The 124,983-nt window shown below is 43.9% G+C and overlaps 1 protein-coding gene across 1 annotated transcript; it reads left to right on the forward strand.

Moving 5' to 3' along the window:
- Positions 1–39,378: 39,378 nt before the first annotated feature.
- On the forward strand, positions 39,379–89,313 carry HTR4 (5-hydroxytryptamine receptor 4). Its single transcript, XM_015542691.2, has 6 exons — positions 39,379–39,521; positions 40,771–40,971; positions 60,163–60,316; positions 61,450–61,491; positions 64,214–64,782; positions 89,223–89,313. Exons 1-6 carry the CDS (start codon positions 39,379–39,381, stop codon positions 89,311–89,313), a joined length of 1,200 nt encoding a protein of 399 aa, XP_015398177.2.
- Positions 89,314–124,983: the final 35,670 nt, after the last annotated feature.

Below are 124,983 nucleotides of genomic sequence, written 5' to 3' on the forward strand. Positions count from 1 at the left end.
GAAGGTTTTTAAGCAGAAGAGTGGCATGATTAGACTTGGATTTTAGGAAGACAAGACAGGCTGCAGTGAGGATAATGAATTAGAGGAGGTCAAGTCTTAGCACAGAGGGAGTAACTAGGAGGCTTATTTCATGTATGAGATTAAAAAACTAAGTTGGTTTCATTGGAGATGGACAGAAGTAGATGTTTTCCAGAAAAAAGTAGAGATAGAAGCCATAAGATTTATGTATATGTATAAGAGAATAAGAAAATATGAGGCACTGGGGCCCCTGGGTGGTTCAGTCAGTCAAGCGTCTGACTTTGGCTCAGGTCATGATCTCACGGGTTCGTGGGCTCAAGCTCTACGTCAGGTAGGTTCTGTGCTGAGAGCTCAGAGCCTGGAGCCTGCTTCGGATTCTATGTCTCCATCGCTGTCTGCCCCTTCCCCACTCATTCATTTTCTCCCTCTCTCTCTCTGTCTCTCTCTCTCAAATAAATAAACATTAAAAAAAAGAAAATATGAGGCATTAATGATGATGCTGTTGTTAGTGTCTTAGCCAGTTGACTGGAACAAAATCTGAAGGAAAAGTAGATTTGGGAATAAATAATAGAAGTCCTATTTTGTAATGTGGATGTAGGGTTCGAATTTCTTACTATTCTCATGGTCTGGGAACTGGCAAGCCAAGGAAATGTCATAAAATTGAGCCTAGAAGGCCTCCTACCTGAAGAAAATTCAGAATTCCTCTGGAGAGACACATAGTGACTTTAGGAGGTCTAGAATTATCCCAGATAAAGTCTCACCAAAGATGAGCTTACGGTTCAAAACTGCAAAACATATGAGAGGAAAAGTTGCTTTCTTTTCTTAATTTTTTAAAATGTTTGTTTATTTTTTGAGAGAGAGAGACAGTGAGCCAAGGAAGGGAAGAGAGAGAGGGGAGGAGATGATCCAAAGTGGGTTCTGAACTGACAAGTGGGACTTGAACTCATGAACCATAAGACGGTGACCTGAGCTGAAGTAAGACTCTTAACAGACTGAGCTACCCAGGAGCCCTGAGAAAAAGTTGCTTTCAATGAGAGTCAGTACACCCCCAAATCAGCAAGATTTTAACTTTGAGAACTTCAGATACCAGACCAGTTAGATAGAAACTACAAAATAATTTTTAAAATCAATAAAGGAATCAAAACTATAAGAAAATTATGAGACACCATGATAAAGAATAAGCCAAAATAGATAACAGGCTTAGCTCAAGAAACAAGAAAAAACTCAAATATTAACGATCATACCTCCCACCTGAAGGAACTAGAAAAAGAACAAAGCCCAGAGTTAGTAGAAGGAAGGAAATAATAAAGATCAGAATAAAAATAAATGGAGACTAAAAATGTAGAAAAGCTCAATGAAACTAAGAGCTGGTTCTTTGAGAAATAAACAAAATTGATAAACCTTTAACCAGACTCATCAAGAAAAAAGAGAGGACTTAAATAAAATCAGACATGAAAGAGAAGTTGCAACTGACATCACAGAAATAGAAATAATTATGAAAGACTATTATGAAAAAATTCAATGCAAACAGATTGGACAACTTCGAAGAAATGAAGAAATTCCTAGAAACATACAATCTTCTAAGACTGAATCAGGAGGAAATGGAAAAAACCTGAACAGATCAATTACCAGTAGTAATGAAATTGAATCAGTGATCAAAAAAACTCCAAAAAAAAAAAAAAAAAAAACAGAAGTGCAGGGCCAGATGGCTTCACAGGTGAATTCTACCAAAATTTAAAGAAGAGTTAATACCTAGAATCCAGAAACCATTTCAAAAAATGGAAGATGAAGGAATGCTTCCAAATTTATTCTGTGATGTCAGCATTACTCTGACACCAAAACGAGACAAACACACTACAAAAAACAGACCAATATCCCTGATGAACATAGATGCAAAAATCCTCAACAAAATACTAGCCAACTGAATTCAGCAATACATTAAAAGGATCACTCACCACAGTCAATTGGGATTTATTCCAGGAATGCAGGCATGATTCAATATCTGGAAATCAATCAATATGATGCACTACATCAACAAAAGGAAGGATAAAAAATATATAATCACCTCAATAGATGCACAGAAAGCATTTGACAGAATTGAACCACCATTCATGATAAAAACTCCCAAAGAATGGGTGTAAAAGGAACATACCTCAACATAATAAAGGCCATATATGACAGTCTCACAACTAGAGTCATACTTAATGGCTTTCAGCTTTTCCTCTAAGATCAGAAGCAAGACAAGAATGTGCACTGTCACCACTTGTATTCAACTGTATTCCTGGAAGTCTTAGCTACAACAGTCAGACAAAAAAATAAAATAAAATAAAAAGCATCCATATTGATAAGGAAGAAGTCAAACCATCCCTACTTGCAGATGATATGATACTTTATATAGAAAATCCTGAAGACTCCACTAAAAAACTATCAGAATAAATGAGTTCAGTGAAGTTACAGAATAATAAATTAATATACAAAAATCTGTTTTCTTTTTACACACTAGTAATGAAATAACAGAAGGAGAAATTAAGAAAATGGTTCCATTTACAATTGCACCAAAAAGACTAAAATATCTAGGAATAAATTTAACCAAGGAGGTAAAAGACCTGTACTCTGAAAACTATAAGACATTGATGAAAGAAATTAAAGACCACAGAAATAAGTGGAAAGGCATACCATGATCATGGATGGGAAGAATTAATATTGTTAACTGTCCATATTATCCAAAGCAATCTTCGGATTCAATGCAATCTCTATCAAAATACGAATAGTATTTTTAATGGAACTAGAACAAATTATCTTAAAATTTGTGTGAAACCACAAAAGACCCCAAATAGCCAAAACTGTCTTAAGAAAGAACAAAGCTGGAGGTATGACAATCCCAGATTTCAAGATGTACTACAGAGCTATAGCAATTGAAACAGTATAGTATGGGCATGAAAATAGACACATAGATCAATGGAACAACAAAGGAGGAAAATAGACACATAGATCAATGGAACAACAAAGGAGGAAACAATATACAGTAGGAAAAGACAGTCTCCTCAATAAATGGTTTTGGGACAACCGGACAGGTACGTTCAAAAAGAAACTGAACCACTATACACAAAGATAAACTCAGAATGGGTTAATGACCTCAATGTACAACTTGAAATTGTAAAACTCCTAAAAGAAAACATATGCAGCAATCTCTTGGACATTGGCTTTAGCGGTATTTTTCTGGATCTGCCTCTGTAGGCAGGGGAAACAAAAGCAAAAATAAGCAATTGGGACTACATCAGACCAAGAAGCTTTTTCACAGAGAAGGAAACCTCTACAAAATGAAAAGACAATTTACAGAATTGGAAAAGATACTTGCAAAAAATCTAATAAGGGTTAATATCCAAAATATATAAAGAATTCAGGCAAATCAATACCCAAAACACAAATAATCCAATTAAAAATGGACAGAGGACTTGGATAGACATTTTTCCCAAAGAAGACATAAGGATAGCAAACAGACATACGAAAAGATATTCGACATCACTAATCATCATGGAAATGCAAATCAAACCCACAGTGAGATATGACCTCATACTAGTCATAACTAGTGTCAAAAGATAAGAAATAACAGTTATGTTGGTGAGGATGTGGAGAAAGGGGAACCCTTGTGTACTGTTGCTAGGAATGTAAATTGCTGAAGCCATTATGGAAAACAGTATGGAAAATTAAAAATTAAAATATTATATGATTCAGTAATTCCACTGCTGGGTATTTACCCAAAGAAAATGAAAACACTAACCTGAAAAGATATATGCACTCTTACATTTATTGTAATAAACAAAGTGTTTATAAATAAATAAATGCTATTTACAGTATCCAAGATATGGAAGCAACCTAAGTGTCCATCGATCGATGAATGAATAAAGAAGATGTGATGTATAACCAGAATAGAATATTAGTTGGCCACAAAAAAGAGTGAGATCTTGCCACTTATGACAACGTGGATAAAACTAGAGAGTATTATGCCAAGTGAAATAAGTCAGACAGAGAAAGATGAATACCATGGATTCACTTATTTGTGGAATATAAAAACCAAAACAAATAAACAAACCAATCAGAACTAGACTTCACAAATACACAGAACAAACTGGTGGTTGCCAGAGAGGAGGGGGATAGGGAGATGGGCCAAATAGGGGAAGGGGATTAAGAGGTACAAACTTGCAGTTATAAAATAAATAAATCCCAGGGATGAAGAGTACAGCATAGAGAATATAGTCAATACTAGCACAATAACTTTGTATAGTAACAGATGGTAACTACACTTACCATGGTGGGCATTTCATAATTGTTAAATCATTATGTTATATGTCTGAAACTAATATAATATGGTATGTCAACTATACTTAAATTTAAAAAATATATCAAGTTCATTTCCAAAGTAGTTGTAGCAATTTACATTTACACTAGGATTACTATTTTTAAAAGGAATAAGTACATATTTTAAAGTTTTTACTTAAATTCCAGTTAGTTAGCATACAGTGTGACATTAATTCCAGGTGTACGTATCGTGATCCAACACTTCCCTATATCACCCAGGGCTCATCACATCAAGTGCACTTTTTAAGTCCCATCACTTGTTTAACTCATCCCCCCCACCCATCTCCCCTCTGGTAACCGTCAGTGTGTTCTCTATAGTTAAGACTCTGTTTCTTGGTTTGCCTCTCTCTCTGTGTTTTTTTTCCCCTTTGCTCATTTGTTTCGTTTCTTAAATTCCACATATGAGTGAAATCAGATAGTATTTGTCTTTCTCTGACTGACTTTTTTTGCTTAGCATAATATTCTCTAGTTCCATTCATGCCATTGCAAATGGCAACATTTCATTCTTTTTTATGGCTGAGTAGTATTCCATTGTGTGTATATGTGTGCATGCGTGTGTGTGTGCGTGCGTGCGTGTGTGTGCGTGTGCGTGTATGTGTGTGTGAACACACCACATCTTCTGAATCCATTCATTATTCGATGGACCCTTGGGCTGTTCCATATTTTGGCTATTGTGGATAATGCTGATGTAAACATCAGGGTGCATGTATCCCTTTGAGTTAGTATTTTTTATTCTTTGGGTAAATACCTGGTAGTGCAATTGCTGAATCGTAGAGTATTTTTACTTTTGGCTTTCTGAGAAACCTCCATACTGTTTTCAGAGTGGCTGCACCAGTTTATATTCCCATCAACAGTGCAAGAAGGTTCTCCTTTCTCCACATCCTTGCCAACATCTGTTGTTTCTTGTGTTGTTGACTTTAGCCATTTTGACAGGTGTGGGGTGACAACTCATTGTAGTTTTGGTTTGCATTTCGCTGGTGAGTGATGTTGAACGTCTTTTCATGTGTCTGTTAGCCATCTATTATGTCTTCTTTGGAAAAATTCTATTCATGTCTTTTGCCCATTTATAATAGGATTATTCATTTTTGGTGTGTTGAGTTTTAAAATTCTTTATATATTCTTGATACTAACCCTTTATCAGATATGTCATGCGCAAATATTTTCCCCCATTCTGTAGGTTGCCTTTTAGTGTTCTTGATTTTTTCCTTTGCTGTGCAAGCCAAAATAACAAATAGAACTTTTAAAAAGACAAATACAGGGGCGCCTGGGTGGCTCAGTCGGTTAAGCGTCCGACTTCGGCTCAGGTCATGATCTCGCGGTCCGTGAGTTCGAGCCCCGCGTCGGGCTCTGTGCTGACAGCTCAGAGCCTGGAGCCTGTTTCAGATTCTGTGTGTCCCTCTCTCTCTGACCCTCCCCCGTTCATGCTCTGTCTCTCTCTGTCTCAAAAATAAATAAACGTTAAAAAGACAAATACAGTAATTCAAATGAAAAATCCTCAAGGGAAGATTAAATGTGAGATAAATCGTAGCTGCAGAGAGGTTAATAAACTGAAAGACAAGTGAAGAAATTAGCACAGTTGTAGCACAACTGTAGAGAATATCTGAAAAATTAAAAAGCATGGAGGACAGAAGGAACAATCGATGTACTTTTAGAATGAGACACAAAAGCAAATAGGCTGAATGAAGGTAAGGCAATATTCAAAGAAATTATAGCTGAATTTTTTTTGACGAAGGAGGGATGAATATTAATGTACAGCAATCATAATGAGTCCTGAGTAGAAAAAAAATAAAAGTAAATCTACTTATGAACACATGTCAGTGAGGTTGCACAATATCAAAGACATACAGAAGAGTGAAAGTTACCAGAAGGAAGAATAAGTATATGTAGAGTAGTAGCAGCATTCCAGCAACAATAGAGGCCAGAAGACACAGGGCTGTTATCTTCAAAGATCTGAGAGAAAATAAAGAGTAATTTGGGCATCTATATCCAGTTAAAAATATCCCAGTATCAATTTTGAAAGAAACACATTTTCAAACAACACTGAGAGCTATTATAAATAGCAGACCCTTACTTAAGTATTAAGGGTAGAATTTAGGAAGAAGGAAATTGAACCACAAAGTAGAAATACAATACAAAAAAACGATATTAAGCAAATCATTTGATGAACGTGTGGATAATGCTAACCAAATGTTTGTTCTGTCGTTCTATAAAAATAAAATAAAAATAATACTAAGGATTTGGGATATAAAAACAAGGTAGATCTAAAGTCCTGAGAAATGGCATTTTAGATCGGAAGGGTATTACAAGGACCTAGTATGCTATTAGAATGGCAAAAACATATTTAATGAAACACAAAAATTGTAAGTCAACAATAAAAGATTATGTTTGACTACGTAACAATTAAAACATCTATATGGCAAATATACCAAAAACAAAATGAAAAAAAAAAACCCAAGTCAAACAAGAGAAGTTATTTGTAAACCATATAGCCAACCAAGTATTAGTATTCAGAATATAAGTAGAGTCCCTACAAAACAATGAGATAAAACAAACTAAGCAGAAAATGATAAGACAATTCTTCAAAGAAAACTGAATGACCAACGAATAAACCGAAAGCTACGTGATCTCGCGAGAAAGCAGGGAAATGCTATCACACAGTGAGATACCATCGGATACCCATAGTATCATCAAAAATTAATGAATAAACGACACCAAGTGTTGGAAGAGTGTAGAGAAACAGGAACTCTCGTTTATGGGAAGATTAAATGGTATAATTAGTTTGAAGAGGCGTTTAGCAAAATTTGCTTCCATGTGTTTGGTACAACTCTGGTGTAACTATATTGGAAAGCGGCAGAATGAAGGAGCACACACCCAATAGCCTAGCAATTCCCTTTCTAGATTTCTGTCCTAGAGAAAATTCGGAGCTTGAGCACAAGGAAGTTTATGGCAGCTTGCTTATGATAGCAAAACAGTGGAAACCAATTCTCGCTCCTTCATAGGAGAATGGGTGAGTTGTGGCTTATTCATGTTGGAGTACCAATTAAGGTGAAGGAACTCAGTCTGTGTGATACTACAGATAGATCCCCAAAGCATGACACTGAATGAAAGGAGATATAATCGACATGATACCATTACACATATAAACATAACAAATAAATAAAATGCACAAAAATGTAAAAAATAGTATATTTTGTTTTTTGTCTAAACACGTATATAATAAAAGGACTAACATGTGCAAATGGTGTATACAAATTTTGGGTACAGGTAACTTCTGGGGAGGGAGGGTAAGGAAATGAAGGCTTTAGCTCTACCTGGTTTTTCCCCATCATCAAAGTTCAACATTGTCCTTGAGCTTAACCTTCAGGCAACTTTGCTAGAATCCTGCCCTCACACTTGCTCCTGGACCCGAGCGATCCCACCGCCCCCCCCTCCGTCCCCCCCTCCGCCCCCCGCCCCGCGTCAACATTGCTTAGTCCTGGACCTCTGGTCATTCCATCCTTGTTTGCTCAAGTCAGTGTATTATTTTCTCTACTTTTTAGAATGTTGGAAATGTTTCATAATTAGAAATTGTATTTTATTTTATTTTATTTTATTTTATTTTATTTTATTTTATTTTAGAAGAGCTTAATCACCAATGCCAGGTGGTGCAGTGTTTACATCAGACAGATGCTGAGGAAGGTGTGTTGGTCTTACAATCCCAGAGCTGGTTGGTGGCAGTAGAAAAGCCAGCTCCGAGTCTTAAGAGTTTGGATTTTTTATTTTCTTCCACCTGATCACACTGCTTCCCTTATGTGGTTAAGATTATTCCACAGGTCCTTAAATCTAGTGAGAAAGGTAGCAGAGAGAGGCCGATAGTGAAGGGAGCCATGTAGGCAAATCCAGGGCGGTTATCCCAATGCAGATGTGCGTGTGGTCAGCAGAGGAAGTGTAGGGGTGAGGCGCTGCTTTCCAAGCACAGCTTTGATGTCCGCTGAGAGATATTGAGGCCGAATTACTAACTGTCCCTCCTTGATAGGACTTCCCTGGAGCCCAGGTGGGAGGCTGTGCAAGAAAAGAGATGATTCTGCAGCCCGAGTTTCCCTCTGTTCCAGACTGTCTTGTTTCTTTAAAGGCTTCGCTAAAGGAACATCATTCTCTCCCACAGTTTGGATCCCCGCATAACCTGCTGGGGAAGAGTAAACAGTAATTAGTTATATAAAGTGACAGAAAAGATACAGATACAAATTAGTGAAGGAAGATGAAGGCACAAATGTATCATTATGCAGGAGGAGCAACCATCCCACCTTTCAGAGCTCTGCTGGGAGGAAAAGTCTGGAAAAGGTGGGTTCAGCCCACCCCATCAGAATCTTGATGATGTTCTGCAAACCCACACCCGCCACCCAGCTCGCTCCCATCCCCAGTGCCTCAAAGCATCCCTGCCCTGTACCAAGCCCATCTGCTGTGATATAACCAAGTTAGAGCTCCTGTCCCACATCCACCACTGCCTTGCTCCGTGACCTGAAACCAGTCACCTGTCTTTTCTAAACTTCAGTTTCCTCATTCTCAAGGGAAAGAAGTAGCACCAGACCATTTCCAGCTTTCTTCTACCTCTGCTATCTTACACAACTATAAATGCCTTTAAGAAGATCTTGCTCTCCATGCCACAAAATCAACTTTGGGTTATTCGCTCACGGTCAAGTATAATCTACTGCTGACAGCTGGGGAAATTACACTTTAGCCATAATGCAAAGATGGCAAACTCCGATGTTTCCAGGGATCAGGGAGGTAGCATAAATTTCTGAAGCAGGCAGGTGTGACATAATAGAGAACAGTGTGGGTGTCGGGGAACTGGAGAGTGTCTGCTTACCCAAAGGCATTCACGTGCAAATGTTTCATAAACACTGTGCTGAACAAACAAAAGTTTTCTGGGGCTGGATTTGGGCCAGGAGTCACTAGTGTGGAGCCCCTGAAAAAAGAGAGGGAAAATTAGTGGCGGAATTTCAGGCATCAGTCCCAGGAGGTTTAAGAGGATTGGGGCAGCAGGGAGTGAAGAGGTGAGAGAGGGAAGGGCATACTACAATCAGTGATCATTTGCTACCCCATCCTGCATTCATCTGACTTTCTAGACAGGTGCCCTCGGATAGATTTTGCCTCCAACTTCACCCCCTGTACGTTGACTGAATCCAGTCAATTTGGATCTTGAAGTCCTGACTTCACTTTCCTCCCGTTTCACAAGAAGGGAGTAGAGCACCTTTGTTCCAAAAATCTCATCTGCATTTTATATTCTATGAAGCTAAATAGTAAATGGCTTCGGGATTCATGCTTTCATTCTATTCAACATAAAGGTCCAAGCATAGCTCACAGATGAAGATTGCCTAGAGACCTCCAATTCTGGAGTTTAACGCATTATTTAATGTTTGGCAAATATTTATTGGGTGCTGGTTCTGGTTCCAGACACCGTTCTGGCCTCTGGAATGCAGCAGAGAGCAAAGCAGACAAGATCTCTACTTTTACCCAGACCAAGCATGTGAGAAGAAAAAAAAAAAGTAAGATCATTTCAAAATGGCAGCTTAAGAGCAGTATCTTTAAGGGATGGTCAAAAAAGTGGCATTCACATTGAGACCTAAAGAAGGAAAGAATGCCACCCCAATAAAACTAGGGAGAAAGAGCAACCAGACAGAGGGGCCGGCTAGTGTGAAAGTCCTAAAACAGGAAACAGTTTGACAAGCTTGAGGAATTACAATCAAGACCACAGTTAATGGAACATAGAATGAGAGGGAGTGTAGGCATCGAAGGCAACACAGGGATCAGATTCTGTTTTCCGTCATCGTGGTAGGCAGCAAGCCATGCCTTGTGATGATGTATAAAAGTTTAACTCTGGGAGGATCTGGATATAGACAAAAGATCAACGCAGTAGGATTCAGCAGACTTGAGTTCTTCTCTGACATCTGCCAGTAACTGCTCTGCGATTAGGTCAGTCTGCCAGTCGCTTCGCCTCTCTGTGCTCCAGTTTTGTCCTCTGCAAAATGACATGGTCATAGCAGATACACTTGGGAAGGAATACCCTCACTGGAATATAAGCACTATGAGAACGGTCATCTCTTTCACTGACATATCTACAGTGACTAGGACTGTAGTTTGACACTCAATAAATATTTGCTGGATAAACGAGCCATTTTTCTGGCTTTAAGACTCTATGGTTTTGAGGCAATCTTTGATGAAAATTGATTGGTCTTGTTTTGATAATTGTACCTTCCACAGCAATCTAAGATATAAAGTTGTGAGTATAATGCATGTTATTGGCTGACCGATTCGATTGGCTCTGCATATACCTTCTGGCTGTACATTGGATAATAATAAAATAATTTCAGAATAGATTCCTGGATTTAACCAGGCTTCCATATACTGAAGGCTTGCAATGTGCCTGGTACCATTATAAGCATGTTATATGCATTATTTTATTTAATCTTAAAATAATCCTGTGAGTTGGGAAGATTGGCATAGAAGGTCAGTAATATCAGGGATCTATGTTCCTTCCAGCTTTCCATTTGTTGTCCTTTATGTCTGGCTGTTATTGCTGCAGACATCATATTCAAGTTCAAGGGCAAGAAAGGAGAAGGGATGAAGCCAATAATGCCCATCGTTTTGTTCAGGAAAGCAAAAACCTTCCTCAGCCCCCTGGCTGACTTCTCTGCTTGTTGGTCAAAATTGTATCTTGATGGGGTGCCTGGGTGGCTCGGTCGGTTGAGCGTCCGACTTCGGCTCAGGTCATGATCTCGTGGTTTGTGAGTTTGAGCCCCACGTTGGGCTCTGTGCTGACAGCTCAGAGCCTGGAACCTGCTTTGGATTCTGTGTCTCCCCTCTCTCTCTGCCCCTCCTCTGCTCACACTCTGTCTCTCTCTGTCTCTCAATAATAAACGTTAAAAATTTTTTTTTTAAATTGTATCTTGTCACCCCTAGCAACAGTTGGAAAAGGCAGCAGCCTCATGGAGCAGGGCAGATTGGTACCCCGAAAAAACTGAGATTCTGCCCACCCAGGAAGGAGAGGTTGACAATAGGGAAGGTGGCTGTCAGCGTCTACAGTCTCTGTGTAGAGCAGCCTGGCCATCAAATTAAGACAGAGAATCTTTGCTTGCTTGCTAGTAATTTTAAGCTCTGATGAGTTATTTTCACTTTGTAATTATTTATTTGGGTTTTTATATAGATGCGTGCGTGCACGTGCACACACACACACACACACACACACACACACACACACACACAATGAAGAACCTAATCAGCAAGCAATGCTTTGAGGACTATAAACCAAATGCCAGGTGGAGCCATGTTATTGGAAAGCATGTGCCCCATCTAGTCCTGATTCTGCCACCATCTTATGACTTTAAGAAAATCTTTTCCTCAGTTTTTTCGTTGGTAAAGTGGAGAATTTGAACCAGATGCAATCTAAAGTCTCTTTGAGCACCATTGTCTGCTGACCTTATTTATGTTGATTATGGATTGACATTTGAAAAGAATGAAGGGTGTTCAATAGGCACAAAATGTTTTATATGCTCTTAGAAGATTTGAGAGAGCTTTCAAATACTACTTGTCCCCACTGAAATTTGGGTACGGTGCAGTGAAAAGCTTTAAAGTAAATAACAAGTAAAATTAGATAAAGGGCATTGTATAACCAGAAAACAAAGATCAAATGCAAATGTGAAAAGGGATGCATTTTACTCGAGGAGCACAAGTTCCACCATCAACCTGGTGTTAAGAGATGGAAGCTTGTAGATTCTGGTGTGGGCAGTCCCAGGACTGGAACTTCAACAACAGCTCTCCCTGGGGTATTAAAAGAGGTAGCCAAAAAAAAAAAAAAAAAATGGCCAAGCATCTTCCCAGGGAACAGTGGCTCCTCAGAAATGCTTTGCAAGGTGCTCAGCATCTCCCTGGCCTTTGCGTGGCGCACGTGAAGAGTGGAGGCGTGGCAGGTGCTATAGTAGGCTTCGGGGTTCTCCTTTCTCTTATAAAAGCGACAGTGGTAGTGCTGTATTCATGAATTTTCAGCCTGTGCCAGATCCTGTGACAGCTGCTTTATAGATATCATCTCTAAGCCTCAGTCTCTTCATCTATAAAATGTGGTAATGGTAGTCTTTGCCTCATTTTTCTCATAGAATGAATAATTATTGGGGGCCTAATCAACAGCAGTCACCCAGAGAGTTTCTCTACCAGTCTCATTTCAAAAGGGCTCCTTCTAAAATGAAGTAGTGAAAACATGGAGCCTAATCCTCAGGATAGTCAGTACTTGGAAGCTTTTTATCACTGTTCCTTTGTATCCAACTGATTTTTCTTACCCAGTGAGCACCAGGGTCCCTGATATGCCCGAAGCTCGTGGAGCCAGACTGGGTTGCTGTGAGTGGCAGAATTCTAAGATGCCCTCCGAGATGCCCTGCTCTCTGGAGTACACACTTCTCCTGTGTACTCAATGGAACACTTAATCCAGGTGCTTCTGTGAAGGCTTTTGCAGACATATTATGGTCCCCAGTCAGTTGACCTGGAAATAGGGAGATTACCCAGGGAGGCCTGACCCAAACACATGAGCCCTTTAAATCGGGGTCTAGAGGTAAGAGGCAGGCGGGTTGGAGATTTGAAGCGTTAGAAGACTTTTGATGCGAGAGGGAAAAATCCCTGCTGGTTTTGAAGACAGGCATGGCATGGAGTGTGGGCAGTCTCTAGGAGCTGATGGCAAGGAGGAATGGGGGCCTCGTCCTTCTGCAGAGATCTGAATTCTGTTAACAAGCACGGGTGCTTGAAGGAGAACCCAGAGCTCCCAAAGAGACAAGCAGTAAGCACTGCTTACATCCTGCTTTCAGCCTGTGAGATCCTCCTGAGCTGAGAACTCAGTTACACCATGCCTAGATTTCTGATCTGCCAGACTGTGGGCTGAGGAATAGGTGTTTTTAGCCATTCAGTATGAAGTGGTTTGTTACTTTGCTTTGGAAAACTGACACGCTTGTCTTGGGGTGCATGAGTAGCCTGTGGCAAAGCTAGGATTTGAACTCCGGCCTGGCTAACTTCAAAGCTTTTGTCCTAGGTCTCCCTTATGCCGGGGAATTATGCAATTTCCAAAGTTTTTATTAGGCAAGAAATAGATACCTTAAATTGCTAAGTGCAAGTATAAAATGCACCCAAATGATGTGGTGAATTAGGAGTAAATGCTCAGAACTATGAGAAAATAAATCACTTGAAATATTCTGTAACATAAAATGTTACTAAAATGAACGTGAGAAAGGAAGGTTGGCCATGCTCATGCCTCTAGGTTTAAAGAAAGAATGGTGACATACAAATACTTAAGTGTATTTCTCTAGTTGCCAAGTTAACTTGGCCTAGAATCTGGATAAATAGAACTTGGTGTGCAGGAACCAGAAGACTGGACATCACCATGGGTTCTACAGCGTTTTTGAAGGGTCATTGACTTCTTCTTTTTTTAATGTTTGTTTATTTCTGAGAGAGACAGACAGAGTGCAAGTGGGGGGAGGGCAGAGAGAGACAGGGAGACAGAATCTGAAGCAGCTCCAGGCTCTGAGCTGTCAGCACAGAGCCCAACACTGGGCTTAAGCTCATGGACCATGAGATCATGACCTGAGCCAAAGTCAGACGCTTAACCCACTGAGCCACCAGGCACCCCAAAGGGCAAGTGATTTCTAAAGGTTAGCACAATTAGCAGAACTGGGCAAAAGAACAGCATGATTCTTCTATGGAAGGGCCATGAATTGGGCTTGGTGTACAGATGCCTTCATAAAGACCCTTCCTCATAAGGCATAGACTATAGCTATAAATAATAATAACAAAAGGCATAGACTGTAGCTATAAAGAATAATAATTATTATTATTACCAAGGGCTAACTATGTGCCAGAAACCTCTTTAACGGCTTTACAACAATTTCTTTATCAAATAATCCTAAGACGTTGGTCCTTAGGATTATCTCTTTTTCAAAGAGGAGAAACCCAAAACATGGAAAACAGGAATAATTTGCCCGGGGTAAATAGTAAGCATTAACTGGAACTGAGGCATGTCTCAAAAGGCTATTTGCTTAGTTATTATACCTTTCTCCCTGGGGACAAAAACGCTACATTTCTAGGAAAATCTGTTTTTGTTAATTAGGGAGGTACAGTTATGTGGCCAAGACGGGATGTTATATAAAAGTATACACGTTATCGCTTACATGAAAAGTTCAAACTTGTTCAAACTATGCTCTATATGTTAAGTAGAAAAGAAGTCATAACAGTAGATACTTCTGGAGTGTGCTGGGCATTAGGTGTTGGGTAGTAGTCAAAGTGAGTTTTAGGTTTATTTGAAATGTTTGATTTTTTTTTCTAGAGTACTTACAATGTATTATGAAGTAGGTCAAACCAACAAAATAGCACGTAGTATAATGGAACAAATTTCCATGTACCATCATCCAGCTTAGGAAAAAAGCATGACAAATACAGTTGACTCCTCCAGGTTCACCCCCACAGAAGTAATTGCCTCCCGGGATTTAGAGTCTGTTATCCCCATGCATTTCTTTATACTTTTTAGTACATAAACGTGCATTCCTAAATAATACCAATCATTAATGTGTTAGTAAAACATTAATATGTTTCATGTTTTTAAGTTTACCTAAATTGTATACTGTGTATATTATTTTACAACTTGCTTTTTGAAAACTCAGCGTTATATGTGCACAACGGATCAATAGTGATGTGTTTAGCTTAATTGTTTTCACTCCTGCAGAGGAGGCTACTTTATGACTATAGTTTATTTTTTGATTCTCCTGTTGTTGAACACTTAGGTAATTTCCAGTGTTTTGCGATTACAGAATACTATGTTGCCTTGGGTATCTGTACCTATCTAGGTTGCCTTGACGTTCTTTAGGTTCTGTACCTAGGTGTGGTTTGCAGGGCGTAAACACCTTGGCTTTACTAGGTAAGTTCATAAGAAGGCCCGATTGTTCCAGATCTCTGTCAACACATGGTCAGGTCAGATATTAATTAGTGCTAATCCAACTTTGTTAACTGAAGAATGTGTTCATGTTTCACCCATGTGATTAGAAAGAGAAAGAAGGAGGAGGAAAGAGAGAGCCAGAGACAGAGGGAGCGAGAGGGAGGGAGAGAGAAGAAAGAAATTGGACATCAAGTACAGGAGAAAAAAGGAATCCAGTTGCTAAACTAGTGCGTAACTTTGGTGTTTGGATAGGGCCAAAGTGGAGTCACGGGCAGACTGAGTTGAGGTTTAGACCTCTGTGTAATTGACCAAGGGTTACTTACCTTTCCTTTTTTTAAGGCCAGTACTAACCCCAGAACTGGAGGTGGAGAAGAGCCTGCCGTGGCTCCAAATTGGTAAGAAGAGACAAATAGAGGCAGGAAAAGAGAGGAGATGCACCTAGAATCTCTTCTCTTGAGCCACAGTTCCATCAGCCAGTCAGCCATTATATCTACAGATGATTTGGCTCATTTTCTAGGGTGCTTGGTGATTAACTCTCACATGGACAAACTCATTAGTTATCCTATAATGCCTGCTTTCTCTTGGGATGTCGTGATCAGCTCCACTCTGGGGACATTTTAACAGTAGAAACCAGAGACCATTATTTTATCTCACTTGGTGATTTATGAAAAATAAAATGAATTCTGTGGTGGGTAGAAATGTGACTTAATGTAGAATGTCAAAGATAAATAATTTCCGTGAGAACACAAGAAGTTCCATCAATTGCAGGACTCATGGTCTCTCAAGCCCAACATTTCATCGTCAGCTCTAGCAATGGGGAAGCGTTGGTGGGATGCTGAGGTGGTTCCTTCCCCATTATGTCAACTTTGATAGATTAGAAAGTCAGCTTGGGGCACACACCCATTCAGGTACTTTCCTGGGCACCACATATATAGATCTACTTAGATAAGAGTGAGCAAATGAAATTAATCTTTTTGAATCTGTGTTTCCTTATCTGAAAGTATTGATTATAATAATAATAATCCCGATCTCTCTGAATTATGTGGATTAAACAAGAATAGCCAGGGAAGCATTTGCCAACTGAAGGCTGAATTCAGTTGTTGATTTAAAAAAAAAATTTTTTTTAACATTTATTTTTTTTTGAGAGACAGAGAGGGAAAGAGACAGATCATGAGTGGGGGAGGAGCCAAGAGAGAGATACAGAGACAGAGAGAGAGAGAGAGAGAGAAAGAGGCAGGGAGACACAGAAACCAAAGCAGGCTCCAGGCTCTGAGCTGTCAGCACAGAGCCCAATGGGACTCAAATTTACAAACAGTGAGATCATGACCTCAGCCGAAGTAGGAGGCTCAACAGGCTGAGCCACCCAGGCGCCCCTCAGATGTTGATTTTTGAAATCTATCGTGAGAGTGTGTGTGTGTGTGTGTGTGTGTGTGTGTGTGTGTGTGTGACAGTGTTTAGTGCATATTTGCCTTTTCTCAGATGTTTTATCTATCACTGATAGATAATCAGTGATGCTGATCTGATTAGCATCTGGCTAATGCTAATGAGCTTGGGTGAATAGCAAATCATTTTCCCTCCAACCCTTTGCTGTTCTGTCTGTAGTGGAAGAGGGGGCTGCTAGTCAGGTTCTGGTTTTATAAAGAAATATTGGAAGCTCTACATATCTTGCTCCCGGGTTTCTCCCAGAGGAAATCCTTTGCTTTGCTTTCTGTTTGATTGATCTGATCATTGTCTGTCCTCAGGGAGAGAGATAATGCAATTGACTGTGTGTGTGTGTGTGTGTGTGTGTGTGTGTGTGTGTGTGTGTAAGAGAAGCAGTGATGGAACAGTAACAGTCAGCCCATGTTTTGGTCTGTTTTCTTTGAATAAAATTCACCCTGATGCTTGGCCATTTAACTGGTTTGAGAACTAGTTCTTTCTCTCTAAAATCTGGCTGCACTTAGTGAAGGGTTCCACAGCGCCAAGTTCTGTGTATTTCGGCTCAGTAAGGGATCCATGTAGAAACTTAGAATTGTGGCTTTCTCACTGTTCCTCTTGTCTCTTAGATAAAGGAATAGCTTTCGTGGTGTCCTTGACCCATAGCCCTCTAACCTTTTCTATTTTTCTTTCTTTTTTTAATGAAAAAATAGGAACTTTATTGGATGTTCTTACACATAATGCTATGTTAGTGTTGTTTTTTTTTTTTTCTTACTGATGCACAACATTAGGTTAGATTCAGATGTACAACCCAGCGATTCGACAAGTCTTCTAACCTTTCCTTGTACCCCTCTGGGCTTGGGGAGCTCACTCCATCGTGAGGTCTGCAGGGCAGTTCTGGAGCTTCCGGCAGGAATGAAAAGTACCATTTAAATGACACAGTGTCTCAGCTGGATCCATGAGGAATGCCATTGATTACGGTGCTGCTTGTGGTTTTCGTTATGCTGCTGTCCTCCTTCTGGGCACATTGTAGGTTTAAGTATCCTACCTACCTTATGGCTGGATGGGGCCATGTGACTAATCCTGGCTAATGAGTTGTTGAGTGGACGTGACATCAGTCACTTGAAAGGCAGGAGCATTTCATTCCCAGTTTGTATCATACCTGTGCACCCTCCCCCTCCCCAAGTTCTCTTTCCCTTTGGCCTGGCAACTGGCAACATCTAAAATGGTGGTTACTCAAGACTACACTGTATGTTAAATAGCTTGAAAATAAATTGAAAAATAAAAAAGAAACATACTAACTAATCACCATGCTTGGACTATGTCTATCCTGGTTCAAACAAACTACAAATAAAAGAAGAAGATAATGATGATGTGTAGGCGAATCATGAAAATGCAGACATTGATTGGGTATTTAATGATGGAAAAGAATGTTGATTTGGGGGGCTGTGATGAAGGCATTATAATTACATAGGAGAATGATATTAAAGTATCTGAAGATGAAATAAAAGAAATAAATAAGAATAAAACGGTAGCCACTCCATCAGTCTGGGTTCGTGAGTGAACATAATGAGAAGCGCCTCCCTGACTACCCATGATGGATATGCTAAGTGAGTGAGAATAAACCTTTCGTCTCATAAACTACTGAAGATTAGAGGTTGTTTGTTACCAGAGTGTATTCTAGCCCATTCTGACTGACACAATGGTGACTGAGAACCCATTCTCAGAAACCTTCTCAATACAGCCTTTCAACTCTACAAGTGTACTGAATTTGTGAAATGAGAAGGAAAGTATTTTGTTATTTTCTTTTTGTTAGAGTTGAATTCTGCTTTCCAATATTTCCCTTCAGTCGACCCAGTCACACTCTTAAGAGCTACATGGAGGTGTTTCAAAGATTGGAGTTAGCTATCCCAGCACCTCTGGGCCCCTTAGCCTGTAGGTTGAAATCTCCATTTCCTCAACTGCTCTACTGGTGATGCAGGGATTAATTCAGAGGGCTTTTTTTTTATTCTGGTTAACTCTATCTAGATATTTTTGAGTGTTTGTAGATAATCATTATCCAGGACAATTCTCAGGGTATCCTTAGACTTTTAGAAACCTTAGCATCCATATCTTTCAGATCCCATAAACTGGCTAAGGTGTGCCTCGTTAGGGTGCAGGATAGTGGAAAAGGTTTAATTTGGATCAATGGACTGAATATCCTGAGAGAATCAAAGAATTGCTGGGGTCAGAGTGCTCACGAGATGAGTTTTAAAAATAGGAAATGGTTGAAGGCACCTGAGTGGCTCGGCCAGTTGAGCATCCAACTCTTGATTTTGGTTCAGGTCATGATCCCAGGGTTGTGGGATTGAGCCCTGCATCAGGCTCTGTACTGAGCGGGGAGCCTGCTTGGGGATTCTCTCTCTCTCTCTCTCTCTCTCTCTCTCTCTCTCTCTCTCTCTCTCCCCCTCCCTATGCCCCTCTCCTGCTTGCACGCGCTCTAAAATAATAAACAAACAAATAAATAAATAAAATTTAAAAAAAGATAGGAAATGGTTGGAAAGTGAGATATTTTAAAGCACGATTGTTGGGGGTGATAGTTATTGGTAATGAAAAGTTCAAGGAGTCAACCTTGGTGTGAATAACTGAGGAAGTATAGAACACCAGCTCACTGGAGGAGAGCAGGTTTAGGGACCCGTAAGGCCCAAAGGAGTTTTCAGAACATTTTTTCGGAGATAAATATTTATTGTCATCTTTATTCCAGATTACCTGTTTTAACTTTTAGTCTATCCTTATAAGTTATACCACTGGTTATTAAATTTTCTTTCACATCTTAGAACATTCCTCATAGGTACGTTGTACATCACGGGTTCTGGAATGAGGGACACCTTAGTTGAAATCCTGGATTTACTGCTTGCTAGTTATGTGACTTTGGGAACGTCAGTTCAAATCTTTGAGCCTCAGTGTTTTCATCTGAAAATTGGATACAGCAGTAGCACCTGTCTCCATAGGCTCGTTGTGACAACAGAAGGAATGAATGCTTCAAAAACAGTATTCTTTCTGGCACGTGGCAGCACTCAGATAATGACAGCTATTTTTTAGCCCATTATTATTATAGCAGAGAGGCCAAGGAGGCCTGATGGATTGGAAAGCTGCCACAGTCAACCCTAAGGGGATACCCTAATTACATTATATTACATTACATTACATTACCTTACGTATTGCAGCCTAGCATTTATTTTCAAGCTAACCACAACATTAATTTTCTTTCTCAGCAGTTTCTAGGGCATAGAAGCATTTCTACTCCATAAATTATTACGAGAAGGAATAACACGCAAACACAGACACACACACACACACACACACACACACACACCCAGAATTCCACAAACCCGATTTGCAAACCTTGTCAAATTAGATATTCATAAGATAATGAAATACAGCTTTTCATGGAAGATCTGAATTATAGCTGTTAAAATCCTTCTGGGCTGTGAATGAGAAAAGCTTAAAACTAGAGCAGATCTTTCTAGTTCTCTTGATAGAGTAGTAGTATGCTGCCTCTGCCTCTGCTCCGCTATTTCCAACCTTTGACCTTCACTGATCTTTACCTGTGTATGTCCAGGATTGGTAAATCAGGAGCACTTCAGTGCATTCATCTGAGACAAGACAGCTGAAGTTCAAGAAGAGAAAGCAGCCAAGCTCTTGAAAGTTAACTCTACTTTTTTTAGACCAGTAATTCGCAATCCTATCAGATCAACCACTACCCTGCCCTTTTTAAATAACCATTTTGTCATACCCTTGACTATGCTGAAATGAAATCCACGACTGTATATAATCTATACACAATTTTGCAAATTAACCACATAATGCCTTAACTGGAATACAGAAGAGCAATAAAACAAAAGTGATTTATGATAAGAGAATATGTATTTCATTATGTAAATGCTCGGGCTCGTTTATAGTAGAAAATATAATCAAGCAGTCAGATACCTGCACTTGTGTGTTAAATCACCAAGACTGTAGCAACTACCAACAGAGCCCAGGACAGGCGTGTTGTGTTGGCCATGAGTGGCATTGCTGTTGGTGACATACAGAGAATACTTGTTCTGAACAAAATGGAAGCATAATCTTCCCTTCATTTAGTGTATATAAATTAACATGCAAGAAAGTATTTGTGTTTATGTGTCAAAATAGTTAAGTTCTAGATTAGGTGGTCCTAAACAAAATTTTCACTTATACAAATGGCTGGTAGGACATTCTAAAGTCATGGAGAATGGAGAATGATTTCTATTTTATTTTTTTTATTTTTTTTAATGTTTATTTATTTTTGACAGAGAGAGAGAGAGAGAGACACAGAGCACGAGCGGGGGAGGGGGCAGAGAGAGAGGGAGACACAGAATGCAAAGCAGGCTCCAGGCTCTGAGCTGTCAACCCAGAGCCCGACGCGGGGCTCGAACTCACAGACTGCGAGATCATGACCTGAGCCCAAGTCGGGCGCTCAACCAGCTGAGCCACCCAGGCACCCCACAGTGATTTCTTTTTTAATGAGAGATTGTCCCTCATAATGTCACCCATCCCCCGCCTAAAAGCCTTAGTGCTCCTCAAACAAACCACAGTCTCATGCCCCACAAAATCTCTCCCACGGCTTCTCTGGGGTGGTACCTCTTTTACTGAGAACTATGTTCTAGATAAGTTGACTGAAGCGCCTGCAAGGAAAGGCTCTTAAACTCCCACAGCCAAAGGTCATCCTCAAAAGCAAACAACAGAGAAACAAACAAGCCCCCTGAACTATAGTTGTCCTTCTACACATCAGACATGTGAAAATTCAACTCCCATCAGGTCACCACCTGTGCCACTGTTTTTAAAACAGCTGTGACACCCCCCCCCCCCACTGAAGTCATCATGCAGACCTAAATACTTGGCCCAGCCTCCAGCCCCCTCTCAACGTGACCCTTTTGGCCTCATCTACTGGTGCCTCTCTGGGTCCCTACATTCCAGTCATGTTGGTCTTCCTTCACCTGCTGGAGTCAATGGTGTCACTCTCACTCCTGCACACCCGGCCCAGGGTCCTGACATTCCCTGCCTTGTTTTCAGTCACCTTCCGTTCCTTTTTTAAATCACAGCTCAGTTATCACTCCCCGAGGAAAGCGTCTTCTGATCTCCCACCGGGGTTAACACTGCTGCGTTATAAATATAAATAATGTGTACCTCTTCTTACAGCTTCCATGACAACTGTAATTTTACCTACATGCAGTTACTGAATTCGTGTCGACTCCAGTAGTTTCTGAGCTTCCCTGGGGGAAGGAGCCATGCTTCCTTCCTCTCCCTTCTCAGCGACTGAAATAGGACAGATCCTCAAATATTCTGTTGGAGCGCATACGCAAGTGACTGAGTAGACAGAGGGATGGTTGAACGAACAGGTGAACACACACACGCCTAGAGCTAAGCTGGCATTCCTTGGCAAGGCACCGTTGAGTCAGTGAGTTTATTTGTTTTCTAGTGAGAACGAAGCTCCCACCCAACTGCTGGGAGAAGTTAATGCTCTCATGTATGACCTGCCTGGCAGGAGCAGTGCTTTAACCTTCCAGCGTGAAGCAACAGAGTTGTGAGTTTGTAGGAGTGTAAGAGAAGATGGGGTTCACGGGAGGAGGAGTATCCTTTGTCTTCAGTTGAACCAGTAATAATACATAAACATGTTATTGTAGTTTAAAATTCCAATAATGCCCCAAGTGGAAAAGTCTCCCGGTACCCTCCCCCTCCCTGCCCAAAGTATTTTTGGTTAACAGTTGGTTGTACACTCTAATGGCCATAATCTCTGAATTTGTATATATGCACACATCTCTCTCCTTCTGTTTTCGTTTTCCTTCAGACTCTTGTGGTATCATATCATATGTATTGGTCTACGAATTTTCACTTAACCACGCATCTGGTAGATACTATTTTGTTGGTATTTCATTTATGATTTCATTGTTTATATGTGAAATGATTTATGAGTGTGTATATATTTTTTATTTTAAAAATAAAATATAACAAATGTAGCAAAAGGTACTGAAAAAAAATAAAAACACCTGTGTGCCTGTGACCCAACTTAAGGTATAAATTACAATCCAAATGTCCTCCTGATAAAATAGCTACCCCTTCCTGCCCCCACCCCACAGTCATTGCCCTGGTTCCTGAGCGTCAACTCAATACATGTCTTTACTTTTCATTACGTGTATGTGCATTCCTTCTTATTCTTTTTAGCATCTGCATACACTTAAGGGTATCAAAGTGCTGTGATTGAATTAATCATTCCCAGAATGGTGGACATTTATACTGTTTTCACGTGTTCGTTCTTTATTTTAAATTATTTTTAAGTTTTTTTTTTTTATACTTATTTTGAGAGAGAGAGCAGGCAGGGGAGAGGCAGAGACAGAGGGGAGAGAGAGAATCCCAAGCAGGCTCCACACTGTCAACGCAGAGCCCAATGCAGGGCTCGAACTCTAGAACCATGAGATCACGACCTGAGCTGAAATCAAAAGTTGGATGCTGAACCACCTGAGCCACCCGGACGCCCTCCAAGTGTTCCTTATTCACACACAGTGCAGCAACTCACGTCTTTTCTACACCTAAGCTGGTGTTCAGGCATTTCCCTAGAATAGATACGTGAGAAATGTGTATTCAGAATTTTCAAAGATTTTGCCAGAGTAGCACCCACAAAGCTTTGCCAGTGTATCTTCCCACAGCGAGTCCTGTGAGTGCCCTTTGGACACATCCGTAGCAGCTCAAATGATTGAAAGCTTAGTGTTTTCCCAATCTGATGGGTGAAAATTATGTCTCGTCATTTTACATGACATTTTCCTAACAACATATATTTGCTGAGTAGAGTTGTCCTCCCTTAACTGGGGGGGGGGGGGTTGCATTCCAAGACCCCAGGTGGATGTCTGAAATCGTGGATAATGCCATACCCTATATAGACTATGTTTTTCCTGTATGTACCTACCTATGATAAAGTTTAATTTATACATTAGGTACAGCCAGAAGTTAATAACAATAACTAAAAATAAAATCGAACAATTACAACAATATACTGTAATAAAATGCATGTGAATGTGGCCTTCCTTTCTCAAAATATCCTATTGTACTGCACTCGCTCTCCTTATGATGATGTTGAGATGGTAAAACGCCTACACAATGGGATGAAGTCGGGTAAATGACGTCAGCATTGTGATGCAGCATTAGCTACTGTTGTCCTATGACCATGTGTCAGAAAGACGGTCATCTGCTCCTAGACTGCCACTGCCTGCAGGTAGCTATAACCACAGAAAGTGAAGCCGCGGGTAAGAGGGGATGACAGTACCTACTGTGTGCCAAGAAAACAGATAAAATCTCTGCTTTCATGGCGCTTACAATCTCTTGATGAGGAGGCAGTCAACAGACGTCAAAAAAAAAAAGGGAACATACAATATGTTAGATAAATGCTATGAAGAAAAATAAAGCAGTGGAAGGAATCTGAGAATGCCAGGGTATGTTACGTCAGTTAGGATGGTCAGGAAAGCCCTCTTTGATGAGGCTGCTTTGAGTAGAGACCTAACTGAAGGCAAGGAGGAAACCCAGTGGCTATCTGGGGTGAGCTTCTGGGAAGAAAACACAGCAGGTGCAAAGTTCAGAGTGCACTTGACATATTTAAGAAATAGCGAGGGGCGCCTGGGTGGCTCAGTAGGTTAAGCGCCCGATTTCAGCTCAGGTCATGGTCTCACTGTTCATGGGTTTGAGCCCCGCATCGGGCTCTGTGCTGATAGCTCAGAGCCCGGAGCCTGCTTCGGATTCTGTGTCTCCCTCTCTCTCTGCCCCTGCCTGGTTCGCACTCTGTCTCTCAAAAATAAATAAATGTTAATAAAATAAAATACACTAAAAAAAAAAAGAAATAGCGAGAAGGCTCTTATGAGGAGGTCATGGTAGCAACTTCAGCTGTCTTTCATGGGCTGGGAAGCTATTGACGAATTTTGGACTGGGCAGGGAACACACACCGCCTGCTTAAGTATCAGAGCTATAACTCTGGCTTTTGTGTAGAAAATAGGCCATAGCGGCTGGGGAATCAAAGACGAGAGTGTATTGCAAGAGACTATGTTAAAGATGATGGTGGCTTGAACTGGCTATTAGTGGTACCACTGATGAGAAGTGGTCAGATGCGGGAGGAAATTGGACACACCCAAACATCATGGAAGAGGGGAGGAAAATTCATAAAAAGCATTAAAGTTATTCCTTGTTTATGGCAGCCTCAGGTAGATGGGCAAACGCGGAGAAGGAATCTCTTCCTTTAAGGAAAGCTGCACAGCTTATAAACTACATTTGCAGTTAATAACTCTTTTTAAATTAAGCACACATTGGTAAGTTTCAGAATTGGCTGGGGAAATAATACTTGTGGAGTCAATTTACTTATCAAGGCAATTTTATGGGCAAAGCTAGGTTGCACATTTGGTGTGGAAAACTGAGAAGTCGCAGAAAAGTATAAAGAAGTAATTCAAGTTTTTCTAGAGTGTCATTATCTAGAGATAACTATGTTATATATGTACATAACTTAAACGTACGGGTTATATATAATACGGTATATATTATTACATGTATAAATATTAGGTACTGTATGTGGATCATTTACCTGTACATGTATGTGGCTACATGTGTTTGTATTTCACATCTACTTACCAGGCTTGCATTTGAATGTTACTCCACAGAATTCAGGTGTACAAAATGCCACATTTCTTCGAATCTCTACATTAGTTAACTTTTTTTTTTTTTGACGTTTATTTATTTTTGAGACAGAGAGAGACAGAGCATGAAGGGGGGAGGGGCAGAGAGAGAAGGAGACACAGAATCGGAAGCAGGCTCCAGGCTCTGAGCCATCAGCCCAGAACCCGACGCGAGGTTCGAACTCACGGATTGCGAGATCGTGACCTGAGCTGAAGTCGGACGCTTAACCGACTGCGCCACCCAGGCGCCCCTACATTAGTTAACTTTTTAATGAACCCTTCAGGGCGGACCTCAAGGGGAAATTCAATCTCAGACATTTCATGTACGTCTTCTCTCCGGGCCAAGCTGGGCCTTTCGCATTTCAGTGGGCCTTTCGCATTTCACCACCGCCAGGATAACTGTCTACCTGTACCGGTCCCTGGAAGGCAGAAGGCCTCGTTGCTTCTATGTGAACCTTGACACTGGGGTCTTTGATCCTAGTGGTTTGTCTCTGCGGGTGCTGAGCGGGACTGCTGTGTTCCTTCTTGCTGTTTGGAGTTTGCAAACCTCCCTCTTTCTTAGTTGGCTGTTTCTGCCTTTCGGTCAGGTGATTATGCTCTGGTGCCAGAAGCTTCTGCCTTCAGCCCTGCACCTTGAAAAACCCATAACCAGTGTTGCCAATAAAACACAAATTTTCGTTATCTTACTGGGAGAGAGGAGGAACATAATCGCTCATTCCTACTAGTCTTTTTTTGTGATTTTAAGAAATCAGTCACAAGTTAATCTCTCAGTAGTTATTTTTCTGGACCCATATGTAAACACATTTTTATAGAAAATTGAACTCGTGCTTTGCTGCTTCATACCTGCTTTTAGCACTGAACAGTGTTTATGAGAGCTTTCCCCTGTCATTAAATATTCTTTTCAAACTCAGATTATCATGGCCATGTAAATACTAAGTAAATAAGAAATTGTTTATGTAACCGATACCTAAATTTAGATGTTTAGGTTGGTTCCAATTTTCCCAATTATAAGCAATATGATCGTGAGTCATAATATACCTATGTCTTTAGGAGCAGCTCTAATAATGTATTTTTTTAGGATGAAATTTTAGAAGTGGGATGATTGGAGCATGAATTTTTTGAGGCTCTTTCTGCATTTGTCTATAAGCATAGTCTGGACGTGTATTTATGAACTGTAGGACAGTTCTCAGGCTTGCCAGCTTAGAATGGCAAGCAGTCGTCTTTAAGCGAACTTACGTTATAGGATTCTGTTCTAGGGATGCCTGTTACCATCCAGGTAGAGAATCCGGGTGACCCCCCAGTTTACTCTCCGCCTGCCTTCCCCTTCCCCATCACTCCCCACCTACTCTTAGGGACTGCCTGACAGGGTGCTTAGGTGTGAGTGGGCGTGCACGTGATGGTGGGCTTGAATGGAGAGTCTTTCTCGCCCCGCCAAGATATTAGCTACCCTTGACTCCCCTTACTCTTGTGGCAGCTCGATATGCCCCCAGACTCTTGTATTTGCACACCACCTTCCAAACTCCATCCCCATTCCTGTGAGCTTTCCGCAGATTTTCTTCCTTCTTTGCCCTATCACATCTGCTTTTCTCCTAGCTGTGTCTGGAAAAATTCCAGTGTATTCTTACTCATTATCACTTTTCTCTGGACTGTATTTTTAGTTGTTATTTCAACAGCCCCCAGCCAAATTACAGCATTTTGTCATAACGATCAGTCATCGACCAGGCCGCGTGTCTGGCTGTGCAGAGTTAGAGGACCCGGATGCGTGTGAATGTCATGTGTGTATATTTGAAATAAACAGAAGAGATAAATAATAATAGCGAGCATTTATTGAGCATGTAGTATATGCCAGGCAATATCCTGAGTGTTTTATATGCATTTCCTTAATTAACCCTCAGGGCAACTCCAGTGCCCAGGAGATGACTAGAAAATACATTTAAAAGCTCTGTCAGGGGCGCCTGGGTGGCTCAGTCGGTTAAGCGTCCGACTTCAGCTCAGGTCACGATCTCGAGGTCCGTGGGTTCGAGCCCCGCGTCGGGCCCTGGGCTGACGGCTCAGAGCCTGGAGCCTGCTTCCGATTCTGTGTCTCCCTCTCTCTCTGTCCCTCCCCCACGCATGCGCTGTCTCTCTCTGTCTCAAAAATAAATAAACGTTAAAAAAAATTTAAAAAAATAAAATAAAAGCTCTGTCAGCCTTCAGAGTATGTGGGAAAGGCTTCTGATATTCTCTGGGGAAACTAACTATTGGTAGTCTGCATATGATGTCAACAATTATATAAGTTGCAACTCAAAGAAATGATTGGTGACCCTAGTACAACTGACTCAGAGAGTGGTTTAGATAAGATTAAGTAGAAATACTGAGTTGAAGAAAGAAAAACAAAACAAAACACACCTCTATGTTGATTGCTAGGGTTTGAGCATCTTTCAGGCAAGGGTTAACTTGCACATTGTTTTTTACTTGTTTAATATATTTATTAATATAGTTTATTGTTATAATTTATTATTATTATAATGTAATACTTTATTGTGCTAAGGGCTACGGATATCAAAATGAATAAGACAGTATGGTTGAGATGACAGTAAATAATTAAAATATAGTGTGACAAAAGCTATGATATGGAAGCATGGGTGCTGTAAAACATACAGGAAGAGGAAGTTCGTGGAGCTTCCCAGAAAATAGGATGTTTAACAGAGTCCCAAAGGACATGAAGGAGCTTGCCAGGTAAAGAGGGGGAGGGAGAGAAAGGGGCTTAACAAGTGTGTCCCACTTCCTTGAGTGGGCATGTGAGCACTTCTCTGTGGTAGAGTTGGTTATGGAACAGTGTCAGAAATCGAGGCGGAGAGCTCAGTAGGGCCCGGGTTAAATCAGGTCACGTTTGGTATTTTACCAACATGGCAATGGAGGAGGACATTACGGTATTTTGGACCGGTAGGGGGAGATGAGTTCGTTCCTTCTGGAAAAAAACCAAAGCGAAGCAGTTTCACTTCAGTGCTGCGAATGGTTGGGAAGAGAAAGAGTCAAGGCAGATGACCAATTAAAAGGTGACTCATTCATTCACTCATTCATTCATCCAATCATTCATTCATTCATCCATTCATTCATCTTTTTGAGTACTTGTATGTGCCAAGCACTGCTTTAGGCACTAGAAACACATCAGTGAACATAACAGACCATGTTCCTGCTTTCAGTGGGTTTACATTCAAGACAGTCTAGTGTGTAGGAGGGCATGCTGGCTAACAGCTATGGAAACCGATCACGCAAGGCAGGGGAATAGAAAGTGAGAGAGAGGTCCTGTGCCAAATTTGGTGGCCTGGAAAGTCATCTCCTCAGAGGTAAATCTGAGTGGAGACTTGAATGAAGAAGTGAGTAGTTTCGATCCGAGAGATCCAGCTGGAGGCAGCACCAAATGAGAGACCCTGAGAGGGGAGCCCCAGTTGGCTCCTTTTGGGAATGACGAGGAAGACGTTACAGCTGGAGCAGCATGGGAAAAGGAGAATGTGGTAAAGGCTGAGATCATAGGACAGCCAAGAGCCAGCTTTGTGGAGCCATTTAGGCCACGGTAAGGGTTCTGGGTGTTAACTGTGAGTGTGATTAGGGAAGTGACACATTCCAACCTAAGCATTTTACAGAGCTCACTCTGTCCACTGGGTGAAGAGTGGGGTGTATTACAGAAAACAACGGAAGCAGGAACACCAGTTGTAGGCCTTTGCCATCATCCAGGTGAGGCATGAGGTGGTTTCAACTAGGCTGGCGATGGTCTAAAGAACGGGGAAAGGGTCAGAAGCAGAGGACGTTTTTTTAAGGTAGAGCTACTCGGATTTGTTGATGTATGTGAGACATGAGAAGAAGAGGCTTCCCAAGAATCACTTTAAGATGGTTGGCCCAAGAATGGACAAAGAGGCTGCTTATTGAGATGGGAAGCGGGGTTGAGGTGGGGGAAATGAAGAGTTGAATTTTAGAGGTGTTGAACTGAAGCTGTCTGATAGGCTGATGACCAAAGGCAGAGTAGGCAGTAGGATGTGAACGGCGGTAGTAATTTCTGCAGAGACAACAGAAAGACCCTCATTAGGGTATTGACAGTGGACTAGAGAGGAGTGAAGAGATTCACAAGGTATTCAGAGTAGGTAGAAGTTTAGGGAAAGGAGGAACAATGACCTAAGATGCCGGATTTCTGGCGTGGTCAGGTAGAATGATGCTTTTTCCCACTTAGTGAAAAACTCCAGAGGAATGCAGGACTCCCAGTTAAATAGGTTTCTTTTAGGAGGTTCTTATAGATCTTAAGGACCCCCTGCCCTGTTCTTCTTTAGACCAAACTCATTTCCGGTTCCAGAAGAACAGGGGCCATCTAACTAGTTTCATAAAGGACCAAGATAAATAGTTTTAGCTTTTGCAGTCCATACAGTTTCCATCATAATTATTCAACTCTGCCTTTGCCGTGGAAAGCAGCCACAGAAGATACAAAAGTGATTGAGTGTGAGCGTGTTCCAGTGAAATTTTACTCACAAATACAGGCAGTGGGCTGGATTTGGCCCTCTGGCCATTGTTTGGTTACCTCTGTAGGAGAACAACCCCAAGCAATTTCTTCTTTCACCTGAGCAGAAAATTTTTACACTGTCAGAGCAGGGGTGAGAAGAGAAATCATAATACTTAGCAACAGCAAGCCTAGACCCTGGCAAAATATGTAGAGCTGAATCCATCAGCAACTGGGCCCAGTGACAGGGGCCAGATGTAGCAGAGGGATAGGGAGCAGGTTGTTATCAGAGTATGGGAAATTCCACTTTTCCTTGGACTCTTATCCTTGGGGTAAATGATTGACTACGGGGAGACGCCTCATGTGGCCCACAGTTTTTTGTTTTTTTTTCCCCTGGGCTGGATTTCTTAGAAGCACAAGAATAATTTCAAGGCAATGACCAGCCAAATCCTGAAAACATAACACTTGTCTTGTTCCAAAGGAACACAGGTCTGTACCCGGTGAGCATTATGTACCCTAAACAACTGTGGGCAAAGAGGTGTTTGCAAAACAAACCAGAGACCCTACCCTGAATTTGCCTATAGACAAAAAATATGTCATAAAACAATTATCTCTTACACTGTTTGCTCAGTTCTAACTTTGGAAGGTGTAGTCTCGTTGTTGTTTTTTTAAGTTTATTTATTTATTTTGAGAGAGAGGGCATGCACGCTTGGAGGAGGAGCAGAGAGAGAGGGAGAGAAAGAATCCCAGGCAGGCTCTGCATTGACAACGCAGAGCCTGACGCGGGACTCGATCTTACGAACCGTGAGATCCTGGCCTGAGCTGAAATCAAGAGTTGGATGCTTAACCGACTGAGCCACCCAGCCGCCCCAGAAGAATGGATTTTCTTTTTTTAAATTTTTTTTTTTAACATTTTTATTTATTTTTGAGACAGAGAGAGACAGAGCATGAATGGGGGAGGGGCAGAGAGAGAGGGAGACACAGAATCGGAAGCAGGCTCCAGGCTCTGAGGCATCAGCCCAGAGCCCGACGTGGGGCTCGAACTCACGGACCGCGAGATCGTGACCTGAGCTGAAGTCGGACGCTTAACCGACTGAGCCACCCAGCCGCCCCAGAAGAATGGATTTTCTTAAAGTGAGACTCGCCCCTAAGGTGTAATTTACTGGCATTATCACTTAGCATTTTATTTCCAAAAAGCCCTGGTAGTTAACATACTGTACCGCAGCGAGAATCTTCCCAAATGTAGATCTCACTTTGTCACATGGGTCCTGGCTTGGCTTTGCATTCAGGCTTGGCCTCAGATAACAGTGTCTTCGATCCTGATATCTTTTGAATTCCTTGCAGCTTTGAACTCCCATTATACTCTCTACAGACAGAGCCTCGTTAGGCTTTGAAGTTTTTCTCATGCCCCATATGTGTAATCTCTGAGGCTCTTGAAAAGCCTGTTAAAAGCTTGCCACTAGAATTCTCCACGAGTTTGTGTTTGAAAAATATCTAACCTTCATCAGCTGTGCATCAAACACCGGCACCACCCTCCCACCCTCAAAAACAACGAGAAACAAGGTTTTTTAGGAATTGCATAGAAGCTCTATTTTGAGTAATTTTCTTCCTGTAAAGATGTTGTGATCCCTACCATTTTCTGTAGCCAGCGTATTTTCACAAAGCATATGAAGCTGTCATCATCAGCGTGTTGGATATCAAGTTTGTAGACTACACGTAAAACTTAATCACGTCTTTTTTTTTTTTTTTTTTTAAAGGAATGTTATTCAATCTCAAACGAGCACGTTTGAAATTTAGTGGGGAAAGCACTGGGCTTGGAATCAGAATGTGTAGGTTTAAGTCCCAGGTGCCCCACCTGATAGTTGTAGGAGCTTACGTTTCCCAGATACGCTGAGCACCGGTCCCTTCAGAAAGAAGACATCATGATATTAGATTACGTGGTACTTGAGATGATGAAATGAGGCAGCGGGGAAAACCTCCCTGGTGCATTGTTTGCCATATAGTAGGTGCTCGATAAAGCCACGTCAGAATCGCCCCACTTCCAAATAGGAAGTTCCAAATGTAGGAGCGAAAGAAAGTGATTTGCAATGGAGGGATGAGGGCTGGGGTAGAGGGCATCCTGTCCAATGCTCTGCTTCGGTGGCCTCCAAAGTGTGGTCCCCAGACCGGCAGCATCAGCATCACCTAGGATCTTGTTAGAAATGTACGGAATTAGAAACTATGTGGGTGGATCCGGAAATCCAAGCCAAGCTTTGATATTCCCTGGTGATTCTGGAGCACCACTGCTCTGATGCTCTTATCATGGAACGGTTTTATATGAATTACCTTATTTAGTTTTTTCTGGAAAAAAAAAAGGTTTTGTAAGGGAAAAATCATACTTAAAAAAAAAAAAAAAAGCTGACTGGAAGACCTGAAAACTTACCATTAAGAACCCAAAGTCACATAAAACAAATAAGAAATAGTCCCCCAGCGTATTTGAAAATATAGGATTCCAAGTAAGGATAATACCTAGAACATATCTAGAATGTGGAAAGGAACTAAGACCACGTGAATAGAATAGAGACATTCAACAGAGGCTACAGCAAGGGGGTTGGCCATCACTACTCTCAGTCTGCAAAGACTCAAAGTCAGGCAAGAGAGCAGAAAAGAGTATAGTGAAAACAGTGGGGCTTCAGCTCTGATCGGAGGTTGTTGGCATAGGGAAGCAAGAGGTGAACTGCAAAGAAGTGAGGGGCTCTCATGTAATTGGTTTGGGGGTCATATTTGCCTTTCGGTGGTTGGTCTTCAGGTGGAAGCAGGTAGGAGGGAAGAAAGAGAGCCATTGAATAAGTCCTGACCTTTCTGGACTGGTTGCTGCAAATATTGGCAGTAAGAGTTTTCCTGTTACCTAGGATCTGGCCATCGTTTGTACATTAGGCCGTCAAGAAACCCAGGACAAAACCGCGCACGTATTTAAAGGAAATGATGTAAGCTTTGACAAGGTTACAGTTACGACGTTTCTGAAGTTATTGGTATAGAGGAAAACAGTTAACATTCCCAGGGACTCTGCTATTTCCATTTTACCTAAAAAGGCGTTTGAACATTAATTTACATGAACTATTATCAGTGCAAATATTATCTGAGCTTAAGTCTCCTGTGTGTACTCCAAGTGCCATGGATTTTGTTCATGGCAACTAATAAAGGTAATGAAGACAGTACACACACAACATAATTAGTTGTGAAAATGATGTATACTGTCAAAGGAAAAACTGCAGTGGAGAAAATTAAACAGAGAAGGATGACTTTTTCACATATCCCCCTTGTGACCGGGACTTACAAGGAATGGGACAGTTGGCACATTCTCCAGAGATCATGGATCTGGTGATGGAGCCTTCTTATCAAACAGAGTTTGATTGGAAAATTCAATACATAAAAAGAAACAGAAGAACTTCTCGAGTTGCCCTGCCTCCTTGGCTCCCCCCTCATTCCCAGAAGTGGCTCTGTGGTATTGCCGGGAGCTATCGAGGGGACACTTCTTTTTTTCCACCGGATGTTTTCTTCACTCTTGGCTTCCACAATACCATACTCGCCTGAGGTTCCTCAGAAATCCCTGGGCGTTTTTCTCATTCTCCTCTGCTGGTTCCTTCTTCTCTCCTGCATGACTCAGTAGTGGAGTTCATCAAGCCCCTGGCCCTCTTCTTGGGTGATTTCATCCCTCCCCTGAGATCTAAATCCCACCAAATGCTGAAAATCCCAAGTATATATCTCCTTCTCAGCCATCTCTTCTGAACTCCAGACACACATATCCAATTGCCTCCTCGACACACTCACTTGAACGTCTTAAAAAAATTTTTCTTAAGTCATCTCTATACCCACCGTGGAGCTTGAACTCACAACCCTGAGATCAAGAGTCTCAGGCTCTTCTGAGTGAGCCAACCGCGCGTCCCTTCATTTAAATGTCTTATAGGCATCTCACACAACATGTTTTTCTCATCTCATTAAATTCCTATCTCATTACTGAGATAAGCAATTCAGAAATGTAATTTCCATTTCTTCTTATCCATCCATCGATCTGTTGTTCTTACCTATCCCTTTACTTCCCAAATATACCTTTATTCCACCCACTGCCACGACCTTACTCCAAGCCACTGCCGTCACTGACCTGAGCTTTGCAAGGGCCCCTGACAGGTTCACTGACTTTCTCTCACATTCACATCCGCAGGGCTACTTTTCTGCTTAAATCACGTCACTGCATTCTCATGTATTGTCTAATAGAACATAAGCTTCTCGGCAGTGCATACAAAGCCCAAGGGGTGTTCAGAGCCCCCCCCCCCAGGTTCTTTATTCCTTGCTCATTCCCCTCTGATGGTAAACGCAAAATATCTTTCCTGTCCTGGGACCTTTGCATTTGCTCTCCTGGCTCCTCTAACTCATGGATCCTCTGCACGTATCACAGTTCAGCTGAACATCCCTCCCCATGTTCCCTGATTACCTAGCTTCCCTCTAATCCAGTTGTTCTCCATCCACCATCGTGTCAATGCCCTTGATAGTTTTACTACCCTGAGTGTGATTCATGAACCACCAGCATGAGCATCACCGATGCTCCTCGTGAGCCTAGGAGCTTGTGAGAAATGCAGAGCCCCAGCCCCCACCCCAGATGAAAAGAATCAGAATTTGCATTTTAACAAGATCCCCAGCAGATGCACATGAACATTTTAAGTTTGAGAGTGTCACTTTGAGGTACTGATCGCCAATTATATTTCTTTAGCTGTGCACTTGCTTGGTTTTTTTCATCAATAGTGTGAACTCTGTGAATGTAGGGTCTCTGTCACTTTCTTTACTGCTGCATCCCCGTGCATAGCACAATGGTTGGCATATGGGTGGCAGTCAATACATATTTGATCAACGAGAGTTTTAATCTAACTTCCTTAACGGATCCATGAAGAAACTGAGGCTCAGAGAAGCTACACAGCTGTTACTAACATGGCCAGTGCAAAAAAAAAAAAAAAAAAAAAAAAGAGATAAGTATTCTTGACTCCTAAGAAAGTATAGTATGTGTGTGTGTATGTGTGTGAAACCTTGAAACCAACTGTTCTCGGTGATGTGACAAACAAACCTAAAATTTCCTTAGGCTATTGTCCCTCTGCAGGCTTCTGATACTAATAACTCACCATGATTACTTATTGATATTTTACTTTATCATTTATCATCCTTTTTCACATACACTGACCTATGTGGAAAATTTGCCCAGAATTACTGACCCAGGTTTTCTTTTATCAAGAGCTGAGAAAATGGTACACAGAGCCAACAAGTGTGTGGTGTTTCTTTATCAATAGATCAAGAGATCACTGAAAGAAGCAAAAGAGAAGAGAAAGCAAAATTTACCACAAGCATAAGTGTCAAAGAACCAATTTAGTGGAGTGGACTGCTCTTTGGCCAGATGAGAAGTACCTGGTAGTGGTTGACAGGGAGTGGTTGGAGGAAGTCCAAGGTAACCCAGCGATCTAACGTGGATTTTGCTAGGTGGTTCCTGATTTATCTTAATTACCACTGGACTTACATTTAGTTCAGTGGACAGTTCTGCTTAATTGGAAAAGCTCCTTCCATTGTTAAATTGTGCTTGTCATTCAAAGTTGAGTTTAAAGCTTAGTTATTTCTGGCTCCTAATTGGTGTGCCACAAGTGAACCATAACGTTGACTTGGGAACCTCTGACCCTGATATTCCCATTTGATTTGAAATGTACATTCTCTAGTGCCAGAGGTATTCACCACATACCCTCAATCTGGTCTTTTCTCCGATAAGAGGAAAGGCAGTATAGAGGAGATGGCTCTAATGACAAGGATGTGGTTGATGGAGAATCCGTGTTCTAAGAATATGTTCAGGTCACTGTCCATAGATAAGAGAGTGATCTAAAATCAGCCAGACCAATCTGCCTCCAACGCAGGAGCCCGATTCAGTATCCTCTCTGTGGTCATCCATATAAACTTTATTGCGATAAAGTGTGCATAACCTAAAATTTACCATTAATATATAAAATAACCATTTTAAATGTATAACCCAGTGACAGTAAGTACATTCACGATGGTGCACAACCATCACCACTATCCATTTCTAGAATTTTTTCCTCTTCCTCACAGAAACTCCGTACTGCTCATTCCTTGCTCCTCCGTGTCCCTGGTAACCACTATTGTGTTCTGTCTCTATGAATTTGCCTGTTCTAGGCTCTTCTTATAAGCGGAATCATACAATATTTGTCTTTCTGTCGGAATTATTTCATATTTCACTAAGTATAATGTTTTCAAGGTTTATGTCCATTGTAGCATGTTTCAGACCTTCATTTCTTTTCATGGCTGATTAGTATTCCGTAGTATGTATATACCACATTTTGTTCACCCATTTATCTGTTGATGGACATTTGGGTCATTTCTGCCTTTTTACTACTGTGAATAATGTTGCTGTAAACATAGGTAGAAAAGTATTTATGTCCCTGCTTTCAATTCTTTGGGGGTATATACCTGGGAGTTGAATTACTGACTCCCCTGGTCATTCTATGTTTAGCCTTTTGAGAAACTTCTGCGAAAATTTATTTTGGGACACTGCTTTCCACAGTGAAGGCACTGTTTTACAATTCCACCAGGATGCGCAAGGGTTCCGCTGTCTCCACGTGGTTATCGACACGTGTTATTTTTCAGTTTTGTTTGATTTTCTAATAGCCATCTTAACAGGTGTGAAGTGGTATTTTATTGACGTCTAGGTATTCTTAAACATTTCCTGAGCCAAGGAGTTCAAAACAACACCAGGAAGCTGTTGAGGATCATTCTTAGTTGTTAGGAAGTTCTACTACCCGTTACTAAATGTTACCTTTCTCTTGGCAGTGATTCCCCACCTTGGTTGCACATCTGAATCCCTTGAGAGCTTTTAAAAATTCCAATATTTAGGCCACAAAGCCCAGACCAGTTAAATCAGTGTCTTCGAGATTGGAGTCCATGCATCAGCACTTTTTAAAGCTCCTTAGGTGATTTCAGTATGTAACTAAAGTTGAGAACCACTGCTTACAACCCGATCACTGGTCCCCCTTGATTCCACAAGCCTGCAGGGCAGAAAGTATGACAACCCTATCACAGAGCATTCTGTGACAACCCTTATTATATAGCCAGCCCTTCACCCCCTCTGGCAGTCCTGTCCTCCTGTCCCTCCTAGATTTTTTTTTTTTTTTTTTTTGCCATAGCGTGTATTAGAGCCTGACACTTTACATATTTTCTTGTTTAGCTATTCATTGTCTGTTCTGTTTGGCTTATCTGCTTCCACAATATATACAACAATGCCTAATGCAGAGTAGGTGCTCAGAAAATGCTGTTGAATGAATGAATGCGGGAATCTACTCTCATTTCAGATGGCAGTGCTTCAAGATAGTTAAAAACAGCTTTTGTGTCTTATCTCTGGGTCTTTTCTTCTCTAGGCAAAATCTTCTTAGTACCTTCAATCAGTCTTCAAAGATGTTGAAGCCTCAACCTCACCGTTATGAATGCAGTATGTTTTTTCTTTCACTTAGTTAGCTTAACATAACTGAGCACTTCCTATGTACTACACATACCTGTACGCACATATTCTAGACCAGACGCTGTGCTAGGATCTGGGAGTTGCAGTGAAAAAAGCGAAACAAAGTCATTGTGTGAGGATGGGCCACAGGAATCAACAACAGAAGTCATTTCGGATAACAAGTGGTTCACAGAAACTGCAAAATGTTTGTTGGTTGTGGCACATTCAACAGGGCCTCACTTGAATCTGAGATGTGAGTGACAAGAAGAAGCCAGCCCCGAAGAAGCATTCCAGGAGGAAGGCAGAGAGCAAGGGCAGAGGCTGTGCGGGGAGAACATGTTTCCGAAGGGCTCTCAGTCAGAGCCTCTGAGAAGAACAAGGGGAAATCCCACTCTCACCTCCTTTGTTGGCCACTTTACTTGCCATAACATGGCCTGAGATCAGATTAGCTTGGGGTAGCCATATTACCCTGTGGAAGTCTTTTTCCTCCTGAATCACATCTCCCCTGTTCAATACTTGTAACCTGTCGATAGTTGGAATTTGGATGTGGAAGGGTGGTTTAGATGAACATAACTTGAATTTCTTTTTATGAACCTTAGCCACGATGACTTCAATCAGTCAACACAAACACTTGTCAGCAGAGTGAAGGAGCTTGCTGGCTCTTCAGCCACTATAATACTGGTTCCTTATTCCAGTTGGCACCTTGTCTTCCATGCCAGGCCTAATGGAAAACAATTTGGGGACGAGGCCAGAGCTAGGATCCGGTGGGTTGTTGCCATCTGGGGCCAACAGCCATCTTGGTTTTCAGTCAGAGTAGCTCAGTCAAGACAGCTGTTTCTTGCTGCTTGGGACCCTGTGTTTCCAGGCTCACAGGACAAGCAGCCTCTCCTAGGCCAGACACTAATATACTTTGACAATTCAGTTCTCCACTCTGGGCCTCAGTTTCTCCGTGTTGAAATGTAGGGTTTGGCACTGAGAGTTTTGAGACCCTTTGAAACGTGATTAAAAGAGAAAATTTTATTACTACTCTATTAAAAGCGGAAACCTTTTTTCTGTAGCTTTTTAATAACCTACGGATGTTATGCTTTTATTGATGAAGACACTTGCTTCCAAGTTAATAAAACAAAATGCCGAGTTTACGATAGGAGGGCAGGGTTCACAGGACCAATTCAGATGCTGGAATTGACAAGAACACAAATGTGAGCTATTCAATCGGGCACCAAAAGAAATGTGATTCAGGGCAGTTGAAAGGAGTCCCTGAGCCTATTGATTGGCTGTTATCTTTCCAGTGGAGCTCACAGAATCTGAGATCAGTTTATTCAGGTCCACTTTTTGCTAGAACAGCCTTCAAGCCATGACCTCTCCCCGCAATAGCCCACTTCTACAGGGCAGCTTCTGCATGGGCAGGGGTGGGGTCCTGGAGACAGGGTGGCCTCGTGTTCATGCAGACCCTGCTTCCACTTACCGTCATTCATTCATCCAACACCAACTTTCCTTCATCCAACAACTGTGAGTGATGCACTGAGATTGAACTGATCGGTGGATAAAACAGGCAGGCTCTCTGCCTGGTGGAGCTTACCTCCTGGCTGGGGAGGTGTGCACGACAGGAATCAACCAAATAAGGCTTCTGAGCACAGGCTGAGTGAGGTAAGTGCTCTGAAGGAACGTCACAAGCTCTCTGGCAGAGAGTAACTGCGTAATGGCAGGGTAGCTACTTCACCTCTCTGAGCTGCCGCCTCCTCATTATGTAGGAGGTTAAGTAGGATAATATGTAAAGTGACGAGTACAGACATTGGCATATACCAGGTGTATATAAATATGGATTACGGCTGCTGATGGTGAAGCTACCTTCCTGAAGATAAGTGAGGAAAAAATTAATTTTCTTCCTTGTGTCTCAGAGTTTCCTTCAATTCTGTGTGTGTGTGTGTGTGTGTGTGTGTGTGTGTGCATGCGTGTGTCTTCCAGTTCCAAGGAGGGTTTTGGGTCGGTGGAGAAGGTCGTGCTGCTCACGTTTCTCTCGGCGGTTATCCTGATGGCCATCCTGGGGAACCTGCTGGTGATGGTGGCTGTGTGCAGGGACAGGCAGCTCAGGTGAGTAGCAGGAGGAAACCGGAGGAGGCTCTCCCTGGAGAGCTGGGGTCTGAACTATGATTCCCATTACAATTCAAATTATGAGAGGGAAATGATGTTGGTAAAACAGAGCAGGGAAGAGATCACACGTGATTTCCCCATGATGACATAGCCGGTGTAAGCACTTACACGGATCTCCGTCCCGTCTTTTTTTTCCCGTGTTCAGCTTTGGGAGGGGTTGGGGGGAGGTGTTTGGTAACAGTTGTGATCACTATAAATGTACAATTGTTGAGAGCATGTCTGGTCTAACCTCCCCACTGGTTCAGAGAGGGGTGGGTGCTCAGTGACTGATCTGGATTTAGACCTGTATCTTCTGCTCTTTCCACTTCATCAGTCTCAACCCAGCTGCAGTTCAAGTCACCTGAAGACCTTTTGAAAATTGCTAGTGTGTAGCATAAGTATGTCCCATGCAGTGTCTGGAACATACTTATAGTAAATAGTTATTCATTGTTTACCTGAAATTGCCATTTAACTCGGAGGCCTATTTTATAACTCGGAGGTCATATTTTATCTGACAATCCTTGTGGGGGTGGGGGAGGGTTTAACCACCCAAAGTCTCTGAACTAATTGATCTGGGGAGAGACCTGGGCATCAATATTTATAAAAACTCACCCGGTGATTCTGGTGTTGAGCCTGGGTCGAGAGCCACCAGGCCACAAAATGGGATAAAAGATACAATCCTGGCTCACCTACGGCCTTCCTCTCTAAGCAAGGCATGCACTAATCCACTTACAATGCAAAGGAAATGTAAAAGCTCGGTTCTGGCCCATGTCACAAATGTGAGGCACACAGCAGTCAGTCTAAGTGTGGAAAACAGTGGAATTTGACACCGTTTGTGAGGAGGGTGCCTTGGGAGGGTTCCCTGAGAATAACCAAACAAGGCCTGAAGGGAAGGGCGGGTGGGGAGAGAGAGAAGCCTGTGTAGAGGCCATGCTTCATGCACCAGGGCTCAAATCAGGCCAGTGTGGCCGCAGGGAAGAAGATGAGAAGGATTTGGGTGCAGGAGGTCAGGGGTGGCTGGACCACACACGCTGCATGACAGAGGGGGGAAGGGAATTTCACAGAATTCATTGCATGTCTCACTTTTCTTTCCTCTGTCTCTCTCCCTTCTTTCTTTGTTTCCCTCTCCTCTTTTTTCTGTCCTGCCCCTTTCTCCCACCTTTTCCTTTGTCTCTCCCCCTGCCTTCTTCCTTATACATTCTTCTCACAGGAAGATAAAGACCAATTATTTCATCGTATCCCTCGCCTTTGCGGATCTGCTGGTCTCGGTGCTGGTGATGCCCTTTGGTGCCATCGAGCTGGTTCAGGACATCTGGATTTATGGGGAGATGTTTTGCCTGGTCCGGACATCGCTAGACGTCCTGCTCACGACGGCGTCGATTTTTCACCTGTGCTGCATTTCTCTGGACAGGTGAGGACAGAGCAGTGTGACAGCAGAGCTCCATGCTGGGGACAAGGACCTGATTGGCTATGGGGCCACGCCTTTCTTCCTTTCCCTAATTCATCAGAAGTGATGAATCTCAGAGAGATAAATTCTGGGTACTCACGGATTCCCCCACTCTCCAGTCTTTGCAGAGGGCTCCCTTTCAGTCAGGCCCTCCCTAAGGTCCTACAGACACAGAGGTGGTTAAGGCTTAGAACCGGCCTGTAGGAAGTTCACAATCTAGAGAGTGATAAGTATTGGCAATCAGTTTACGGTAGAGCTCTAAATTTATACTGATGGCACGAACAAACTCTGAGGGAGCAGGAAGTAATATGCCTTCCCCAATAGGCAGCTAGGGTGGTTCAGAAGGATAGTTTGATGTTCCGACATGACCTCCTCTCCCAAAATGTGTCCACGTCAGAATTTTATATGCATATTTAGGTATGTGCATGCAACTGTGGAGAATCTTTTCCAGAAAGTTAAAGATGATTTTAAAATCCCCAGTAATGATTCGTTTGGGGGACGCACGGCTAGCATTTAATTCCTTTGCATAATTTTATTCTTTTGCTTCACATTTGACTTCAGGAGGCCTGACGATTTCCATCGTGGCCTTATTTATTTGAGGTGTACGTTAATCAGTGGTATTTGGACTTTTTATTTTCCAATTCCTGCCCGTTTGTATTCAGTCATAAAAGCAGAATGCAGTCTAAAGGTCAGACGATTACAGGATCGCAAACCGCCATCACAGTACTCGTATCGTAGGGTTAGTTCCCAAATTCTGATAACACATGCCAGTAATATGTTACCAGAATTCCCATGGGACAAGCCTTTCCTATCTCCGGAGGAGTCCAACAGACCCAGTCATTCTTCCAGTCTAGAGATAGGTCACTGTTTCTTTAACTGGGGGACAGGAAAAGCATTTGACTAAAATTAGAGATTGTGATGTGTCTAAAATATGTCTTTAAACACTCAAATAAGAGTCTGTCCAGAGAATTTCTGACACTGGGGAAGGTCCTGAGGGCCTGAAACCAGCTGCAGGAACAGTGGATTCATCTCCTGTCCCATGGGATGGTGCTTATTGATTGGAATGGCAGGTGTAATGGCCTGCTCTATTTAAATTGTGCGAATTCTTTCTCTCTCTTGCTGTACCAGGAACATAGAGTCGAATGTGCTTAAATTAAATGCACGTCTAATGAGACTCTCTCGCTACAGATAGCGACATTGGTAAAACTGAACTGTTGGTTGGCGAGCAGACCCAAAGCACGTCATGGTTTGAAACTTGTGTTCATCTGCTTGTTTCCAGCAGTCCGACTTCAGTACATGAAACACTTTAAGCCAGTCACTATATACTGTATGAAAGTTCACATGAGAAGAAATAAAATATAAGGGGGTAGAAAATACATGGAAGTCTTGAGGGGTAGCCCACATGGGGTCATTGCCAAATTGAGTGCTGAGACTGTAAGTATCATATGGACTTGGAGGGGGCAGAGCTGAGGTGATCGTGGCACCTGGAGGTAACCTTGAGTTTTGGGTAAAAGCAAGGGGAAGAAAATGAGCTGAGTAGGGAGTGTAGATTGGGGGGGACATATAGAATCATCTTCCTAGTGTGGAAAATTGACTCGGAGCGGCCCTGAGAAGGGGGCTGAAGGTTCCCTAGGAAGATTTGGCTTCAGAGTTCTAGATGAATTATCAGGGGCTTTAGAAATCATGGAATTTTCCCCGCGAAGGCGGGCATTCGTTGTCTTGAAGCAGTATGGTCTGGTCATGAAGAACCATCTGCTTTAGAACTGAAGAGGGTGAGATTCAAACCCCCGCTCTGCCAGTGTTTAACTCTGAGGATGGTCTTAGGTTATTAAGCTTTTCTGAGTCTCTGTCTTCTCGTCTCTAAAATTGGGGGCAATAGCACCTGTTCTATAGGATTGCAGTTAGGATTGAGTTAGATAGTCCGGCGGAGGCATTGCGTTGGCCCAGCTTGGCACAGTACACAGTGCTGGTGGATGTTCATTTCAGTTTCCTGCAACTGTCCATGCACCCTCCATGGGTAAGATTTTTCTTACCGAACTTGGACCTCATCAGTGAATAGCTGCTCCAGCCGCTGCATCATCCAGAAATCAGGTAGTTACGCTACATGCGGTCTTTCCTTATCCCCTGCGTTTAATCAATAAGTCCTACTGATTTTCTTTCCTAAACAGATCCTACTGTTTCTCTCCAACTTTTATCATGCTGGCCCAGACTAATGCCATCTCTTGCATAAGCCGCTTCAGCAGCCTCCTAATTGTTCTCCCCACATCTACTTTATCTTCCTCCAATCTGCTCACGTCTTATAAGATCTCATAGCCAGAGTCATGGTTAAAACCCTTCAATGGCTATGCAGTGCACTGAAGATCGAGACCAGACTCCTGGGCCCGTAGGGTTTTGTGCCATCTGTTTCCTGTCTGTGTCCCCAACCTCCCTTGATGCCCTTCACCAGCCTTACTCCCGGGGCTGCAAGCTGTCTTTGCCTTCTTTCTGTCTCCAGTGCTCTGGGCCCAGCCATCCCAGGGCCTTGGCTCCTCCCTGTACCTGGAAACTCCTTTGCCCCCTCCTCTCTTGTGTATCTTTCAGACTTAGGCTCAATCCTTGCCTCCTTCTGGAAGCTCTCCCTGACCCCATCAAACTGATTCTTCTTTGTAAAAGTTAGTGCAGTGGTGATTAAAATCTATCGTGTATTTTTTTTTGCGTTTATACTCTTTTATTAAAGTATAATTAACATGCTGTGTTATATTACTTTCATGTGTACACATAATGCTTCAACAATTCTATGTATTATTTAATGCTCACTGTGATAAGTATAGTGACCATCTGTCACCACACGACGTTATTACAATCTTATTGGCTGTATTCCCTATGCTGTACTTTTCATCTCTGTGATTTATTCATTTTGTCACTGGAAGTTTTTACCTCTTATTCCTCTCTATCTATTTCACCCATTCCCCCCACCTCCCCTCAGGCAACCCCAGTTTGCTCTCTGTATTTAAGAATGGGGGCGTGCCTCTTTTATTTTCCTTTGCTCATTTGTTTCTTATAGAACACATTCGAGTGGAATCATATGTCTCTATCACCCCCGAGAGGAGAAAGTGCAAAGATATGAGTAAGGAGGGGCACCTGGGTGGCTAGGTCGGTGAAGCGTCCGTCTTCGGCTCAGGTCACGATCTCATGGCTCATGGGTTTGAGCCCCGCATCGGGCTCTGCACGGGCAGCATGGAGCCTGCTTGGGATTCTCTCTCTCTTTCTCTCTCTCTCTCTGTCCCTCCCCTGCTCGCACGCTCTCTCTCTCTCAAAACATAAACATTAAAAAAAAAAAAAGATATGAGTAAGGACAATGTCCTCGCCCTCATGGAACTTACCTTTTAATGGGGAAACTAGCAATTAACCAATAAGGGCAACCAACCTACTGATGTAGGCACTTGGTAAACGCTGTTCAACAAATGGAGTGTTCAGTGTACCCTGTTTTTGAGGGAATTCTCTCAAAACTTTTTGGCTGCCATTAGTTCCATTTCCTTCTCGGATAGTGGACATCAAAACCTCTGATACCATAAATAAGATGGAGTCAGATGGTTTCGTTTGGCCGGTTTTCCTCAGGGAGCCTGGGAAGGTTGCCAATTGTTTCTAGCATCTCCTGTCCCAAGAATGATATTCTCATTGGGATGGAAGGTTCACCCTGAACATGACAACACTACATCTTAGTCTGGAAGTGTAAGCTTTCATTTATCAGTTAGCTTCTGTTTTTGCTCTGTCCAACCTGACAGTTGGGCTGGGCCAGAGCACAGGGGGAGCTTGTCAGGGGGGTGCGGTGCCCATTGTTCATCATGTGATTCCTGTTAAGATGTTTGTCTTTGTTTCTGGAGCTACCATGACTCTACAGGGATTAGTGATCTCCGGTCATGCTTCCCAGGCAAAAACGCTCACTGTGATTCTTAATTCCTCCAGAATGGCAGACCCTTGGATCAGAGCAAGAAGCAGGACTCCATTAATATTATAAAATGCTTTTTCCCAACTACAGTGCTCCATCCACTGTGCTTCCTGGTGCTTTGAGAATTAAATCCAATTAATGAAAGCTTATTGCCTCATTAGAAGTAATTTCCAAAGCATAATTAAGCTACATGCATCATATAGTATGTATGGGTCATGGGAGACCAGAAAAGTGCATTAAAAGCACTATAGTACAGTTGACTATTTTGAATCAAAGGTTCTGTGGTGAATGAAAACCAACTAAGTATCTGTGATAGAGTACTGAGTTTTAATCTGGCCACTAAAACCCATGAGAAATAGTTATGTGTGTTGCCCTAGAAAGATATCACTGCTGTGTTAATTGGGGGGAAAAGCAAGTGTCAGATTTCAATGTTTAGGATAATTCCACTTTTGTAAAATAAATATAGAGATATTTATATTTAGGTATAGGTGAGTGAGTGAGTGAGTGAGTGAGTGAGTGAGTGACAGAGAGAGAATATGAATGAAATTGCATCAAACTATTAACAACGGTTATATGGAGGGTAGTTGAAAATGGTCCTGGCTAGACTAGGTGACCAGGTAGATCGGGGTTGGGAGCCATCACTTTTACTAACCTCTAAAATATATGTTTGAAACTTGAATCTTCCCTGTGCTAGAAATTGACACTTCTTGAGCACAGAAGTATCCAGGATCGCCTTTGGCCGAAAGTGCTCCTAGACCAGCACATTCTCCAGTCTCTGAAAACATTCTAACTTTAGTGTTAGGAGTTCCCTCTGAGATCTGAGCGAGGCAGAGAGCGCAGAAGTCTTTCTGACCAACGTGTTCTCTCTGCTTTCTCACAAAATGCCCTGGATTCTCCCCCCTTTGGAGCCCTGGCTGTCTCCTGTCAGCAGATCCTTCCTCCCACTCACTCCCATATTCGTCTTCCTTGGTCCCACCACCCTCATTCATGACCTTGTGTCTCATCCATTTCAACAGTCTCTTTTCTAATCATCGCAGTTTCTTTTTAATTTTTAATGTTTATTTTTGACAGAGAGAGAGAGAGAGAGAGAGCTAGCAGGTGAGGGGCAGAGAGAGAAGGAGACAAACACTCTGAAGCAGGCTCCAGACTCTGAACTCGTGTCAGCACAGAGCCCGTCGCAGGGCTTGAATCACGAACCATGAGATGGTGACCTGAGCGGAAGCGTAATGCTTAACTCACTGAGCAACCCAGGCGCCGCCCTCCCCATCACAGTTTTTAATGAGCATGACAATAATACCTGAGCATTGTGAAAAAAAAGTGCCTCCGGCTTATGAGTAGAACATAAAAATGTCTCTCTTCTCCCTCTGCACCTCCACAGCTATATACCCTAGAGGTTACCACTGTACACAGTAGCTGTCTGCAAATTCCAGTCATTTGATATGCAAGAAGCAGACTTCTGTGAATATATTTTTAGTTTGCTCAAATGGCTTTATATTTAAAATAAGCTTTTGAAAAGGGCTTTCCCAGTATCCCAATGAATTGCCTGAATGTAGTGTTTTGACCAACTCACTTCTCAGATGATATGTTAGTAAGATCTTTTTCAGCAACACATGATGGAAAATAAATCGATTGGTTGAATCAGCTGAAAAGTCTGACCTTAGACATGGCCGTCTACAGGGTTTGAACAATGCCATCGAGGCTCACTCTCTCCTTCTGTCTCTGTCTCTCTCTCCTCCTTGACTCTATCTTTTCTTTTTTCTTCTCTTTCTCTTCCATCTCTGTCAGTCTCCCTGTCTGCCTCTGTCCCTCTCTGTATATCTGTCTTTTGTGTCCCTTTGCTGTTTTCTTGTTGGATTGAGTCTCAGGCTGGGCTTAGACCAGTGAGTCTTAAACCATCCTGATGAACTTGTGAATCCACAGGAGGAGAAGCCTAAATGCTCTTTCTCATAGAAGAATTTTGGCTGGCTTTGCTTGAGTCACTCTTTCATTGACCATTCACACATTATGGTGGCTGGGCAGAGGTGAGGCACCATGACAGCTTTACCAAAGGTGTATGGCGTGGGAGAATGGCAGTTCCTTCTGGAAGAAGGATGTTGGGCAGACAAGAATAGCAGACATCAACTTCTTTTAGGCTGCCCAAGGGACCTTCAGATCTCTTTATTGAGCCTCCACAACAAGACAAAGGTTTGCCCTTCCCAACTCTTCTTGTATTAGGCCAAACATCCCTAGATCCTTCCACTGGCTTCATATGCCATACTTTTTAGACTTGTAACCATTCTGATCCCCTTCCCCCAATCCATGCTATACTTTGTCCTGTATTTGGCATCAAATGCAATTCCCCTTGAAATGGTTCACTTCACTGAGGATGCCATTCTCTACGGGATTGCAAGATGTCCTCACTGACATGTTCGACCAAATTACCTACCCTTTCTCTTGGCAACACAAGAACTTGATGTATATTATCTGCAAAACTCTTCCGACGATTTGTCAGTCACAGATTTTCTTTTAAAACAGGTTTACTTGTTAAACATATGATTCTGACTCAAAGGTTGCGTATTTCATCCTGTGCCAGAGATAACCGTGTCTGCGTTTCTTAATGATCTCCCTGCGGCACCACTCAGTTTTGTAATGTATACCTAAAAGGTGTCTGTCATTGTGAACTTGTGTCACACAGTTACATCTGTTTTCCCAATGGGATTGAAATGTGTTTCTGAAAGGAAGGCGTACTGTTTCCCTTTCTCACATACGCTTTGAGGCTAAGTTCATACTTTGTACATAATGGTAATACTTGTTGAGTTGAATCTCATGCTACGGGATATGAACTCTTATTTTTATATTCATTTCATTAAATATGCATTGAGTACTTAACTAATTGCCAGGAGCTGAGCAGAGCAGTGGAAGTGCAGAGGTGAACAACCAGAGAAAGCTCTGAATCACAGAGCTTTTAGTCTAGTGGGGAACAGGTAGTAAATAGGTAATTATAATGAAATCGGTGGCCATTGAAGTCAAATAAGGAGAAGTCAAAGAAGCTATTGGAGCATGTGGCCTCCAAAGCAGTGTAAGCACTGGGAGGAAGTAACAGGGAAGCTGGGATCTGTGGATTATGCAAATGTCAGTAGGTAAAGGGGAAGAAGAGGAGGCATCTCCTGGAAGGAAGGTTCCAGAAAATGGCATGTGCAAAGCCCCGAATTTTTTTCAGTGATACCTTATCAACCATAGGCTAAATTCTTCCCTTGTCTTTCAGTGCTTTTCCCAGCGTGTCCTTGGTCTGTTTTTTCTAACTCAGCTCCAACCCATGAGTGATCTGTTATTCATAGCCTGAGTCTGATATGTTTCCTCATAACCCCATGTTCTGCCTTGCCTCAAGTTCCTTTTCTTTTCCCGATGAACACTCACCCTTCAGTATTCTGACAGAATGTGTCACTGTCTCTACCCACTGGCCAGGCTTCATTCCCCATGAGTTGTTGTTTCTTCTTCTGAGTGCCCATAGAATGTTAAATATAAGCATAGCAGTGGGGCGCCTGGATGGCTCAGTCAGTTAAGCGTCCAACTTCGGCTCAGGTCACGATCTCGTGGTTTGAGAGTTCAAGCCTCGTGTCGGGCTCTGTGCTGACAGCTCAGAGCCTGGAGCCTGCTTCGGATTCTATAATTTATAATAATAAATAAAACGTTAAAAAAATTAAAAAATGTATAAGCATAGCAGTTATCATCCATCTTGTTGTTAAAATTTTTAATGTTTTTTTATTTTTTATTTTTGTGAGAGAGAGAGAGAGAGAGAAAGCGCACGTGCGCACACAAGCAGGGGAGGGGCAGAGAGAGAGGGGACGCAGAATCTGAAGCAGGCTCCAGGCTCCACGTTGTCAGCACGGAGCCCGACGCAGGGCTTGAACCCACGCACCATGAGATCGTGACCCAAGCTGAAGTCGGATGCTGAACCGACTGAGCCACCCAGGTGCCCCAGTTATCACTCATCTTAATCATTGGTTTATCTCCTTCTCATCCTGGATGATAAGCTCCTTGAGAGTCAGCCTCAAGGCAAACAGGAGTTCGCCTGTCCTCGTGCTATTCTGATTGGTCCACGGCAGCTGCTCCAGGCACAGTTAGCTGATGCTCCGAGATGTGACTTGTGGTTGCTTGGTCTGACTTTGGTGTTCATTTTTCTACCCTTCTCGAATAGCCAGTATAGCAAGTAGTTAAGAATGACTAGACTGCCTGGATTCAATCCCAGCTTGACCGGTTACCAATTGTGTAATCTTGAGAAGTTATTTAAATTTTCTGGGTTTTACCTTCTCAGCTCTAACATTGTGTTAATAGTAACTTCCTTTTGGAGTTCGTGAAGAATATAACTGAGTGCATGCAGGAGAACATAAATCAGTGCATGGTACATAATAAGCATTCAATAAATGTTAGCCACAAGTATTATTCCATTATTGTTCTCCTTTCCAAATGTGAATTTCTACTGGTTGTTGTGGGTGACTTCCCAGACACCAGTTGCTGTGTTTTTCTTCCTGTTGTACGGCCGAGTATCCTTCAAGGTTAGACCCTCGGCCTTCCAGCACTAGGGATCTCCTTCTTTCCTTTGGAGAGCTCACCCATCCCATGGCTTCACCTGAACCTCTGTTCTCACCCCTCCTGCAGTCCTGTCCCATCTCTGGGCTCTGGGGTCCTATCTCTACCCACCTGTTCAATATCTCGCCTTAAGCTTCTTTCTGTTTTCTTGAATCCAGTGTGCCCAAAGTGGAAATTTCCGTTATAAACTAATATCCTCTTCTACTTTGTACGTAAAAGGCACATCTATTAGTCATCTTTTAGTCATTTAAATGCAATTCTTTGAGGTCATCTTTTCCTTATCCACCATGACCAGCTGGAAGCCAAATCGTAGATTCATTTTTATAAATATCTCTCAAACCCATCTTCCTCCTCTTCGCTCCTTTTCTCCCATCCCACTTCTTGATTGTTGCAGTAGGTTTTTAGTTTTTATTCCTGTATATTATTTATCATATGCATCTTTAAATTTATTTAAATATGTTCACATTTTTTCCATGTGTCCTCAGCTCAGAAAGCTTATAAGGCACTCATGTTCTCTGTCTTCTTCCTGAAGAGGGTTGCTTTGGTCTCACCCTGACCATTCACCAGCATTACCAGGGCACGGACTTTGCCAGATGTGGGTTTAATTCCCAGTTTTACTGTATCCTGGCCGTAGGATATTAGGCAAGTGGATTGAACTCCCTGGGCCTCAGTTTCCTCATATTTAAAACGTGGAGAATGAGAGCTGCCTTGCAGCGTTGCTATAGGAGAGTGAGATATGTTATAGAATACACCTCTTGCTGCATAATGTGCCCTCGGTAAATGGGCAACACGTATAGTGTGAATAGTAGTAGCTATAGCAGAGACAAGAAACAGTTATAATACGATTGGAGATGTGCTGTGTCACAGACATAAACAAAATACTTGAAGAACCAGGGCAGAGATGCGGAAACAATTCAGATCTCTGACAGAAAGGAGTCTCCCCCCAAACCCTCACCCCCACAGTTTTTTCTTCCTGGAACCCGAAGTTCCCCCTCGGCTCTTGGCGACATTCTCAGCCCCACTTTGTGCTCCTGGCTCCTGATGAATATCCCTGCTGGGGTCGTCTTCCTTGATTCTCAAAGCAACTGGCAGCTTGCCAAACCCCTTGGGAAGCAGAAGCGGAGCGCTTTAGCTTTCTCTTGAAGCCGCTGCTGTTTCTACACCGCTTCAGAGGGGAACCAGAGCAACTGAAGTGTAACAAAACCAGTTACCATGAGGAGAAAGATAAATCTCTCCATCCAGAGCTCTGCCACAAAATGTGGCTAGATCCCCTACTGGAGGGAGGACTACTGTCCAGCCAGGGAACTGCCACGGTCACACTAGACTGTATATTACCTGTTTATTTCAGTTGTAGTTATCTGTTGCCATATAACATCTACCCCAAAACTTAATGGCTGAAAAAACAATGTACTATTCCCAGACTTCACAGTTCTGCGCATCAGGAATCTGGGCTTGGCTAAAGTCACTTGATGGTGTTTAGCTGGAGACTGGACAAGCCTGAAGGGTCCAAGACAATTTATCATACACATTGATGGCACTTTGGTGGCGTCATCTGGAAAGCTGGGCTCAGCTGGGCCCCTGTCCCTGTCCATGTGGTCCCAGCTCTCTATATGTGATCTCATGTTCATACATGTTCGATTTCTTACATGACAGATCATGGCCTTGAGAAACCAAGAGCCCTCTTAAAAATGAGTCTCAAGACCGGCATACAACACTTCTAATGTATTCTCGGTCAGGGCAGTCACAAGGCAGTCACAAGGGAAGGAGCAGACTCCCCACCTCTGGATGGGAAGCATGTCAAAGAATTTGTGGCCATCTTTAATCCAACACAACTACAACCTCTTACAAAAGCTGAGATGTAATTAATCCCCCTTTACACATAAGAAACAGAGACCCAAAGACATCACGTGATTTGTTAAATGTTGGAAAGAATATCCATGAAAGGATTGACGCTAGAACTGATTGTCTTGCTAAAGACAAAACACCCCTTGTAATTAATAAATTTATTGATTCTGCAGAGCTCTTTATCCCCCTAGTCCTAAGTCCTGAAGACCACTGGCTTGTGCTTTATAAATTCGGAGTTGGGGGTGGGGGGTGAGGGGACTATGATGAAAGGTTTGTTTTCCTGATTCCATTTCAATATTTGGGTCTTAGCAGCCAGATGTGACTTCATGTGTTCTCTCCTGCGGTTGGCATTTCTTTCTTTAGTTAATCTTGACTAGAGATCTGGTCTCGCGGACCATCTAGGATGTCACTTTCAATTATTTCAGGTAGGACAGCAGGGCCTGGATTAAGTCCATAAGAAGATACTACACAAGATCTACTTCATTGCTTGCAACCAATAGGGTCTCACTGCTTCCGTTCACCTTTAGGGACCAACTCATTCACCACGTCATTACTAGGAGAGATGTTGAACCAGGTGACCTCCATTTTATTTGTTAAATAATTTAGAGCCCCTGGTTCCAGAATGTATTTGAATCTATTTGAATTCATATGTATAATATATATATATTCCCTTTGATCTTGTACTTATATGTAAGAAAAGATAGTAACTACTATTTATGAAGCATTATGTACCCAAAACTTCCTGTATTGAACACTAGCTCATCATTTCTCACCGCGAGTCAGTGAGGTGGACATAATGATACCCACACTTCAGATGAGTAAACTGGATCCTGGAGAAGTCACATAACTAATCCTGAGACCACAGAGCTAATAACTGGTTAAGGCAGGAAGACGAGATGCTCAGATAAAGACATAAAGTTGACTGCTAACATCTCCTCTAAGTCTGAGAATCTAAGATTCCACGTTATTCTCCTTGCTCCTCTGCCTTCCCTGTGGTGGGATGGCAGGAAGTGAGGAGGAAGAATTTTCCTTAATTGTAGGATGGGTGGGGTAGAGATTAGCATGGAGCTTAAAATACATGACTGACTTCTAAGAGTTGTCAAAGTAAATTGTGTCCCCAGAGACATTTAAAAGCAATTTAATCACACTTTTCCACATGGCTGCATTTGGGGAAGCTGGTGGCTGGTCTACCAAAGGGGATTTTAATGGAGTTTTACGAACAGTAGTTTGAAATGTTTTGCGTAGACATTTCTTTGCAAATACCCATGCCACGTGTTAGTTAATCCTGGCCACCTGGAACCTCGCTTGTCACCTGAACATTCATTTAACCACTTTGTATAAGTTTTTTAGTGAAAGAAGAATGGGCCTTGTCCAGTGGAAGTCTAGGGAACAGACCTTGCAGATAAATCCGTTCCTGAGATGAGACCAAACCGCATTCCCTCATGAACCCTGTTCACCTGGCAGGGGAACCAACGATCCTTTTTCTTGAATTTGTTGTAATTCAGCTTCTTTAGTAGAGCATGCAGCAGTGTTGATCGCAGTGGACATTTTCCAGTTCAAAGAACTTTTGGACGTTTTCCAGTTCAAAAAACTTTTGCTAGACTCATCCTAGCATAGCATTCAAAAAGGTTCTCAGGAGTTCCCAAACCACCAGCATCGTTTATCAGTTATTATGTTATCAGTTATCAGTTATCGCCAACCAGTAACAATAACAGAAACGTGAATTCTTGGACGCCATAACCAGATTTTCCAGGAACCTGTATTTCAGCAACCCCTCCAGGTGACTCCCTTGTATGCTACAGTTTGAGAACCACTGCCCCTGAGCTGGTCTTTTGAGACAGATTTTGTTCTATTTTCTTCCAAATACTCTATGTCCCAGTTAACTTGTACTCTCTTTATGTTTGTATGCCTATGTGGATGCATGGATACAGGTTTATGGATTTATTTTCTATAGATAATCTCTGTCTCCTGGCCTTTGTCCATACTATTTATAGTACATGGATTGCACTTTCTTCTCCACCATCCTTAAAAGACACTTGCTGGAGAAAACCTTCCCATCCCTCTACTAAATATGACCTTTACATCCCCAGAACTTGGTCCCACAATGTAAAGTAGAATTTATTTTATTATTGATTCAACCTATTCTGTGAGCATCCACTCTGTCTAGCATTGTACGAGACCTTAGGGATACAGTGGTAAAAAGGGAAACATTGCTGGAACTTACAAATCAGGTAAGGTAGACTTTTCTCATCCCCTGTCCTAGATTGTAGCTCTTTGAGGGGGCACACGTGTCCTATACTGCTGGGAGTCCCCCAGGCTGTATTAAGTTATGGTGAGCAGGGTGGAAGGCAATGTAATTGTCTTTTCTGGTCCATATAGAATGCACTGGAGTATTGTGCTCTCTTTGTGACATCCATAGTTAAGACATAATGGCACACTATGGCATATGCAGAGGACATGAAGCCCTGGCTGTTGGTGTATATCACCTCCTCTAAACCAGGGTTTCTCAACTCCACCACTATGGATGTTGTAGTTAGATGATTCTTTATTGGGGAGTGGGGGGGTTGTCTTGTCCATTTTAAGGCATTTAGCATCTCTGACCTCTACCCACTGAATGCCCAAAGCATGACCATTCCCAGTTGTGACAACAGATATCTCCAGCCATTGCCAAATATCTCTTGGTGAGTGAGATCAACCTGGGTTGAATACAACTGGGAATATTTTTCCTGCACAAAGTAGGATTTCAGAAGAAGGGGGAAGCTCTTTTCAGTTGTCTGTAGGACCATGATGCAGAGAACGAATTAGAGATAGAAATTTTTAACTGATCGAGAGGGTAAAACTGGAAGTTACAGGGAATCAATTTTGGAATAAACTTCCCTAACTTTAGAGAAGCCTGAAGTTTAGAGAGTAGTTCAGTGGTTTTTGGTGAATTCCCATTCCCTGGTGCATTCAGGATGGCCTGGATACACTTCACTTTTTAGAGAGGATTTAGGGATTTCAGGATTCTGCAAGTTGTGAGATCCAGTGTTTTGACTGTTTCCAAAGTGGCTTTTAAAGAATTAGAATAATTCCTTGGGGGCTTAGGGAAGGTGGCAGAGTGAAGTGATAGTGGTGAAGTTGAAATCCTGTCCCTTGAATCAAATGGCCTGAGCTAGATCCCAGCTCAGCTCTTACCTTGAACAAATCCTGACACTTCTGTGTGTTTGTGTCCTCGTCTATGAAATGGGTGCCTTTATAGTTCCTGTCCCATGAATAGTTGTGGGGACTAAATGAGATAATACTGGTAGAGCCCTTGGTAAATAGATGAATAGAACCTACTAACTCAACTGGTGCACTTTGATCTCCAAAGAACTTGCAAATTTAGCTACTTCTGCCTGGTGGTATTTATATGTGTGTTTTGGGGGCAGTTCACAATAGGGTACATATTTTTGTGATTTTGCAGGAGTAGTATAATCCAAATATAGGAATTAAACAGTAACCATGGCAGGTGACAATCAACTTATCAGATTCCTGTCTAGTCCCTGATCTGTAGACAGAGGTTAGAATTTTTAAGGAAGCTCCATTAGTCAAATAACACTCAAACTCAGTTTTTTAAAGCTTATTTATTGATTTTGAGAGAGAGAGAACAGCAGGGGAGAGGCAGAGAAAGAAAAAGAGAGAGAGAGAGAGAGAGAGAGAGAGAGAGAGAGAGAGAGAGAATCCCAGGCAAGCTCCGTGCAGTGCAGAGTCCGACTTGGGGCTTGAACCTGCGAACTGTGAGATCGTGACCTGAGCCGAAATCAAGACTCAGACGCTAAACTGACTGAGCCACCCAGGCACCCCCAAATTCAATTTTTATTTTAATCATTTTATTCAGGGATGTTTGTTTTCACCTACCTAATTTAGACTCTTGAATGCAGACTTCGAAAGGATTTTTTATTTTTCTCGATTCGTTGCTAGAAAGCAAAGATTAGAAAGTTATTGGGAAAGATAGAAGGATATGTGGTGGCTTATTCAGGGAAGCTGCCTCAACAGGGCCAAAGCTTTGGTAAGAATCTTGAACCCATCAGTCAAGTGGGTGCTGTCATCTGAGCTCCAAATACAAATCTCATGTTTTTTACACCACATGCTACTCAAAAAATCAAAGTATGTCTATGGTAAGGTAGCGTCAGGCTAAAAATGATGTAGAGGGAAAGATTCAAGTCAAACACATACCTAAGACACAATGTTCTTATTCATCCTGATCTATCACTTGCAACTCGGCCAGTGCAATCTAAGTAAAATTAAAATTTTTTTTTTCCTTTTACTCATCACTGATTTTTAAAGTAGGAGATAAAGGATTTTTTCTCAGGCTTACCCAACCACCCCACATCGTGCAAGAGTCAATTTCTACAACAGTCTGTGCGTCTTTCACATAGATGTATCCCACCTGAGCCCCTATGGAATGAGCTGTCCAAGCAACTTTCTTTCAGGAATTCACTGGCCAGGGCACTGACTATCTAGATCAAATGTGTAAAAGATTGGTAAAATGTGCACGACATTCACAGTATCCCTCTTGAAGTTGAACTTCAAAAGGAAATCGGTCACCACTATTGACTCCTCTGTGGCAGGAGCTTCTAGTAACCTGGGGTAATGCGAATTAAAGTGAGGACATTGGGCAGCAGACCATGGACATGGACACCGGACAGCAGACCATTTCATTTTTTAAAAATTAAATCTAATCGGGGCATAAGCATGGCTCAGTTGGTTAAGTATCCAACTCTCGACTTCGGCTCAGGTCATGATCTCGTGGTTCATGAGTTCGAGCCCCACATCAGGTGCTGCACTAACATCGGGGAACCTGCTTGTGATTTTTTGTCTCCTCTCCCTCTGCCCCTCCCCCACCTGTACTCCGCCCCCCCCCAAGATAAACTTAAAAAAATAAAATTAAATCTAACTATTTTTAGTGAAGTATAATTGACATACAATATTATATAGCTTTCAGATGTACAACATAGTGATATGACACTTACATAGATTATGAAATGATCACCACAGTAAGCCTAGTTACCACTGGTCACCATATATGGTTATTACAATACTACTGACCATATTCCCTCAGCTGTACTTAACATCACCATGACTTATTTATTTTATAATTGGAAGTTGGTACCCCTTAATCTTCTGTACCTATTTTTTCCATCCTCCCACCCACATCAAACATGAGGAGATCTTCTTATGCACAGGATATTCATCATACCATGGGAATCAGACAATCATCTTGGCCAAGCAAGACTTAGAAAGAGAGACTTCCACAAAAGTGTTCTGAGCACCAATATAACTATATATTATGAAGTCCTCTTCTGTAAATTCTACTGTCTTCCCCACATGACCCTCTGAATATCTGTGTCCACATATGGAAGCTTAAAGACTCTTCTCAGGTGAGATATCCTGCTTCCTCAAACTTACCTTTTGGCCCACAGGGTATTTAATTTTGGCTTGTCTTTTTGAATTTTGGGATTTCTGTGACACTGGAGATCCAACCGAAATTCGTGAAATGTTGCCTTTATTCAACATCTATTCCACACGTCAAGAATCATAAATTATACAGCAAAGATAGGGCAATATCTGTTCTACACTTAGCCCTCGATTGCCTTCTTTGATATGGTAGATGAAGGGATGTTATAACTTTGAGCTATGATATGGAAGTGTATTGAATGAAACAAGACATTCTTACTTAAAGTATCTGTGGAGGACATGTCTAACATTCGAAACCATTTTTACTGATGCAGGAAACTTTGGTGGCAAGAGACTAACTTTAGCCAACTTTATTAGTTTGTTAGAGCTGTCATAACAAGTACCATAAACTGGGTTCTTGGAACAAGAAATGTATTGTCTCATGGTTCTAGAGGCTAGAAGTCTGAAACCAAGATGTCAACAGGGCCACGCTACCTCTGAAACCTAGAGGGGAAGGATTTTTCCTTGGCCCTTCTTAGCTTCAGACCATTCCAATCTGCTGTCTCTGAGCATATCTGAATCTGTGTCCAAATTTCCCTTTTTATAAGGACATTAGCCATATTGGATCAGGGCCCACACTAATGGCCTCATTTTAATCTTATGACCTCTGTGAAGATTCGATTTCCAAATAAGGTCCTATTCCAAGGTACTGAGGGTTAGGACTTCAACATACTTTTTTAGGAAAGGAAGAGGGGACAAACTCAATCCATAACACTAGCTTAAGCAAAGGAAAAAAAAAAGGGAGTTTATTGGAAAGATACTCGGTAGCTTATTTAATCGAAGGAGGAGCTAAAGAAAGAGGACCTGACAGGCAAGATCATGGCTGCCCAACAATCCAAGGAGTAAGAGTTACTCCTAGCCCCACCAGGAGGGTGCTGTAGTATAGAGAGACCTTCGCTGACTTCCCCATCTCTGCATTACTCCACGTGGCATTCAGAGTCCCAGGAAAAAGTCTGACTGGGTCACTCCCTGGCCAGAAAAGTCGGGAGCACCATCATTTGCTCTCCCAACAACATGAAAGTGACAGAGAAGAGGTAATTCCCAATGGCTTTGGGATGTTATTATCAAAAGAAAGGAGGAAGGATGCTAAATGGATAAAACCAAATGTCTAATCTAGACCCTCCAGTGCATGAGGAAAGGAGCAGAATTTGTAAAAAAAAAAAAAAAAAAAAAAAAGTAGGGGCGCCTGGGTGGCTCAGTCAGTTAAGCATCTGACTCTTGATCTCAGTTCAGGTCATGATCTCACAGTTTGTGAGTTTGAGCCCCACGTCAGGCTCCCTGCTGACGGTGCAGAACCTGCTTGGGATTCTCTCTTTCTCCCTCTCTCTCTCTCTGCCCCTCCTCCGTTCATGCTCTCTTTCTCTCTCTCTCTCTCAAAATAAATAAATACATCTTAAAAGTGTTTTAAAAAATATTTTCATATACCCCAAATTCATGATTAATTCTATGTTAATAATAAATCTGTATGATTGTTAATACCGCCATTCAGAAAAACCTGTCGTTCTGATAATGATTGGCCTTTCTCATAAGTCAAGATCATGGGGGGAATTCTAACCAATCATGATTCTTTCCACTGCTGAGCTATCTTTAGCCAGATTTTGTCACCATGTCAGTTTTATAGAGAAAATGAGTTCCTGAGTTCCCTTTCTCCCATTCTTTGGTCGGTCGTTTCTTGCACTCTGGTGCAGGTCAGGACACCCACTGTGTTACTGGCCACAGGAAGCTTGCTGGCACAGTGTGGTCAGCTGCTCCCTGACGCCTTGGAGGGAAAGGTGTAATTCTGCCCTCAGTTCCTGAGGCCCCCACGTCTCATGTTCCAACACAGGACAAGCTTTCCTTCTTATGCCACCCTCTTTCCCAACTCGTCCTACCACCACCTCTTCAAAGAATATAGCCATTGTTACGTTAGTTAGGCTTTGAATTAAGAAAAGAAAAGAAGAGGTGGGAAAAATTAAAGCAAATTGCATAAAATGAGGGGTATAAGGGGGTGTCTCATCGTTAAATGGTATCAAACCTTAAAGAACAGGCTTAGCCCCCAGGCTTTCTGTTTGCGCTTATTCTGTGACTCTTCCAAAGACAAATAGCCGATAGACCTACTGGGGTATTGTGCCTCTTGTCAAATTCCCACAGTTGCCTGGGTGTGGAAGTGGTGATTTCCAAGACTGGAATAGCATGCAAGAAGCAGTCTGGGAGTTAGAGCCCAGATCAGAGTAGAGTAGGTTGCATCTCTGTCCGGAGGAAAGAAGGAGGCTAGTACATTGGCAGAATATGGACTCAAAAAGCCATGAGCAGTGAGTTCCATGAGGAAGAGCAGACCCTGCTAAATAGGGGCGACGTGGTGTCCACCAGTAGGTAGGAGATGATGGAGTAGGGAAAATTTGAACTTTTACCTTCTGGGCATCAGAGAAACACTTAAATGGGCTGGTCCAGAGGTAATGCACGTCAGTTCTGTTTCCAACTCCTTGACCAGACCAATCACTTGGCCTCAGCCAACCACAAGGAAGCCAGGAAGCTCATGTGCCCAGAAGGGCTGGACGTTTTTAGCAAACAGCAGTTACGACTTCCATTTGTCATATGGAAGGAGGCAAACTCCCTCGTCAACAGACTGTGATGCAGGAGATGCTTGGAATTTGCATTAAATGGGCCTCCTCAGGTGCGTCTGATGTAGGGGAGGAGTGGGATCTCTGGAACACTGACTTAGAATTTCACTGCAAGATAGCCAGGTAATTCAGAGTATGGGGACAAATCTGAGATACAGTTCTTAGAGCTCAGATGTAGGGCCAAGCCTGGGAGACGTCACCTTGTTATCGAAGACGCTACAGTTGCCTTGGGCACTACAGTCCAGAGGGCTGGACAGAATCTTCCGAAATGCCCAGGCACGAAGGTAAGTTTCGGAAGCACGCCTGAGAAAGAGCAGACCGTCAGGTGAGGGAGTGTCAGGCTTTTCATATACGGGGAGAGGAAGAGGGATGTGGGGCCAACTCCAGATAGTGACTCTCAGATGTGATCTGAAGTTTATATTTTTGCTAGCAGAAACTCATGGGGCGATACCACATCTCATTGTGTAATTGCCTTTTTCGTTCCTCTGTTCTTTTCTCATTGCATCTTCCCTTTCTCTACTACCCACTTCCTCTTTTTTTCCCATTATTTTCTCTTTTCTTTCTTATTTTATGCTCTACTTGCCCCTCTAATTTCCCACTTTCCCGATGTTTCGTCTTCTTGTCCCCCTTCTCCTCTCTACTCCTTCTCTCCTCTTCTTTCTCTTCAATTATTCTTCCCTCCTTTTCCCTCTCGTTCTTCCTTTCCCATGGCACCCACACCTTCTATTCTCTCTCCAGGTATTATGCCATCTGCTGCCAGCCTCTGGTCTATAGGAACAAGATGACCCCTCTGCGCATTGCGTTAATGCTGGGAGGCTGCTGGGTCATCCCCACGTTTATCTCTTTTCTCCCTATAATGCAAGGCTGGAATAATATTGGCATAATTGATCTGGTGAGTACCTATGCAGAGAGTGCCTGCTGTTTTACTGTCTGATTTACTTTATTTGCCTGAGATTCTAAATAAATAAACAATATCAGGTTGGGTGGATATTCTAAGAAAGATTCTTTTTTTTATATATGTACATGTTTATTGATTTTGAGGAGGGAGAGAGAGGGAGAGCACACGCACGCACGCATGCATTGGGGAGGGGCAGAGAGAGAGAGAATCTCAAGCAGGCTCTGCACTGTCCACATAGAACCTGATGCCAGGCTCAGTCACACAAATCATGAGATCGTGACCTGAGCCGAAACCAAGAGTCGGGCGCTCAACCAACTGAGCCACCCAGGCATCCCAGAAAGATTCTGATCGTGATCTAAGTGACAACAACAAAAAAAGGCAAGCTAACATTTTCGAATATTTATTGGATGCCAGAAAATATGCTCAGACTTTAACATAGAATCCTAATGACATCCTTCCGTCATCTCATCCAGATGAGAAATACCAGGCTCAAAAAGGTAAATAAAGTAACATGCCTGGTCAGATAGCACAACGGGTACTCAAAGCTTGGTGTTCAGACCAGAGAGCCTGAGACATGTGATGTGCCCCAAGAGGCCTTCGTCCCATTTCATGGCTGCCAGTGACCAGCAGAAAACATGTCATGTGGGCAGAGGCTTCCAGAGAATGAAGAGAAGCCTGGGTCAGGAGTCGAGAGAACTGGACCCTGAGTCCAGCTCTGTCCCTGACCTTGAAGGACTGCAGTGAGAAGGTGCATTGGTCTTCAGTGGGGGAGTGTCTCCCAGAGAGTAGGAGAGCAGAGTGTGGCACACGAACCAGGCATTTGCCAGCCCCTGTCCGGATGATCTTCCAGAGATTTCCAGCTCTGACCCAGTATGCTCCTAGTGCCAAACTCGCAACGAGGATCAAAAGTTATGGTGCGTGTTCACTAGCAGCGATACATGTTCCCTAAGGAACTTGTCAGGCGGTCACTCTAACCTTCGGTCCAGGACCGTGTTGAGGTAGGAAGGGGACTGGAGAGGAAAGATCGAGAGCAAGCTCCAGCCCCACAAGACCAGTTAGAGTTGAAGCTGCTTGTTCTTCTCTCCACCACGTCCCTAGCCCCTAATCTTGCCTTGTTCTTTGTCCAGGAAAGGATATCCAAGCCAAGGCTGGGCCAGGATTTGCATGTGGTATGTCAGAACAAGAGTTCCTTGGGCTTCCGAAAGAAATGCTGGGGACAAAGGAGTGGAGAAGTAAAAGGGGATTCATACAAGGGAGACTGTATGGATATTTTCTTGAATCCTATCCTTCTTCTCTCAAACTTTCAGCCTTGCCAATCTCAAGGGAAATGAAATTCAAGTTTCCAACAACCAGTAGAGTAGTAACAACGGCCAACAAATGTTGAACGCTTACTGTTTGCCGAGCCCCGTGTTCACTTAATCGTTATTACTGTGAACCTCTCACAAGCCTCACGACAGTGCTATTAAGTCGATCCTATCATTGTCCTCAGGAAACTGAGCATCAGACAGGTGCAGTTATTAGCTAACGTCAGATTGGCAGGGAGTAGTGGTGACTCTAGCTAAGTTCAAGCTTCCTGCACTCCAGAGTCCGTGCTCTTGATCTCTGTGCTAAACTTCCTCCCTTAATGGAGAAGACCTTTGGAAGCATAAACTTCTGTGAATCAGAACTTTTAAAAGAGGGTGCCGCACTCTTACCTTCGGATATAGAATTTCTAAGGGAAAGAATCTAGAGAACCGCTGTTCATTTCAAGAGTGAGAGGGGGGCATCCCCCATTTACCTCCCGCAGCTGGGGAATGGGGGCACCTGCTTGCTATGAACATGCCTCGTATTCGCTCCATGGTGCCGTGATTGCATTTCATATCTTTCCACTCATCTACACATTGAATTGGCCTAGGGAGACGCTAACACAACCCGCATGTTCATAGTACAGGTACAGTTGATTCTCATCATTCACAGTAATTAGGTTCTATAAAGTTGCCACAAATACTAAATTAGCAAATACTGAATATCTTTGCCCCTGGGAGGAATACAGAGTTCGGTTCCTGCAAGTTCTGGTCCGAATATTTTCATCAACCAATCAATACATAGTATATGCTGCCTGTAAGAGAGGCCCATGAAATGTAAGGTGACAGTAGGTTGATATAAAATAATGGAAAACTATAATACGCAAATACTAATCAAAAGAAAGGTGGTGTAGCTGTGATGAAATAAATCTAAGGCACGTCATCTTACCTGAGATAAAGAGATTTCGTTATAAGAAAAATGTCAATTCAATAGGGAGTTCTACTATAACCTTAGAATATACCAGGAGACACGACACTAAATGTGCACCCAGATAAAATTGGTTATGTGTGTATCATATATAATTGTTATCCATACGTTTGTTCGTGTGTATATTCACACTGTATACAGGCTGACCTCAGGCAGGAAGTGTCATTGGATTATACAGCTCTTTTCAGCCAAGGGCTATTCCTAGACAAGGCTGAGAACTCAGAGCTGTCAGCAGACAGAGTTTATAGTAGGGAGAAAAGACTTTCAACCTTTTAAAGAGATCCAGTCTGTCATTGTACCTAATACAAGTGAAGTTTATCCCAGGAATGTAACACAATCGCTGTAATTCACCATATTAATACAAGAGAGAAGGAAAGCCCACGTGATCATCTCTTTATTGCCAGAAATTCATTGACAAAATTCAGTATCTGTTCATGATTTAAAAAAATTGTCATCAAACTGAAAATAGAAGCGAGCATCCATAAAACACTTCTAGCAAGTATCATACTTAATAGTAAAAAATTGAAACTGCCTTCCTAAAACTGGGAGTGTGAAATGGCATCCACTATTACCTAATTCTATTGAAAATTACGCTGGAGGTCTTATCAAGGTCAATAATGCAAGAAAAGTGGTGTTAAGATTGGAAAGGAAGAAATGAAATTTTTATTATTTGCAGGTCACATGGGTACTTATGGAGAAAATCCCTAAGAATCTAGAAATGAAATATTAATAACGAGTTTAACAAAGTTACTAGATACAGAGCCATACAAAAAAAGTCTTCACTGAATTCTACATACTAGCAACAAACAATTAAGATTAAGGACTTTAACGTGGTACCATTTGCAATAGACTAACAGTCAGATACTTAGGAATAAATCTGACAAAAGACATGCAAGACATTTACACACAAAAACATTGTAAAATATTACTGAAATAAATTTCAAAAGATGTAAGTAATGGAAAGACTTACCATGTTTGTGAATTGGAAAGCTGACCATGGGAAAGAAGTCCATTTCCCTCAGTCATTCTACTCTGACACCAGTCAAAATCCTCAAAGATTTGTATGGAGATTGATAAGCTAATTCTAAATTTTATATGGGAAATGCCGAGATGTAAGGACAGCCTGAGGAAGATGAGCCTGAGTTCAAAGCCCTTTTCTACCAGATATATTGTGTGCAGACAGAAGAGAAAGGGAGAGGCTAACTCTGCTATCGGCTGGGTAAAGGGAATGAAGGATGATTTTGTCTCTGTCTTATTTCCGCTCTTCCCTGGAGCCTTCAGCCCCTGGTGCTCAGACAATGCCTCTGCGCCCCGGGATGCAATCATGTTTCTCTTCTATCATTGTGATTCTAGGTGCTATAGGCTAATAAGAAAAAGAGAATTTTGCTGATAAACCTTCTCTTTTTCCCTCCTCCTTTTCCTCTTGTATTTTCCTCTTCCTTCTCTGCCCTTCTCTGTTCCCCTCCTTTTCTCTCTCCCTTCCAATTCCTCGTTTTCTCTTCTTTTCCATCTTTTTTTCTTTTCTTACAATTTTCCTCTTTCCCCTCCTGCTTCTTTCTCTTCACTTTTCCTTCCCTTTTCTCCCTTCTTCCCTCATTATTCTCTCTCTCCAACTCTCAGATAGAAAAAAGGAAGTTCAACCAGAACTCTAACTCTACGTATTGTATCTTCATGGTCAACAAGCCCTATGCCATCACCTGCTCTGTGGTGGCCTTCTACATCCCGTTTCTCCTCATGGTGCTGGCCTATTATCGCATCTATGTCACAGCGAAGGAACATGCCCACCAGATCCAGATGTTACAACGGGCAGGGGCCCCCTCAGAGGGCAGGCCCCAGCCGGCCGACCAGCACAGCACTCATCGCATGAGGACAGAGACCAAAGCCGCCAAGACCCTGTGCATCATCATGGGTTGTTTCTGCCTCTGCTGGGCTCCATTCTTTGTCACCAATATTGTGGATCCATTCATAGACTACACTGTTCCCGGGCAGGTGTGGACCGCTTTCCTCTGGCTCGGCTACATCAATTCTGGGTTGAACCCCTTTCTCTACGCCTTCTTGAATAAGTCTTTTAGACGTGCCTTCCTCATCATCCTCTGCTGTGATGATGAGCGCTACCGAAGACCCTCCATTCTGGGCCAGGCTGTGCCCTGTTCAACCACAACCATTAATGGATCCACACATGTGCTAAGGTGAGTGTCAGGGGCTCGATAGATTTTGTCGGCTTGCGTGACTCGGAAGGGCTACCTCTCCAGTTTTTTGTTTCCAGAAGGATTCTTCTTAAAAACCTGGGCAATGTTTATAAGGATTAAAGAAAATTCTACCATCTGGTCATGAAGTAGAATAGTGGGTAAGGACTCAGGCTCTGGGAGAGACTGGCCTGTGTTCAGATTCACTCTCCACAGTTCTCTGACCTTGGGCAAGTCATTTAAACGTTGTGAAATTTCGTTTCATTTAAAAAAAAAAAATGAGATCATATTCACAACATCTACATCACGGGGTTTTTATGAAGATCAAATTAGCTGATGTGTGTGGATCACATAGTATAGAGCCTGATACCTAGTGAGCAGTTAGTAAATATTACCTACTGTTATTTATTAGGTAGTGTTTTACAGCCGTGGTTAGCAGCATGGGATTTAAAGTAAAATAGACTTTATTTTGACTCAATGCCACTACTAATCATTTGTATAATCTCCCTTGGTTTTATTTTACTCCACTATAAAAACATAGTAATAATCATAATATCCACTTCATAGGGCCATTGTGACAATTAGAAATAATGTATTCATATGGGGACTGACACATAGTAAGCACTCATGATATTACTAACAATATTATTAATGTCAGTAGGAGCACTAGTAGTAACATATTGCTTGATATCCTAAGATGGCCACAAAGTAACGTGATAAACAAAATAAATAGAAGGATAAATATGCAACAGTAACACCATGTGATAACTGATGTAATGGAGGTGGAGATAATCTAGAAGGGGGATTTGAGGAGGAAAGAAGCTGATTTGGCTTAAGAAAATCAGGAAAAGCTTCAGAGGACAGCATTTTTTAAGAATTGGAGACTTGGGGGAGAAATCAAGGAAGTCATTCTAGCAGATAGAACAGCATGAGGAAGGAAATGGCACGTGAAAGAGCATGGGAAGGTCAAGTGGTTTACCCAAGGTCGCGTAGGTTGATGGAGATGGGGGTCACTGTGGAGTTGAATGTTCAGTGACTAGTCATGATGCTTCTAAACCCTGAAAATTTTCTGGCTCCCCCGGGCTAGAGTTTTTCTCAGCCATGAAAAACCGTATGTAAAAGTACATTCATCCTATGGCAAAGACGAATGAATTGTCAACGGCGTTCGCTTTCCTTTGCCCCAAGATGCATAGGAATTTCTAAAAAAGCAGCTCCTTCTTTGACACAAGCATTTAATTTTTTCTGATGACAGTATTCAGCTGTCCTGGCAACCAAAAACTGAGGAACTTTCATTTGCATGTGTAAGAAAAGAAGAAAGCAAAATAGGGATTGCAAGTGAAATATAAGCACTTCGCCTCCGAGACTGCTCAGAAGCCTGAATTCAATTTCCTGCTACGAGTGTGGTCTGACTTGTAGTGAAAGCCTAGCATGGTGATGCCAGCTGCTCCAAGAGCCTCAAAGGCTGCGCCTGTAGGCTCACCTTCTTCCCTGATTATTATGCCTTGAGCGAGTGTCATGGGAAGAATCCAACCATGTAGTAAAGTGTGCGTACAGGAACTTCTGTGGGGGGCGCCTAAAAGCTATTTAAGTCAGCAGCTGCCTCCGTACAGGCACCCAGCGACTTACACTTGTATGTTCTAGCAGTTGGATTTGTGTCAGTTGTTTATGACTGGGTGGGGGGGGGGGTGGCTTTTCCAGGACAGCCCAAGAAACCCACCTGACTGATAACGGTGTTTCGTCCCTGCCGCATTTGGAAACCTGCCGTGTGGTTGTAAAACAGAGATGACAGTTTAGAGGTGGCTGGTGGATGATTTCTTAGTGAGGTAATGAAAACTGCAGGAAACTGGTCTGAGATACTCCTCTGTGGGGGTGAGGAATCTTCTAAGAGCGGGGAAGCCTATGCAGAGACGACTGTTGGAACCCACTGCTCCCCAGCTTGCTTTGAGCCCCCAGCTTGCTAAGGACAGGAATACTGCCTGTATTGTTCACTGGTCCGTACCAAATACCCAATATGCTGCCCGACATACACTAGGAACTTAAACTCTTGATGAATAAATTCATACATCGTGCAGTGAGTTCTCTAGATCAATTGTATCAATACGCCTTAGGAAAAAGTTATGTTTTTCTTAAAAATCCTATAAGCAGGACACCAACAAATTCCGATGGACTCAAGAAGTATAAAACCTAAATAATCAAAAGTACAATCGGCTTTTGTCCTGGTTTTATCCTTCACCTCAAAGACAATTGAAACTAACCCAGTGATTTTTTAAATGCATTTACAAACCTGCATAAAACATACAAATTCATAGATTCCTCCCCTTTTTTTATTTTATTTTATCTTACTTTACTTTTTTATTTTATTCTTTTTCATCATGATAAGTGCACTCCCTAATCTCCATCCCCTATCCACATCCCCACCCGCCACCCTCCCCTCTGGTAACCATCAGCTTGTTCTCCATAGTTAACAGTCCGTTTCTTGGTTTGTCTCTCTCTTTGTTTTTCCCTTTGCTCATTTGCCCTGTTTCTTAAAGTCCACATATAAGGGAGATCTTAGGGTATTTGTCTTTCTCTGACTGATTTCGCTTAGCATTGTACTCTCTAGTTCCAGCCGTGTCATTGCAAATGGCAAGATTTCATTCTTTTTTATGGCTGAATAATATTCCAGTATACATACCATTTCTTCTTTATCCATGCATCTATTGATGGATACTTGGACTGCTTCCATAGTTTGGCTATTGTAAATAATGTTTCAGTAAATGTAAGGGTGCGTGGATCCCTTTGAATTAGTGTTTTTGTATTTTGGGGGTAAATACCCCGTAGTGCAATTACTGGATCATCGGGTAGGGGGAGTTCTGTTTTTAATTTTTTGAGCAACCTCCATACTATTTTCCAAAGTGGCCGCACCAGTTTGCATTCCCACCAACAGTGCACACGAGGGTTCCTTTTTCTTTACATCCTCACCAACACTTGCTGTCTCTTGTGTGTTTTTTTTTTTTATTTTAGCCATTCTGACAGGCGTGATAGCTCATTGTAGTTTTGATTTGCATTTCCCTGATTGTAAGTGATGATGAACATCGTTTCATGTGTCTGTTGGTCATCTGAATGTCTTCTTTGGAGAGATGTCTGTTCGTGTCTTCTGCCAATTTTTTAATTGGATCGTTTGTCTTTTGGGTGTTGCGTTGCATCAGTGCTTTATGGATTTTGTATACTCACCCTTTATTGGATATGTCAGTTGCCAATATCTTCTCCCATTCAGTAGGTTGCCTTTTAGGTTTTTTGGTGGTTTCTTTCACTGGGCAGTAACTTTGTATTTTGATTTAGTCCCAATAGTGTATTTTTGCTTTTATTTCCCTTGCCTCAGGAGACATATCTGGAAAAATGTTGCTATGGCCAGTGTCAGAGAAATTTACTGCCTGTGCTCTCTTCAAGGACTTTTATGGTTTCAGGTGTCACGTTTAGGTCTTTACTCCATTTTGGGTTTATCTTCAACAAAGGAGGAATGAATATACAGTGGGGAAAAGACCGTGTCTTCAACAAATGGCGTCGGGAAAATTGAACAGCCACATGCAAAAGTATGAAACTGTACCACTTTCTTATCACTTTTATTTTACATAAATGGGGTCATTTTATATGTACTTTTTTGCACCTTGCTTTCTATCCCTTAAGAATGTATTTTAGAGATCCTTGCATCTCAGAACATTTAGATCTAAATCATTCTTTTTAACTGTTCCGTAGGCTTCTGTACTAAAAATACACACTAAAATTGACTTATTTCCCATTATTGGATATGTAGATGTTTCCATTCTTTTGCTGTATCTAACTGTACTGTTTTTAATGCCCTTGAGCACATTTCTTTGTGCATATGGATTCCTTTTAGATATCTACCCAAAATAAAATTGCTCTATTGATGTAGATGTGCATTTACAAATGTTAGGTTTACTTTAAGGTTGACCTTCTAGAATGCCGTAGAGATTTGTAGTCTCATCAGCAGCGTCTGAGAGTAGCCTCTACTCCTTCCCTTCACCAACACTGTACATTACTCGTCTTTTACTATTTTGCTGATTACAGAAATGTTCTTTCACTGAATTTGCATTTTCCAGGTGGTTTGATAGGTTGAACCTCTTCTAAGTTAATTGCTGACTAATTTCAAAGTTGTTGACAAATATTTATCCTTATGTGAACTGCATTTTCACATACATCGTGCTTTGTGTGACAACTTTGTTGTATTTTTCTTATGAATTTCTGAACGTTCTTTATTACCATCTAAATGTTAATCCTTGTTACATAGTTTGCAAACACTTTCCCTTCTCTTCCGCTTGCTTTTGAACTTTGGTTGACTTTTGTCATATAAAAGTTCCAAAGTTCAAAAGCGCTATTTATTTGGCCTCTTGCAGTTAACCTGTCTTCCTTCTTGAAATATTTTTGACATTAATTTTCCCGGACAGTATACTTCCCTGCTTTGCCTCCTGACTCACCAGCAACTCTTTCTTAGTATCTTTTATAGGTTCTTCCTTCTCTATCTGGCCTCTAAATGTTAGAGTTCTTCAGGGCTCGGTTCTTCACTGTCTTCTCAAATGACATTCTCGCTTTAAATGTGATTTGACCATCCATAGCTTTAAATACCATCTTTGTGCCATTAATCTCTTTTTAATTAGTAGCTCTAGATCAGAGCTGTCTTCTGAGCTCCAGACCACAAAATCCAATTTACTTCCTTGACAGCCTCACATAGGTGCCTCTCAGGAATCTCACATTTAATGTCCCTTAAACAGAACTCTCCTATATACCTGCCCACCTGCCCACCCCAGACTTCCTGAGTCTCCTCTGTCTCCAAAAGTACAACTGTCATCTACCATGTTACTAAATCTGGACACTTTCTGTGGCCCTCAAGGAGAACTAACATATAAGCGACAGATGGGAAGCTTTAAGAAAGAAAAACCCATCAGCTGATATTGAAAATATGGAGTTCGATCTAAAATAAATGCAAAATTGGGGCGCCTGGGTGGCTCAGTCGGTTGAGCATCCGACTTCGGCTCAGGTCATGATCTCGCGGTCCGTGAGTTCGAGCCCCGCATCGGGCTCTGTGCTGACAGCTCGGAGCCTGGAGCCTGTTTCAGATTCTGTGTCTCCCTCTCTCATGGTCATGAGTTCAAGCCCCGCATCAGGCTCTGTGCTGACAGCTCAGAGCCTGGAGCCTGCTTCAGATTCTGTGTCTCCCTCTCTCTCTGACCCTCCCCCCATTCATGCTGTGTCTCTCTCTGTCTCAAAAATAAATAAATATTAAAATTTTTTTTTTAAATAAATGCAAAATCTAATCATAGTGACAACATGTAAATCACAGAAATGTAGATGATGCCTGAACCTCCTGCTGCATGTTTAAAATTTGGAATTTCAGGGGTGCCTGGCTGGCTCAGTCCAAAGAGCACATGACTCTTGATCTTAGGGTCATTGAGTTTCGAGTCCCATGTTGAGTAGGAGATTAGTTAAAAATAAAATAAAATAAAAATTGGAATTTGATAAGTGCAACTTCATTTCCTCACACAAAGCATCCATTGACAAATTCATGTCATTCTGTGTTATTAGTAACGATTATGATGCCGAGCATAACTCAAAAAAAAATGTGCCAGTTACTGAATTTAAGAACTTTGAATGCATTACTGCATTTAATTTTTTACAACAACCGAGTAGGCTGCTATTGTAATTATCGTGATTTTAACAATGAGAAAATCCAGGGTTTAAAGAGAGTATCTAACTGGCCCAAGATCACACAAAGTCTTCATGATTGTCTTCAGGCTAATGAAATATTAAAACACTCAAAATTGAAAATCATCTTGCCTTTCCTGAGAATCTATAAGGTATAGAGGAGTTAGTCTGCGACCTAAGAATCACACTGGGGAGAGCCAGGTCATGACAACACTCTGAAACTGTGGGGCCTTTTTCTCTTAAAGTCTTTTTGAGAAAATGGAATTCTGCTTTTCCAGGTTGAATTAAAGACAGGCCAGTCTGCCTCAGTGGTTTGGAATAGTAGGTCTAGCCACGTAGTCCTTTGACTTGTATTACATTTTGTTATTGAACAAACACATGGGCAACCAAAGAAATAAAATAAGCTTTTGCAAGACAGTCTTAGAGGACTTTGCCCACTCAAATTGAATGAAATAATGTACCATGTAGCAGAGATGTCTGCTGTTGTGTTTGGTGTTCTGTGAGATAAGCATCTTCTTTGGAATATCCAGCTCATGATCAAAATAGAAGTGAAAATGCCATTGATTGGCTCCTGAAGTAGTTTGTCTAGACATGTAGGTTACATAGCCTTTTAAAAATAGTTTCCAAACATAAATTATTGTCATATATATGTTTCTTGGGGCAGTTTTAACTTGTATGCCCACATATATTAGAAAGAGGCATAGGGGCACCTGGGTGGCTCAGTCCGTTAAACATTTGACTCTTGATTTCAGCTCAGGTCATGATCTCACAGTTCATGGGATCAAGCCCCGTGTTGGGCTCTGCACTGACAGTGTGGAGCCTGCCTGGGATTCTCTGTCTCCCTCTCTCCTCCCCTTCCCCCCGCCTCTCAAATAAATAAATAAACATTAAAAAAAAAAAAAAGGAGGAGGAGGAGGCATAATGCCAGTGTATGGGCAATGGATTCTAAGAGGTTTGTCATTTGTATGAACTGATTCTTAGTGGATTTGGGGCCAGCTTCTCTCTCCTTGTCACTTCTTTAACTTGGCTCTATAGTTGTTCTCCCCATCCACCAGTCTGCCTTAGTCTTATACAAGAGTCACTTTGCCCACTCTACGAAACTCCCATCAGACATAATGGCAGAGAAGGAAGAAATCACCCAGTGAGAAGACATTGACTCCATTCCTACTCAAGTCAGGGACAAGACAGGTTGCCTCATCACCTGTGCTGTTCAACATTGCATACAAAATCCAAATGACAGAAAGGAGAAATAAGAAGTATAAAACTTAGGAAAAAGAGCAAAGCTGTGGCTATTTATAAACAATATGGTTATTTAGTGGGAAAATCCCACAGTAAACTGAAAATGAAGACATGTCACAAGGATGTCCAGATACTGTATAACTAACTCAACATTCAGCGATTCTTACATACTAGAAATCACCAGTTAGAATGTGGATCAGGAAAAATACCACCATCCACAGGAGCAGTCACTAAAGTTACTTAAAAAAAAAAAAAGTGCAAAATAAAAATGTAAGATCTTTATCGAAGGGAACTTAAATACTTTCCTAAAGGAGAAGTCAAAGATACTGTGAAGGGTTCATGGCGGAGAGCAGAAGAAAAAAAAAATCCAGATTTTTCTTTTGAAACTACAGGAAACTCGTCAGAAGCCTAGGTTTGCAGACTCTGAAAGGTGAGTTATTAGGTTCCGAGTAGGTTATTAGGTTTGATTCACTGTAACTGTGCACGGGGCATCGACTTGCCATGCACTGTGTAGGGGGGTGGTAGAGAAAGAAAAATGAGACTCGGTATCTCACAGAGCTCACAGCCTCACTGAAGAAAGAGACACACGAGCAAATAATCACAGCACAGTGGACATCACCGGGATCGTGCGCAAGGTTTACTGGGAGCTGGAGGGATTGCTACCTAACCAACAGTTTCCTCGTCGTCACTGATGAGGGTCCCCCGATCTCTGCTTGAATTCCTGCAGTGGGAGGATTGCTACTTGAAGGGCCTGCTCAATGGTTAGGCAGCTCTAGAATCTAAAAGGTCTCCTTCCATTGAGTTGAAATCTTCATCCCTGTGACATCTACCTGCGGGCCCTAGTTCCGCCGTGAGCAAGAGAAAACAAGGCTACATCGTTTTGCTGAAATGACTCCTCCTGTATGCTTTGCATTAGAATCCCCTGGAAACGGAGTCAAAACACACATTCCTGGGCCCCATTCACTGAATTGGGGCACGTTGGGGAAAATGACATTTTTGCCAAGGTGATTCTCACCTGTGTTAAACTTTGAGAACCACAGTCTCTGATCCTCATGGATTGGAATGGCCCAGTGTATGCTGACTTTGGTTGTGCTTCAGGGTTATGACACATACCATATAATTCTTCGGTCCTTTCAGAGTCATAGTTTCATGTGATGTTAACTAGTGAAATTCCTTTTGAAGTGGCCTCAGCTCAGCCATTTTCAAGCCAAGTGACTCTGGCCACTTGGGAGGCAAAGTGTGATCCTATAGATTGTGACCACGTACCGGGACAGGAGATGGGAACCAGCCCTACTGATGTGATTTGGAGTTCATTGGGGGTTCGATTCTGGAGTTCTCTTTCCGTCGGATGAATGTCAAGGATCTTGCCAGTGCTGTTCACTGCTGCCTGAGGAGTCTCCTCTCTGAGGAGAGCCTAGTAAAGGGCCTGGCACGTTGTGAGGCTTGACAAGGGGTAAGGGAATGTTTCTGCCCCTTTCCACAGGCTCGCTTCTCTTCTGTTTGACTGTCTTTATGGAGAGTAGCCCTCGATGGTCCAAGGCAGAGTAAGGATTTGTGGCATTGAGTGTAACCTTAGAACAGAAATTTTTCTCTACATGAAATCCACTGAGGATTCCATTGTTGGCTTCTTGGGTCAATAATCCCTGGCCTGCCTGTCTCACTACCTCATTGTGAAAATCAAACGAGGTAATGGAGGTGAAATTGCTTTGCTAACTGCAAAGCTCTGTCCTCAGGGGAGAGATAATGATGTGATGAGAACAGACTATTTATAAGTTAGGTAAATAGCTAAGACTGCATGCTTAGCAATGCAGAGATGGCATGCAGAATTTAGCTTTGGGGATGGATTTCTCTGCTCCCAGGCCAGGCTGAGATGACTCCCTGGTTCTCCAGGTTCAGACCTCACCCAAAGCTGGGACACTCACCTGGCTCCTCAGAAGGCTGAGAATTTCGGCCAGCACTTCCCAAAGAACTTCTTGTTTGTCTGACTTGGCTCTTGGCTGCTGTCCTCCATTACCCACCGTCAATCTGCCTGATAAACAGGGGTTTTTTGTTGACTTGGGGAATCTCTAGGGCTGTGTTGTCCTATAGGGTAACCATTGACATTCCAAACACTCAGTAGCCGTATGTTATAAATAGAATACTTTCATTATTGTAGAAAGTTCTACTGGAGAAAACAACTCTAGAGCTCTGTGAGCCTTCTGTCTGGAATAAGGCAGCATATGCTTTCCTTCGGACTTATGAAGTGTTATCAACCAAAGCTCAATAATAAATAAGGCAATTCTGACGGATGCGCCATATAAGTCTTTGACATTTCCACGCACAATATATTCAGGTTTAAATAGGGAATCAATAGGGGAGGAAAATATGAAGATAGAGAGAAAAAGAAAGTGAGAAAGAGGCAAAGAAAACTAAAAACCAGTAGGAGAAAAGCATTTTTTTTCCGGGCTATTACTTTTTGTTGTTTCCTTGATAAATAACAATGGTCAGAAGTTATCCTTGTATTTAGTTGCTGTTTAATTATCTACTACCTGTGCCCCCAGCCGGACTGTCAGTACATAAGGGCAGGTAACATGTCTATTTTATTTCCGAAAGTTCCCCGAGGGTATAGCCCTTTGCTCAGTTAATACCCTTATTCGTTGAATGGATGGACGCTCTTATCAAATCCCGTTAACCACCTGGAATAGGTATACTCAAATAAGTTTTCACCACTTAAAAAAAAATATTTATGAATCCCACAACCGGAGTCCTTGTTTTTTTTTCACTGTGCTGCTGCTTCCCAACTTTCAATCTCAACACACCAGAATTCCCCTTTTAAACAGAGGTTTTCACACCGCAGTCTAGATTACCCATGGATGAGCCAATAATTTAGGTGTGCTCTTACTTTGGATCCTGAGAGGTTTCGGCTAATGTTGGAAAGCTGTTTGACATTTAACAGCCATTTTGTGGCCTTTACCTTGAACTCCGGAGGTTACAATTGGATTCAACAGTTAGCTCATTGTTTTGAGCCAGTGCAGACTGAATCTGGGTGAATTGAAGATGGTTTGAGGATGACCTTGCCTCATATCCTGCAGCCTCCACCAGGGCTAGCTGCATAATTTGCAGGGTCCCTTGGTCAAAGGCAGATAAGGCTTCCACTGAAAGTATTAATATGTAAAGCCTTTTTTTTTTTTTTTTTTTAATCTGCAGTTTCTCTCTTAACTCGTCATGGCATATTTTCTTTGCTATTTACCTGTCCTCTAGTAGGAAAGTAAAATTTAATTTTAAATTGTTAGCAAAGATTTACCATTTATAGTACCCAAAGCCAGTTTTAAATGCAAACATGAGAGCATTTCACTTGTATGGAATCACCAAAATGACACGAACCATGCAAATCGTATTTGACAATTCAAGGGTGCTTACGGACTTTGTTTTTACCAGCCAGTGCACAAAACTCATGCAAGTGTTTGTACCTCACTTCTTGAGAGTACACACATTCATTCCGCTAACACGCTACCTTCAGCTAACTGATGAGTAAAGAAGGACTAAAAGGGAAAAGAGCCGTAGTTGGCCATATCTCATCCTTTCTTTCTCTGTTGATATTTTCAGCAGATGTGGTTGGCAAATACAAGATGATAGAGGGTTTTTTGGTGGTTCCCCCTCCTTCTTCGAGCAGCACTGCCTTCCTCCTGCATTTGCCAAGTTCTGGTCAGATGGAAACCGTGACCTTCAGGGCTGTCTGTGTTCCCAGTTAGTCAGTCGTACACGTGTTGATATGAAGCATGAGCGAAGGATTCTAGTGGACCTGTGATCTGTGGGAATTCAGTAAGACTCCCTGGTAAACATATTGTAGAAGTTGCTGACCAAGAGACGATGGAAAACAGGAAAAACACTTTCTATACATGATGTGTTCACCTTGTATTTGCTCTGAGGCATACTTTAGGCATGGCGAGTCTACCAGAATCCTGTGCTCATGGGGTATCATTAACGTTTTGAGGCAGCAAGGAACTATGGCGGACACACACATGCACCTATAGCCTGTGCTCGCCAGTGCCCCAGATATCACTGGTGCATGTTCCGTTGTCCCTCCGACTTCGTAGGTTCAAAGATAAACTTACTAAGAATTTCAATATGGCAGCAAACAGAGCATTAAACCAAGACCTGGGTTTCTGTCTGGCTGCACTGCTCACACAGCCAGGAAGCTGGCCTGTCCCTCGTCCTTCCCAATCACAACCTAAAGCAACCTCTCAGGAAACATTGCTCTTGTTGAGAGAACACCAGGAAAACAGAATAACAACATCAGAAGAGCTCCCCTTAACCTGAAGTTTAGTAATCAAGTGGCTTAAGCTGCCCTCCAGGATGCCCTCTTTCGGGCCGAAGTGCTGAGGCCTAAGCATTATTCCCTCCACGGAGACATTTTTCAAGGAAAAGTTCCCACCTCTGACTTAGAGGGAGGTGAACTTGAGTTATGAAACCAAAAGCATAATGGCTGTCGTGCGGGGGGTTGGCACACCTGGGTTTTAGTCCTGACACTTGTCATTTGCTATTGATACAAATGTTAACATGTGACCAGACATTTCTGGGTCTCTGTTCCTTCATCTGTAAAATGGGAATACTATGAGAACCCATCTCCTAGGGCTTTTGTTAAGGTTAAATACGAGACTGTATGTGCAGAGCTGAGCCCAGCTCCTCTTACACAGAAAGTGCTCCATAAACGGAAGCTGGTGTAACTGCTGTTATTATAATTGTATATATAACATCATTCATATCTTGGTTAAACAAACTTCTCCAGTTATTTTTTCAGCTTCCTGATAAGCATTTCGTAAGAAATGAGTCAATAGAAATCTCTGTGCTCTCTAAACACTGCTCCCACGCAAGGAATGCCGCCCTCCCTCGACTGGAAGAAAAACCAGGGATGAATTAAATTAAATTAATCACACTGTTTATAAATAATTGTTTAAGCAACAGGAGACAAGACTTGTTTCCTGGGTACATTATGCCTCGTGCTGAACAGTCGGGACTGTTATTTTGAATATGCCTTCTGGCTTTTAAATTACCTGTCGGCACTTCCCTGACCCAATCTAAAACGTGCTAACCATGCCGAACAAGCTGCGTACGTTGTCTGTGCCTTTGGTGTTCCTCTTTTGCTCTGCAGGTGCTGGACTTGGTGCTACGGTGTTGAGGTTCCGTGTACCAGCCCTCTGAGACTGGCGCCCACAATAAAGAGGGGTCAGGCATGCCACTCTGCAGGGCAGACTTCAAAACCACACCCAGCTCCAGAGACGCCCAGAGTGGTCCGGGGTCACGAATGGAGGCAGGATGGTGTGGGGTTCCGACCCTTGACCCTGGATCACACTAGAGCTGCTTGAGAGCTGTTAGTACCTGAGCCTGGGCTCCACTGGTAGAGATTCTATATAAAGGGTCCAGTTGGGGACCAGAAATGCTTCTGTTTTAGGAGGTCAGGAGTACTGCAGTATTGAGATCCCTTGGTTCGGTGGCCAGAGCAGGGAGCCTGTGTCGATCACCAAGGAGTCATTGTTTCTTTCAGCACCAATAGAACAGGGAAGTGCCTTCAAGTTTAGGCCTCGTTCCACGTCTTAAATACTGAGCTAGTGCGGGCATAACCCATTAGTTCTCAAATGGGGACAATTTTGTAACCCAGGGGACAATTGGCGATGTCCGAAAGCATGTTTGGTGCTCCTGACTGGCGGGGGGCTACTGACATCAGTGGATTTTGGCCAGAGATGCTGCCGAAGCTTCCAACTATGCATAGGGCAGCCCCCGACCCCCTTGCAACAAAGAATTGTCTGGCCCAAATTGCAACATAGTGCTGAGGTTGAGAAACCCTGCTTGAAACGGATTCTCTGGGCTTCGCAACATAGACTCTCCTTACCACTGACAGGCGACAGCAAGAGGGGTCTTTTACCAGCGCCAGGGGACAATGTATGCTTTTACCTGCCCACTGCAGTGCCCTGCACCACGCGACTCCTCTTTGTTTTTCGTTTTTTTTTTTTGTTTTGTTTCTTTATTTGGAGAGAGACCGAGAGAGTGCAAGCGGGGGAGGGGCAGAGAGAGAGAGGGAACCAGAGAATCCCCAGCAGGCTCCGTGCTGTCAGTACACAGAGCCCGATGTGGGGCTGGAACTCATGAAACCGTGAGACCATGACCTGAGCCAAAATCAACAGTCGGACGCTTAACCGAACTGAGCCGCCCAGACACCCCGCCACGTGGCTTCTCTTAACTCACATCCATTCCCAAGATGAGACAAGTTGAAAAAAAACCCAAAACCCTGTAGAACACGATAACTGGTGTCAGTTCTGCGAAGCAGGGCCCGGAATTTCTGTGGTTACGGTGCCGGCAGTAACCTTGCTGAAAAGCCCTTTCCACCAGGCAGGCTCTGTGAGCTTGTTCTCTTACAGCATGTACTTGGCAGGGACACAGCCCTCCCGATTTAGTCGGAGCAGCTGTTCAGGAAGGAATTGCCTCCAGAACACTCTAAGAGACCCACCAGAAACCCATACTCCTTGGAAACGTGTGTTCGGTCCACGGTGTCAGGATGCAGGTCCCTGGCCCATAGAGGCGGTAAAGTTCCATCTTATACTGAGTGTCGACAGACTGGAGTGTGTCCAGAAAAGGGTAAACACCATGATTTCCCTTGCAGAATTCAGGACCTAGGAGCAACAACGTCAGGCACAGGGGAGGCTGAGCTTAGAGCTTAAAGGAAATCATGGTCATCAGCATTTTTTTTTTATTTATTTATCTGAGGACCGTTACACGAAAAGGGGATCTGGCTTGTTCTTCAAGGTTGCAGGGAGAGAAGTAGGGACAAAAGACTGAAGTTTTACGAGTTCGTATTTCAGCACAACATGGCATGGACTGCCTTTCTAGGGTGTTCCTAATAAGGGGATTAAAGTAGACAAGAAGTAGAATAAAATAGGAGAAATTGGGACAACCACCAGTCACTTAGAAGTGGTGATCAAGGGGTGCCTGGGTGGCTCAGCCAGCTGAGCGCCCAACTCTTGATTTTGGCTGAGGTCATGATCGCATGGTTCATGACATTGAGCCCCACATTGGGCTCTGCACACTGACCACATGGAGCCTGCTTGCGATTCTCTCTCTCTCTCTGCCCCTTCTTGGTGCTCTCTCTCTCTCCCTAAATAAATAAATAAACATTTAAAAAAAGAAGTGGTGGTCAACATTGGTCACTGGAAGCGTTGAGTTGAATGAGCATGGCGGAGAAAGGGGCGGGAGGTCTAAGGAAACGCCCTCAGATCCCTCCTTTGTGGCTGCGTGAGTTACGGAACCGCAAGAAATCCTCCCACAGTGCAGCTACACTCGAGAGGGAGCAAGACCTACCTCAGTCATTTTATTTCATTTGGTTGGAGCTGGAGACTTTCTGGAAAGACGGCCAGTGGGAAGAAATGTGCCAGAGGTAGTAGTGTTAATGCCAAGGGCCATTCTGTTTTGGTTTAGGATTCTTCCGGCAGCCTGTGGACGGGAGGAAGTTTAGACGTATCTAAGGAAGAAATTTATCCCCAGGCTGTATAGATGCTCCGTGCTACATAGCTGATTCAATGCCTGTGATTCCGTGTGAGGGAAATATTGTCCCATCCACCCATCACGATAAATTTCTATCACTTGAGCCCTTAATATGAACATAGTTACTATTTAAATATGTTTAGGGAGAAGGAGCCCTAGGCTGAGATTAGAGAAACATCCCCCTCAATCTGGTATTCATGTTCTTCATTTCTCGTATGTCAGGGCCAGGACTTCAGGCTCTGGAAACAGCAAGGCAATATCCCAACCTGGGAGGAGCCAGAGTACTGTAGAGCAGTTTAATATCATGACCAAATGCATAGGACTTGGTATTTGACAGACCTCAGTTTGACTTCAGGTCCTGCCACCTTGAAGCTATGTGACCCTGGGCAAGTTACTGGCCCTTTCTGTGCCTCAACTTCTTCCTGTTCTAAATGGCCCTTGCTCATAAAAGTGTTGTGAGGCTTGTGTGAGATACTGTACATATGGATCCTGGAACACAGCAGCTATTGATAAACTGAGTTCTCATTGTCAGCATCAGCATCTTTCGAGGCGAAAAGTCAGAGACGCAGGTTAGCAGAATGAGCCTCCTGTCACGCGAACGCTGGTTCGTTGTCAGAACAGGTGGTGGAGGGAAGCACTTGGGTGCCAAAGTCACCATAATAGCCTCCTGACAAGGGGCAGGATGGTTCCTGAGCAGCAGGCGCAGAAGTACTTCACCTTCAAGTATATGGGAGCCGCGGCGAACGGAGGCATGCAGCAGGTTCTAGCTGCCGTTCTTCTAGAAGCACTGTGACGTCGTCTCCAACCCCTGCGCGAGGAGACCCAGTGAATAGCTTCTGGTTATAGAAACAAACAACTGTGTGTGTGCTCTGGGTTAGATTCAAGCCAAGAGCCAAGAACCTCCTTTTCAGAAAATGATCTCTGAACGTCTCGTCTTGTTTCCATGCCTCTGTTAGGTTATTTTTAACAAGATTCTTAGAAACACTTCACAGTTAGAATTGTTCTTGGAGAGCCTTTTATTCTCTAAGAAACGAGCGAATCTGTGTTTTGATCAACATGACAAACAAATATATTTGGAGCCTGCTCCTCTTCCTTTTATTCTTTTCAGACTTTCGTTTCCTTCGCTGGCTGGTATAATGTAATTTGTTCCTGTGTTTGTGAATTGGCCTTGCCTGCTTTACGTTTCTGCCTCTGGAGAAAGGAGTGTGTGTGTGTGTGTGTGTGTCCATGTGTATACACATACATCCTGGGCACACACACCTATACATATGTGATTGTCACATATAATAATATATGTCATATATTGTCGTAATATAATATATCGTCACGTATAATAGCCAGTTGCGTTAGGAATAATTTGGTTTCCTAGTCTGGACGTTCCCCCTCGCATTTCTCCTTCTCCTCCTCCTTCTCTATCATCGTCATCGTAAGATCTACCATTTACTGAGCACTGGTTTTTATGCGAGGCATCTATGTGGAGTGTATCACATGCACCATCTTACTGAATCTTTAATATACTCTATGGAGCAGGTATTATTATTTCCGTTTCACTGATGAGGAAACTGAGACTCAGATTAATTTGGCCAGCGTCTTACAGCTGGTGAGGGTTAGGACCAGGATTCTCACGCATGTTCGTCTGATTTCGAAGCCCTTGCTGGAAACCACCAAACTGTGCTCCTTACTAGTGAACGGAAAACCCTTGAAAGAATATAGAATTTTTGGTTCTTGGACATCAGAAGGGCTTGAGAAGTGATCTGACCAAATATTCCAGCTAATGCAGTGGTCTCTTCTGTAGCTTATCTGATAAGTGGTTTTCAATTGCCCCCCTCATGAGAGGCAGTTCATTATTATTCAAAGCAAGGCATTTTATTGTTGGAACAGCCCTAGTGGTTGCAGATTTGGGTCAAATTTTACTTCTCTATATCATAGCGTCATCAAAGCTTCGAGTTTTATAGCTGGAAGTGATAACAGAGCTCGAGCAGTCCAGTAGTTTTTAAACACATTTTTGCAGATGTGGAAATCTTTTGTTCAAATGGAATCTTCCTTGGACGTGTAAGCAATAAAGTATAACTGCTTTGATCACAACAGGTGCTTATATGGGGATGTGTGTGCACAGAGCCGTGACCATCGACCCCATCCCTCCAGTGTCTCCTGTGGCCACTCCATGGGGTTGGTAGTCTTGTTAAGAGATGCCTGAAATAGACTAGCGAACCCAATATTTTACAGAGAAGAAAATGAGGCTCCAAGATGTAAGATGTTTAAGACGATTCTGCTGTATGAGCAGAACAAAGATCTGAATCCAGGTCTCAGAACTCTGAGTCCTTCTCCCTGATTCATTCATCTCTTGCCTTTTTATTACATGCCTAATGTGGGTCAGGCACTGTTTCAGGCAGTAGGGACACAGCAGATTTCTAGATAGGCAGGATCCCTGCCATGAAGGAACTCACAATTGAGATTTTATCATCCCATTTCTTTTTGATGGTTTGAGCCCTTGGAAGCAGACACACACACACACACACACACACACACACACACACATAATCAAGCCATCCTGGGCAACTTTCTCTGCATTCAGGCCAGTTTGCCCATGACTTGCCAAAAGAATGGACTCTAGAACTGAACTCAAGGCTATTCACGTATTTGGTGATTTGAGGGTGACCTTTTCTTGACACTATTGCGAATTCTAATTTATTTTTTCTGCCTCTGATTTTCTTTGGGGACAATGTGTAGAATATAACCAGAGAGAGACAACCTATTTCATATGTAGCATTCAAGACGATGGAAAGGCCATTCAGACCTGTGGGATTTGAAACTGTAAATGCCAGCTGGGTTGAGTTCTAATAGAACAACCTTGAGCAACATAGTGCGACTTGTAGTGGACAGATAGTGAAGGGCATAGAAAGCCCTCCTGGCCTCACCCGACCTGGTTGTCCAGCTCATTTCCCTCAACTCTTCCCCAGCCTAACTCCCTGCGTAATAAGCGTGCAAGATCGATCAGTTTTCCGCAGATAGTGAGTTCTCCCACCTCTGGATTATTTCTGCTGCCTTGAATGCTCTCTCTCTCTCTCTCGCTTTCCTGCCTGGGACAAGCCTACTCATTCTTCAAGGCAGCGTTCCAACACGAGCTCTCTAAACTTTCCTGGTCCCCACCCCCTCAATCTCTGAGCAATAACTAATCACTTCCCCCTCTGGGCTCTCTTACCACCTGCTTCTCCTCTTGAAGCTTAGTTAACCCCGAGGGATCGGAAGTACTCTTATGCACCTGACACATTCTCTACTCACCTGGGCAGCCTCCCAAGAGCAGGCCATTTTCTTACCCGCAGGGGCTAGGACCCGAGGGTGCCTGTTGACGGAAGGTGCACGTTCAAGGTGCATGCTGGTGCAGTGAGACGCCAGTTAGATCACCCGGTTCCGATCCTGGCTCCACCTGGTGACAGATGTTTGACTTGGAACAAGTTACTCGGCCTCATTCCAGTCAACCAGAACCTGCAAATAGTAGCACCTGTGTCAGGAGATTGCTGTGAAAGTTATGTAAGGTAACCCACGATGTGTTTAGCACAGTAAATGGCACATAATAAATAAATTTTGGCTGTTTTTCTTGTGGGTCCGCACTTTTAAAGCATTTTCTCCTAGATATTTTCAGGTTCAGCCACATTGAAATAGTTCAGCAGAAAAAAGCTGTCAGTCTGATCCCCCAAAGACTCAACGTTCCGATCCTTTTGTTGGTCATTTAGGAACTGTGGTAGGCAAGGAGGGGGGAAAAAGGTCTCACCAGGAGAATGGTTTGACCTCAGTCATCTGCGCATATGAGAGGTAGGGCGAGAGGTGCCTCAGGATTGGAACAAGCCGTGCCCACTGATTGACCTTGCACTTCGGCATACTGAAACACAGACACATCTGAGGCCAGGGGTGGGGTTAAAAAGCTCTGGGAATACATTGTGTCCAGAGGCAAAAGTTAGTTAGGCATTTCAAACTGTGCAAACTCAGCTATTTGGGTCTTTTCGACAAGTAGCAGAAAATAGCAGGAGTGCTGGCCTGTGGTTTTAGAGCCATCACCCTGCAGACGCATCACTTTATGTCCTTGCCAAGACTCTGTGTTCACTGCAAGTCAGTTTTCCCATCTGTCTGATAAGAACTTTCGTCCCTTGCCTGCTACTTTCACAACTTCTACTGTATCGGCATTCTACCCATGCTACTATTTATTTATATTTACCTTTAAATACATTTTTTTTTAATGCGTACTTATTTATTTTGAGAGAGAGAGAGAAAGAGAGTGTGATCAGAGAAGGGGCAGAGAGAATCCCAAGCAGGCTCCGCACTGTCAGCACAGAGCCCTACGTGGGGCTCAATCTCACGAACCGTGAAATCGTGACCGGAGCCAAAATCAAGAGTCAGATGCTTACCCAACTGAACCACTACCTTTAAATACATTTTTAATCTGAATAAATGTATTTGTAAAGGAAGCTATCATGACCTCGAATGCAAAACCGTATAGAGAAGATTGTTTTAAATATAGTGCAATGAAAACAAAACCAGTTATTATTTGTATAAATTATGGTCACTAAAATTTGACTTGATCCCATTGCTTGCCAAAGACTGTGAGCCTAAGGCCTGCTCTCCATGTGTTAGGTATTAGAAACTTGTTAAAGCCAGAGGGGGCACCAACTGAGTCTTTTTCTTTAAAATAGGCAGAATGATCTCCCCCCCCACTCTCAAAAATAAAAATAAATAAATATAAAAAATATGTATTTAAAGGGGGTGCCTGGGTGGCTGAGTTGGTTAACTGTCCAACTCTTACTTTCAGCTCAGGTCATGTTCTTACGGTTCGGGGGTTCGAGCCCCACATCTGGCTGGACACTGTCAGTGCAGAGCCTGCTTGGGATTCTCTCTCTCTTCCTCTCCCTCTGCCCCTCCCCTGCTTGTGCATTCAAGCATGTGTGTGTTCTCCCTCTCTCAAAAATAAAAGAAATAAATACTAAAAATATATGTTTTAAAAATAAATAAATAAAAATAAGCAGAATAAGTTAAAGAGATATCAGACACCCTTACTATGATTCAGATTATTTAATTCTGTGCCCACTGTTTGACACATCCCCTGTGGATCACACCCCATGTTTGGAAAATACTGGCTCTTCCATAGTCAAGATTGTATTGTGGTTGATAATGAATCTAAAGACAAATGAAGAAATTGACCTAGGGCATTGCCTTTTGAGCAATCAAACTTACTGATAACATAGTGCAAGCCTGTGTGTTCACTGTTTATAGACAATTCAATTAGTTTCAATAAGCTAATTGTACCCAAGGATTTTATTTTTCCATCACATAAAGAACACATTCCAAACTTCGCTCTTTGCATATTTTTTTAAGTTTATTTATTTCGATAGAGAGTCGGGAAGGAGCAGAGAGAGAGAGAGAGAGAGAGAGAGAATCCCAAACAGGCTCCACCCTGCCAGCTCAGAGCCCAACTCAGGGCTGGAACTCATACACCATGAGATCATGACCTGAGCTGAAATCAAGAGTCAGATGCTTAACCGACTGAGCCATCCAGGTGCCCCTCCTTTGCGTTTTTAACTTCTCATTTTTATGATTCATTGCCAAGTCTTATTTCATCATCAGTGTCATAAAAAGCCAGAAGTGCCCCCTGATCCACTTGGCTAAAATGCACTGCTGTGTGCATTTCAGTGCTTCCATTCCGATCTCTTGTGGACCACCACTGAATGCCTCATGTTGTAGCTCTGACCCTTCCCACTCACCTGTACTTTCCCTTTGAAGCCCCCTAAGTGTCTGGCCCAAAGCACGGCCTCAGGTGTGAGTACAATACTGGATATCCACCTGCTCAGAGAATCTTCTACTCCTACGTGCATAGGAATTAGCTGAGAGCATTTTTTTTTTTTTTAATTTTTTTTTCAACGTTTTTTATTTATTTTTGGGACAGAGAGAGACAGAGCATGAACGGGGGAGGGGCAGAGAGAGAGGGAGACACAGAATCGGAAACAGGCTCCAGGCTCCGAGCCATCAGCCCAGAGCCTGACGCGGGGCTCGAACTCAGCCCAGAGCCTGACGCGGGGCTCGAACTCACGGACCGCGAGATCGTGACCTGGCTGAAGTCGGACGCTCAACCGACTGCGCCACCCAGGCGCCCCGAGAGCATTTTTTTTTAAGAAATGAAGATGCTTGCTCTCCCCACCCAACCCCTGACCTCTCACCCCTGCTGACAGAGGTCAGGAGTGGATCCTGGGACTCTGTATTTATTGTAGGTTCCCAAGATAATTCTGATACACATAACCTCTGGACACCACCTTGCGAAAGATGACTTCGCCAGTCTCCTTCTTCTGGAACACAAGTAATTGTAGGTCTGTTTCATCAACTGTTCACTTTCAACTTCGCCACAAAACTCTTCCCTGCACACAAATGACTTCCACATTCCCCGGTGGACAGGGTTCCTAGTTTGGGAGGCAGAATGCTCGATTTGTAGTCCTGGATCCCCCTCTCCCATCCATCAGCCCATGCCCCTACATTGACCTTCTTCCTCTTCTCACATTGAAATGATAACCCCATACCCTCCTATCTTAATGGATTTGTGTAAACGATTAAGTATGGAAAAAGATACGAAAATGCTTTGTACATCGTAGGCGATTTTACTAAAACCACCAAAACAAGAAATGGCACTTGAGGAACTCGCGTGTTAAAACGTCGGAGGTTCTTTCTTAATGAGGTTTTCCATCAGGGATTTTGAGCGGCTCTGCCAATGTTTTGCCTAAGCATATGTTTGAGGAGAGACAGTTGTGGTCTCGCTGCATTCTAAGTTGTGGCATGTCGGCTGTCCTAGCCCATCCTCCCCAGATACATTTAACAGCTTTGCAGGGTGATTTCACAGATTCAGAAATTGAGGTCTTTCAGCTTCTTTAATACAAACCAAAAATTAGCCTCCCCGTGTTTCCAGCGAAACCTCTTCCCTCCATACGGAATATAAAGTATCAGATACTAACAATAGGATATTAAAAGCCAAATTCAAGCAATTAGCCACAGCTTTGGAGAGCAGTCCCACACGTAGCTGGTGCCCAATCAGAAGGTCTGGATCTGTCACCCACCATCTCTGCCTCTCATAGAATCAGAATGTCAGAGCCACAGAGGATCTTCTAGATGATCCTCCTCCTCATTTAGCGAATGGGGAAAGTGAGGCACACGAAAGGGAGTAAGTCATGAGAGGAGGCACGTGCGGATGAGCGGTAAAAAGGCGTTAGTTCCCAGGTCCCTGCGTTCTGGCTTCCATTCACCTTGCAATACTCTGTGCATTCATGTAGCCTGAAGAGGAATGCAGACATCCAACAGTGGTTCCATGGTCATCTCGATCTTTATCTCTGACGCTCTGGGAGGATTGTATGAGAGAGCCAGTGTAACCTTGAGAAACGCTTCTCGGAGAACCTCCTCCATTCTCCCTGACTGCTCTGGAGCCTTCCGCATACCTGACTCCGTAGCTCTTGTTAGCCCTTATCTTCTGCACGTTGTCCGTCCTCTGTCCTCATTTCTGTGCTGTCTCCTCACCCAGCTCCTCTCTTTGACTATGCCCTCCTGACTTTTCTCCTGCCTTTTGCAGGACTTTTTTCCTTTTCAGCTTTGTATCCCCAGTTCCCCATCACGGAATATACATGTGCCACTTGGCAAAGATTCTCTTTTAGGGGGCAGGAGGGGTCTCCAGGAACGAGTCCTGTGTTAACATCCCAGTCGCACTGTGTTTCAGTAAAAGGAGGAGCCACATCACCCTGCAGCCTTCCCACAGGTGGAATAGATACAATACAAACCCCTGCACATGCTCCTTTTACCTTGGAATCTGTCACAGTGGGACAAGGAAACGCTAGGGCAGCAGCACGTGAACACTAGACTTAGCTATGACAGTTCTCGAGACAACGAGTGACAATATATCAGGACAATTAAGAGCACAGACTTTGGTATCAAAAATGGCCTAAATGTAAGGTCTGATCCTACCATTTATTAACTGAGTAAATTTGGGGAAATTGTTTAAACTCTGTGAAACTCGGTTTCCTCGTGTGTTAAATGGGCACAAAATACACAGATTAATACACATATAACACGCTTAGCCAAATGCCTGGCTTGGTTTTATTGTTGCTGATGGTGGAAATAAAAAGTGTGATAAAAAAGGAAATGTGGCTAGTGGGAAATGAGAAACCCTTCCTTCCTTCCTTCCTCCTTCCTTCCTTCCTTCCTTCCTTCCTTCCTTCCTTCCTTCTTTCTTCCCTTGTCTCCTTCCTTTGTCCTTCCTTCCTTCCTTCCTTCCTTCCTTCCTATTCGTTTTTTTTTTTCTTTTAATAGATATGTTTAGTGATCAAGACATAAAAATGGAGGGAGGTATATGAAGACTTGAGGTTGCATCTTGAGTTATCTAGAGAGCTTTTACTTGAAAATAGCATAGAAGAAGGAATATATAGCCAAGGCTGAATCAAAGCTATGTTCAGAGCAAGTAGCAAATCCAGAAATAGTTAGATCTCAATATTTAGGGAAGAAATCTTGCATATTCTATTGAAATAAGAATAGTCTTCCATCCGGAAAGATGAGAATATTATAGGGAGAAGGTTGCCGTCCAGGATTCATGAAAAATATTTAACTGTCTCTGAGCCAAGATGTATTCTATCTCAGGGGATTAAAGGAGCTAGTTGATAAGATCTCTGACTGGTGCTCTTTTGAGGGCGGGGGAAATGAGGGCAACCTGGAGGGAGACTAGTAAATATTGCCCCAGTTCTTAAAAAAAGACTAAAGCTAGACTCCAGAAACGGTAGACTCATAGCTTGAAATAGACCTTACCAAAATGCTAAGACAGCTATTACACAAATGATTTGTGAGCAAGAGTCAGCGTTGTTTCATTAAAAAAACAATTCATGCCAACTAATTTCATTATGAGGACAGATTTACCGCGGGGCAGATTCATTTCTGCAAAGCCCTGGATAAAGCCTTCCATGGGTGGGTTTATTCTCAGGCCCAATGAGTGTGAGCTGTTCCCGGGGAAGGCAGTCTGTGCCCGAAACAAGTCTGTTTCAGCCCTGCCCTAATCAACGGGGTCGTTTTGTTTTTGTTTTTGATCCTCCCTGAAGACCAAAGAGCTAGAAGGCAGAATGACACTAAACTGAAAGGTCTAGGTAGCAATAAATTATCTGATCTTCCGTGTGCTTGTGAAATCCTTAAAGTCTAGTTGGAACAGGTGCTAAATGGTCGCATCTTGAATGTTGCGATTGTTATGATTTAGAATGACCTCAATTGACTAAAATGATACCAAACCTATAAAATGAAATTTATCTGAGACTAATGTAATGGCCTGTATTTTGGCATAAATAGAATAAAATAATAAATAAATAAATAAACACTCTGCACCCATTTAATAAAGAACCACAGGAATTGACAGCTCTTTGTGTCAAAAAGATACAAATTGTTAACAAGCTCCCTGTAAGCCTAGAGCAAGTTGCCATTGTTAGTGTTGACTACATTCATACAGAAGTAAACTGATGATGAAAAGTGCATGATATATACAAGTCAGGCTCCCTGTGTAGATTTGTGCTGGTTCTGGGTACCGTATGTCAAGAGAGATCATCATGATAGGGATTGTTTTCAGAGAACGGTGCTCATTATGAGCAATAATCTGGAAACCATAATATATAATGAACTATTAAAGAAAATGGGAATGTGTAGCCTGGAGAAGAGAAAATTTGGAGGATATAATTAGTAGAGGGAAGAATTTTGAGTGGGCCCCAGAGGGCACAGCAGTTCCACTGGGTGGAAATTGTACGAAGGCAGATTTTGGCTGAACGTTAATAAGTTCTTTGTAAAAACTAAAGTTGTTCAAAAATAATAATGGCCTGGCCGGTCAGTGGAGATTCCCGAGTAGGGGGTAAATGACTTGTGTGGCACAAGGGGCACTCCTGCGAGATCATCGGGGATGTCCGTTCCAACTCTGAGGTGCTATGATCTCCCCTCTCCAGGGATGCGGTGGAGTGTGGTGGCCAATGGGAGAGTCACTGTCACCCTCCAGCAACTTCTTCCTTGGTGGCTGCTCAGCCCAGTGACACTTAGGCCCCGGGGCAGTGACTCAGAAGACAGCCATCCCTCGGAGAAAGGGCAGATTCTAAACTGCTGCTTGTGTGGGACTGCACCTGCCATTCTCTCCACCGTGTCTTACGCCAGGCAGCCCACGGCCACCAGGGATTTCCTCTGGGGCTTCAGCAGGTGGCGCTGGAGGGAGTCAGGGGACAGGACAACCTCCTTGTTGCCTGGGGTTTCTCCTCCAGAGATCCCCTGTGAAGGGATTTTTTTTTTCATTCCCCAGCACTCCCTCTTCCTGGCGTCTCGCCCGTGCCTCACACTCTCTGTTGTCCCCAGTATGTCCCCTTACTGTTCCTGGTTTGTCTCTCTCATGTTCCAAACACGATCGCCCGCTGTGTCCTATCTCAGTCATAGATGTCTCCAAATAAGCCTTCTTTGCTGTGTCTGCTCACAGACGTTGTCAGAACACATCCTCCCCACGCCTGTCTTGGTCAGAGCCATGTTCCAAAAGCACGCGTTACTTGCCTGTTCACATCTGTTACGGCCACGTTCAAAGTGCTTGCTGTCTCTTCCCCGTCCTGTGCTGTGCCAGATACCAATACACTTTCTTTCCGGTGTCTGGGTCCAAGCGTGCATCCTCCTGGCCAGCCCCCATGTCAGCTGCAGACTTCCCCTCCCTCTTCCTTAAGTCCGGTGTCCATTTATGTACCGTGGAAGAGACGGGAGCAGAGGGCTCTCGGAGGAGAACGGTCTCTGTGGCACCCTTGCAGCTTGGCCGAAGACGGCTTCCTCCCATGCCGTGGCCTCGGGCCCTGCAGCTCTGAGATGCTTGCTTCCCTCTTGGACTAGAACCGGGCATCTTCTTCTAAAGAGCCTTGTGTAGGGCCACCAACATCGCAGTGTGTATTAAAGACTTTGGAATCTTTCCCATAGACCTGTGGCGAAGCCCACGGTAGCAGCTCAAAAGCCTTGAATCTGGCCTTGTTGTTCCCAGAGAAGACTGTGGGCAGCTCGCACTGCATAGGAGCGACACTCACTGCAGCTCCCCAAGTGCAGGAGGGCAGGACTGAGCAGTGCTGGGGTGGGAAAACAGTGCTTGACTTGGAACCGGGGACCCCAGTTCCAGCCCTGGCTCTGCTCCTAACACGCTGTGAGATCTTGACCCCCGCCCTTCCATTCCCAGGCCTCACTTTCTACGTCCGTGAACTGAAGTTTGAACTCGGGGATCGCCAAGATCCCTCTCCATTTCTAGGACCACAGGATGCTGCTACAGCCGTCAGCTACCTCGAAAAGCCATGGCTTGCCTGCCTTTTGACTCTGTTTCAAAGGAGCTACCCTCTTCATCTGGGCCTTCTAGACCCATGGTCTTGCCAACTTTGCCCTTCAGATTAACCTGGATGTCTTTTCTTCAGAGCTGAGTCCTTGGCTCTTGCCAACTGCCCCAGAGGAAAGGTCCCAAGGCAATAAACCCAACTGTGTCACATGAGCCGTGTGAGGTTTTAACATTGATCTTGGCTGTGATTTGATAGCACCCCAGGACTTTATCCTACACGTTGATCCTGCTGCTTAAGACGTGTCAGTTATCATTTCCATTGATGTTGACTTTAGTTCTGGAATTGAACCAGACAAGAAAGAGCCTGGAATAAGGAAGACAAAGAGACTGGAATAAGGAATAATGAAGAGAATAAGGAAGAGAAGATTGCCCCCAAACCACCCAGATGCCAAAAAAAAAATATTTCTCTGTCCGGTGAAGGCTTATATCGGGGAGAAAGTCTTGCCTTAGGGAAAGGGAAAACACATCTAAAGAGCAGTGTCCTTTAGATAGAATTCCTGAATGCTGTTGAGAAATATCGCACCAATGCTGAAATGTTCCGTCTGTAGACCAGAACTCCCGCTGATCAGTGGAGATCAGATTGAACTGGAGATCTCATCCCATCCAGTAGGAAGACAGTTTATGTAAAGTCATGACTGGCACCTTGACTCTGGCCGGACCAACCCCCTTTCCTTTTGTAAGTCCCTGTTCTCTGCTGACTACATTCAGGACTTGGGGGGCAACCACCCTCTTGAGGATGCTGGTTTCTTACAATACAAAGGAGGGAGCAGCAAGGTTCTGAGTCCCAAGGTCCCGAAGCCACGATGATATAGCCAAAGTCTCTGCTCTGACTGCTGCGCGTGCTGCCCGTCGCCTCTGTGAGCACGGATGTGTGGATGGGTGTAGCCTAGAAGCGCCATGGGCGCTGAATTGTTGCTGACTCGCCTCAACCTCGCTGGCCTCTGAAAGAAACTCTCTCGCCTGCTTCGCAACGTTGTTGTGGAGATAAGTAAGATCGTTTTTGTGGAAACATTTCATACATCATCAAATGCCATTTTGTATGTTCACGATTCCTTTGGATTACTTTGGATGCTCCTGGGCTCTCAAGGACTAAGAATTTCTTCATCAAAATGTGAACCAATCTAGAGAAGGAGCTTCCCATGGTGAAACACAATACCGAGGGAACACCTTTCGGGGGTTCTTCCTTCCGCGTCTATCCCTCCTCCTTTGGTTACCGCACACACCCACACTGCAACTATGTACATTACAAGCACTTCTCATTTGAAGGAGTATTGTTGTTCTCGAAGTGGAGGAGTCAGTGGAGAGGGATGGTGACCACAGACTAATTTTGGTAAAAATGAGCCTCACTTTCATGGAACCTCAAAGTCACATGAAATTAAATTCAAATGCCTTTTTGCCTTGAAAGCATTCATTTGGAGAAAAAAACGACCTGGGTCATCGAAATTATCCCCATCCTGTAAATGCTATTTATACACACATATATATATATATATATATAAATTCTGTGAAAATAAAAACCTCAAACATGGACTGATTATGAATGAGCAGCTGAAAAGACTGTTATATAAAGTATATACTGAGCTACTGAACCAGATAACTGAGATTTTATTTCTAATCTGATAGTCTATGTAAATTATTGTGAATTATGGTTTAATGCTATTTAGTAACCACCTAAATTTTGTTTACATTTTGAAGAAAGAATTACAAGTGGGGCCACTCTTATAGTTTATAATGCACTGAGTGGTCTGTGTAATCAACATGTAACGTATATGTGGGCCTGTTATATAGAACATGGAACTTAATTTTATAATTTCAAAGAATTACAAATTTTAATGATGGTTGTATCTTTGGTTTTATGAAATTATTAGTTATACCTATGATTTATTTGAACAAAAGCTTTGAAGGTACTGGGCTCCCTCTAATCTGTTTCTATGGAAAGCATCATCGACTTTATGAGGATCTACTCTTTGATGCTGTTCCCAGGAATGCATTCTTGGAAAAACAGGAACCTACATAGACTTGTTTTTGTAATAGATAAATTCTATTTATTAATAAATATTGATAAATTACACATATGTTTATACTTATGCATTCTGTACATGTCTAGATAAATTATACATTGAGGGAAATCTTAAGTCTCAAAACTAATAACTGAATTTTGAATCTGTAATAAAATGCCGAAGTCAATCCCATGACTCACTTCTGTGGAGCTTCTCTGTCACTTTGGTAGCCCAGCCCGTCTCTTAGAAGCTTTGGGTGTTTGAAGCTGGAGAATTTTCCATCTCTAATATCGGTTTCTCTGAAGGTAAAACCAGGAGCCCAGGACCCTTAGATAATGTGCTTCTACGTTACTGCACCTTTGTCAAGGCCTCATGCACTAGGACAGATTCCTCTGACATGATCATCCCAAGAGCAGACAATCGGGAAAAATCCAACCCAGCCACCCTCTGGGCATACGCTATAGAAGCCATTGAAGGCAGTGTGACACCTGTATATCCAGAGGTCGTGGATTGAGGTTATTAAGCATGTGCTTCCTTACTGAAACCGTCCTTGATGTCACAAATCATCCAAGAGTCTGGAGTCTAGCTCCCTTTCCCTGGAGCCACTAGGATGTCAGGCCTAGAGCCGGTGTCTATGAAATCCGGGCTCAATCTCTTCTGAGTATGGGCAATGGAAAGACTGCCATAAGCATTCAGGGGCAGGGTACTCATCTCAACTCTTCTGTTTAATCCTTGGGGCCTCCATCATCTTACATATAAAATGCAGAGGGTGGACAAGAATTAGGGTTTCAAATCAGAATCCTTTTGTCATACACAAGTTTACTGGGAACCCCACTGCACATAGGTCAAAGTAGAATGGGGAACATAGTAGGTAGATTTCAATCCCTCATCTCTACCCATTAATATTGTAACATAATCATTATTATAGAATGATTATAATATACAGTATTATATCTATTCTATAATAGAATGATATCCCTGGCAGGAGCCTTCTTTGCAGCCTAAAACCCTAAGCAGCTGGGTCAGGCTTTTTGTTCTAAAATCCGTGATGATACTTGGTTTCCCCCCAGCCTAAGTTTTTGTAAAGCATTCGTAAGACTCCCGTGAACTATTTCTCCAGACAATTTTCCTCGGAATCACACCTGTCCACCTACTTTCAAAACCTCTTTCTCCATACAGGAAATGACCCATTTCCTGAAATTTGTATCCTAAAAGGAAAATCTGAGACTCCACCCCCTGTGAAGCATCCCCTGTGTCCAGGCAAAGAACGAGACCTCAGAAACCCGACTGACTTAGCCTTGGATGACTGTCTCCTTCCTTGCTTTCCTTCCAAATTTTCTTTCTTCACTTTGGAGCCAGCCATTCTCTGGCCCTACACAAGGAGGAGGAACTGACATGGATTTAGTACTTACTGTATTTTATCTGCCAACTACGCTACACTCTTTAGAGAAACAGAAATTTCTCAAAAACCTACTATGTTCCAGGGGTCTGTTGCCAGACGCCTATTAATAAATAATACTGACAATGTCTGCTTTTTTGTCAAAAGCCAGAAAATAACCAAGGAGACACATGTGGGTGCATTAGACAAGTTTAGATACTCACCAGTGCTATAAAGAACATAAAAAATCGAGATGGGGCAGGGGTGGGTATGTTATCTGGAGTAGTCCAGGAAAGCTTCAAGGAGGTCAGCCCTGTGACCTGGGACAAGAATGCCAAAGAGGCGTCTGTCATGTGTTGATTTGGGGGAATATCATGTCAGCCAAAGGGAAATGCAATACAAAGACTGAGACAGAAGGGAGCTTAGCATGTGTGGCTGGTGCGTAGTGAACGTGGGGAACGTGGCAGAAGATGGGGTAAGAGAAGTCACTAAAAGCTGATAGCAATTCAGTAGTGTTAGATACCATTCATCAGCTACTTTGTACTGGCTCGGTGGGAAGCATTTTATATTAAACCCTGAAGGGTGGGGCGCCTGGGTGGCTCAATCGGCTGGGCGACCAACTTCGGCTCAGGTCATGATCTCACGGTCCTTGAGTTCAAGCCCCATGTCGGGTTCTGTGCTGACAGCTCAGAGCCTGGAGCCTGCTTCGGATTCTGTGTCTCCCCCTCTCTCTGCCCCTCCCCTGCTCATGCTCTCTGTCTCTCTGTCTCTCAATAATAAATAAGTGTTAAAAAAAAAAAATTTAAACCCTGAAAGGTAAGTATCATTTTCCCATCCCACATGAGCTGACAAATTAACCAGAAAATTTCCCAAAGGACGCAGAGATTGCCTGGAGCCAGAAATGGGTCCCAACCCCTGCCAAGGCTAGCCTTTCTCCCCCAAGTCACTTGTTGAGGGAGCCTGACCCCCCTGAGGCCTTTTCTCTTTTGCAGCAAGAACCGTTCTTGAAATAGATGAATCTTCCTCTTGTACATCTTTCCCCTTTTGCCTCCCTTCTTTCTCCATGGAGTGTAGGCTGTCCAAACAAATAAAGATGCATTTATACAGTGGTTCCTCATTGATTTTAAGTAAACTAATTCCAAATACCATCTAATTAGAAGTAAAGTCCATTCTTGGCCAGCCAGAAAGTGGTTTCCTATGAAAACTATTCATTGTATCAGAAATAAGAGGAAATTCGATCTGGTTATATAATCAGATTTTTTTTTCTCATACATTTCCTTCTCTCCATCCTTCCTGACATCATCCTACACCCTCCTTCTACAACTGATGTTATCTTCATCTGGACCGGGGCGTTTGGCTCTGAAACACAACCGGGAGCATGTTCTTTCCCTGATCAGATCCCCTCAAGGATTCTCCATCGCCTACCAAATTCTGGGCTCTGCATAGTTTTTCCAAACCTGCTGTTCAGTTTTACCTCCAGTTATTCCTCTGTATTCCTGCAAAGCAAACAGTATGTTCTGCGTTCCCCTTACTTTTTTTTTGTTTGAGAGAGAGAGAGCATGAGCAGTGGAGAGGGGCAGAGAGAGGGAGGGAGAGAGGGAGAGAATCCCAAGCAGGCTCCACACTGAGCGCAGAGCCCAGCACAGGGCTCGATCCCCCAACCTTGGGATCATGACCTGAGCCACAATCAGGAGTTGGACATTCAACCGACTGAGCCACCCAGGTGCCCCTCCCTTTACTCTCGCTTTGCATTTCACCATCAGGCTGTTGGTCCCGATGTTCTGTCCATTGGGCATCCCCTTCCAACCTCCCTTACGTGGTACTTCTCAGATAACACCTTCTACCTGAAATCTTTCCCAGCCTCTAGAACAGCATGAGGTTTTGACCTGTTCCAACCCCAGAGCATTTTATTTGTTCGTCTGTGTTTTTCCTGTGGGGTTCATTAATTATATACATTCCAAGCTTCCCTACCAGATTCCTGAGCTCCCTTAAGACAGTGGCCAATTCTTACCGATCGTGTTTTGTTTTTCCTCGCACCCAACACAGGTTTTTATGCACTGGAGCTGTCCAATCAATTCATTGAATTTACTCATTTGCAAGAATTTGGAGCTTTTCATTGTTTGCAGCATAGGCAGTGCCGTCCAAATCCCTCTGCTGCTCTACCATTTAATGCTCCACCCACTGCAAAAGCTGCAGCCTCCTGATAAGAGGAAAATTTTTCGGTGACAGTTTTGAGCAAAATCAAGATGTTTGTCGTATTTCTTGCAAGTAGCAAAAGGATTAGAGTTTTAAAATACCATTATTTCCCTGATGTATGGCAAGGTTTTTTGTTTTTTTTTTGTTTTTTGTTTTTTTTTTGTTTGTTTGTTTTTTTGGTTCAGGTCTGTCTATTGAAAAAGAAATTAAGCTTAAAGCTTTGTCTTTGTGGAATGTGTGGGGAATCAGACTGAAGTTGCTTGAATTATTTGACATACCAGAGAACCCTGGGCACCACCGTTTCACCATTTACTGAGACAGCCCAGAGGACAGAGTGCATGATGGGTGGACCAGACCTTGGATGTGGAATGGGCATGGGGAGATTGCTCAGGCTAAGGCGTGATACAGCATGCTCAAGAGATGTCAGAAAATGGGGCCTGTTGTCTCCACTTTGTCACTAACTGGCTGTATGGCTCTGCACACGTCCCTGCCCCTTTCTGGCTTAAGTTTTGCCATCTATAAATTGAGAAGCGTTGGCTTTGTCCAGTAGATGGACATGGGTTTACATTCAGTCTCTACCAGTTGCCAACTGTGTGGGACTTTGGCCAAGTTCCCGCCTCTCTGAGCCTCCGTTGCTTCCTCTCACGGGGATAATGATGATGCATCGCCCAGAGTGTTGCTGCGAGCTCGTAAATAGTGAAGCATGGTCACTGGCTTATAGGAAGCGCTCCCTGAGGTGTAGCTGTTACTGTTATTACGCTGGATTCCATGGAATTTGAAATTCCGAAACCACATGGAGAGTCCTATGGAAAAGGTGTTGAGAAACCGGGCGTGGGGTAGTGGGGAGTGTGGCAGGAGGTGGTTGTGTCTCTGTCGGTCGTCTAATCTGGAAAGGGGGCGGGCAGGTTGTGGCCACCGTGCAGGAGAAGATGTGGATGGTGTGGGGAATTGGTTGCAGGGACAGAGAAGATGTAACGTGATGAGCAGAGACAGGAAGTGGAGTTGTCTTTCGGTTGTCTTACCGCAGAATACCTAAGTGTCTCTAGCTTACCCAATTCAGGAGTTTCCTAAGCAATAGTCACACTTTACCTGCCAAGAGGTAAGGGGACTCGACTTTGTTGAGCACCTGGCATATGGAAGTATTTCCTTGTCCCTTTGCATATCTTATTTAACCTTCCAAAAGAGTATTGACTGGTGCACCTGGGTGGCTCCGTCGGTCAAGCATCCGACTCTTGATTTCACTCAGGTCATGATCTCACAGTCTGTGGGGTCGAGCGTTGCGTTCACAGTGCGGAACCTGCTTGGGGTTCTGTCTCTCCCTCTCTCCTGCCTCTCCCTACCCCTCAAAATAAAAAGAAAAAAGAGAAAGTATGGACTGAATACCGGATTGAATCTTGACGTCCCAACTTGCCAGCTTGTTTGGGCAAGTTAATTAACTTCTCTGAGTTTCAGCCTCATGAGTAAAATAGAGGTGTTAATGTTACCTAACTTATGAGGTTGTGTAATTTAAATCAGACTGTGTATATGGTAGCAATTAAAACAGCACCAAGCAGATAACTGGCAGTTTTTATTAATACTTTCATGGCTACTTTATATGATAATCCCCATTTTATGGATAAGTAAAATGAGGCTTAAAGACACTAAGTTCTGGAACCAAGGTCGGACAAGTAATAATGAGCAGAGCCAGGGTACAAACCCAGATTTGCCTATCTTGAGAATCATTACTCTGTTTTCCTGCCTGTGTAGAAGGAAAGGGACAGAAGCAAGGCCATCAGATTTAAAGAGATACTCCCTCTGAAATTAGAAGATATTTTGTAACGTGTGTGGGTAACCTGTAGCCTGGATGGATGGTTGTTTAAATTGGTCTGGAGCCTTGGATGAAAGGTCAGACATTATTGTGTTTTTTAAAAAAAACTTGGTTGAGACCAGATAATTTCATTTCAATTGAGTCTTTCTCAGTATTCAATGACATTAGGGGGTTATGTCATTTCATTCCAGCCTTGGTCCCCTGAATTAGCATGATAATCTTTAGGATATGGTCTTCTTGTCAACAGGGTCCAGCTGGGGGCCCGTATGCCATTGCTTAATGATGAAATTCTCGGCCAGAACACAGACCATCCCCCTCTTCACCCCACGTTCTTCCTCCAAAGCCTATAGCAATATCTCTTTATCATCCTCAGGAACTTGCCACGGACGAGACTGTGAATCATCCATTACCAAGGCTTTTGTGAAAGGGAAGTTGAGCCACAGGGCTTTATCATTTCAAGTGAAAACCCCTGGCTGGTTGAGCCAAGACACCATTTCTGGTGGGACCTCTTTTGCCAGCCAGCCAGTGAGTGGGCAGTTGGTCCAGGGGATATGAGTCAATGGAAGGAACCAGGAAAGGGGAATCTTATCAGGGTCAACCTCATTACTGCATCTCCTCTCCTCAACACAGAGCCTTCCGGAAACATTGAGCTTATAAAAGTAAAAGGCCAAAGTCATTCCAGAATTCTGTCTCATCTAATAGTAGCTTTCTCAGTGGAGAGCAGTCTCTATTTATTTTCTAATTTCCTGGCATTTATTTGCTATTCAAACCTTCCTATTGCCGCTGATGGTTTCACTTGCGGTCGCCTGTGCGATGGAACAAAAACATGGATTCTGATTTCACCTGGAATTCTGCCACCAGCTGAGTGACTTCTGGCAAGCCACTTACCCCTCTGAACCTCAAGTTTCTCATGAACAAGTGTCCCAGCCTATTTGACAGATGCCACATATTTTTCATTCACTTGACAAAAGGTTTTCGTGCTTCTAGAGGGGAGAGAAATAAATCAATTTTGTTCATTGGCCTTTGATGGCTTCCATGTTACTAGGTGGGAAAAGGTAATGGTCCCCAAAACTATAAAGCCAGGGGAAAAGTGTTAAGTCCAGTGAGCTTAATGAAGAAACTGTACGCTAAAATGTATAGGACAGGGCAACAAATGCTAAGTATCACCATCATTATTATTAATTATTATCTTAATTATTATCTAGTCTTTTCTCTTTAGTGTTGCTGCCACTTCTCAGAGCTCACTCCCCATTATCTCGTACTAGGTAACTACACTATATTCTGATTCTTTTCCCTTTGCATCTGTCTAGGTCAATGTAGTTTTTAAATAACACATATATACACGATAACTAACAAACATAAAACAATAAAGCAACATCCTCCCCAATTTTCCATATGCTGAAAATGTGCCCTATTCAGCAACATTTCTGAAAAACTCAAAGTGGTTCACAGTTGCTCACCAATATGTCATCTGTGCCCACAACACGGTGCCCACCTTGGGCAGAACGAGTACAAGTGGGCCAAGGCCCACGGCCTTCTCCGACAGTCAGGCCCAGATGTGGCTGTTCACTGCTCTGCTGCAACCCACTGTGCTTTTCTCCCACCACTTATCAGTCAAAGCCAAGGCCTAGTTCACGGGGAAGCCTTGTCTGTGAAGCCTAAGGGGGTTAGGCTGGTCTTGGTCCACAGTACCTAATTCCCTGGGACTACAACCACAGTCTCCCAGGAAGGATGCTGTCAGCCCCACAAACAAAACAGCCATCTCGGTGTAAAACCACCACCAGCAATAATCTTTAGGATTATTGTATTTGTATAATACAATTTGTACAATTATTGTATTTGTAAACAATACAAAGCGTTCTGCTAGGCGCTACTAATGGGGGAAAAAGCCTCAGGGCTTGTCATGGCAGTCTCTGTGGGCCCCACTGTGGGGCTGAATAGAAAATGGAAGAGACTCTTGTCCTACTGGGCCTGCTCTATCCTGCTGGCTTTCCTGAGTGCTGGTCACTGCAGCCAGCCTGGACTGGTGATTAATCTTCTGGATGGATGTGCAGACCCAGACACCAGTGCCAGTGGGGAACTGGCGAGTTGCTTAGGGTAGGACCCTAAGTGGGTATCTTGAGAACTTAATGAAGCATCATACTGACAAGGGACTCTGGAAAACCTACTACTGATCACTATATACCACAACACTTCATCTTTCCCTTTCCCTCGTCACGTGTAAGCCACACTGCAAAAATTTATGGTAGTTCTAACATTGAAGGCATAATAAAACTCTTTGAGAGCCAAGTAAAATCTATGGCCTTTCCCCTAAAAATCTGGACGTATGCACAGATTTTTAGATACGTTCCCAAGAAACTCATTTATTCTCTGAGGGAGAAACCCAAGGTTAAAACGAAGATCCCTGTTTAATGGGAGGTTATATTGGTGGATACGATGATATTGATGAAGTCACAGTTTTTTCCCCTGTCCTGCCTCCAGTCAGTGAGGTATTTATTTCACATACAACCTCTAGTGCCATTGCTGTCTATACAGCAATTTGTTGTAAACATCGTATTTCTTCTTGTAACATCTTTCTTTCCCCCAAATAGTTCTGTGGCAACTATCTCATAAATTGTTACAGATTCCCCAAAAGCTAGATAAAGGAATATGTCACTGCCTTCACTTACAGACTCCAGTGCAAGGTCTGGAAGAGTCTGAGAAAATGGCTGAGATCTTGGTGAGTCGCTGAATCCAGTTGGAAATCAGAATGATTTCACTCAGTGGCAATTTGTATGTCAGGCACTGTACTAGGCTCTGGGTCTGCTACATCTCTGACTGCTGGCATGTCCCCAAATCTGTTCCAAGAGGGAAAAAAAGCCTGGTCTCTTTTTTTAAAAATATTTTTTAATATTTTTTTGGTTTATTTATTTTTGAGAGATAGAGACAGCACGTGAGTAGGGGAGGGGCAGAGAGAGAGAGAGAGAGAGAGAGAGAGAATCCAAAGCAGGCTCCAGGCTCTGAGCTGTCAGCACAGGGCCTAATGCGGGGTTCAAACTCACGAACCACGAGATCATGACCTGAGGCAAAGTCGGGACATGTGACTGACTGAGCCACCCAGGCACCCCCAAAAGCCTGTTCTGTTTGGAAATTGGGATAAGTACAGCATCCCTAACTCAGTGATAGTACCTTACATTTTAATAGCACACATGAAAGCTGTTGGCAGTTTCTGGGGGCAGACAAACTAGATTAGCTTCCTAACTTCAGTAACTTAAAGACGTGAGCTTTAGTTTTTGCACTTGGAAAAGTAAAATTATTTCTAAAGCAAGGGTCAGCAAAGAGTACCGTGGGCCAAATCCAGCCATCGGCTTATTTCTGCACAACGCTTGAGCTAAGAATGGGGTTTACATTTGCAAAGGGTATAAAAACAAGCAAAAATCAACAACAAAAAACTAGACAGGAAAAAAAAAAAAGGAAAAAGAAAAGAAGAGGGATAAGCAACAGAGGCTGTTTGAGGAGGATATGACGTCCCTGCCCAAGGAAGTCAGCCCTGTAATACTAAAATGACCTAAAATACTTACATCTAGCCCTGCATAGAAAACGTTGACGACTCCTGTTCTAGAATAAGGATGCCTGTGTTTGATTCCTTGTGGCCTCTTACTGGAGCATGATCTTGAGCAAATTAGTCACCTTCTGTCTCTAGTTTTCCTCACGTCAGGAAAGGATAATAGTACTTACTGCACACGAGGCAAGGATTACACGTGTTAATACGAATACTAAGCTGAGACTGGAGGCTGGTCCATGATAAACACTTCAGAAATGTTAGCCTTTGCTATTGAAATCATTACTGTCATCACCAACTCTCCAAGAGATGTTTGCAGGTATTAAATGAGACAGCGTCTATTAGAGACCTGGCACGGTGCCCTTCTCACAGTAGACCCTCGATCCTCGATAAATGTCGGCTCACCTCGTTACTACCATCACCTTCACCGTTAGAATTTTCAAAGCTCTCTTACATACATCATCTTACCAGAAGCTCCCAACAACCCAGTGGTTGGTGTTACGATCCCCCTCTAACAAATGAGACTGAAGCTCAGAGAAGCAAAAGGATGGACACTGAGCCGGGAGGAGGCAGAATAAGGATCAGGTACATTTTTGCATCCTGGACCGGCCCTTCCTCTTTCCACGCCACATTCATTCCCCCTTAAAACATCTGACGGTCTGTTGTTTGTTGATTTTCTCCAAATGATATACTTTGAATCCTGGGAGCCTGACAAGACAGGCAAACAGGACTGTGTTCTTCCCTGGCGGGACTCTGCAGACAGGAAGCTGGGGTAATTGGATTCCAGCCATTCGATCTTAGGACTGCGTATGTAACCAGCCAACTGCCGATGACCAAGCCTAATGGAAAAAGCCCTGACCAAACGAACACAACCCCCCCCCCACCGGCAGGACCTCATTGTTGGTGCTGCAGAGAGTGAAATTCAGCAGCAGCAGCCAACACCCTCCTAACGGTTCCATCCAGGACAGAGATGGCTTCAGAATGTGCCAGACTTCAGTCTGCCGCGAGGGACCAGCGGTAATACCCTGCCGTGAGGAAGTGTGAGATGAGCCAGGACATTTTTGACAACAGAGCTGGTGCGGTCAGATTGGAGCCGTATTTTATTTAGTTTTGGCCAGAGGCCAAAGCACATTTGAACAAAGTGCACACTCAAAGCGGGGTTTAAAGCAGGTTGTGAGGCTCATAGCGGTACAGCGTTAGAGTGAGTTCGTAACTATAAAAATAGGTAACATTTCAAAGTTCGTTCATGAGAAGAGTCTCTGTCATTTCCGACCAACTTTAGCTGTAAATCAGCCATGGCTCAGATTCTCTTTAAGGCAGTAGATTCAAATAGACTCTTGTTGGACAGCGTGTAGAGTTGTGCTTCCTGATACTGTCTCTGCAAGAGTCATGAAAATGACTTTTTAAAAAAAATTTTTTAGTGACTATTTATTTTTGAGACAGAGAGAGACAGAGCATGAGCGGGGAAGGGGCAGAGAGAGAGTGAGGGGACGCAGAATCCCAAGCAGGCTCCAGGCTCTGAGCTGTCAGCACAGAGCCAGATGCGGGGTGTGAACTCACGAACCGCGAGATCATGACCTGAGCCGAAGTCGGACGCTTAACCGACTGAGCCATCCAGGCGCCCCCATGAAAGTGACTCTTAAGAAGCTTCAGCATTGCCCCTGATACATAGGGCAGAGTAACTGGAAGTACGTTTTGTAGAGAAGGAGTTGCCACACCAGCGAAAGCTAACGATCTGCCTCTGATTGTGGCAGTCAGCGTTGCTTTAGAAAGAGCTGGGTGACTTCCTCTGCACCTGTTGTCCAGGAGACCTAGAACTGTCAGTCTGAGGACGAGGACAATATGACCTCCCTGCCCGGGGAAGTCAGCCCTGGGGGTCGCTATGTTGAGCCAGATGCAGTCTTCCCTTATGAGTCTATGGCAATGATTTTAAGGTATTAACTCAATATTTGTGGAGAAGAGCCTTTTAAGTAACAGAGTTCCTGTAAGGGTAACAGGAGTGGAGCTAATCAGAAAAGGCCAGGGTTCTTAGAACATCACAGCAGGTTGTGGGAGCTATCCAGGTGTTGTAAAGCACCCTGAGTCATTATTCCAGGATCCCAGCTCCCTGCTGAGCCTCTTTGCCTGCCACCAAGCCTTGTCTTCTTGGCTTTGAGTGTCCTAACACCTACTGCCAGGCAGCTGGCTAACCACCAACCAATCCCTACCCCGTCACATCACCATCCAAATAGCAGCTCACATTGTGTTCCTTCCTGGGTCTGTCCCAGGCTGCCAGGCTAATGCCCTGTCTGGACCCAACATGCTTGGACTTAAGAAAGGTAAGACTGACCAATTAGCATAGTCTAGTGTGATCATCTAAAGTCTCCCACCCTGGGGGCACCTGGGTGACTCAGTCGGTTAAGCATCCGACTTCCGCTCAGGTCATGATCTCACGGTTCGTGAGCCCCGCGTCGGGCTCTGTGCTGCCAGCTCAGAGCCCAGAGCCTCTTCAGATTCTGTGTCTTTCTCTCTCTCTGCCCCTCCCCTGTTCACACTCTTCCTCTCTCTGTCTCTCAAAAATAAATAAAAATATTTTTTAAAAAAATTAAAAAAAATAATAAAGTCTCCCACCCTGTCTGGGCAGAGGAAGGGGGTGTGTGACTTCTTCCTTCACATCTTCACACAACCTCGTGGGTCTGGGGTGAATAAAAAATAAAACGATGGATGTCAAAGGGCTTTGTAAGACCATGGTCTGCAATACAAATGTAAGGAACAATCTCTGTACATAAATACACGGATTCAAGTGGACGTGGTTTTACGTGATCCCTCCATCTAGTGAAAATGGCAAACAGCAAGAGGTCACAGGAAGACCATACTGTTAATTCAGCAAGGTTGACATGGACAGGGGCAGTCGATAAGGTCTTCAATAAACAAATTCCAAAATTTCTGAAAATCTAAATTTTTATCTCACATTAAAAGTGCTTGTAAGAATTCTATTCTATTCTGAGATTTTTCACAAGAAAGGTTTTGGTTTTGGGTTTGGGGTTTGGTTTTTTTGGTTGGTTTGTTTGTTTGTGTTTGGCCAGAATTGGCTCAGTATGTTCAGTTACGTCTATAAACTTACCTACACGTTGCACTCTCGAAAGTTCACTCACTGGACTCATTAAGGGTTATATCCAAGAAAAGCAATGTTGTCACTTGCACTTAAAAAAGGAAAAGTTATGAATAAATGTGTAAGAGTAGTTAAGATTTAATTATTGAGGATATATAGATGTATATATACACAATATATGTACACACACACCTCAAATATTAGTTATTTGCAATAGTTTATGGTTCTCTTGTCCTTTTGTGTAATCCCAGCCCTACACCAATATTTGGAAGCACAGCATTGTGGCTGGAAGACCCAGAGTGAAGGAGGAGTGTCAACTCTTGCTTAAAATGCACCATGGCTTCCAGTGTGTGAGCCACTGGGTTCTGATGGTCTGATTTCCGGGAAAGCACGTCTGGCCAACAGCTACCCAGACACCTAAGTCTTCAGCTGATTGTTGATGGCCCAATGAACGTTTCTGAGTTTCTTCAATTTTCATGGCAGCATCTGCCTTATTGACATTGAAGAATTTCACAGAATATTCCATATATTCCGCCGGTAAACGTTTAGGGAGCTTTGTCAGTGCAGGATACCAAGGCACGTGATTGCACTAACGAAGGGCTAGAGAGAACCAGTTGAAGGAAGAAAAAGTTGGAGGTCTGAGTTACCATTTAATCACGTCATTCGCTTAAAGTTTGCCTCGAGTAGCGCCGGCTAATGTTTAAGGCGCGCCATGCCGGGCGCAAGGAGCGCACAAGGGGCATGCGCCCCTTCAGTTACCACTCATCGTAATTTGCTCAGCGAGGTGCTTTGCTTATTTCTATGTTACAGATGAGGGAATTGAGGCCTAGGGAGGTCTAAGGTTGAGATGCCACTAATTAGTGGAACTGAAATTAGAATTCTGGACGTTTGCCTCTCAACCAGCAGTGCCTGGTTAATAATGGTCAGTAAAATGCTGGACGGTGCTAGAGAAATGAGGTGTGGTTTCTCTCCCCAAAAGGCTTGCAATTTATCTAGAAACATTCCACTTAAATGCACGTACAGGTTGCACTTAATAATAAGCTACATCAAGGGCTGTCAGAGGGCAGATTATATTGTCAAATAAATTACAGAAGCAGGAAGTGCGATGTTTTTTCACAAGAAGGAAAGGGATTACCGTATTGAGATGGTCAGAGACACCTGTATGGAGGCAGTGGCCATATATATGCAACCATATTGTCAAAGATTCTTCATCATAGACAATCACAGGAGACGAGCTAAAGAAGAGACAAGAGAGCCCAAGAGGGTATGTTCTGTGCTTTTTTTAAACTTATGGTGAATTATTTTAATCAGATTGCCCTTAAAAGTCCTAATCGCAGGACCCTGGTTTCTGCTTGGCCTCCTGTCTCATTAGAAGTGGAATGTGATGTTTGCTAAGGAAAGATGTGGATAGAGTCGAGAGAGCCTCTTAGAGCCTAGAGCCCTGACGGGGATTAGATATTTGCATGGGGTTTCCCAGTACCCGGCTTTGGGATGTCTCTGGGAACCAGGAGGGAGCCATGGATGGCTCTTCCTTCTTGGAATGGGACCCAGAGTTCAATTGCAAAAAGAACCTCATTGCTTCCCTGGCCCAGAATCTGACTGAGGGGTGGGGACCCAGGCAACCCAGGATTTTGGAAGCAAGAGCTAATGAGTCAGGGGGCCTTGGGGTCAGTCACGTTTGCCACCCTACGAGCCAGATTGTCTTGGTCACAGTGCATCTAAGTGTCAGGCTCCTCGTCAGAAAATAGGGGTTGTACTGTCTGCCTCCCAAGGTTGTGGGGAATATCACACAGGGTCATTCACGTAAAGGGTGCAAGATGAGATCCGGCCCACGTAGGTACTCAATAAATGGCAGCCAATGAGGAGGACGAGGAAAGTGAGGAGGAGCATTTCTGCACATCCCTTAGCCATGGCACCATGAAAGGTAACTCAGAACACTTGGCTTTCAGTCTGTCTTAGCTGTTAACTAGTTGGGTACCTTACCTGGGTAACTTACCTCTCTGTGCCCGTGTCCTTGCTTTGGTAAACTGAGGAACTAACTTGCATAGTGACCCTCCCAGGCTGTCGTGAGACCCACATGAGGTGCCAGCTGTAAAAGTGCCTTTTAGACAAACAGTGGGACATAACCAGCTTGTGCAATAATTATGCTCCCCTCTTTATCCTCCCCTAAGGGCACTTCGAGGCTACTAGAATTCTCCTTGAGGCTAAGATCACCAACCAATCCACTAACTTCTGTGTTTTCTTTTCTTCCTCTGCGACTTCTGCTTGGCTCTCCCTCATCTGTGGCCGTTTTCTGTTTCCACTAAAAGTGGCTGTTGCTCTGTCTCCAGCTTCCTCCTGCTCTCCTGCCATAGACCAGTTCCTGTCTAACGTGCTCTGTAAGTCTGTCACTGTGTGTGTTGTGAGTCCGTCTCTGTGTCTCTCTGTTCACTTCCTCCTCCAAGATGGCCTTGGTCTCTGCTTATTTCTTCTGTCTTCCACTGAGCCCGGAGTTCCTCCTGGACCTTGATTGCTATGGATCTGAAGGCCAAAGATAATATATGGTTTGGGAGTTTTATTTCATTTTACATCCTTTCATTTTTTAATTTTGGTTGGAGCTTCTTCCCCGTTCTGGGAGCACAGCCTTCCCAAGGCCGGTGGGAGAGGAACACCCGACAGAGCTGGGTTCAGCCCATGAAATCACGGTCCTGGGAGGTTCTGTCTTCCCAGGTCCACATTCATCCTGCATCCCCGTGGCTGCAAGTGGTGAACTCCTTCATCTTTCCTAAACAAATGATGGTCACTAAATCAGGATGAGAGGGTTTTTTGGTAGTACTTTATTAACATTTTATTTGGAAACACATTTATATCCATAGAATAGTCCAGAGCACTCCCATATACCTCTCACGCAGCTTCCCCTAATGCTAGCGTTTTATATAACCCTAGAGCGTTCATCAGAGCCGGGAAATTAGCATCTTCCCAATACTCTCAACTGAACCACAGACTTTATTTGGATTCCCCCAGTATCAACTTTGAGCCACTTTATTCAAAGTTGTGATTTTGACTTTCCTTTATTACATTAGCCTACTACACTAATGGCCTAGAGAGACGATTGAAACGTTTTCCTCTGCACTAAATGGCCCCTGTGGGTTGTGCTGTGTTGACGTCTGTCGACTTTCTTGTGTTTCTTTTCTCGTTGCACACATCCACTGTTGTTTTGTCATGCAATCGGTCTGCCGCCGCTAACATAGCGAATCCCACCCCAGTCCCCCAAGCTCTGCTCTGCCCTGTATGGAAGAAGCTTTCTAGAGTTACATACACACTAAGTTGAAATATTCTGAGTGAAAAACCAAGGAAGACTAAGAAAAGTCCACACATTTGTGATAACTATGCTGAGGATTCAGAAGCCCTTAAAAAGAACAAACAAACAAATAAAAGCTGCTCAGTCAAGTGTCTGGACAGTTAAGGTCCCCGGAGGCCAGGGATAAATGAAGCGTTGTTAGTAAAAGATTCACAGAATCACATGGTAGTTCGCGCCCCTCTGGTAGTTCATTTTCTCCTGAGGCCTCAGGTTTTTCTGAATTAATGACTTAAAGGCAAAAGGTCATATCTCTTCAACCGGTCCTGTTTCTTTGTCCCTCTATGCGCATTCTTTCCTTGGCTCCATGAGATCTCCTGCACTAGTCTGCTCAGGCTGCTGTAACAAAATACCACAGATTGGGTGGCTTACACAACACTCTTTCCTCATGGTTTTGGGGGGTGGAAAGTTCTAGATCAAGGTGCCAGCAGTTTCATTTCCCAGCGAGAATCCTCTTCCTGTCTTGCAGGCAGCTATTTTCTTACGAGTCCTCCCATGGCAGAGAGAGGGTCGGGGGAGGGAGAGGGGGGGGAGAGGGAAGGAGAGGAAGTGCTCTGGTCCCTGTCCCCCTCTTATGAGGGCACTAACCCCATCATGGTGGCCCCACTCTCGCGACCTCATCTAAACCTAATTATCTCCACCTCCAAATACTATCATGTTGGGGTTGGGACACATTTAGTCCATAACACCTTCTGTCTTCCGCCAGCTGGAAAATACCCGTTTTCGTCTTCAGATTCCCAGCTCCTCTGCCCGGGGTGTTTCCATGGGAACGACCCCAGCCCATGTGGTGATTTTCATGCCAAGGGGGCTTTCTCAGTGTCCTTCCCATAGATTGAGAATCAGACCTACCCACAGCAGGTCTGTGTCCAAATGGGGAGGGGATTCCCCCCTCTCCCAGAAGCTATGGCACTGAACATTAAAAAAAAAAAAATGGAGGGGCGCCTGGGTGGCTCAGTCGGTTGGGCGTCCGACTTCGGCTCAGGTCATGACCTCGCGGTCTGTGAGTTCGAGCCCCGCATCGGGCTCTGGGCTGACAGCTCAGAGCCTGGAGCCTGTTTTGGATTCTGTGTCTCCCTCTCTCTCTGACCCTCCCCTGCTCATGCTGTGTCTCTCTCTGTCTCAAAAATAAATAAATGTTAAAAAAAAAAAATTTAAAAAAAAAAAAAAAGGAAAGCAGCATCACAAATGTGGTGCATCACACGGGGCCACCGTGAGGATCAGGGACAGAATAGTTGCCGGCATGCTTTGTAATCAATACAAATGCCAGGCAACGTTGGGGAGGACGGTCTCCTTTATAGCCCATTCATTCCATCCCATTTCTATAGATTTTATGATGTTCTGCCCACTCCGTGAGGTGTTGTGAGGTATATAGCAAATATTAAAAAGGGCTCAGGATTCTAACACGTGTGGATTTGAATCCTGGCTTTGTGCACTGTTGGCTGAGTGACCTGTAGCCAATCTTAAGCTCCCTGAGTTTCAGTTTCCTCATCCGTGGAGTGGAGATATATAAAATAATAGCGCTGACATCGTAATCATTGTAAGCATTAAATACAACAATATTTTAAACGCACTTAGTGCAGGGTCTGGTACAGAGGGCTGAAAGACTGTTGCTTCTTATAATAAGATATAGACCCTCCCTTTCACGAGTGTCAGGAGGCCAGACATATGTCCAATCAGACACCATCAGATAATTTGTATTCCTACAGACAATAAATGCTGATGGATGGTGTAGAAAGCTTCCGGAAGGAAGGTTTTGGATATTGAACTGGGTCTTTAAGGGTGGGTAGGGTTTGAATGTGGCAGAATATGGGAAGTGACTATAGACATGGAAGACAGGCAGCATGGACATTACATCATTTAGAACACTTTGGCCTGCAAGGACATTCTAGAATGCCTGACTAAAATCAACTTAAGCGAGGAGGTCATTTATCCTTTACAAGCCAGAAAGTCCAGAGTTGGGTAGTTTCGGGGTTGGTTAATCCATTGATTCGACAACAGCATACAGGACCCAGATGCTTTTTATCTTTCTACTCTACCATTCTCAACCCGCTAGCTTTCATTTTAGGATGATTTCCTCACAGTCACAAAATAGCTACAACAGCTCCAAACATTGCATCCTCCTCCCCAAACCATGACCATAACCAAATGCTAGAAGATAAGGCAGACTCTCCTTGTACTTGTCTTTCATTCAGGAGAGCAACATTTTTCAGGGGACTCCCCTAACAGACCATCAGGTCCTATCAACCAGGAGAAGATCACAGGCCACGCCCTTCACTGCAATGCATCTAGCGTTTTTGCCTCTACTAACAGATGTGCTCTGGCAGAAAGAAAGAAGCATGTGCTTTAAAATATGGGATTCTGAGGGTCTACCACAGGCTGTAAATCCACTCACGCCTCCTGAAGACAAATGAAGAGAGATCTATCGGAAAGATACAGGGACACGTCACAGGTCTCCAGAGCAGGAAGTTGACCAGCCTTCGCTGGGGCTCAAACAAGGAATGGGATGCTTGCAGGGATTAGCACTCCTCTTTCCGTCTCTCCAAGGCCATCGTCTCCGGCCTGCCTGCCTTGCACATCGACTTCATTCTTTTCGCTTCGCGGACCACCTTCCTCTGTTTCTGTGGGCCACACCTGCCTCCCCCAGGCAGTACCCGTTGTCAGCTCAGGCAGTAAGAGCCTGACAGCGTCTTGCCGTCCCCAGTCACATCTTCCCTGGAGATGGGAGGGGAGCGCTCTAGCGTTGGCCTCCGCTCCGACCAGGGAGAGCCCGCTGCAGGGATGGGGATCATCCCCCAGATTGTGGGAGACAGGGGCTGCTGCCACAGCTGGTCCTAGGGTGAGGAAGTGCATTTAGGAGGTTGTGAGCCCCTGACGGTATGGGGTGGGGGGCCACGAGGGGGACACAAAGGAAACACTCCCCGTTTGGGAACAGTTATAAATGCCAGTATAAACATGGACACCTGGGCCATAAATGTGGATTTTGATCCTGACTCCACTGATAACCAAGGGGAGGGAGGGCCTGAGGCCAAGGTCCCTTAGTCCCCCCTGATATCTGTTTTCAAGTGACAAAGATAAGCTAGTCCAGAGTGGGGCAACCAAGGAGCCGGAGAGTAGAAACCCTGATCCGTGACGAGTGTTGAGGAACCGGAGGGGTCTCTACCGGAGAAGAGAAGGCTCGGGGTAGTTGGGGCGTCCTCATTAGCGGCATCGGCGCCTGCTTCGTTGCCCAGTCTAAACTCAGGCTCGCTAGGGACTCTTCTCAGTGGGTCCTCACGTGCAATCCATGGTGACGTCCTTCCCATCGCTCTCTGCAAGATCCTCTCTCTCCTTTCACTGCTACTGTCCTTGCCCATGACCTCGTCTTTCCCAGAGGAAAGGGCTTCCACACTGGTCTCCGTGGCTGATCATCCGTCCCATTTCCCATGGTGAAGCCCGTGTTCATTTCAGTCTCCGTCACCTAAGGATTCAGCCCAACCTCCTTAGCCCAGCTTTTAAGACCCCCAATAATGCTACCTCAGCTTCCTCTTATGCCTCGTTTCCCAGCACCCCCACCTCACCTCGTGGGATATATTCTTAGAACATCCTCCATTCCTCAAACAAAGCATACCACTCTGTCCTGCCTCCACACCTTTTGCCTCACCCGTGCTGTGCCTCGAATGTCCCTGTCGCCCCCACGTCCCATGCATCAGTGGATCCTGTCAGCTCTGCCTTCAAAATACATACCGAATCTGACTTCTCAATACCCCCGCTGGCCCCATCCTGCATCTCTGAGCCACCAACACCCTGGACACCTTGAAAATCATCTGTGGCATATAAAATAATGGCTGTCCAAGGAGGACTACCTCTTCACCCCCAAATCCTGGGAATATATTACCTTGCGTGGCAGAAGGCACTCTGTAGATGTGATTGAGTTCTGCATCTTGAGATGGGGAGATTATCCTGGATTGTCTGGTGGGCCCACTGCTCCCATAGGCAGCCTTCGCCAAGGCCAGGGATGGGATCCTCCTCTAGAGCCTCTAGAAAGAACGCAGCTCACCCCATACTTTGATGTTAGCCCAGCGAGACCCATTTCGGGCTTCTGACCACCGGAACCGTAAGATAATTAATTTGTGTTCTTTTAAGTCAATGAGTTTGTGGCGATTTGTACAAAAGCACTAGGAAGCTAACATACCTCCTAATTTACCTCTGGGTTCCCACTCCAAACTCATTCTAGTCCATTCTATACACCACAGCTAGACTGTTCTTGCAAACATCAAGTCCTCCTGCACCTGCTCTGCTTGCAGCCGCGGCCAGCTTCCCGCTGCTGTGGGCTGAGCACAGACGTCCACGGGCTGCGGAGCCTCCCCGAGTCTTCGTGCTCGTCTTGGACTGACGCTCAGCCTGTTCTACTCTTGTGACGCCCACCTGCTCCCCTGGCAGTGGGCCTCCCCGCTCCCCTGCCGGCCTCCCCCTCCCCTTGCCCGCTTAACCCCTACCCACCCTTCAGTCCTCGTCTCCACTGTTTCCTGGGCCACACTACCCTGACGTACAACCTCGCCTGTCACCCCGTGACATGCTCTCATAGCAAGCCCCAATACCTCCCACTGCAACACCTCCTTGTGGCTGTGACTTTGCAGCCACCTGTGGGGCTCCTGCACCTCACTGTGAGCTCTGGGAGGACAGGGACTGTGCAGATGTCCTCACCGCCCTCGTGTCTCCAGGGCATGGTACAGTTCCTGGGCTGTGGTGGACGTTTAGCGTATGTCCTTAAATCAGTAAGTGGCGGGGGTGCCTGGGCGGCTCAGTCGATTGAGCATCTGACTTCGGCTCAGGTCACGAAATCATGGTTCATGAGTTCGAGTTCCGCTTCAGGTGAGCTCAAGCCCTGCTTCGGGTGAGTCCTGCTTCTGTCTCTCTCTCTCTCAAAATAAATAAAAAAAACAAATAAGTAGATGAATGAATAAATGCCTACGATTTGAAGGTCTCATTGCTCCCAACATTAAGAAAACACCAAATATGAGGTCTTTGTTCCCAGGTGAAGGGGCTCCAGCCTTTGGGAAACTGTGCTTTAAAGTTGAATATCTTGAAACCCATGTACCTTATATTTTAATAATTAAAACATCTTGCAGGCACCCCATCTGAGCACTGCCTTGTGGGGGAGGGCTGGGGTAATGTGTAATAAAGCCTAATCATTTCCTTATACTGCCAGGCTGGGCGGGCAGAGGGGGCTATTATTATGCGGCTAATTATTGCATCCAGGCTGCTCTAAGTGCGAGGCTAATTGCTCAGTGAATGAATTGTAGACTCAGGTAATTACCAAACCTAATGTGGCTCCCATCATGTTTGAGTAAATTAATGCTAAGGGGGGAAGCAACCCAGCTTGAAGGGAGCTGCCTCCTGCCTTGCTGTTGCTTGGGAAACGGCAGCGAGTTTTTTCATCTGGACTTGAAACTGCCCAGGTACACCCACACCTCTGGGGTTTGCTTTCCATCAGCACAGCTGCAAAAATGGCGAGTAAGATCTTACAGCAAACAGAACTGACAGACATTTGCCACTCTGACAGATGCGTGGTAATGGTTGGTGGTAATTTGTACAAAAGCACTAGGAAGCTGATATAAAGTCTTCATGAAGGTTTCTTTCAGCCCCGTGATCAGTTGCGAAGTGAACAAATGTCTGATCAATTACTAAAGGATGGATTTCTGCACCGAATTGGCAATCCAGTACTGGGTTCAAGTTCTACGTCCAACATCAAGTAGCACCAGTACTAATAAACATTTATAAAGTGCTTATTACTTGACTGTCACCGTTCTAATAAGCATTTTGTGTGCGTTATCTCATCTCACGCAACAACCCAGAACATTTACAGTAATTCACAGAGTTAGTGAGTGTCAGAGCCAGGATTTAGCCAGGCATTAAGAGTCTGCATTCTTAACCATTCCGTATATAACTACTTCTCTGACCCTGGGAAAGTCACACTTTCTGAGCCTCAGTTTCCTTAACAGTGGATCTTCTGTGGGTAGAGCCCTTTGCTAAGCCCGTTATAGATGTTGATGTTATTACCACAAAGAAGCTGTGGAGTAGATGGAATTGATCTAAGTGACCGGGTCACAGAACCAGTAGATGGTAGAGTCAGGGTTTGAACGCTGTTCTGTTTGTCTGCAGTATCGTGTGTTTCCTTTTCCCCGGTATTCCTCAAGTCGAGGATGCGTCAATCCCCCTGAAGGTGCTTATAGACTGCTGGGAGCTCATGCATCCTCCTCAGAAATACTGTATAAAGTTGGCCCCGTCACCGTGACATCTGGGTGGACCTGATGTAAATGACCTGAATTCACAAAGCGGTGTGAGTTTATAAGGTGGCCATTCAGGTGAACCCAGATCTGCTTAAATACCTGCTATTTACTGGGAAAGTGAAAAACACCGAGGTGAAGATCCATACCTAAGCCCAGGAATGCACACCCAACCTCTGCAGGCCAGACTCCATTGGAGACCCAGTGCCTCTCCTAGAGTCCTGCCACCGAGATCTCAGACCAGTTCCTCCATCCTGTGTGTACCAGCCACCATAGCATGGTAAACGATACCCCCCACCATGTGTTGTAACTGGAGAGCTTGCCCTTCTGCCTCCTCCCATGTCTGATACAAGCTGCTGGCTTCCAGCTATGCTCCGGATAAAGGGAATCTCTGCTCAGAGTATCCACTCCAGTTCCACACCTCTTTTCTGGTCATTCCTGAACAACTTGCTCATTAGCACGAGAGACACAGACACTGAGGAGAGGTGTGTGAAAGGCTGCCGCAGACGTGTGCCTGTGTTCCCTGAAAGCACGTTTGCTAACACGGTCAGATGTATCAGTTTGGCTTTTCAACCAGGACACTTTCTTCATGTGAACTTGGTGTAGGAGGAGGTGCCATGGATCGCCTGTGAAAGCGACCCATTGGCCGCAAATAGGGCAGGGGTTCAGGAGTGTGTTTTGAGGTGAAGAGTGTGGGCCTCGCGGACCCTGGGGGCCTCGTATCAATTGCTTACCTTCTCTGAGTCTCAGTTGTCTCATCCATAAAATAGGCTTGAGGACAGAGGGTACCGCTCGGGGCTGTGAAGAGCGAAGGATACAAATGGAACAATGCGTGTGATTATAGAAAATGGTGCTTGGTGCACATCTTCCTCACTGATGTGAGCTCTGTCCGAAGCAACTTCTAGGGCTGAGAGAACAAGGCAACCAACAAACAAACACACAAAACATAGGAACGCAGAGGAGGGACCTCACAGAACAGAGATGTAGACCGACCTCCAAGGAGGAGACGCCAGCCCGCTGGGGCTCATGTCTCTGCGGGCGCTGCCGCAAAGCCGGTTATGCAGGAGTTGGAAAGACTGAGAACAGGGATGGAGGCCACAGGAGGGGCGGCGGCCCTTTTCCTTGTTTCCAGCCCCCATCCTCCTGCAGCGCCCCCTGCTGGAGAAGCCTGATTGGAGCCAGCGTAGGAAACTGATTCTCAGTTTGCAGCATTCTTCCGAAGCCAAGCATAGAGGAGTGGTTTCTAGGCTGAGCATTAATGACTCAGTAGCCGGAACACTAACTTCCCTGAAGTCTCTAGTCACATACCTCTCTCCGGGACCTTCCCTGCTCACCCTCATTAAGACTGCACGATCTTCCTTTCTGTAGTCTTTTCCACTTTGTTCTTCTCCACACTCCTCTAGCAGGTGCTTGTGGTTTTCAAGCCGCATCCCCTCCACTCGCTTTCAAGACCAGCAGCAGCCACAGTGGACAATTCTGTGAGATCTCGGACTCATGCTTTCACTTTGTCTGTGTCCCTCCGCTAACATCTGCTTTTTAGCCAGCTAAGAAGACTTTTTTTCTTCTAGATCACGGTTTCTCAGTCTTGGCACTGTTGACATTTGGGGCCAGGTAACGGCTGCGGGACACTGTGCTATGGGTTGCACAACGTGTAGCAGCACCTCGGTCTCTACCTACTAGGTGCCCCAGCCATGACAACGAAAAATGGCTCCAAATTGTCCCGGTGGGGACCCACTATTCTGAATTCATACCTGGTCCACGGGCTGTGTGAGAATGTGGGGGTTGGCATCAGACAGACAGAAATTTGATTGACTTTCTCTTCACGTTACCTTTATTCTCTTGGGCAAGTCACTGGATCTCTGTGTCATTTGCTCAACTGAAAAACGAGTGCAATACTATCTTCTGTTGTAAAGATTGAAAAAGGTAATGCACGGAGAGGGTTTAGTACGGTACCAGTCCATCCGTGCAGGTCAGCCACAATTTATTACGATTCAAAGCAAACTCAGAATTAATGCAATTCATCAGAAGCCACTACCACGTTGATCATCAGCATATGCCAAATGACTGACCGGTGTGTTTATTTGTCCCGCTGAATAGGCTTAACGTTGGCCTTAAGGAAGCAAGTGGTGGTAGTGCTCCGAAACTCTCCGGAAATTTCATAAGAATAACTGCCAGAGGCTGGGATCTGGGTTACTGATGATATGACCCACTTGCAATTGAGATTGATTTAAAGGCAATTAACAGATGCGTGCAATTGTGAGATACGGCAGTGTAAATTTTGCCGTGATGCTTACAGTCAACCTGCTGTTTGATTCATCCAGCTGATTGACTCTTCCAAAGGTCACCAAAAGGAATTAAAGAAACAAATAACGGGTATAGTGTCTTTCAGACTGAGTGGTTTACAAATCTCAGCGCTTTGAACCCTCCCTGGTGGAGGAAACTTGGCGTATTCACACAGAGTCCATTTTGATGAGTAACAAGAGACTTGGGCTTTGTTGGGAGGAAAGAAAACTGGGTTCCAGTCCAAGACCTGCCACTCACTCTTTAGGTAATCCTGGGCCTGTCATTTCCTCCAGGCCTCCAGTTCCTCACTTTTGGATGAAGTTCTTTGGACTTCCCGCCTACTGAAGTACCCCCATGCCCAGCCCTACCTCACCATACTCTCAGAACCATGCAGTAGAAAGGGAGTCACAGTGGTGAGAGTACTCTCTTTGGTGCCTTTGAAGGATGCCTGTTGAATTCTCATGCTTTCCTTCCTTCCTCCCTAGGTACACAGTTCTGCACAGTGGACACCACCAGGAACTTGAGAAATTGCCCATACACAATGACCCAGAATCCTTGGAATCATGCTTCTGATTGAGAACGTGGCTCATGACTAAGCCATTCATTCCCATTCGTGTCTGCATGAACAGGACACCCTGGCATCTCTCCTGACCCTCATCACCACCAGTGAGGCACGAAGCAGTAGGGCTGAGGGCCCAGGGAAGGTACATGGAGCACAGTGTTGGACAGGCCCCAAAGCCAGAGTATGGAGAATCTCAGAGCTGAGAAGGGACTTCAGGCATCCTCAAATCCAGCCTCCAGTCCAACACAAGAGTAGCCTCTTCCAGCAGGCATCATCAGATCTGGCCTCCAATCCAACACAGGAGTAGCACCTTCCATAGTATCCCTGGACGTTGGTCAGAACTCTGCTTGCACACCTTCAGGGATGGGAGCTCACTACCTCCTAATGCAGTTCCTTCTATTACAGGGAAGATTTAATTATAAGGAAGTTTTCCCCTTTGTTGGAACGCAATCTTGTCTCTGCTCTATCTTCCATCTGGGCCCATGCGGCTTAGCTCCCTGTTCGCCTCGAGAGCCCTTGGATATTGGAAGATACTGATCTGCCATCCACCCACCCTTTCAAGTCTTCTCTCTAAGCTAAGCAGCTCCCAATTTCTTCTCCACTGTGACCATCTTCTGGACATGCTTTGGTGGGTGAATTAATCAAGGCTTTTGTAATGAAGCCAAGTTGGTATCAAGGCCAAGATGCCTGTCTGGAAGCACTGTTTCAAGTGCTGACAATTGAAACATCAATGTTTTCTGGTTGGGAGACCTGCACATTTCTCTTTACTTTTTTCTTGGGGAGAGATTTGGAAACTGCTCAGGTGTTGATTTTGGATCCATTACCCAAAGGCATCTTTACAGCTGGTCTGATTTATAGGTGTGCTTCAAGATGACATTTTCTCATTGGCATACTGGCTTTGAGGTCACGTGGAATGAATCTTGATTCACTTTCCTTCCATGACAATGGGGAAAAGCACTGCACCTTTACCAAGAATGCCGATTGAGGATGGTCTTACAACTCAGATTTTGCAAGGAAACAAAGTTGTTCCAATAAGACACCTGTTAGGGGCGCTCAAGACCCTGTGCCGAGGCAGTGCTTGGTCTCTGGCTGGGCACTTTGGGCCAAGACATAATCACAGACCAGCTTACTTTCTTGGGAAAACTCACTGACCCCCCTGCCTGAGAGGCTGCTGGGACTACATTTTTCTACATCTTTTTCAGTGTCTCACTTCCTCCAAGCTCCTAAAGAGATGATGACCCTGATGTCAAAGCTACCAGCAAATCATTTTATCTTGGGGTGAATTATCCCCCCAGATTGAGACTCTGGAGGGCAAATTTTTTCCAGTTGCCTTTCTTTTGACTGCTGATAACAATTCTATTGAAAGCATCCCCTGCCGGTCCTTAGGGACCCAACCCAGGAAGAGGCAATGCGGGTGGGGGTGGCAGCTGTGGGGGTGGGGGTGGCAGGAGGGAGTTTACAAGATAAAGATGTGCCCGAAGTTTCTAGCCTCACCAGTTCTCCTTGCCCTTGTGCTTGGTCTCTTGACCCTACTTTCCTTCCTAAGTGATCCCACAATTGCCTCCTTATCACCTATTTTATCCACGAAAGCAGACCATACCTGATATTCCTCTTTTCTTTGGGCCCAGATATGGTGGGAAGGATGGCTTTTGCACTACAAGTCCCGTATCCCAGGAGATCCCTCAGTTCCAGGTAAAGTAGGCTGGCTGGTCACCCCACTTACGGGACCCTCCCAGAGAGGACTAACAGACCTCCTTGCAGTTGCATATTCTTTCTGTACTTTTTCAATGAAAAGGCAGAGCTGAGTGAATTCGGGGGTCCAGAGGGCTTCAGATGCTCTCTGGATGAGGTCTCTGATCTCAAAGCACAAAGAACTTCTTAGGGAAAGACTAAGAGATCATCATGAGGAGGGATAGGCTTAGTGCTTTGAGGCAGCTGGTAAGCTTTGTTTAATGCCCCCGAAGTTGATAGTATCTACTATTTAATACATATATGCATACGCACACGCATAAATACGGTAGGATTTCTTCCCTATGAAATGCTTCTTTTCCCAGGAGCTTCACAAGCTTGTCTGCTTGTGTAAAATATTATTTCATGCCGTTAGGTCTACCATATTAAATGGTTTCGACAGGGATTCGACAGAGATCTTCAGATTATATCATATGTGGGAAAATGAAAACTTATATCATCAGGCCATTATCTTTTGGACCTTCTGGATACGCTTCTGTGGGTCAGCCCATGACAGGTGTCTCAGTCTGTAGAGGTCATTAGCACCCCAGACCAGTTAAAAACAAAAAAGACAGTGGTTGAGGAAATAGAAGCCCTTGCCATTGTCAAAAAGATAATGTCCTTTGCAGAGGAGGCCTCATAAGCCAACTTTGCTATGTCTTTGGACCAAGGCTGGGATGATGTGGGCAATGCACCCAACAGCCACATTGGAGGTTTACAGGACAGGGACAGATGTGCTCTGTCTGGACAGCTGCTAGCCTGGCGTTATTTAAATGTCTGGCTTCTGGGAATCCAGGTAATAAAGCATGTTTATGGAAAACTGAGAAGGAGACGTAGAGCCTGTCCAAGGCAGGAGGAGACGTACCCTGCTGTCTTCTCTGAGAAGACCACCTTCTTCCAGGAAACTTGAAGTGTCAAGAGATGCTTCTGGGGAGAAGGGCATACACCCATGGCCACATCTGCCAGTTTGGTCTGGACAGTTACGGTGGGGACGGCCATTGTAACCAGACTACCCCGTGCCTGAGATAAAGGGGCTTTACCTGCGCTTCTTCTCAACTTGACTCTCCAGCTCACAGGACTGTCCAGGTAGAAGCCCTGGGGCTCCCCTTCCAGCTCATGGTCAGCAGCTGGAAAGCAAAAGAGATCAAAACCAACTTCTTCAACTGGCCCCCAAGTAGTATTTGTAGAAAAACCCATTCTTTCTGAGATCTCCCCTTCCCATCTTACCAACATTTCCACTGGCTGCTCATTTGCTGTGTCCGGGAGCCAGTTGCTGTCGGCCTGGGAAATGAGGGGTGGGCATAGGGTGGGTGAGGGAGGGCCTCCGGGAGGGGCTATAACTAAATTGCCTTTCATGTCGTCTTGGAGTAAGAACAAAAGTAACGTCTTCTTGGTGCTGTGTTGTTGTGCCTCTCTCTGGGGAGAGATCAGTGCTGATTTTCTGTTTATTACTCTACTTTGGTCAATGTCCTTCCTGTAACAGCTAGGTTTGGGGGGAAAGGACTCATGAATGCATTTACCTTTTCTAGCCACACTCTGCAATCTCTTTTCCATTCAGTCTAGAAAACTGAGGCCGAGTATCTGGCTTAAATTTAAACAAATCAGGGATGGATTTCAAGGCCTGGGTTTGGGACAGCGTGCTGCTTTGGGCTTTAACCAGCTCTTGCCTCACTGGTCTCATCCACAAAATGGTGAAACTCTCAGAGCCGCTAGGATTGTTGGGAGCGTTCCAACACGGGTCATCCAAGGGCCACTGTTAGGATTCTCCCCAAATATGTGTCCTGCCTGTACTGCGATTTGCTTAATATTTTCCTTTAAGTCAATTCAAGTGTTCACTTAGATAAACTCATTTCAGAAGAAACGTATCAGTCCCAGACTAGAAAACCAGTATGACTTGCCATAAATAGAAAGCAGGCATAGAGATAGAGAAATGAAAACAAAGCAAAGTTTTAAGTTCTAACTTAAGCCAAGTGCTTTCCTTGTTTGAAAGGACCTGACTGAGCACTGGAGGGTGGGTGGGCCCACCCCACCAGGGACTCTTACAGCTGGGAAGGACTGTGAGAGAAGTCCCCAGAGGGCAACTTCCAAACTTTACGAGTGGATGTCGCTAATCACGAGTGGCATTCGATACCTTTTGGAACCATAGAGAGAAGTGAAACTGATGATATTAAAAAAATTTTTTTTATTAAGTTTATGTATTTTGAGAGAGAGAGAGAGAGAGAGAGTGGGCGAGGGGCAGAGAGAGAGGGAGAGAATCTCAAGCAGGCTCCATGCTGCCAACGCAGAGCCCAACACGGGGCTTGAACTCACGAAACCATGAGACCGTGACCTGAGCCAAAACCAAGAATGGGACACTTGGGGCGCCTGGGTGGCGCAGTCGGTTGAGCGTCCGACTTCAGCCAGGTCACGATCTCACGGTCCGTGAGTTCGAGCCCCGCGTCAGGCTCTGGGCTGATGGCTCGGAGCCTGGAGCCTGTTTCCGATTCTGTGTCTCCCTCTCTCTCTGCCCCTCCCCCGTTCATGCTCTGTCTCTCTCTGTCCCAAAAATAAATAAAAAAAAAACGTTGAAAAAAAAAAAATTAAAAAAAAAAAAGAATGGGACACTTAACCGACGGAGCCACCTAGGCACCCCATGAAACTGACGATACTTTTAATGGCTATTATATGTGATTCAGTTTCTCCTTTCCCTTCCCCTCTTTTTTTAGCTCACCCCAGAAAATAGTTAATAATAATAATAATAATGTAGCAATAAGAGAAGCTAACATTTACTGAGCTCCTTTCTGCTAGGCTCTGTGTTAAATGCTTTATGGGGATTATCTCAATCCTCATAAAATCCTTTCAAGAAGTACCCAAAATTCTCCAGCTTTGCAGCAGAGCGACCTCAGCCGAGGTCTGGTGAATACCCCGGGGCCGAAAGTGTGCTTCTGGGGAGCGCCCCCCAGGCTGCATGATGGTCAGCCCACAGTCCCAACCACAGGCCCCTCGTCCCTTACCGGGGTGAACTCACTCCACTGTCCCCTGCCGGCCGGATGCTGGAAGAGGAGTGAGCAAGCAAGGGTGGCCCCTGCCTTCCTGTTGATGGGAAGTTCCTTTGAGCTTCAGCCTGGGGCCTGGAGAGGCATCGGGACTTACTGTTCCTGTGTGCCGCCCTGCCTGGCACTCGCTCTGGTGTCTTCTTTGGTTCCCTTTCACTCTCTGAGCCTCAATTTCTGTCTTTAAACCTGGGAGGGATCTGGCAGACCGCTGGTCGGGGAGGAAAGGCCCTCCTGCGCTGATCTCTCCCCCTCTTTGCGGTAACTCCCCTGCCACCCGGGCTACGGAAAAGCCAGCAGCGGGCCCTGAGAACGAGGTAAGTGAGCCAAAGAGAGCATTTGGCTTTTGTATCTCAGACCCTCCAGGCGTGGCTCCGGCGGAAGGCAGCTTGACGTTGCCAAATCTATAGTTGGAGCCTGGAACGCTATCTGGACAGGCTCCTCTGTCCCCGGAGCTCACCACTGCAGGCACTTTACAAGTTTCTCGGCATTTTCCCAGCGAGGTCCCTGGGCCTCTCACAGCAACGAGCGGGGAGGGATTACTGACAGCATTTTATAGAAAAGGAAACCGACTGTCAGGGAAGGTGATTTGCCCAAGGACACAGGAGTCAGGGCTGAAACACTTTGGACCACTCCATTCTAAAAGAGTGCTTTCTTCCTCTCCTTCTTCACGTGTGTTTCTAAATATACAAATTATATATTTTTAGACAACATAAATGATGGGTTACACACATAATGTATTTATGCAGTCCATTCCCATTATAAGGAGTTCTAACTACAGATACAGCAAAATGCCCCTGGACTCCAGCTCAATCCCCCTCCCCTCCCAAGAAGTAACCGCTCTTCTATCTGGCTTATGTAACTCACGGACGTGTCCTGTGTATCCACATATGTATAAATGTACAGATAAAAATCTATGGTCTTGTTTTGTTGTTATACATAAATAATGCTTGTGTATCATGATCTGCAACTCGGCTTTTCTTTCGGGACACCGGAAGCGTCGTTTCACATCAACACATGTGATTCTTGGTTCTTTTTAGTTGCTGTGTGCGTGCCATAAGGATGCCACACGGCCTGCGGTGTTGATTCTGTCACCGTCTGGCCGCATCCCGTGTCTGAGTGGGGCATCTGAGGCCCGCATCAAAATCAGCAGCCTCTGTTTTCCTGGGACTGTGCTAACGATATGAAGGTCAGCCGGAATGGGTTCAAGTTTAAGGGGCAGCTTGCCTGCAGGAGGAAGCCACCCCTGCCTGGGCTTTAGCCAAGCCTCCCTTCCAGGGACTGAGACACTCTGCCCAAGTTGCACAGACTTTGGAGGCAGACTGACAGCATCCTGCTTTCACCACTTCCTAGACGCGTGCCTTTGAGCAAGGCGCTAAACCCGCTAAACCCTAATTTCCCCAACAGTAAAGCAGGGGACATAATGATCAGCCACACTGAAAGTCAGAATGAGGACGCACGGAAAGCCCTTGGTAAATGCTCTTAAAAATGCTTTCATAGGACCAGTATTGCCTTAATGGCCTCACCAGTTCTGTTTCCTATCACCCTGGAATATGGTCGAAGGAACAGAAGGTGAAGACCACTAAAAAAAGAACCCCTTTCATAATAAAGGGAATTACAGTGGAAGCGATACTATGTCCACTTGCCTCACACTTTGCGGTTTCTGGAGGCTCTCGCTGCACCTTCACAGGTGCCCTGGGGGTGGGCGCGTTTATCCAAGGCTCCAGGGTAGAGGCTGTGACCATCTCCAGGTCACTTGGTGGTCATTTGAGGGGGTTAGAATTTCCATCCACATCCTTGGATCCCCCGGTGAAGTCCCCGTAAGAGCTGTGTGCCAGCTGTGATTTACAGAGACCGTTAGGGCCTGCATCCGGCCGCACTGGAGGAGAGACACGATGGTCTCGGACACCGACATTAATGCAGTCATCCGTCCAAGAAACGTTTCTTAAAGCCTTTTAAAGCTGTGCCAAGACACTGCACCACAAGCTGGTGACAAGCAATTGAATGGATGGCGGGGCAGCTCAGTTGTCTATGGCAGGTGGGTGGCCCGGGGGCCAGATGCTCCGGTCTGTAAACTAAGAATGGCTTTTACTCTGTAAAGTGGTTGGCAGACAGAAGGTATCTCGTGACACGTGAAAATTGTGGGAAATTCAAATCCGTGTCCGCAAATAAAGTTTCACTGTAGCACAGCCATGCCCACTGGTTGACACAGGCTCTGTGGCTGCTTTCATGCTCCAACACCAGGGTAACTGCCATGTGGGGCCTCAGGTAATTACTATCTGGCCCTGTGCGAAAAGCGTGCCGACCCCTGCTCTAGGGCAATCGCTACCCAGCCATTCATTCCATAGACACTGACCAAATGTCACTATCGTCGTCTTCTCCCAAGACTGCTGCTTTTTTTATTTGTTCCAATCTGGGTATCTTGAGAAGGATTTTAGCGCTTCCCGCTGCACTTGCTCTAACAGCGGGCGAGGAGAGGAGCCGGTAAGAAACCACTAAGTTAGAAAGCAGCGGCCTCTAGCGGCTCATCTAAGCATTGTTTCCGTGATTTGGTGATTATGGTTACACCTGAAAAAACAGGGTAGCTGGGAGTCTAAGTGTTGGGGGTTTTGCAGTAGTTTGAAATATCTAGATTGTTTTGTAATTTGTTTCCTGCTTTTTGCTGGTCACACCTCTAACCTGCAGAGTACAACACTCTCTTTTAGTTAAAAGGGAGATTAGTGGAGTTAAATACAAGGTCATAAAAAGCTGACTCAATGGCATACTGGACATTCTTCCCAGCGTTAACAGAATTTTGTCTTCAAAAAAGAACTCTGGTGAAAGACACTGATTACCATTCCCACTATTTTAGTGTGTGAATTTCTGGCGTCCCTACATATTTCTGTGGACATTAATGATAGATAGGAGGCAGCCCAATGGGAATGACCCTTGAAGTGCCTTAACCGGTTCTCGACCATTAAGTGAGAAAATTTCCCTCTCCGCGCTTCAATTAATGTCCTGTAAGTGAAAAGGTTGGCTTCAGCAGTCTCTGAGAGCCCTCACACCTCATACACACCCGAAGCGCATATGGCCACTCGGAGAGGGTGGGCAACACTTTTCCACAGAATTTCGGTTTAAACGTTTTGTTGAGGTCACTCAGCTAGCCA

The sequence above is a fragment of the Panthera tigris genome, chromosome A1 (genome assembly GCF_018350195.1).
Source record: "Panthera tigris isolate Pti1 chromosome A1, P.tigris_Pti1_mat1.1, whole genome shotgun sequence".
In the NCBI taxonomy this organism is placed as follows: Eukaryota; Metazoa; Chordata; class Mammalia; order Carnivora; family Felidae; genus Panthera; species Panthera tigris.

What these genes read in the sequence shown, in the direction of transcription:
- HTR4 (XM_015542691.2), top strand. Translation starts at nt 39,379, where the DNA reads ATGCGTGTGTCTTCCAGTTCCAAGGAGGGTTTTGGGTCGGTGGAGAAG. An exon ending in TGCTGCATTTCTCTGGACAG is followed by an intron (nt 40,972 to 60,162) that starts GTGAGGACAGAG and finishes TTCTCTCTCCAG; the next exon opens with GTATTATGCCATCTGCTGCC. An exon ending in GGATCCACACATGTGCTAAG is followed by an intron (nt 64,783 to 89,222) that starts GTGAGTGTCAGG and finishes TCCCCTCTCCAG; the next exon opens with GGATGCGGTGGAGTGTGGTG.